The sequence below is a fragment of the Pimephales promelas genome, chromosome 25 (assembly GCF_988280905.1).
Source record: "Pimephales promelas chromosome 25, fPimPro1.hap1.1, whole genome shotgun sequence".
In the NCBI taxonomy this organism is placed as follows: domain Eukaryota; kingdom Metazoa; phylum Chordata; class Actinopteri; order Cypriniformes; family Leuciscidae; genus Pimephales; species Pimephales promelas.
The window spans coordinates 3767728-3875310 of NC_142793.1; the positions used below are offsets into that span (position 1 = coordinate 3767728).

Consider the following 107583-nt stretch of genomic DNA (forward strand, 5'->3'; position numbering starts at 1 on the left):
TGCCTGTCCACGAAGCCAAAATGTCAGTGTAATGATCTCCAAGCCACTTCATTATCACTCTTGCCTTGTAATTTGGTGCTCCATCATCACCATCAAATGCACAGATCATCACCAGATTGCTCTTGGATGGTTGGGAGAAGTTGCTCTTGCAGGATGTTTTGATACCATTCTTTATTCAGTGTTTTATAGGAAGAATTGTGAGAGAACCCACTTACTTGGATAAAAATCTAGACCACACATGGATGCTTTACTGTTGGTACGACACAGGACTCATGTCAGCGTTTAACTTTTCCTTCTTTGGACAATAGATTGTCCCAAACAGTTGGAGGGGAAATCAACTTTGTACCAGTCTTCTGCTGTCCAATCCTTATATTGCAGAATTTCAGTCTATCCCTGGTGGTTTTCTTTGAGAGAAGTGACTTCTCAGCTGCCGTTCTTGACACCCAGCTCTGCACTGATGAGACGATTATGTAGCGGTGACTGAGGAGAAGACAGTCCTCTCTCCTTGAAGTTCTTGATGATCCGGTAAATTATATATTCTTTGCAGCAATTTCCTTACATGTGAGGCCATTTTGATACAAAGCGATGATCTTTCTTTGGAGTTTACCGTTGCGAACACAAAAGCACAATGATTGGAAGTACTTCTCTCTTTTTATAGGAATCAGTCTGCTCTTATAATCCAATGAGAATGATTTCTCCACGCTGAGGTGTCGGGATAGTGGAAAAAGCCATTCTCCTCCTTCATATCTAATCACAGTCCATAATTTTTCTTCGATTGTGGAGCTTAAGGAGAATGGTTATGGGATGAAGGCAAGGGTTGAAGAGACTTTGGCTGCTTATCTCTCCCCTGACGCTGCGTCGTCACCGACTGCCCTGACATTGCTCACCAAGCCATGCCGTACATTTTAGGTGCTATTATGTACATTTTAGGTGCTATTATGTACATTTTAGGTGCTAATATGTACATTTTAGGTGCTATTATGTACATTTTCGGTGCTATTATGTACATTTTAGGTGCTAATATGGACATTTGGGTGCTAATATGGACATTTTAGGTGTTATTATGTACATTTTAGGTGCTAATATGGACATTTGGGTGCTAATATGGACATTTTAGGTGCTATTATGTACATTTTAGGTGCTAATATGGACATTTTGGGTGCTAACATGGACATTTTAGGTGCTAATATGGACATTTTATGAGCTAATATGGACATTTAGGTGCTAATACTGTATGTACATTTTAGGAGCTAATATGGACATTTAGGTGCTAATATGGACATTTTGGTGCTAATATGGACATTTTAGGTGCTATTATGTACATTTTGGGTGCTAACATGGACATTTTAGGTGCTAATATGGACATTTAGGTGCTAATACTGTATGTTCATTTTAGGAGCTAATATGTACATTTTAGGTGCTAATATGGACATTAGGTGCTAATATGGACATTTGGGTGCAAATATGGACATTTTAGGCGCTATTATTTACATTTTAGGTGCTAATATGGACATGTGGGTGCTAATATGGACATTTTAAGTGCTATTATGTACATTTTAGGTGCTATATGGACATTTGGGTGGTAATATGGACATTTTAGGTGCTATTATGTACATTTTGGGTGCTAACATGGACATTTTAGGTGCTAATATGGACATTTAGGTGCTAATACTGTATGTACATTTTAGGAGCTAATATGGACATTAAGGTGCTAATATGGACATTTGGGTGCTAATATGTACATTTTAGGCGCTATTATTCACATTTTAGGTGCTAATATGTACATTTTAGGTGCTAATATGGACATTTGGGTGCTAATATGTACATTTTAGGTGCTATTATGTACATTTTAGGTGCTAACATGGACATTTTAGGTGCTAATATGGACATTTAGGTGCTAATACTGTATGTACATTTTATGTGCTAATATGTACATTTTATATGCTAATATGTACATTTTAGGTGCTTTTATGTACCATTAAGGTATCAATATGCACCATTTAGGTACTTTTGAAAAGGTACAGCCCCAGTGACAGGTTTTGTACCTTTTTTTCTGAGATTGTACTACTACTTCCCAGGTGGTGCTTCAGGGCAAAAACGATTTCCAAAGAACCCAAACCTCATTGTGTGCTTGAAAACGCTGCGTTCATGGGGGGTTTATCCTCCTCAAGGTAGCCTGTAGAAATATCAGTTTGGGTTTTCCCCACAGTACATTCACTTGAGGGGAACAAAGTTTTAAATTCCTTAATTATTAAGGCTTATTCCTCTAGTAGACTTTATGGCAGCCTGGAGAGCTATATCAAATGTGTCTGAGTGGGTCCTGCATACACTACAGAAAGGATACAGGATCCAGTTTTGGCGTCAGCCATCCAGTTTCAATGGGCTACTGATCATGATAATAGGCACAGAGCAGGCTCTGGTTATAGAAAAGGAGGTGCTTTCTCGTCTGGAAAAGGGGGCCATATAACGTATCCCTTCACCAGAGAGAAATTCTGGGTTCTACAGCCGCTACTTCATACTTCCGAAAAAGAATGGAAAGTCTCTGAAGATATAAGTTTAGGGTACAGGTTTACAGGTTTATTGTGTATCAAAGCAGGTCAGAGGACTGGTTTGTCATGATTGATCTGAAAGATGCATACTTGCACATTTCCATCCTTCAACAACACAGGAAGTTCCTGAGGTTCACTTTCGGGGGCAAACCATACCAATATCGTTTTCTTCCATTCGGCCTAGCGTTATCTCCTCACACACTCACGAAGTATATGGATGCAACTCTGGCTCCTCTGAGACTCCAGGTCATCAGTTTAAGTGTATAGACGACTGGTTAATATTAGCCCAGTCTCAGGAGATGTCGTGCTCGACCACATCAAACACCTGGGGTCAGCTCTCCTAGACGGTCTCCCTTGGGAGATTCCTGTCAGGAGGGACCTTCTATCACAGGGTGGGGGCCTTAATACACCCGGCAGGAGATGTGTAAACTTTGGGTCTGTCCTCTAACAGTGATCAGTTCATAAATGCAGGTTTCTCCACCAAATAGACCATTCTCAATTCTTGAGCTTCCTTCACAAGAAAACTTTATATTTTAAAGTGGAGAGTATTCACTTTATGGACTAGAGTGCACAGTTTGGACCCAGCTACTTGCCCAGTGTCTTCAGTGCTGGAGTTTCTGCTAGGACACTTTCTGCCAGTAGTTCCCTGCCCAGTTTTTGTGGCGGCCATTGCAGCCTTTCAGACACATATGGGTGGTGAATCTTTGGGGAAGCACCATTTGGTGTCTCACTTCATTCGTGGCACATTGAGGATGAGATCCCATCCTGGGATCTATCCATCACATTGGACGGGTTGTCCTTGGCACCCTTCGAGCCTTTGGAATTGGCAGCAAATATGTGCATTGATCTAAAGATGGCGTTTCTATTAGCAATTACATCACCTAAGAGAGTAGGACATCTGCAAGCCCCGTCAGTCGCCTCCTCCTGCATTGAGTTTTCCCCTGTGTAGGGTGAAGATTATTCTCCACCCGAAGCCGGGTTATGCATCTAAGGTACCCACCAATGATCAAAAACAGCAATTAAATGGCACTGTGACCGACACTGACCATACAACTTAAGTTTTCCCGGAACATACAATGATGTCACTAAAAAGGGATGGCACAACTGTAAGAGAATCATTCGCAAGTTTCTGCACATCCCTAACTACAGCCTAGTGTATTATTCACGTCACGTATAGCTACATTGAGACCGAAAATATTTGAGTTAATCAGTGATATTCTCTCACAGACAGCGTCATTGGGTTTCCTTTGCACTGATTTCTGATTCTGACTGATCTAACTGCTATCCTGATTCTTGGCATTCTTGCACCCTGGCAGCGTTTTTAATTCATTCCTATGGAAGCTGAGCTTTACGCTCAAGCAAGAGAAATGAACTGAAAACATTTGCATCATGCCAGTGTGCACCATCACCATGTAATGCCGGATCGTTTAAAAGCAATGCCGCAATGCAAAAATCCAATATCGGACATTTTCTAGAACAAATTAACCGCCGGTCCACGGTCACTAAACAAACAATCAGCAGGTAGATTGTGGAATCATTTTTTGGCTTATGAGGTGCGTGGTCTGCCTTCACCTCTTCAAGTTAGGGCAGATTCCACGAGGAGCGTTGCTTCTACCAGAGCATTGTTGTCAGGGGCAATCTTGCAGGAAGTTTGTGATGTAGTGGTCCTCCCCACACACATTTTTAAGGTTTTATAGCCTGGACCTGGGCAGGGACTATTTATATAGAGACATGCCACTTCCTCAATCCTTAAGAAAACTACATAGGGAAAACCCGTAACACCAAAGATGGTGGTTGTATGCACATGCCCCGCCCCTCCCGCTGGAAAGCCAATCGTCTGCTTTTAACAGTCAAGCCGGGGAACATTTAAGCCTATCGTCTGGTTCCATCAACGCATGCGCACACTTGAGGTTTGCGACAACGTAAAATATGTTTCTGTTTGAAAAGGCGGTAGATTTGATATGTGTTAGTTGAGTAATTATCAGACATCGCAAGTCTCCGGAAGTTCCGGGAGTCTCCCGCAGATTGATAGCAGCTTGCTCGCTGATGACTGCAAATTAGTTCAAATCTCCCGGAATCTAGAGCGAGCGAGCAGTAGTGCGCACGACAGAGAGCGAGATAACCCTTGTGCATGCGCTGTAAAAGTATAACCTGTGGGGAAAAGGGCGTTTTAAACCTTATTTTGGGGCAAAGTCATCAAACTTTTTCAGCGATTTTTATCATATTTTACTGCTGTTTCAATACAAGCAGTTTGTATGTATAGAATCCCAGTGTCCCCTATGTCCCGGTGACCAAGTGCAGTTCTGAGTCTCTGCCCATTTATTTAGATAGGAGTCTGGTCTTGTTAGTCTGAAATTGCTGGCCGGAGACGTTGCCAAGATGGTGGCCGAGTGGCATGACTTGCTAAAAGGACTTTGACCTGGGTCCCAGACTCTTTTGTCCTGACTTCACACCAGGGCAGGCATTTGTCAGCATGGCGATGTGGGTATTTCATTCCCCAAAGTGTCATCTGGTGCTTGTTTCCCTCTCAGGGAACATGGTTCATGCGAATCCTGAGACATTCCCTTTCAAGGGAACCCGTTCTGCGTCCTCTTGCCATACTTCCTGCCAACACATTCTCATCCCAAAAAGTCATATAACTGGCGTCTTGGGGCGTATTTTGACCATACGTCAATATCCGCCTTTTTAGGGCCCCCTTAAACGTCGGTAGATGGCGATCCCTGGCCGTCATACAACTGACGCTTTACCTTTAACGTCAGTTAGGTGACGGGTTAGGTTTAGGGTTAGGTTTAGGTATGGGGTAGAGTTAGGATCCCATAACCTCATCTACCGACGTTTAAGGGGGCCCTAAAAAGGCGAATATTGACGTATGGTCAAAAGACGTCCCAAAACGTCAGTTATATGACGTCTTAGGATGAGACCGGGTTGTTCCTGCATGCCTGAGAGCTGCTTGCTTCAGCCTATCAAAAGCTGATGCTGTTATGTTGCCGGCTTCCGGTGGCAAACGTCACAAGGTGACGAAGCACCAATCAGTATTGGACTAGTTGCACACATGCTTAAGTTGAAGTCACGCTGAGGGTGTTCCCCAAAGCATCCGATGGGAAGCAGCGTCTCGTTCCCCTCTCAGGGAACCATGGTTACATGCCTAGCATGAGACATTTTCCCCATGTGTGGAGTAAAAGGCCAACCTTGCCACCTCATACATTTATACAATTTTTAAACAAACAAACATTTAAACAAACATTTTTTTATTTATTTTCGCACAAAATCTGTTTCTCCATCAATATTCAAAAAAAAAACCAAACATATTTTTTCTGCAATCATACACTATGGGAGTAATGAAAAGTAACCCCGTTGTAACCCTGTACAATACACTAGCTAATACATTTTAATAATGTATACATCTATAATACTTTATGCACTGTGGATTCATAGCATATATATATATATGCTATGAATCCACAGTGCATAAAGTATTATAGATGTATGGTCAGCTCTCTGTTCTTCAGCATTGCATAATGGCATCCATGAAGCGTTTTTCCCATTTTTTTCTATTTAACTTCCTTTAGACCTCAGAATTTAAATCAGATGCTTTGTTCAAAGCACACAATAGACGTGCATTGATATGTAAAAACACTATAAAAACTAGAGTAGGCTTAGCCTAATTCAGTCTGTTGACCTGTCATACCATTAAAATATGAATTTAGGCGTAACTATTTAAAACTATATGAAAAAAAGAGTGCAATAATGAACCATTTCAATATTTATTGTGTGAAGTGTTATGTTTATGTGCCAAACTAGAATGAGAAGTTATTTTTTTTAAGGTTCTAAAGCTATAGATGTGATATGTGATATAGATGTGTAATAGATGTGATAGAAATTGGTATATCAGTCGATAGTTCAGTTACGCGCTGGGTGATTGTATTTGAGCGGATGGTTCACGCATCTTGCTGGTGCGCGTGCCTGGCAGGAATTCTCTCGCGCGTGGACTGACCGCGCGCCTGTGACGACGACGTACCGCGTGAAGCGGTGTGACTCCCTTACACACGCACCCACTCCACATCCACGGAGTGAAGGATGCTCGCAGTGTCTTTCCCTAGCACTCCCCCAGCACCATGTCCACAGTGATGAGCGGGTTGGTGAATATGGCGAGTCTCGCGGATTTCGAGCCGCTCGCGGGAGTGATCCCCGCCACCAAAGTTGAGATCACCGTGTCGTGCAGGTGAGTGACGCGCGTGGCTCTGTCAGGAATGCATCCCAACGCACGCGACGCTTCTCAAAAGACTCAAATGCGATGGCTGAAAATCTGAGGGCTGTATCAGCATTATTTTTTATATTGCATATTTTCAATTAGTTGACAGTCTTTTTAAAATGCCAATTCTTGCTCGTAGTAATGTGTTTGCAAGGCTCTGCGTTTATAAAGTTCATTATTTAGGGTTTGATTGCAAAATAATCGCGCTTATAGGCTATTATAACAAATCCTAATTTTTCGTAAGGTTCATTTAGTGATGAAGCATACACAAAACAATGCATTATATTATAGATATTGTTACAGATATAAAAAAATACACGATTTAGCAATTTGTCCATAGTGCAGAAATATTTTTACAATGTATTAGCCTAAGAAGTGCCTCTTATGCACAATAACGTGCAGCTGACTATATAAAGTGTGTTTATAGATTTATGATGCACATCTCTCTGTTCTTCAGCATTGCATAATCCGTGAATTGTTGATGTCTTGAGAAGCAGTTTTATTCTTTTTAACTTCCTTTAGACCTCGGGATTTAAATCAGATGCTTTGTTCACAGCGCACAATAGACGTGCATTGATATGTAAAAACTCTATAATAACTAGAGTAATTCAGTCTATTCACCTTTCATTATTAAAATGCAGCAGTACCCACACCTGAGATGAGAGAGCAGGGCTGTGTGTGTGTCGTTTTCAGGGAGGAGAAATGTAAATTTATATTTATCACATGAAAAATCAGCTTTAGTAGTCATTCAGGAAATGTATAATATTAAGTTCTGATTTGCCTGCTTTCTTGAACACTGTAAAAAATGTGAAACGTTTTAGTAAAAACTGTTACTGTAGCTCTGATTGCCAGAATGTACTGTAAAATACAGTAATGATATTCCAGGCATAGCCTAACATGATATTTTGATAGCGGTATTTTCTCGAAATTTTTAAAAACCTTTTTTTTTTAATCTATATTTTACCATAAAAAAGATGTAGGCTACATTTTCCAAAAAAAATAAATAAATAAATAAAAAATAATATATATATATATATATATATATATATATATATATATATATATATATATATATATATATATATATATAGTAGTTCACTTTTTTTTACTCTGTAAAATTAATTATAATATTTCACCATGGAATTATAGAAAATAAAAAAAGAAAAATTAATGTTTTGTTGGTATTACAAAATGACAGTTTTATAAAGCATCTTACTGTATTGTTTTGTTATTAAGAACATTATTCATTTTAACCATTTGAGTAGGCTAAGAGTACAGTATATGCATTTTTAATAATGAAATATATTTTAAAATCTCACAGTTAACCAATTGACAGTTTTTCTTTAACATTTGTATATTCCTCTTCTGTTAAAAATGATTAACGGGTATTGTGTGTGTCATCAGTGTGTGTGTAAGGTGAGCTTTCTTTCAGCATTAACCATAAACATTTGATCTTTATTGTTCAATTTTCAAAGAAAGAAGTGTCAGTGTGCAGATGTGTGTGAGGGTGAGAACAGAAGCTATTTTGGGTTGAGTGAAGAGGGCCGGTATCGACTGATTGACCCGCTACTGAAGCGGGACCCTCCGTGTTGGAGGACGTGTCGATACACACTGTGGAGAGCAAGCAGGACAACACTCTTTTCTCTCCTCGTTCATCCGTCAGTCGTGTCCCACACACACAGTGTTAGCATCAGCTTATAAACCGGGCAGAGATGTGTTTGTTTATTGAATATTAATCAGGCAGGACATCTGTGTGTGTGTCCTGCCTCATTCAAACTCAATACATGATCATGGAAAATGCTAAATACTAACTGTGTTTAGTAAAAAGCTACTGTAAAAATTGTTAGTTGCTCAACTGTAAACAGTGTTGGGAGTAACGCATTACAAAAGTAATACATTACAGTAACATATTACTTTTTGCTGTAACGCAGTAGTGTAAGGCATTACTAATCAATTTTCAGTAATATTTTACTCGTTACATGTTCAGTGAGGCTTGTATTACAGTTGTATTACAGTGTAATGTCTGCTTTTACTTCTTAAAGGCAACAGACTATGTGAAAGTTTTAAAGCAGTCTTTTAGTGCCAGTTCAGAGCGGTCGCGTCTGTAACATTGTTTTTTCCTCATAAACGAACACGAAAACTAAAATAAAATGAATATTTTAAGTTCTATGGAGACTGCAGAGCCAACCCTTCCTCATCCGATTTGCGCAGTGTAATTAACAGAATTACAAAAAATATATTTTGCCTCCTATTTTTTTGTCACGCATGAATGTGTGTCTTTTCCCTAATATTAAAAATAAAACATAGACTGATATTTGTCTAATGTCTGGAGTTCTTTAAGGAAGTAGCCTATATACGTTTCAATACATGTATTTTCTGAGACTTTTTATTTCAAGTTTTGACTGCAAATGTCATGTCCATAATGCTGGACTTCCCCAATTTTAAATAATTTATCCTCAACTAGTTTTGTGGTGTAGGTCCACGTATTTTATAATGTTAACTTCAAATAATACTAATAGCCTAATTTAAAGATAAGGCAGCATTGGATCTGGACGGTAAGGAGAATAACGCTGGAGTTGGAAGAGGCGTGTCTCGATTCTGTAGGTTCGTGGATGTGGCGAATCACGATTTCGGTTTCATATTGCATATCGTTACAGCCCCAAAGTTAAGTTCTACTTAGTTATTTTGGTGAAAGTAACTCAAAAGTAATACATGAGTAATGTAACGCATTACAATTCTGGGACAGTAATATTGTAAGGTAATGAATTACTTTTAAATAACAGTAACAAGTAATACCTAATGTATTACAGTTTGGAAGTAACTTGCACAACACTGACTGTAAATGATAAATGACTGATTTTACTCCAGTCTAAGACATTTTATATTTCAAAATAATTCTTTATTTGTTAAAAATCAATAGTTGTTTAAATGTAAATGTAATTAAATTTAGTGGTTTAAATTGTTTGTTGTTGAACAACAGCCACAATGCATCGTTTTCCTGTTATCTCTGTAACGCTGTTCTGAAACCATCTGTACTGTATACAGCGCTACAGAAATAAAGCTGAGAGCAAAAACCCGTCATCTAATGCCTAAAACATTCGCACAGATTTGTTTTTTAAAGATTTTTTAGTTTATGAAGAGATACTACAAGAGCTCTTTTCATAATATTTATTGTGATGCATTTATTTATTCATCAATGTAACTATTTTCACTTCCTAATGCAAAATACAGTATCTTTTAATTATGTATTATGAATCAGTGTGATTATTATATCATTTCTAATAAGAACATTTGGTCACAAGATTAGGGTCCATTTCTCATTATTAACTATGACTTTTGTCTCAATAAACTCCTAGTTACTACTTATTAATAGTTAATAAGGAAGTTAAATCAAGGGATGTAGAATAAAGTAATGCAGAATATGTCATTAAAGGCATAGTTCACTTTAAAAAAAAATTTTGCTGATAATTTACTCACCCCCATGTCATCCAAGATGTCAATATCTTTCTTTCTTCAGTCGAAAAGAAATTAAGGTTTTTGATGAAAACATTCCAGCATTTTCTCCATATAATGGACTTCAATGGGAACCAAACGGTTCAAGGTCCAAATGACAATTTCAGAGCAGCTTTAAACGATTCCAGACGATGAATAAGGGTCTTATCAAGTAAAACGATCGCTCATTTAAAAAAAAAAAACAAAGTTTAAGTTTTATAAGCTCAAATGCTCGCCTAGGGTTAGGGTGTGATGCGCGTTCGTGACTCTCCTGTTCAAACTCGTTCATCAAAATGAACAAATCTTTTTTCGAGTCATTTGGTTCATTCAACGAACGAAATGAACGAGTCGACTTGGGAAAAGATTCGTTCATTTTGATGAATGAGTTCGAACAGGAGAGTCACGAACGTGCATCACACCCTAACCCTAGGCGAGCATTTGAGCTTATAAAACTTAAACTTTGTTATTTATTTATTAAATGAGCGATCGTTTCACTTGATAAAACCCTTAATCATCGTCTGGAATCATTTAAAGCCCTTTGAACAGTTTGTACTAAAACTGTCTTTTGGACCTTGAACCGTTTGGTTCCCATTGAAGTCCATTATATGAAGAAAAATCCTGGAATGTTTTCATCAAAAATTTCTTTTCGACTGAAGAAAGAAAGACGTGGACATCTTGGATGACATGGGGGTGAGTAAATTATCAGCAAAAGTTTTTTTCAAGTGAACTACTCCTTTAATATGTGGTGTATAAGTAATAATAATTAGCCAATAATATGCTAGTAATATGAATGCTAATGAGTGAATAGTGAGAATTGGATCCTACAGTGTTACCGAATGTGTTCCCCACTCCTGACTTTATCAAACTTATTTAAACGCCCTACTTTCACAATCCAGCAATTGGGGATCAACATAGTGTTATTAACACAGTTATAATGTCAGTCTTGATGCGCTCGTCAATCCGGTGATCTTTACCGAGTGCGAGTTTGATCGGGGGCTTTACATATTAAAGTCCCTCAGGATCCGCGTCCTCGTTAGTGCCACTACAATTACGTTCCTCATGAATTATTCCTCAGTGTTGTGCCACCATGCTCTAAATATGAATGCGGAGCGAGTCCGGAAGAGGACCGGGGATAAACATTGATTAAGTCATAAGAGGAGCGGGAGTGTCGGTGGACGTGATTGGCAGTCGGGTGTGTTTGTGATGGAGAGCGTTGGATGTGTGCTGGGATTTGAAATGGGAATGTGCTGTTTTGTGTAAATGTTTGATGAGGGTGTTCTGGTTTTGGAGTGTTTCCTGTACTCCAGCTATACCGGTAATGGCTGGGTCTGCCGTCTTCAGGTGTGGACTCGTGCTTAGTCTTCACATTTAAACCATAAATGCTCAAAGGGCCTTTCTGGGAGGCCACACCATCTCATAAAGTATATATACACAAGAGCACAGTATATGCGTATCTGCACAGTGTTTTTGTGAGCTAGCTTAAAGTCAGGGGTCAGGGCGGTGGGAGTGAATGGTGGTTGATGGCATCAGCTGCACAAATATAAACTCTTACCCAACACACGCTCTGTGTACAGTGAGGCAAGGCAAGCGCATCATCTGTGTGAATAGTGTTGTTCATGCGTAAGAGCTTCTGTCTTGAGTGCCTGAACATCACTATACGCTGAGAATCAGTTCATGTATTTTTTTTTTTTAAGATTAGGTTTATTTTCTTCTCATGTTTTCACTTGCGGAGTGGGTAATGTGCATTTGGGGTCAGTTAGAGTTATGGGTTATATATTCGTTGGGGTTGTAGGTCTGTCCCGTTCATGTGCTGTCATGGGGACTCTTATTTTGACATTCTGTTCTGTTTCCTGTTGTTCCTGTTTCCCAGCAGCCGGGTTCACAAAGATAGACTTTTTGACTACGGCTTAGCAATAGAGGGTATGCGCGTGACGTCACCGTCGGCCGGAGCGCCTGCAGTTCCTCACAGTGAGTGGCAAAAACACTGAGCGGCTGTATTTGTTTTCAGCGTGAATGCCGCGAAAAACAAGCACAACACACATAAAGTGGTAAAGAGCTTTGCGATTGATTGTACAACTAGATTTGACAAAAAATCGGAGGTATATTTTTACAGACTGCTATAGAAAGAGGAGCAAATGAAACAACTGGACTCCAGTCAGTGAAAGCTGGATTTGCAGTTATCATTTTGTGTCAATATGCTGAATTTAGCTGTAAAACCATACCCATATATTTAGTATTGTTATATATATTAACAACTCATCAATTAAATATATAACACTGATATAAGTGATCACCCGGATTTAGAACGACCTATAGACCCCTTTTGCGTTGACGTCACAGTTACGTCACGGCGCTAGCTGGAGGCAAAACAAAGTGAAAACTGGAGGCGGCCAATACAAACCAGCACAGATTCGGCTACATAATAAGGAGCTTAAATTATTGTTACTATTATTAAATGTCATCTTGTTGTGTTGTTTGGCGCAAGAATTGATTAAAAATGAACATGCCGTACCTGGAATTTTTATTTCTAGAAAAAAAGAAACTCTTTACATTGTCGTGGTCTCGGCGCTGGCTCGGCAGAACTGCGGATCGTACACACAAGTCTTGTACAGGACCATATAGGCATCTAAAGATTTATATGCCCTCAGTTTCTATTTACGATCGGTTTCTCTATAAGGTAGGTGTAGAAGTCAGGCCACTCAACTGAGGTAACGTAACATTAATCCTGTCAGATCGTTCATTCATTGAGTGAGCGTGTGAAGGCTACGGGTCGACCAATCTGGTTCCGTCCGTTAAAAATAACCTTTTGAAATAACAATCGCGGTCCTAAACACTGAGTGACCTTACACGTTAAGATAAATTTGTATTTTCTCCAGTCATTGCTAAAAAACAAGCTAACAATCCTTGCTAACTAGCGCTAGTGAAGCGGCCAGAGGGATCGCTCTGCCTCCACCTAAGCTCTGCCCACAAAAAACATCACCATGTTTACCAACTGAAAAGGGTTTGGAAAGGGCAAATTTGCTTAATGTTTAGGTCTATATTGCTTTTATGTCCCCGGTGTCGAAAAAATCAGGCAAACATAAACGTCAGGCAACGAGATTCCTGGCCGCATGTCAATATCCATGGATCACTGGATCTTTAGTAAGTTGTAAGGAACACTATATCGAGTCCAACATTTAATTTCGTTTTAGTCACATTTTCGCAGTTTCCCCTATTAAATCCAGTCACGCAGCAGATCTTTTGCCACTCAGTCAGTCTGAGGGGGGTTGTTTTGGCGGGAAAGCGTCGGCAATGCATTCCCTCAATAGTTAACACAGTCTCATCCCAAAAAGTCATATAACTGACGTTTTGGGACGTATTTTGACCATACGTCAATATCCGCCTTTTTAGGGCCCCTTTAAACGTCGGTAGATGGCGATCCCGGGCCGTCATACAACTGACGCTTTACCTTTAACGTCAGTTAGGTGACGGGTTAGGTTTAGGGTTAGGTTTAGGTATGGGGTAGAGTTAGGATCCCATAACCTCATCTACCGACGTTTAAGGGTACCCTAAAAAGGCGAATATTGACGTATGGTCAAAAGACGTCCCAAAACGTCAGTTATATGACGTCTTGGGATGAGACCGGGTTGCAATAGTAGATAGTCAGACTTCAGATAGACATCTAAATCAGGCCGTTGCACAAATCACTGAAGACTCTGACTATCTGAAGTAGGACTACACTGCAATGTATTCTGGGTAAAATAAGACACTTTTCAAAACAAAAAACATGGCGGATCGAGTGAGCGCATTTAACCGCTCAGTGCAGTTTACCCCAGCGGAAAATATGTGTGTGATGGAGGAGTGTAACAGTTACAAGGACATTTAACTTGGGAAGTTTAGCGGAGAATGTAGTAACGAGAAGAGATGAATTATTTGGAAAAAGATTGCTACGACAATTAACAGCGTTAATCCGACCGTTGAGGGGAGCGCTAAAGACGTACAGGAAAGATAGAAAAACATGGTACAAGATGCCAAAAAAAGAGGAAATATCCAAAAATGGGAGGAGGACCCCAAGAGAAAATGTGTATATATATATATATATATATATATAAATGTGAATATATATGATGGACTGTCGCCTGTGTTTTCTTTCGGCTGTTTGTAGTGTAACTGACTGTTACTGCTGGTTAACTTACCTTAACTCAGTCTTAGACCTGAGTTAGCCTGGGGGAAAGGTTTTGGTCTAAATTAAGTCAGTCTTTTTTTTTTTGTGAATCAGTCATATACTCAGTGTTAAATATCATAATCAACTATAAAATACTAAAAAATAAAATCAATGTGGAAAGGTTGCTTGGTAGCTAAAAGTAGGTCTAGTAAGTCTTATATTTCAAGTAATTCACATAGATCAAACACAAATATGCTGAATGAATAGATTGCTAGTTTGTTTTGCTGATAATCCGGTGTCTGAAGTAAAATGCTCAAAACATCTCCTGACAAAAATACCAACCAAGTCTTTTTTAATTTCATTTTGGTTTAGTCTTATTTTCCTTACCTTGTCATTCAAGGCCAGAGTGAGCTGTGCGTAAGTAACGTAGATAAACATCATTTCATATGATTTACAATAAACAAGGAACTCCTGCACACTATCCGTACTTGCAAATGAGAATCAACCTTTCTATTAGCATCGTTTCGGTCCAACGCATTCTCACCCCAAGGCGTCACCTTTGACCATGCTTCAATATTTGACGTTTTAGGCGCCCTTTAGCGTCACTTACATGACGCGATCCTACAGCGTCATCTAACTGACGCTAAAGGAAAGCGTCAGTTAGAGGACGCGGTTAGGTTTAGGTATGGGGTGGGGGTAGGGTACACGCGATCCTAGGGCGTCATCTAACTGACGCTAAAGGGCGCCTAAAGCGTCAGATATTGAAGCATGTCCAAATGCTTCCCAAGGCGTCAGTTAGGTGACGCCTTGGGAGTGAGAATGGGCTGTTCGGTCTCACGACCTTCATCAGACATTTACAAATATTCAAACTCATTAATCACGTGACCAATCAATGTAAAGATCCATTTAGGTTCAACCAATTAGGTTCAGTGATTGGATCTGGTCATCAAACCTCATCATCATAGACAGATATCAAAGTTCAAATAAAAATTCATAGATTAAAATTTGTATAAATTAGTGTATAACATAGACAGATATACAATATATATATATATATATAATTTAATGTATATAACTAATTTAATGTATATAATTTACACATGGTTTGTCTTAAAACACCACATAGACACATAAACAACATTGAAAACTTGATTTTCACCACATGGATAATTGGTGATATATTCATTAATGGTTATATATTGTATGAAGTTGGGGTTTTGTGATAAATATTGAGTGTATGGGATGCATTTGGGTTATTAGTTATAATATATTCAGTCATTTATGAGTTCAATATTCAGTTGGGTATGTGTTATCGCTTACATTCATTTTCGTTTATTCAGGTGTATTCAGTTTGTGTAGCCCATGGGTTATACTGTATTTAGTTTGGGTTTTAGCCTAAAGAACATAATTCATTTAGTTGTTTAATCGGATGAGTTACATATTTTTATATTGGTTACGTATTTACATATAATTTGTGAATTCAAATCATGTTATAATAACTTTGGTGTGTATCATATAAAGATAAAGTCAGTGTGAGAGAACAGTTGGCAAGTGAGAAATACATGTGTGTCGTGTGTTTTTTTTACTGTAATGATTCACTTTGCGCCGTCAGAAGAGATCAGTGTGTGTGCGTGAGATTTCCTGATATATGCTATATCACATTTCTTTCTCTCACAGTGTAGCATTGATACTTGACGTTTTGTGTTTGGTTATTTGTTGATTCATATAATTCCTGCAATCAATGATTTAATTCCTCATCTAAATTAGACAAACCTCTGAAAGCGAAAGCTGCTTCTCAGATCGAGAGTGATATCAGATTCACTTTCTAGTCTCTCTTGTGCGTTTGGCACAGTTTCAATCACGACTCGATTACGACACGGTGAGGCATTGCCATGCACTGAATCACAATGATGTATTTTTCATCTTGGGATATTTGGCAAACCCTGCCTGAATGGATAAAGAGAGTTCAACACCACTGAACATAGGATGACATATTTCCACCAACATGACAAGACAAGACTTGATGCCGAGTGTGTATTTGTATCAAAACTTTGTGTTTGCGTTAGGCTAATGTTTTATTTCGAGTCACGAAGAGCTTGATGTGACTTTCTTAACTCCTGTTTCTTCATTTCTTTCTTTCTTTCTACCACAGAAACCTCTTGGACAGAGACACCTTCTCAAAGTCGGATCCAAGTAAGCCTTCGGTTTCACACGTCACATTTTAAGATTTATTCTAGTACGCATTGAAGCGCTGTGGGTACAGAGATCGGTTTATCTGAAAGCTCACGTACCACTAGCACAACCGACTGAAATCCCGTTTCTAGACAAATGCAGTTAACACACTCATCAGCAGAGCTCTGATCCCCGTAGGGAGCGTGATTAGTGTGTGAGATCTCACCTGCCTGCCTTAATGTTTACGCTGTGTTATTAGAAATCTTGTGCATGAGGCAGAAATACAAATGGGAATAATACTTCAGTTTCTTTCATTTGCAGGAGAGTTTTATTGGCATTTGTATTTGTGTGTTATGGTTTGGTTTTGATTGCATATTCACGTGTCGTATGTTTATGTGGGCCGCAACTGTATTGTGTAATCCAGATGTTGTGTTCAGCTACATTCACAGCTTTAATGAACATACAGATGCGTTTGACTGCAGGCTTGCATTGTTCATTCTGCTGTATGGCTGATTACACTGACTGTTTCTGACACACACACACACACACACATACACACATACTCTCACATGCACATTATATGCTCTAAAAAGTTTTGTTTCCATTGTTTTTTTCCTGCTAAGAAAAATCTATTTTCATCTTGAAATTGGGCCAATTATTAGATTGTTTGCAAAGTACGTAACTTTTCTTCCTTTCTTTAAAGGGTACATGTCATGCTTTTAAATCATTCATTTTTACTTATAAATCATACATTTGTGGTCTATATAAAACATAACTGCAATGCTTGGGTCTGAATTCCTCATTACTAGGGCTCCACTTCTACCCCTTTTCTGATGTGCGTCTGTGAACGACCCGTTTCAATGCGGCCCCTTTAAATAAAATGGAGTTGCGTCTTTCCCCGCCCGCTCTTCAGGTCGCTGAGTTCACGGTTGGTTCAACTCACGTTCGGCCATTATTGTAGTTTGATAAGAGATATACGATTACTATAGCTTCAAAGAACATTTTTATTCACACATTAACAAAATGTCAACAACGGAAGACTTGTCCACATAACTTAACATACATATTCGAGCCAGAGCGAGAGATTTGAAAAAAAAAAAAAAAAAAAAAACGACGACAAACCTGCAGAACAACGTCTCCATATGGATGCAGTGGTATGTAAGTTAACTATGTTGTGTTATTAGTGAAAGTCGACTACTTCTCTTGTTAAAACGAGCACACTGACAAGATAAATGACTACGGTCCAATCTTACCACTAAAAATCTGTATTGATAATAATATGATAACTTACGTTTAGAAAAGCATCGGAAAACACAGCAGCTAAATGACAGAAGGAATTTACCCCTCATTCAGACGAAGTCGATCGGCAAACCCTTCTTTATACTGGCAGAGGTTGTTGAAGTGGGGATCCTTGAAGTGCTTCAGGTCACTACATCCAAGAACGGAACATTTTGACTTGCCCTGCATCATTGAGCTCGGACTACAAAATTGGAGCGAGAAATAATAATGGCGGATTGCTCGAAGTGTTGGACCGGTAGTCGATGTCCTTATTTGGCAGTTCCGCTGCAAATACTGTGACGTGATACTTCAAAAAATGTCATAGAGAACAGAAAAATCTGAACAGGTTGAAAAATATGACCAAAACAGAATATAAAGATATAAACGAAGCACCTGAAGAGAATAATTTCATCTTTTCTGTACTTATAAACACTCCAAATATACAACAAAATGCATTTAAGGGCTAAAAAAGGTGGATTTTTCCATGATATGTCCCCAAGTCAATATATAATATTCGTTTTTTTTGTGTACTAACAACAGACTTAATTTAGTTGTTTTCCCCCCCATGGCCATTTACCATTCTCTTTCTGACTATTCGTATTAAACAGACTGTTTTTTTCTTCTGTGCCTTTAAGACGTCTATATGCAAATGAGCTGTCTTTTGATTGGCTAAGCCACATGTGTGGATAAGCTCTAGGTGTACTGAGGTCTTTTTTTTTTCATTGGAACATTAAGCCCAAAGTATAGTTTAAATTTGACATTAAAGCCAAACACTTCGCCTTTCAACTTTTATGAAGTGTGGTTTAACACAGGTGGTTGACACATTGTCGTGTGTTGGCTTTAATAATGAATCACACAGCGTTGGAGAATACGCTGGAACAGACTTGAATGATAAATACTTGGAGAACACGGAGGACCACAACCAAACGCATTCATAAACAAAGACGAACAGAGACCATGGGAGAACTCAGGGTCCTCTTACTAGAGGTTCTCTCGTACTGCCTGATATCTTACGCGAGGGGAAAACCTCTTTCCTCGAGATATTGAAGCCAAAAAAATTATCCTTAATTTTGAATCATTGCAAAAATGCGTTGTGGAAGCATGCAGACATAGGCAAGGCAGCTTAGCGTGCCTATTGGCTGTCCTGCGGCAACTGCAGCAGCCTATCGAGAGCAGTCCAATGGGTCCAATAGGGGGCGCTTTGCACTCATTGCCTCACGCTCCCACTGAAGCAGGCGTGGCCTAGCCCTGGAAATATAGCTTGATGGACTGGTATCACTGATTTTTCATCTCTTAAAGGGTTAGTTCACCCAAAAATGAAAATTAAGTCATTAATTACTCACCCCCATGCTGTTCCAACCCCGTAAGACCTTCGTTCATCTTCGGAACACAAATTAAGATATTTTTGATTGAATCTGAGAGCTGGATCAGTCCTACATAGACTTCCTAAGGGACTGGCTCTTGACGGCCCATAAAGTCATTAAAGAAAAGGTTTAAATATTCCATGTGCCTACAGCGGCTCAATTATAAGTTTATCAAGTGACGAGACTACTTTTTGTGCGAAAAAACCATAAATAACGACTTAATTCGACTATTCCATTACTTCCTTATGGGCGCATGCGCGAGAACTGAGACGAGGACGTTCTCATTCGTCTACTTCTTGTTACCGGCTGCTCACCGCTTAGGAGTTTTACCGCCCCCTACCGTATAAAATGATGTGCTGATATAGCTGGAAGCGCAAAACTTTCTGTTTACAAGCAGAGGAAGATGCGCGCTGTACATACGCTTTTCAATTAGCGTATTTTCCGCACTACAAGGTGCACTTAAAAGCCTTTAATCTTCTCAAAAAACGACAGTGTTCCTTATAATCTGGAGCGCCTTATATATGGATCATCATTTTATACGGTAGGTGGCGGTAAAACTCCTAAGCGGAGCAGCCAGTAACAAAAAGTAGTCGAAGGAGAAGAACGTCCTCGTCTCAGTTCTCGCGCATGCGCCCATAAGGAAGTAATAGATTAGTCAAATTAAGTCGTTATTTATGTTTTTTCGCACAAAAAGTAGTCTCGTCGCTTGATAAACTTAGAATTGAGCCGCTGTAGGCACATGGAATATTTAAACCTTTTCTTTAATGACTTTATGGGCCGTCAAGAGCCAGTCCCTTATAGGCATTCTATGTAGGACTGATCCAGCTCTCAGATTCAATCAAAAATATCTTTATTTGTGTTCCGAAGATGAACGAAGGTCTTACGGGGTTGGAACAGCATGGGGGTGAGTAATTAATGACTTAATTTTCATTTTTGGGTGAACTAACCCTTTAAGCTAAGCGCATGCATCGCTGGATCCTGAGTGAGAAGCCGCGCCGTAGAAAAAGCCTTCTGCGGGACGAGACATCTTCTGAAGCCGCTGGCCTCATCTCGCCACCTTCAGTCGCCGTTCCTGCTACGCTATCCGTCGCCTATATCCTTTTAAACTCTGCTCACTGTGTGTTCGCCCCCGCGACTCACTTACTAAAAGAGCCGTGTCTTTTTTAGGATGCCATCCTCATGCGGCTCGTGCCGAGCCCCACTCAGCAACGGGGACCGCCTCATCTGCGTTTCCTGCCTGGGAGAGGATCATGCATCACTCGCGCTCGCTGCGAGCTATTGCGTATGGTGACTCCGAGGACTCGCCTGGCATAGTCCTCTGAGTCTGCACTCCCTCCCGCTGTAGTGCCACGCCGTAAAGCGGCGTACTCAGCAGGGCCTCGAGCCCTCTCCAGCCCGTGAGAGCTCGCCGGTTCACCCGCAAGCTTCACCAGCTTCACCAGTCGCTCACTGACAGACAACGGCGACCACGCCGCCGCTTTCGCCAGTTATGACGACGAGTTAGCTGCATCTATAGAGAAGGCCAGCAGATCCATCTTGGTGTCGGACAGTGAGGATTGGGCGAGCTCTGTGGACCTCCCCCCTTCTGTCCGCGAGTCGTCAGTGGAACGGGTCAGCATCAAACCCACGGCTAGCTTTCTTTACTTTATAAGAAAGCTACCCCACCCCCTCCCCCCGTCGGCATACGTCACCGGCGAAATGAGGAAAAGAGTGTGTTTTAGTCCCGCCGAGGCCGGACGAATCTCCATTTCTCGAACATTTCCCAGCTCCTCTTACCCGGCTTGTATACACACCGTCAAAGGCCAATGAAATCGATGTTGTTTGGCAGATTCACGAGCAACAACCAATGGAAAAATTGCAGATGGAGAATTATTTTTCTTACCCAATCAGGGGAAGGTTACCATGACGTATTCTAGCAAATCAGAGGACTCTGTAGCCTTGCAAGGGGGTGGTACTATAGTAAGGGATATGACAACAGCGTCAAGTGGAGGAGACGACAGAAAGCGAAGTCGAGTATAAACAAGGCTTTACGGAGCGAGAGCGCGCTGAGATTTCTATGAGAGAAAGAATTATAGCATTTTTTATTATTTTAGCACTTGATGATGATGGCAAGCAGTAAACGATTTACAGTGGAACAGGCTCTGGAACAATTACTGGAGAGTGACGAGGAGAAAGCATTGCTTAGAAAATTCTAAGCATTCCTAAGAAAAACGCCTGGGACTATTTGTAAATAAAGATTTTTCATTGTTGTTTACACAATTTATTTAACAATTACAAATATTTCTGTCAAGCATCACCTTTGACAAATATATTTTTTGTTCAAAAACTGTTCACTGTTGTTGTGTGATGTGTGATTTTCACAAATAAATGACAAAAATCGAATTTCCGTTTTTGAAATTCTCTAGTATATTGTAAAATTTTCAATCATACTTACTTTATAAACACATTACATGGATGCTTCTGATAGCTTAGAGTCTTCTGAATCCATAGACACCAAACACATAGTGTTCCATATCCATTACATGTTTATAAGCCCAAATGTAAAAATAGAGAAAATGGACGAAAAAGGGCTTAGTCCCCAAAGGGTTAAATGTAGTGAATGTGCCCACGACCCAGTGCCCACAAACACTACACACTACATGTACCATGGTTTCTGTAAAATGAAACCAACACACATACAGTCAGCTCAGGCCGACGGTGTTTTTCAGTGCAGTGAATGTGCATACAAAGTCTTCCTAGCCCTTATAGGAAAACGACAGTGTTCAAGTTTCGCCGCGGCCAGACTTTCAAAACTTCACGCTCGTTCAGTTCCAAGAAATGAGACTGTTCCAGTATGTTCTGCAGTATAGCCTAGCCGCTTCGAAACAGACCCTATCCAGATGGATAGTTGATGCCATAGCACTGGCATAAACCACAAAGGTACTAAAGAGCCCTTTAGGTGTTAGAGCGCACTCCACCAGAGTCATGGCCTCATCGTGGACGTGGTCTAGCGGGATCACTTTACAAGATTGGCGGCAGGCTGGGCCTCCCCGTCTACATTTATAAGGTTTTACAACCTAGAGGTTTAGTACTGCACTCGCTTGAGCACCGCTCGCTGACCGATACATTTTTTTAATGGCCATACTGTTACTCAGTGCAGGCCGAAGCTTTCTCTTCACCCTGATTGTGTGTGACGCCATTAAAATGATTAGCCCTTTTGGTTGCTAAATTATAGCCTCTCTTCTCAGACTCTCTGTGAGTTCATGGTAATTATGCACTATATGAGCCCGAAGCATTTGCCCCTTGGGACTTTGGTGCTGGATCCCTGCATGCACAGCGTTTTGCATAGTGTTCCCCTAGCGTAAGATATTACGCAGTTTCGAGGGGGTTCTCTCTAGAAGAGGGAACGAGTACTGCGTATCTTGCGGTGCCTGCTAGTCGCTCTGCTACACGCTCTGGCTCGCTTTGTCGATGAAAAACCAGTGATATCAGCCCATCAAGCTATATTTATAGGGCTAGGCCACGCCCGCTTCGGCAGGAGTGTGACGCACCATTGGACCGTCACCAAATGGCCTCTCTCGATAGGCTGCTGCAGTTGCCACAGGACAGCCAATAGGCACGCTAAGTCGCCTTGCCTATGTCTGCGTGCTGCCGCAACGTGTTTTCCATTAATACAAAATTAAAGATAATTTTTAGCTTTAATATCTCACAGAAACAACATTTTCCCCTAGCGTAAGATTTACGCAGTACTTGGTCCCTCTTCTAGGTTACGTTAGTAACCGAGTATGTTTAGAGTGAACCGATCACAAGTGCTCAGCCAAGATGCATTACCATTACTAGGGCAGGATCTCAGGATCTGATTTGAATATTCGTTCAGTGGGTTGGTTTTCGACTTTCAATTTTGGGATTTGAATATTCTGGGGGGGGGGGGGGGGGGGGTTTGCACACCTGGCATCCCCCTCGAAACGGTTCTCACTCGCGCTTCAATATGTTTACACTATAAAATCGGGGTGAAATACAATACTAGTTTGATTTTAACATTATTCTCTTAACAGACATTTATATCAATAGTCTGGTGTTATAATTTATTTGCTTTTGGTTTACTGTGGACTGGGTAAACTAGCTAGCAGTTTTACAGGCTAGCAGTTACCGTTGACTCGCGCTAGCCTAGCACCTGCGAACTATGCAACTGGATGAAAATTTTTGAAACTCCACTGATAAATAACACTAAAGGCCAATTTATACTTCTGCGTAGGGTGCGCGCTGTAGGTACGGCGTAGCATACGCACAGACGCGTCCCATACCGCGTACCCTTCGCCGTCGCCTGACGCGCACCTCCTCAAAAATGTAACTACACGTCGCGACGACGCGGACCGCAAGATCGGTGATTGGTCGGCTTGGTAGCATCGCATTTCCTCCTACGCATTTCCGCACGTACCTTCTCACGCATTTCCACCACTGTCTATGATTTCCACACGTTTCATCTCCTCCGAAGTCTTCTCTCATTTCTGCCTTTCAGTTTTAGTAATTTCACTAAGTGAACTGTTTTTCCACCTTAATAAGCTCCAACTCCAACATGATCAGCTCTCTTTCACTCGTAGTAACCTAGCCGCGAGGAATCTAAACACAGTGGAACATTAAAACTCTCCGCCGCCAACTAGCGTTTCGGAGCAGTACTGCAGAGCAACCAAGACCTGAACGCAGAAGTATAAATGCTCACAACGGCGTCGCCTACGTGCGTAGCCAACGCCGTACACTACGGCGTACCCTCGACGCAGAAGTATAAATTGGCCTTAAGGCTAACTTGGAAATGAGGCCCGATGTCCAAAATCCTGAACCACCCCTTTAAACCTCCATTTTGTAGCAGACACGTATTTATTTTAGCACTTCCGTCAGCCTGTAAAACATTGAAAAAAATATCAGTACATTTTGGTAGCCTAAATAATACAACAAAGTTACATATATCTAAAAAACATTCGTATTATATTTCCCGCGAAGATGTGTCATATAGCCTAGCGTTCGCGTGTTTGAGAGGGATGTGGGACACGAGCAGGAAAGACAGTCATTCTCTTTTCTAATGTCTTCATGTTTTCTCCTGATGTGTCAGGCAACTGACACTTGTTGTAAAAGGCCTGAAGAGTAAATGTTGTATTGATAGTGTCGATTTTGTCTGTTTGATTTGTGCTGCCAGAGAAAGCGAAACTAAAATCCCAAGCGTGTGTGAAATGCGCTATAAAACATGGTATATTTTTACATAATGTATTACATTTACTTCCCCCATTTACTTTTGATAGTATCAGGGTTGTATTTCATTGTGTTTTAGTTCAGTGCCAGTTTTCCCAGGTTGTTTGATTATTAAACCCATTCAAATGTTGTCTCATTAATTACCCCGCTATCTCCTGTGTATTTACACTCCCTGTTCTGTTCAGTTCTTTGTTTTGTCTCGTAAACGCTTTGTGGTTGTTTGTGGTTCCTGTGTTTCTTGTACTGTGAGTTCTGAATTAAAGACTTTAGTGATATATCTTCATCTTCATGCACTTCTATTGTGCAGCCTCTCATGACAGATATATAGCTCAGATGCTTATAGAAGTAAGCTTAAACGTCATGTTTGCTTTGTTAACGCTATTGGTAAGGTTTACAGTAGAGTAGTTTAGGTGCTTTTTTCAAACACAAGCATTAAACTTTTAGCTCCACTCACCAGACATTTAATTTCCAAAACATTCATCTGTTTTGGATAAAACAGAACAAGCTTTTAGTGTGTATGAAGGTGTCGTGTCAGTCTTATGCACACCCCTTCAAGTAAAGTGTTACCAAATTTTTTAGATTGGAACAGAAAGCTCAAACTATATTTCACTCTTAATGCAAACTCTTAGTGTTTAGCGCAGTGTTTCTCTGGTGGGGTCAAAGAAACAACAACATGTTTTTTTTTTGTTGTTTTTTTCTGAAGCGAGACTTTTATTTTGAAAGACATGCATGAAAGCTATTGACTCTTTCTGTCAGACTTATGGAGTAAGGAGTGCCTGAGAAAAACGTTGTAGTTGTCAATTAGTAAGTCATGAAATTACAAAAAGTTCCAATAAATTATGTAACTTTGTGTGTTAGCTTGGAAAATGTGCATGCAGGTAAAATGATTAAAAAAAAATGGGTCGTGGCATAATGACCATGGGAAAATGTGAGTCCCCGCTGGTCAAACCGACCAACACAGATGGCCAAAACATGCATGCACAACAGAAACTTGTTGGTTTTGGCCATGGTCTGCACTAACTCTCCTTAGAGGTTATGTAAAAATGTATTTGTATTTCTTAAAGAGATAGTTCACCCAAAAAATGACAATACTGTCATCATTTCATTTTCTCACCCTCATGTTGTTCCAAACCTGAAAGAATTTATTTGTTCTGCTGAACACAAAAGAAGATGTTTTGAAGTATGTCAGTGACCAAATAGTTGGTGGACCCCATGGTATTAGTCAATGTGACTAATGTGGGCCAACTGTATGTACCCATATTCTTCAAAATATCATATTTTGTGTTGATAAGAAAGAAATTCTTACAGGTTTGGAACAACTTGAGGGTGAGTAGATGATCATTTTTCAAATCAGAATTTCCATCTTTCATCCCCCTCACAAAAGCATTCAGTACATTCAACTGTATTGTTGTTGCGGTCTCCAGTAGTGCATTGTTGCTTCTCCCAGTCGTTTTTCTAATGTGTAAAACAACGAGCACCTCCAGTGCAAAAAAGTGTGTTGACATGGTAGTTTATATGCCTTATAGTATCTGGATATTTTTTAGCTTGTTGTATTTACACCTTCATTCGTTTTCTAGTCTCCACGTGATAGAGATAGCTAAATACAATGCTAATGCTAATGCTAATGGCCACTTACATTTGAGTGATTTTGTTAACAGAAACATTTCTGTCATTTAGTGAATTTATTTTTGGGTGATCGTATATGGTGTTAAGATTACAAGTGAATAGGGTGAGCTGTTATCCAAAAACACCTAAACTACATTTGTGAGAGTCTTGCTTGGGAAACAAACCCTTGATCTTGGTTTTGCTAGCGTCATGTTCTGCCTGTTGTGCTATAGGAACATATGAAACATGTTACCCTCATTTTTAGAATAAAGGCTTAAATACTGTATGGATATTAATTGAAATATTATGTACATGCAAACGTGGCCACTGCTGTGCAGAAGAAATACCTGGGATAAAGAGACCTTATTTGAGATCCTAACGCAAATGGGACTTATTATTCTGAAAAGCTTATGACACAAGTAAGCTTGAATTAAGACATCAATGCAACAAGAAATGGTCCTTCCCCTAAACACACAAATTATACTGCCTGCAATATGACATCAAGCGCCGTGGATGGCCACACACACAAACACACACACACACTGGCAGTGAGCGATGAGGCTATATTTAGCCGTCTGGAGTCCCGGATTCCAGTGTCTTTTGGCCGGTGTGTGTTGGAGGAGTTGTGGCGCTGCGTGACTGGCCCCATCACGTCAGCACAGCTCAGACTCAGCACATATAAGACGGCTCTCTACAGTTCTTCTGCTCATCATGATGATGGTGATGATGAAGGCCCTGTTCTTACCCCCAACAAAAGAATAATCATTCATCCATGTTGCTTGAAAAACTCATAATAATTTTGGTGTTCAAGTTGGTTAGTTGGTCATTTTTAGAAAAATGAAAGGGATTTCTATATTTGATTCACTCAATAGTCTACAAAAGCGACCTGAGTTTAGTCGGCTATATAATAAAAACGCAGCCGAGTATTTTACGATTGGTTGCACAATATCGACAATATCGAATATGATTTGGCCACAAAAAAGCAGGATGCAGCCAATGGACACGCTTCTCTATCATTGCGGCACGAGTTAAACACGTTCATGGGTCAACACAGTTCGTTCAACATTCCTGTCCAAAAATCCCAACCCCTAAACCTTACCCTTCCCGTAACTTATCCCTAAACTCAGACAGGTGAACAACACGGATGTAGAAGCACCCAAACCTGGGTTTAAGCATAAACTGCAACATTTTGCACTTGCGCACGTCCTCTCACCGATCATCAGAGCAAACCACTTCAGGTAAATTAGGATGATCCGAGATTTCGGCCCAAAACCTGAGCGGAAACTGTTCGTTTAAAGGGATAGTTCACTTTGAAATTAATTTTTGGTATGTTTTAGCTTACCTCAAGGGCATCCAAGGTGTAGGTGTCTTTGTTTCCGCAGCATTTTCAATTTTGATATTTTTAGGTCAAACCGTTCTTTGGTTCTTCGATCTTCAGACAAGAACGGTTTGACCTAAAAATATCAAAATTGAAAATGCTGCGGAAACAAAGACACCTACACCTCGGATGCCCTTGAGGTAAGCTATAACATACCAAAAATGTATTTCAAAGTGAACTATCGCTTTAATAGATGTGATTATTTAAGTATTTATGTATATGAAATTCCCCATGTTTAATCAGGATTTGATATAAACTCTGTCTAATGATGATGTCTAGCCTGAAAGGAGATGGTGTTTCTGTTAATGAGATATATACTAGAGCTGCAGATTAGTTTCAGCACCGGCCGAGGCTCTATTGGTGCCCTAGGCAAGATTTTTACATAGTGAAGCAAGTAGCAATATAACTGAAAAAACAAAACCAAAACACATTATATGGCTTCCCTACCTGGGCTGAACCATCACAACTACACTATCTAACAGATACACATACAGATTATCCCACTTGTCAAATCAAGATATTAGTACTTGCATATTCTGTGAAATGCTTGACTGTAGTGCTGCACGATACATTATTTTAGAATCGATATCGCGATCCATGATAGTCACATTGCTGGATCCTAGTTGATCCGTACAGATGGGCACCATGGCTTGAAGTGCACGTGATTCTCTGATTAAGTGCAAAGATTAACCATCATAGAGTGAAGGTTTACTCACAAGCTCACTTACAAATGTATTTCACATGGACACATTCTCACAAAATGATGTCATAATGCCCGTCTCGGTCCTAAACTCAGTCGCTTACGTGAATGTGAACATGAACATTTGAGAAAGGAAATTCTCATTGTATTATGCGTATCATTATATGGTTTTGTGTATACGGTCTTAAAGTGACAGCAGCATAACTGTTCGTTCACACCGGATGCGAATAGTGCGTCAAATTCGCGTCTACCGCGTCTAGTTTGACGCTTGACCATTATTTCTTATTTCGCGCATAAAAACAAAAGTTTGAAGCGAAATTTACCCGTGTCAGAATCGAAACCCTTTGGCGGACATCTTTTTTATGTTGATCGAGCTTTCATCGACCGCTCTGTATTTGCTCTGGAGAGCTAGAACAGCGGCGTGGGGATCATCGTCGCCATATATTTGTGTCCACCGGACCATTCGGAGGCGAACCGTTTGGCGAGTTTCACCATTTACTCGCTCCAGGAGCTGCGCTGGATGACGGCCGCTGTCAACGATACTTCCGCCTGTCCCGCGTCCAGTTTGATGACCTGTTGTCATGGAATAAATAACATTCAATACAACATGTCTCGTATATTGAAATAAAGTTTAGTGATAAAATATTTGCTTTGTTGTGCATTAGAACCACACCAGGCATTTAGTCATATCACAAAATAATTTATTGAAGCGCCCAGATCCTTCACCACATGAGCAAGCAGCTAGGCTCCTGATTGGTTCACGTGGCGCGAATTGACGCCAAAGTTCAGATTATTCAACTCAGGCAGCAGATGTGTGAATGCACAAATAGCACTAACTAAATCATTCACACGTAACGCGCTTGACACACCAGACGCTCAATTCCCGCCATTCGCGAACTTGATGTGCAAATGAGGCGTATTCGCGTCTACCACACCGCGCTCTACGTTCGTTCGCGCCGCAGGAATTTTTACGCGAGTAACCCGTCTTTGCATTGACCTAACATTGAAATCATTCGCGCCTGACACGCTATTCGCTTCCGGTGTGAACGCACCATAATACTCCTGTCTGATTCATTAGTGTTAATCAAACAACAACACACATGAAGAAAAGCACTTTCGTAGCTTTAACAAAGATTCATTATATTTCATTTATACAGTGAAGACTATGCAGTGATGTTTTACATTTGATTATTCAATTTATGTACCTGAATCTGAAAAACATAAATCCCTGTTTATTCTCTCTCAGTTTGTTCTATTGTATTTATCACGGCGTGTTTATTATTTTCTATGCAGATGCGCACTCCTACAAAATCACCCCAATCTTTCTCGAATGATTTATTCTTTCTAAATATTCAAGTCACAATGTATATTGCAGAAACACGAAACATCGCAGTGTCAGTTTTCCCCAATATCGTACACCCATACTTGAATGGCCAAAAATGACCCAGAGGCTGGATGTTCCCAACTTCTAATGCGAAGGAGGTTTCTATGACAACAAAGAATAGATCTATGACAGTGCTCTGATCTATCCACAAGTTTCCTACGCCCCATGAGGCCTTGCGTCAAAAGTGGGCGCGACTTCCGGTTGGAAGTAAACAAAGGGCGATTTGACATGCTTGACACTCGTTCATTCAACAGTTGACAGTCATTCAAGTTAAAGCTAACGATGTGGGAACACAACCTCAACGAAATTCAAAAGGGTGAAATAACAGTACCTTTACCCTCCGCAGTAGTTGACTGGGAGTATTATAATAACATTATTAATAATCAATACTCATCAAGGCATGGTGACAGACAGTTGTGCGAGCTGACAAACAATTAAAATAAAAAAAATACACACTTAGTCATTGTGCTTTGGAGTTTATTCAAAATTATAAATGAATGTGCTGCTTGAATACATTAACTGGCACATTTGGTATTCTGTCAACACAGGCTTTGATCCTGAGTTTAGGTGTAACATCAGTAGCGAACAGCCAATCACATGCGGATAGAGTTTATAGAATATTAGGAATTTAAACAAATGTACACAGGAAGATTCGTCGTCTTTTGGGAGATGATGGAAACTACAGTCGTTGGCAGGATCAGAGACGGGCTCTGGTAGGATATCTCTGATTTCGTTTTCAGCTTATGTTCAAAACAATCACGTTTAAGCCACTGAATTAGTTTAGTCCGGTTATACATACAACCGCGAACAGCACATGTTGTCCCTGAGCTCCGTAACGACATCTCTCATAAAGATTTGCGTCTTTAAATAGTAAAATAATTCTCCGAAAAACAGCTAGCCTCTTCGCTAACTAACACACAAAATACCATTGGAATGCTACTTCCGCCGCGTCACCGGAAGTTTCACCCACTTTATTTTTTACAGGAGCGCCCCTCGGAAACTTGTGGATAGTCCTGTATGTAAATTTCAGTGCAGTGTGTGTATTTTTGGAAACAGTCCAGGTCGCCTATGTGTGTAAACACCCAGCTGACAGAATGAAAGTTAGAAGAGCTCCTGAATGCATTTAGACAGCTGAGGCAGTCTTTCACACACGCACACACACACACACGCACGAGTCTCGCCAACTCATATCGCAAGCAACGGCAGGCGGCTGAAATAATTCTGTTTCTGAGCATCTGTTTGTCTGCCCGGGAGCCGTCCTCTAAACACGAGCCAATACCTGCCGTCAGACTGTGTCTAAAAATATGCCTAATTAAAAAAAAGACCATCATCATCTGCCGAGCGTGCATAATCTCAACCTTTATATTGGGTTTGGACCCTAGAGCCTTGTAGAGTTTATAGAGTGTAACTTTATGACCACCTGTACTCACATCTCTCCTGAGAGACGGATGTGTGTGTGTGTGTGTGTGTGTATCTGGTATTTCCTATGGGACTAAATAAAAAGGGCAGGAAACAGCTTATAAATCATGTGAAATTACGTTTTTTGAAGCTTTCTGTTGGTGAGTTTAAGGGTTATGTGATATAATATACAGTTTGTACAGTATAAAAATCATCATGTCAATTGAAAGTTCCCATAAAACATCGAAACGTCTGTGTGTGTGTGTGTGTGTGTGTTAATGACACCGCTCTATTGCATGCAAGACAAATGAGCCAATAATGTCTCAGGAGCTCCACACATCTTCTGTCGGCTTTTGTGCATATTTGATTTCTTCATTTGCTGAATTAACAAACCATTGCTGCTATTTTCAATTTAATGCATCATGGCAATTTTCATAAATCTTTTCTTTTAACTTTGTTTCTGTGTAGTTTGCGTGCTGTACACTCAGACGGTGGCGAACAGGGAGTGGAGAGAGGTATATTCAGACCTGTATTTTTTAACTTGCATGACGTTTTATATTCATGGCTGGTAACGTGATGCTGTTTGCTGTTCTCGTTTAGTTTGGCAGGACAGAAGTCATCGATAACACGCTGAATCCAGACTTTGTGCACAAGTTCATCATAGATTACTTCTTCGAAGAGAGGCAAAACTTACGCTTCGATCTGTGAGTATAATCAGCATGCAAATGTGTTTGTGTTTGGGTAAATTATGCATCTTGACATGATTAATGTTCATTGCCCAAAACGATAAAGAGAATACATTTCTACTTTGAGAACAATGTTGCAAATCCATTAAAATTAGATTAGTTTTGTTATCACTGGGCTATATTTGTAAGTAGATATTTAAATATTCTCTTGAAAATATATGTTAAATGGTGTAACCTCCAACTCAAATGTAATAATTTTGTTCCTTACGTCTTGATATGTGAATATAAATTTGTTGTGAAAATAACGAAGATTAAACAAACTGATTAAACATTTCTCATTACAAAAAAACTGTAAATCTGGTACACTGACACAGTCATGAGGGACTACAGGAGTCTTTAATGTAATGTCCTGTTTTATGGGCACATGACAGCAAAAAATGTATTTTAATTCAGATATTGCAAATCTGTTCATGATAGAAGGGGTGTAAAAGACCATTTTTAAAACACCGAGTAACACGTAATTGACTCGTGTGTCAAAAATTGAAAACATGAGCACACAGATTTGCATATTTAATGTGCTCCATGTTCACTGTAAACAATTAGACATCCAAAGACATTTAAAAAACGCTAACATAGGAGACCTTTTAATGCAGTTTTGTATGATCACACACACACACACACACACACACACACACACACACACACAGCCTGCAGGGTTTTGGCTTGCTTCCGCTCAGTGAAGCACATTTTATACAGCAGTATCCCAGAAATTACATTTATGCATTATTCACCTCCCTCATACACACATGCACGTGGTCAAAACACTCCTCCATTAGAGCATCCACACAGAATTAAAACAGCCATTGCACTGTACATTACCTTTACAAATCACCCAGAGACACATGATGCACATAATACATGATTTACAGGCTGAATAGAACAGCAGTGGCGTTTGTGTGTATATGTGAAGAGTTCAGATGCAAAAGCCTCTAAGTGCCATTTGAAATTTTCTTCTAGAATGATCATTTTTATCAAGCTTGTATATTTAAGTTCAGTGATTTCACTTAATGGCAATGGTAATTACCTATTAATTGTTATTTAAGTGAAATTACTGAACTTAAATATACAAGTTTGATAAAAATCATCATTAAAGAAGAAAATTTCAAATGGCATTTAGAGGCTTTTGCATCTGAACTCTTCATATACACATATATAGAGCCCCAGATCTCAGAAGAGGGACCAGGTGTAAAACTGTCAGGTGTGCACACACTGAAACACTGACGGATGTGACACATCCATTAAAATGTCACTTCCTGAATATGCTAATATTAGGACAGGGGGGTGATTACATGACTGACCAACTACACACACACACACACACACACACACACACACACACACACACACACACACACACACACACACACACACACACACACACACACAGTTATATAGCTCTGACAGCCAAAGGTGAAGGCTGAACAGAGAGCTCATATACACATCGACTATCCACTTGCTTCAAGGGACACTCCACACATTTGCATTAAAGAATTAGTTCACTTTTAAAAAAACTTTTGCGGATAATTTACTCACCCCCATGTCATCCAAGATGTCCATGTCTTTCTTTCTTCAGTCGAAAAAGAAATTAAGGTTTTTGATGAAAACATTCCAGGATTTTTCTCCATATAATGGACTTCAATGGGAACCAGACGGTCCAAGGTCCAAACGACAGTTAATAACAGTTTCAGATGCAGCTTCAAATGTCTTTAAACGACATCAGACGATGAATAAGGGTCTTATCATGCGAAACGATCGGTTATTTCAAAACTTATTCCAAAAATGTAACTTTTCTAAGGACAAATGCTAGCCTTGCTCTATTCTGTGAGGCGTGTTTGTAACGTCACGTAATACGTAATTACGTTCAAGAGGTCACGGGCGACGTAGCCGGAAGTAAAGAGTCAGTGTTTACAAGTTGAACGTGCAAACTAACTCAAACGCCGTTTACAAAAAAAGGAATTAAAAGGTAAAACAACGTTGTCGGACGATTTTGATTCTGTACTTCCGGCTACGTCGCCCGTGACATGTGGCTGCCACGTACACCTTTAGTGTGGTAGTGGATAACCCTGCGGGGAAAAAAGACCTTCAGAAACTCTAGTCAGTTAACTGTACGATACTTGCATTGCCTTAGCCTTGGAGCGAGCATTGATGGTTCGGTCCGGTGGTAGTGAAGTTGCAATCGATTTCTTCTGCGCTGAAAGAAGAAAAGATGACTTTCCCTGTTGGTTTGACTCTGTTAAGGCCACACCTCTCGAGTTTCGGCTTAACCAATGGGAAAGGTGCAATTTCCAAGCGGGACAATTCCTCTGTTGGGAGGTTTTGTGACCCTTTGACTGGAGAATGATTATGGTTAGAATGGGTCTGTTTGTTTGTGTCCATTTATACTCTGATTAATACAAAACAACAGACAATATACAAAAGTAGCAATACACACAATATCCTGGGGACATTATGCTGGTTATTTCATATACCGGACCATCTATGAAATAACAGAGAACATAGACGTTGGAACCCTCCTACAGCCGCCCCCCTCCCCCGGCCGCCCCCTAAATTCACCTAAGCACGGGCGTCAGTTTGAAATTTGCTGGGCACAGAGACACATTCGGAAGTGCTGGGTACAAACTTGTCAAAACTGTGCAGCCTTTCTACTCAACCCATAAATAAATACATCGGTTCGCCAGTATTTATTTGACTGTTTCAATGGTCTAGTGGTAGATCTTTTGCCCAGAGTGCCAGAGGTTGCGGGTTCTAATCCGCCCTAAGTACAGTTTTTTTTCTCTCTCATCAAAACAGAATATGTCCATCTGTGGTTACAGTCAATATCAAGCATAGGACACGTTTATTTTGTGATTTTACCGGAATGAATAGAGTCTCCGACGTAAAGGCGATTAAAGTGCGCGTCCGAGTGAAGACTGCGCGCCACATTGCCTACAACTGACAGCAGCAGCAACAAGCCTCTTGATTTCAAAAACAAAACATTTTAGCACTAGATCTAAATTAATAACCAAATGAATGCTCTGCTTAACAGGATATGTTTTATTGATGTTTTATTTTCTGATATATGGTGACTCAAGCACTGATGGATCAAGGAGCGGTCCATCAGTAGAGTCACCATATATCGGAAAACATTTGGAATTCTGCACAGTAATTCTGACTTATTATGTTTTTTAAAAGAATTTTGTTTTTATAAATTGTATTTCTTTTTAATCAGTGGTTTTAATCAACAAGTTGACTGATAAATTCTCAGAAAATGGATTTAATACCAACATTTTGAAACGGTGCATAATTCCGACAGGCCTTTTTTTATAGAAAATCTGCAGACATAAGGTCCCTCCTGATCAGAATCTCTAGGGGTGAGCCTTTGAGGAGAGGCACAAGGTCCGAGAATCATACTGACCAGAGTGGCGCTACTAGTAGTGGGCTGATCCCATCCCGGCGGACTCTCTCCAGAACTCCCGGGAGCAGAGCAATCAGACATAGCTTTTGTCCATGAGGGAGAACTAGAATGAACAGTGTGTTGTATCCTGAGACGCAAACAAGTCCACTTCTGCCTCACTGAACACCCTCCATATCACCTCGGGGTGAAGTCTCCATTCCCCTGGCCTCAACCTCGACAGGACGCCTGCTGCCCGCAAATGTTGAATGATCCACAGGAGGATCTGATGTGCCCGTTTGAACAGTGGACACGACCACAGGACCCTCTGATGATTTATATAAGACACCACCGATTTGTTGTCTGTCTGGATGAGTGGTGATGGCGCAGTGGATAAGACACATGCCCTTGGTGTGAGAGACCCGGGTTCGAATCCACTGTGAGACCCCAATGTGTCCCTGAGCAAGACACTTAATTACACCCTAGTTGCTCCAGAGGCGTGCGACCTCTGACATGTATAGCAATTGTGAGTCGCTTTGGATAAAAGCGTCAGCTAAAATGAATAAATGTAAATGGATGATGGCTCCTTAGGTCTGGAAGGAAATGCTTCAATGCCAGGAAGAAGAACCTGGAAGAACAGAACCCTGTTGAACCGTGGATAGAAGTGCTTGGCTCAATTAACAACACACAAATCGTGTGTATCCCCACCCATGATGAAGCGAGGGCAGGGCTATAATAACTTGTGTAGTGATTCTGTTCCAATATCGGGACAGACAAAACTAAATAAGACATTGTTCAACACAGAGCGCTAGCTGAGGCTTTCCAGATGCCTGTGACGTCCAGTTTCGCCATTGGACTGGTTTCACACACATGCTTCTGACACACTCACACAGAGGCGTTTCCAACGTGTCAATACTTTGACGCAGTGCAAGTTCCCTTGAAAGGGAAATGCCATGTCACAATACTGAAAATATTTCCATTTTAAACCATGAAGGCGAGCCAGTGGATATCACACTAGCAATGTGCAAGAGTTATGCTGGCAAAGAAATCTCAAACCCCAGGCAATTCTTCAGAAAGTAAAAGTAAAAACTAACACTGCAGTAACGGTGCATATACTCTTAGAGACGATGAGAGATTCATCTAATGTATTATTATTATATTTCTCTTGTGGCCCATAGTGAAACAATTAGAAGAGAAGTGTTGTAATCTAATTTACCTTTTATTATTCTTGCAGCAGTGATGCCATATACACTTATTGTGGGGCAAATGAAATGTAATATTAATTTAATAATAAAAGTAGCCTAATAATAATAATAATAATGTATTAGGCCCTGCATGCCTGTCCTCTAGTCTACGCCAATGTAAAGGACTAAATGATGTCCACCAGGCACGGCATCAAAGCGAATAACTGTTTTATCCAAATCCACATGAATGGTCCGTTCAATATTCAGTCGTCTACTGCAATGTCCGAGAGTCTCTTCTGTGTTTCTCATGTATGTTTTCCTGTCAGCGCTAGAAAGAAAAATGTCTTTTTACATGATGCGGTGTTCATCGGCACAGTCAAGATTGCCAATTATTAGACTGGACTAGATTTGACTCTCTGAACAGTGAGTTTGTCTTGCTCGTGGCAAGAGAGAGCGAGAGAGTGTGTTTAGTAACCATGTATATTTATATCAGAAATCGTCAGATCCAAGAAGTCTTTTAAGAAAGGAGGTTTCTGCGATACTGGATTGTTGCGGCAATATGTGAAATATACTGTTTCTAAATCATGAAACATACTATTTTTACCTAATTGATGAAAAAGATGGAAAATGCCCCTATTCTAACATTAATGTAGGGACATCATGAAGTCCAGGCCACTTTAAGCCCTGTATAGCCTATATATCAGCTGTGACTTCTTTTACCAGGAATGGGTTGAGCGTCATGTCCAAAAATGTGCCTGGTGCATATACGTGGATGGCGTGGCTATGTACAAACATATATTTTAATAATAAAAATGTGAAATAAATAATAATTGACACGTTCATCCAGCCTGTTTTCACGTAAATGCATCTCTATAGCACGCATTGGGTATTATCAACGTGATCTCATGAGAATACGTATGTATGTGTACGTAAAGTGTCGTTCTATCATACGTATATATAATTACGTTTTATATGCGCAGAAACGTATAATACTGACGTATTTACAGTACTAAAACGTAAAATATTTACGTATTGATAGCACAAAAACGTAATTTATTTACGTATGAACAAATCCACCGACGTACACATTGTACGTATCACAATTTATGCATATTAATATCGTAGCATTATGTTTTGACTCTATTGCATCCCACTGTCGTATTAATGAAGTTTTCAGTCGCATTATTGATATAATACTCATAAATATTAACATTTTGCTCGTTTCGCCTGCATGGTGTTAAACAATACACCATAAAACCTTAAAAAAATACATTCTTTAACGTTACTCGTTTAACCATTTTGTAATAGTTTATTTACCTTGAGACACATAAAGCGTTTTCTCCTATAAAACACAACAAAAATTCACAAAAGACATCAATTTTAATAGTTTGATGTAATCCAAATCTTTAGAATCCATAGTTGTTTGCAAGAAACAACTCCTAATTCAGCGATTTCAGCCTCTTATCCAGTCGTGAATCGTGATCTCCATTCTCAGCAGCGACCGTAACGTTACAAGTCAAACCCCGCGCTGGTGATGAATTCAAATTCAAATATTGCGCCCATACGTCATCTTTTACGGCAGCGATATCAAACGTTCATTGGCTCTTCCCTGCTTCGTCACAGTTTGCGACATGAAGGACTGTAGACGGTTGGTTAGTTTAGTTCATTTGAATTTTGAAATGGAGAAGCGCGAACCAACCGAAGCCGGATTAACATTTTCATTAGTAATTTAATTTCTGCTCTGTACTTCATACAAAACTATTACAATACTGCCAGAGAGAAGACTGCGACTGCAACGCTTCATCATGTGAACGGCTTTTGGTATCGGTTTTGACATTTTCGCAATAAATAAATTATTGTGATTATACTTGTCTGTTAGTTATGTTTTTCTTCATAATTGTAGTTTTTTACGTAGTTTTAAGGAATTGTTATGGTAGGTTTAGGGGTAGGAGTAGGTGGCTCAAAATATATTTTAATGCTATATTGTTAATAAAACTGCCCTTTCCCAACACCTGTCTGTTACGTTTTATCCTTTTTTATATTAAGTATAAAATGGGTATGTTTAGGTTTGGGATTAGGGTTACGGGATTTTACATTTATCTATAAAATAGTAAAAAGGGAAATTATCCAGATATCTTTATGATATAGAATATACGTAAATAGTTTACGTTTTGTAGCTGTAAAAACGTAATAATGTTACGTTTAAATGTTGCAGATACGTCTATATTATACGTTTCAGCATCTATCCAAACGTACTAAAAAGTACGTTTTCTATCTTTGCAAAAACGTAAAATAGCTACGTATTAACAATGAGACCAGGCTGGTATTATCGTGCAATTTATAAACAAAATTTTTTGCATGCATTTGATATGCAGTTCATTTGTGTGTAATACACACTAGGGCTGGGTATTGACACAATTTTTCACAATTCGATTCGATTTCGATTCGATTCAATCGATTATTTTGGATATCAGTTACAATAAATGGCAAATTTTCTCAAGGAAATCAAATGCTGTAAACTACGGGAGTCTAGTTGTAGCCTACAAGGCTTCATTAGCCTAATATGAAGGTAATAATGAACTGTTTGTAGCCATACAAACACTTAAATTACACTTTTATTTATTTTTATAATAAGAAGATTATATGAAATATAAACATTTAAATGGTGGCTGTCATACAAAACTTGCCAGATTTATTCAAATATGCATTAAATATTGAAGAACATTATAATGCATATGTAATATGGTGTATATATTTAGCAAAATGCTCCTCTCTAGAGTTATTTTTTCTAGCTGACTAACGAGTTTATGTGGGTTTTCTGAGGTAAATGAATGATGTATAGGCCTATGACGATACATGGCATTGATTACAAGCTATTTAACTGACGTCTTTCCACGGTTGAAACGCTGATTGAGCGAATCAATGTGACATGATATGGATTTCGATAAGTTGTACTCTATCTTTTAACACACTTTCAGATGCTCATTCATGTTTATTTGGCGCTGTAACTGGTATTATTAAGCCGGAAGAGAGATCAGCGCTGCTGCTTCTCTAGAGCTGCGCCAGAGCGATCTCACACCACAGCACCAAAACGTTGTTTATGTTTTGAATTTCTAAAGAAAATGGACGTAATTTGAAAATTGAGACTTTGTTTCATATCAATAGTAATAAAGGACAAAGATTATTGCGATTTTTTTTTTTTTTGGATGCGCGCAGCCGCGAGAAAATGTCCCATTTATTCAAATGAAACAGGATGACTAATCGATTCTTGAGATTTAAGAATCGATATCGGTTTGTAAAAATGAGAATCGATTAATATTGAGAAATCGATATTTATTACCCAGCTTTAATACAAACGCACCCCACTCCACTAATTCGACCCAAACGTATAATACACACGCACCCTACTAAACCTACCCTAACCAACCCATGCGAATCCTATGCACATAAAAACTCACTTACGCGTATAAATTGCATGATAAACACACTGCGTTCAATAGAGCGTCACAGTCCCGCCCACAGCCCGAGAGAGCGCTGGTGCCGGAAGTAAATCTCCCATTCATTTCTCCCATTGACATTTTATAAAATCCATATCTAAAGAGTATTAGAGCATGTCTGAGGATAACCAGCTACGGCTGAACTCATAAGCATACAATCATTTCGAGTGAAAAAACGAAGAGAAAATCCCCAAAAAGTCAAGGGTACAAGCCTGTATACATATTTTCATTTCCGAGCAAAGGAACTACTCGTCCCATAAACCCTTGCGCCTCACTGAAGACGTCTGAAAGCCACCGTGAAAGAGCCTTTTGAGCGACTTCCAAATCTGACGACGGCCACGTGAACTTTTTCCTCCGGTGAATTTTATATAGTGAATGTGCAGAGAAACTCCGGCTTTTCCTCGATTTACTGAAGGTTATGCACATGCTAAAACATTGAACATCAGGCTCGCTCATTGGCTAAGCTGTGGCAACTGCACATCCAATGGCGCGGGGGCGTCTCAGAGGTGCGACCAATGAACTTAGCCCTACGTCATCACGCGATCTTCAGTCTTCAAGCGCCTTCGCGGGGTTTCAGACACGTTACACGACTTCCACCAATCAGATGCATCACAGTGGGATTGTGGAATTGTTCAGGATTGTGGGTAATGAAGTACTTATCCAATACATCGCGAATAAAAGGCATTTATCTTAAAACAAGGATAGCGCCCCATGAACTTGTGGCGTTTATATGAGCATATACTATCGCTTGTTGCAGCCGTAGCTGGTTTTAAGTCTACCATGTATGGTTACGTTTTAATGGCTTATATCCCAACTGTCAATGGAGAAATTGTATTGAATTTTTACTTCCGGCACCGGCTGTGGGCGGGACTGTGATGCTCTATTGAGACGCATTTAGTGTGATCGGGTTGGTTTATCTATATTTGCCCCACCCCCACCCCCCAATCTGACTGAAATCCAGTTTATTGTGCCTTCGTGCCATGCGAATTAACCAGCGCGCTCCAATTTTGCGCAAGCTGTCCATTGTATTCAGTGTAATTTCCATAGCAATAGCCAGCACAAGCCAAAAACTAAACTCCTGTAGACTGTGTTGAGTATGTGTGTGTGGTATTCTTGAAGCACACACACAACATCACAGCACAGCTAAAGTAAAACATGTAGTGTATACCGACATGACAGGAGATTTCAACATGAATGTTTTGGTCAGGTAAAAGCGTGTCTCGATCTCAGTGGTCTCTCCTGCGTGGCCTGAAATATCCACACATGTGCTGACGTTGCTCATTTAGCACAGCGGGACGACGAATAAGACATACATACAAAGAGAGAGACAGCCAAGAGTGTAGATTCACGCTGGGAGGAAAATAACATGTATCCCAACATGACAGATCTCTCCTCAAACATGTAGGCTTGCCCCCCGCCGAGGCTTCATTTAAGCTGCCGGTGAACAACGGGCTCGTGTTCATTCAGAATGTCACGAGAATACAGAGGCAGCGTCGTACAGAAAACAACCAGTAAAACACATGACTGAAAGGGAAAGTGTGCAGTTTTTGGAAGGAATACCAATTCGACAAAGCATTGAATTGCCATGAGAGTGTGTTGGAATCACTCATATTATCTATATTTTAGGTGATGACATTTCTACGGACCAGTTTTCATCCGAAAAAATAATCAAGTTATTTTTGCAATAAAGTTCTGCGGGAACTCACAAGTTAGCAGCAGCCTGATTCCCTCAACAAAAAATCCAATAGGATTTTATAATTGGCTTTGGTTTATTGCAGACAGGCATTTTTTCCCCATAAATCATTACTATTGCTCACCCTCTACATCAGTCTGATGGTTTTGCAAGTTTTTAACAAATGAAACATTAAAAGAGCTTGTGACTAAATCTCGCAACTCCATTGGATCCTCAATCTGTCAATCAAACCTCATCTCCGTCCCGTCTCTGTCGTGAAAGAAGGGCAGTTTGGAGTTGCAACGTCTCTGCTTGTTTGCAATGCAAGCGTAAATCAGTCCCTCCAGAAAAACGCGATTATGCGATCGCTGAATTCAATGCAAAATCAGCCAAAGTTCGCATATTTATGCGGGGGCCACATTTTTTCAAATACGCCGAACTTTCGCCGCATAAATTGCCGATTTCCGTGCAAAATATGCGGGGTTTGCATAATTTCATAATCCTCGCATTTTCGTTGCAAAAAAAGTCACATGTATCTTAGCAGAAAGTTAAAAATGTTGCGTTTGCTTCACACAAGAGCAGCCATTTCCCCCTGTTTCCGTGGGAACGTTATGAAGTGACGCAATTACGCGACGCCAGACAGACTCACGGAGGCGATTGACATCTCACAAATCGAACTCGTATAACTGTCTGTCACATGTTCTACCGTCACATCGTTACTTAATAAACAACATAAGATAAAAGTAGTAGCATCAAAGCGCACATATAAGCGCACATATAACACTGCAGAGAGTTCAACAGGGAGCGCGCAGCTCTTAAAGGGGCCACACCTTAATTACACTCTTACAGTCTGAAATAAAACAAGATCAGAAATTAAATATTCCCAGCACTTTCTATGATGTAGTATGCTTGTTTATCAAAGGAAGTAATAAGAAATGACTCTTGTATTAACAGGATGTTGGGGGAATCACTTTTTTTCTCTTTTTCATCAAACCGCAATTTTTGCAAGTTCCCTCAACTTTTGCAAATTCCAGCAATTTCATCGCATAAAATTGCATAAATATCCCACATATTCCATCGCATTTTTAAAGAAAACGGGCCGCGTAATCAATCAATTTTTGCCCGCAACAATCACAAAAAAAAACTCAGCGTCTTTCTGGAAGGACTGAATACTATTATGGTAAATGTTAAATATAAATCGCACATTTTTTCACAAATTTTTGGAAATTACCACCACAAAATCAGTCATTTTGATCGCAAAAATCACAACAAAAAAATCGTGAAATCCTGGAGGGACTGGTAAATAAACGACTGGTTCTTTCGGTAACACTTTAGAATACGGTTCCTTCGTTAATGAATAACTAGAACCAATGAGTAACACAATATTAACAATCTAGTAACTATTATTAACTAACAAGAAACTGATTAACGAATTAGTAAGTAATAGCGCACAGACGAAAGTGTTACTAGATACTTATGTGGGAATTACTAATTATTTGGATTCGTATTATAAAGTGAAGATCATTGGAACTAACTAGTAATGACTCAAGTGTTACTACATGATCTAGTCATGATTTGTGCAAATGTTTGAGATTTTTAGTGAACTTTAGTAACTTTTAGAAAATGTCTTTAGTAACACTTGAGTAATTACTAGTTAGTTCCAATGATCTTCACTTTATAATACGAATCCAAATAATTAGTAATTCCCACAGAAGTATCTAGTAACACTTTCATCTGTGCGCTATTACTTACTAATTCGTTAATAAGAGTTTCTTTTAGTTAATAGTAGTTACTAGATTATTAATAAACTTTTTCAGTAGTTCTCTGGGAAGTATTAAAAAAATAGTAGTTATTGATTAGTTAATAGTGAACTACCACATTCGTCTGTGCGCTATTACTTACTAGTTCGTTAATCAGAGTTTCTTGTTATTAATAATAGTTACTAGATTGTTAATATTGTGTTACTCATTGTTTCTTGTGTAGTTATTCATTAACGAAGGAACCGTATTCTAAAGTGTTACCGTTCTTTTAATAAGTACAGTGTTTTCTTTACTCAAGCAACTGTATAAAGGCTAATGTTTTATGTGTTTGTGGAGCGGAGAAGTAGCTTTTGTCTTGGAGTCACAGCTAATGCCGTCTTGTGTAGCACTTCATATTTAATAACATGAGATTTTGGCCAAATGCGCCCATAACTTTATAATCTGCAAGTTCATGAAAGCATAATGCAATGCACTTACTTCCTCAGATACAACCGTTCACATTCACTTCATTTGAACTTGGAAAAATGTTAATAATATAATGACACCTGCAAGTAAATGATCATTTATAAAGGCACAATATCAACTTTGAAAACAGTGTTTAGTTTTTTTTTTTTATCCTGGAAAACTAGACGTTTTGATCATACATACAACTGCCAGAAGTTAAAGGTGCTGCATGTAGTAAAGCATAAAAATCCCATAATATGTTTTCAAATGTTTAGGAAACATTCTGATTTCGCATTCTCGTGTCTCTGAAAAACACTCTTAGCCAGTTATTCTACTTTGAAATGTGCGTACGGCGTCTCTGTTTTAGTTTTGGTCTGTGCGATACCGCAAGTTGCCAATTTACCCAAGAGTATTTCGCCACCACAGGTTGGTGGAAAACAGCATATTTTAGACATGGAAGCCAGCAAACAAACTGGGTCAGAGGTCGCAGATTATACCCAACCTAACAATGCTTCGGTATCGTCTAAAAATCGAGAGCGAGGGGCGAGAAAATCTTAGCGAGAGCAAAAATAAAACGCGATATCAACTCATCGTGAATGAATAAATCAACTCAACTTAAGTTTCCTCTCATTCCATTGTCAATCGTGCTCGTTCCTGTCGTGTGTCCTCAAACTACACCAGGGTCGCATGACTTCAACATCACCATCATTAAGCTTCCGACAACTCGTTCAATAATTTTATAAACTACGAGTTGGAAAATGTGAGCTAGAATAGTTTCCATGAGTATGGAAAAGTATAAAGCAGACTAGTGAGTAGAGGAGTTTACCTGTTCTGCCAATGTCGTGTAATGAAAGTAGAAAGATATGCTAAATATGGAAATATTTTGAAATTCGTGAAGGTGAAAGGTAACTCATGCGAACTCATTTCTGGACTTTAGGACTTGTTCCATCTTTTGGGTGCCACAGAAATGACACATTCAATCTCTACTAGTGTTTCATTCAGTGTTTTTCACCGAGTTTTCCTTATTTTCTAGGTATGACCTTGACTCAAAGAGTGAAAACCTGTCCAAACATGTAAGTATTTGCTTGTAAATGTAAAACTGTGTGGTAACACTTTACTAGAAGGGGTGTGTATAAGACTAACATGACACCTTCATAATAATGACATGACACATGTTATGAAAATGAAGGAAGTTGTATGCATGTTTCGCTCAGATATGACATTTTTAATGCAAATATGACATTGTTTGAGATGTTTTTGTCATGACAACTTGACATTACTAAGACAACACAACCTGTCATAAACATGACATAGCAGATTAATGATCAAACTTCAGAAAGCACCTAGCTTTATGGGTTAACATTACATTGAACTGTCAGGTGGTTGGTTTCGACATTGGCTGTCATGAAGACATTATAACTTCTTAATGACAAATTCAATTAGTGCCACTGTAGTTGAGGTTGTCGGTACACGATCCGTTCCACCTGCACGATCGGTTCTACGCATGCGCAGTAGACGCAGTAGAAAATGCGCATGCGCAAATAATAATTCTGTTTTGCGACGCTACTTTTGATTCACGACACTGCACGATCTGTTCCACGCATGCGCATGTTTGTACCGCGAGACAGAGAAAATGGAGTCCAACGGAAGAAATGAGCGAAATGAGAAGTTTGCCCTTTACGCTGCCGTTAGACAATATTTGGTTGAAGGTTTGGTGGAGGCGGCGTTGAAGAAGAAGGTTTCACGAATGGCTGCAAATTTCGTTATAAGAGGTACGTGAGTGCATAGACAACATCATATAGATACACGGCCTATCGACCGCCACTGCCTGTTGGCGCGGTCGTCTATGGGCGCGGTCGAGCCGTGGGGCTGCCATCTTAGACCGGTCACCCGCTGTAATCTGTATGGCAGGTGCAATGAGCTGTCAGCGCATTGAATTAATCATACCTCCCTGAAAACTGAACTGATTTTCAAGCGAGTTTTTTTTTTGTTGTTGTTGCTGCAAAGGTCATTTAAGTTATGTAGATGATGCAGGACACATGGTTCGGCTAATTTTAATATTTCTAGTAGGCTTAACAGTAATAATATTCTGGTATAAGATGTAAAGTGACCAGGCACAATATATGATGTATGTGATGCAAGTTATGATATAATGTATTTTATAAATGACTATGATAAAGCAGAAAGAGATAGTTGCAGTAAAGTAAGATGTTTTAATAAGTTGAAGAAACAATTTATGATTTGTGACACACACTCTCACACACAAACAAACAGACACCCTCACACACACACACACACACACACACACAAACTCACACACACACACTCACTATCAGACAAACACGAACATACACAAACAAACTCTCTCTCTCGCACACACACACACACTCTCTCTCTCTCTCTCTCAGCAGCAAAATCATAACGTAACAAACATTGTTTGTCTATCACAGAAAGTAAATTATTCTACACTGGCCCCAGTGCACAATTCATGAGGCTGGTTGTGCTGTCTGATGAGCAGAGGCGGGCTGTCCTGGAGGAGTGCCACAACAACCCTGGCACAGGGAACCATGGGGGCGTGCGGGCGACTATGGACAGGGTTGTTGTAGGGTACTACTGGGATAACATAAAGGCAGATGTGGCAGATTGGGTACTTTTTTGGAACTTTCATGGAATTTAACACTATGGCTCTCAGACAATGAATTGATTTAGTGGCTTTGTTTGACTTCAGATAATTATTTGGTCTAAATAACAAATGTATCCATCAGGTCAAAAGCTGTCACAGATGCCAAAAGAACGACCCCATAAAGACTGTGTCTCCTGCCCTTCATCCCATTAAGGTAGCGCTTACCTTGGTGTACAACTTAAAGCAAAAAGTTAGGTGATGTGGTAATTTTACATTATTTCCACAGGTGAAAGAGCCGTGGGAGGTGGTCGGTATGGACCTCATTGGTCCACTGAAAAAAACTATGAAAGACAATCAATATGTCCTCACGGTGACAGACCTGTTCACCAAGTGGGTTATCGCTGAGCCTTTGAAGTGTGGTTCCAGCACTGAGGTGGCTGAGGCACTTGTGTCAAAGCTCTACACATTTGGTATGGTCCGGAAAATCATCACTGACAGGGGCCGTGCATTTGTTAATGAGGTATGTGTCCTTATTACCCTCTCCCTTCACACAGGACATATGGCATCATCACAATTCATGCTCTTTTAAGTGGTCATTGGTCATTTCTGAGACCAATAAATATTGAAAATAACCATGTGTGTCTGAATTATGTACAGCTTAATACACACATATTTGCGGCATTGAACATCAAGCATGCCATCACAAGTGCATACCATCCCCAGTCAAATGGCCAAGTAAGTGTGCCATCATGGCATCCCGCAAAACAGTAAAGTCAACTTTAGCCAATGTACACTAAAGTGCATGTAGTAATTCCTTTCTATTTTGAAGGATGAGAGAACTAATCAAAACATTAAGAGGACTCTCAGAAAATATGTTAATCAGCACCATGATGATTGGGACATCCACTTGCAGGCCATAGTTTATGGAATAAACACTGCAAAACAGGTTATTATTCATGACTAGATAATGTATATTTCATACATGTTTTAAGTTTTAATTTGTGATTTGATGCAAACCTTTTGTTTCAAATTAGAGATCCACCAAGTACAGCCCGTACTTTTTAATGTACAACAGGCACCCCCGTCTACCACAGGCATTAAATGTCTGTGAGACAGACGCTGTCTTTGAATTGGCGGACCCCGAGGAGGAGCTGGAGCTAAAACTAGCTGGAGTCAAGGCCCTCAATGAAACGGTTTGTTCAGAGTTGTGTGCATGGCATGTTCAATTTGAATAAGAACAACCGCATAGTAATATATTCTTATCTTTAAGGTACGGAAAAACATTGAAAAGGCACAGGGGAAACAAAAAAAGGCTTTTGAGGCAAAGAAAAGGAAAGGGGTTCGCCAGTGCTCAGTTAAGGCAGGGGACGAGGTCCTAATTGGGGAGCCCAAAAAGAAGGTGAAGAAAGGAAATTGCTTACAGGATCTCCACCAAGGGCCATTCACCCTCACATCCCTGACAGAGAAGGGTGTGGCAAGTGTGGCTATGTTAGGGAAGATACAGAAAGTTAATGTTGCCCAGCTAAGGCCCTACTTTCGGTCACAAGGTATTGTGGTAATCTAAAACTTGGTGATATAGCAAATATAAACATGACACTTGACAATGATAATTACTATTTACTTTCCTGTTGTGTAGATCATAGCCATGAATCTGAGGGCAGCCAAAATAATACAGAAGACATTGGAATGGTGGACCACCAGTATGCCAATAAAGGTCCACTGTGGTACAAGAGGTTGTGTCCTCAGCAAGAACAAATTGTGAGTGCCAAACTAAGCTGGATAGTTCACATGCACAGCTTGTTGGTGTGCTTTAAATATAAAATGCATGATTGGTTATTTCTAACAGGGATTTTTTTTATTTATTTCTAGCTGACCTATGTGCTGGACAGAACACGCCCAGCAAAAGAAATTGTTGTTCTGGATGGCCCAGTTTGTCTTCAAAGGGAAGACTTTTGGAGCCTGGGACTAGATGAACAGGTGGAGAGTAATGTAAGTGGATATTGCAGTAAAGAGTTTGCATGGTTCTAATGCCTTTATTGTAATTGTCCAAAACATTCTGCGCTTTAGATTGGGAATGTGTGCTTCAGGCTGATTGAGGAGGCAGGCAGGAGACATGTATGTATTTGTATTTATCTTGATGACTTGCATATAAATTTGTGCAAAAATGAGTACACCGCTCACATTTTTCCATAATATGTCTTTTCGTGGGACAACACTATAGAAATGAAACAATGATGCATCTTAAAGGGATACTCCACCAATTTTTCATATTAAATTTATTTATTACCTTAACTAAGAAAAGTTTGATGCATACCTCTCTCATCTCAGTGCGTGCGCTCAATCGCTCTGGCACGTGAGACATTTTGATAGCACTTAACTAGCCCAGTTCATTCAATATGGGCCAAGCAGAGAAGTGACCAAACACCTCCACATTTTCCCTAATTAAATACAGTTACACAAGTAAAGTAACTCAACCAAGAATAGTGACACAAAATAAAACTTTTTAAAGCGTGTAAAGTGGATAACTATAATGTATGGCGGAATACCACAACAAGTGCTTGGAAGCACTTCGACTCAGTAATATCATCACTCGTGAAAAGTCCTCTCCCCCTCCCTCTCTGGAGTGATGATATTTCTTACAGAATATTCTTATAATATGATGACCTCTTAGATGTCAAAAGCTCAAGGAAAATTGTATTTCTCAGTTCATTACCCCTTTAAGATGCATCAAAGTTTCATTTCTATAGTGCTGTCCCTTGAAAAGATATAACAGAATATTTGCTAAAATGTGAGCAGGGTACTCACTTTTGTGACATGTATGTATATGAAATGCAGACATACAATTTTATTCAGGGAATGGATGTCCACATTGCTGACCTATTTGAAGTCCCTAAATGGAAAGTAAGGGAACCTAGTTTGCCGGTAAGTTGCATAATGTGTTGACAAGTCCAGCAGATACACCTCTTTAAGTACAGATATGTCCAAGGAGATCTGAACATATATATATTTTTTGTTTCATAGGACAATGTGAAATCTAAAGATATCATCATTTTGCCAGCATGGTCTAGGGGGTCACAAACAGCAAGCCACTACATGCTTTGTGTACAGTTACATTGTTTTTTTTTAGTTTTTCCTCTATTTTTAAACCAGTTGGTACCCCTATAGCTGACATTTAATAAGGGTATGTTCTTCACAGGTGTTATTAGTTGCTAAGAAGGAGGCTATTTTTCTGGACTCATTATGTCCAAATGGGTTTGGGGATGAGAACTACCGAACCATATTTAGGTTTGAAATGCATAAGCAGAGGACATTAGCAAGGTTTGACCTGTGACCGATTAAGGCTAACACAGAACATAAAGTGCATGTAGTTACATGCTACTAAGGGAATTAAAGTTAGGTGTTAAAAAGGGTGTATGACACTGTAACAGCCTTAACAAATACAGATCAAACTGAGTGAAATGGACTGATATGCTGTTCTGGCAAAGCCTGGTTCTCTGGCTTTAGGATTGAGCAAAAGCCTTGTTCTCTGGCTTTAGGATTGAGTAAAAGCCTTGTTCTCTGGCTTTAGGATTGAGTAAAAGCCTTGTTCTCTGGCTTTAGGATTGAGCAAAAGCCTTGTTCTCTGGCTTTAGGATTGAGTAAAAGCCTTGTTCTCTGGCTTTAGGATTGAGCAAAAGCCTTGTTCTCTGGCTTTAGGATTGAGTAAAAGCCTTGTTCTCTGGCTTTAGGATTGAGTAAAAGCCTTGTTCTCTGGCTTTAGGATTGAGCAAAAGCCTTGTTCTCTGGCTTTAGGATTGAGTAAAAGCCTTGTTCTCTGGCTTTAGGATTGAGTAAAAGCCTTGTTCTCTGGCTTTAGGATTGAGTGAAAGCCTTGTTCTCTGGCTTGTTCTCTTTAGGATTGTGATTCAGTTTTGCATTTTTTTTTTCCAGACAACTTGCAGGAGCAGTGGCTAATGGACCGTGGGTGGAGAAGACAGGCAAAGATTTTGATGTAACTTTACTTACTATGGAAATTTGCCATTTCATTTTGCTCAGCGGAGACTATATGCTTGTCAACATCACATCTGAGTAACTGTATATTACTTTTCAGCCATTTCCAGTTCAGTCAGATGGACAGAGCTGTGGGATATTCATGCTTATGGTAAACTTGTACAATTTCTACTCAATTTTTCCTGTTTGTCCTAAATCTCCGTAATCATTATTTTTCTCTTTAACAGTATGCCCTCTGCATCTGTACTGGTGCCATGTTTCACTTTTTGGATGTAAGTTGTAATTCATGGAATGTATATGTATCAAAGAATGTTAAAAAACAAGCAATGCAAGACTCCAATATTGCATGTGTATTACAGACTGACATACCATCTATTCGGAAGTGGTGGTGTCTCCAGATATTGGAAAAATTCCCGATCGCAAGGTACGACACATTTCAAGCAGTAAAACATTGGTCTGCTTTACAATTATGCTACATTAAAAGTGCCATACTTTTGAATAGGCATGGGCAGAACTTCGGGCAGCGCTTTGCCTTCTGGACAGAGGAGGCAGAACAGCTGATGGCAGGCACCCTACCACCTATTTATAGGATTTCTCGACCCCAAATAGTCAAGGTATGGCCAAACTAACCAGACAACCATTTTCACGTATGCATTCTATACAGGTAGGTCTCAAAAATTTAAATTAAAATGAAATGTAAAACTAGGGCTGGAATTTTTTTTTAAAACAAATCGATTTGGTTGGTCAAATCGATTCATATTTAAAAAAAAAAAAAAAAGATTTTTTAGATTTTTTTTCTCCCCCTCTTCAGTATACGTAACGTTACATACGTTTTGCATTCGCCAAATCTTCCTTCAGGGTTTCCAAGGTTCAGTTACGACAGTCAACACGATAAAACTCTCTAAAATGATTCAATGTTACTATTATCATACTTCATCTGTAGATAAAGGTCTATGGTTTCGCATAAAACAACTTTATCTTGCTGGTCTTTATTGCTGTAAATCTTCATGTTACTTTCTACTGAGTGTCGGTTAGAGCACAACACTTGAGTCAGAGCACTATTGTTCTTTACGCGCACAGTAACTGAAATTTAAAACTGTTAAAAGAAAAGGCTCAATAAACGATTGCATAGATAGATACTGTATATTATACACGACGCATCAATATATTTCGTTTGTGCTTTGAACTTTTCAATGCAGACTCGAAGAGCTGCGCGCCTCAAGCGCATCATTCTCCACTCGGGGGGCGCATAAGAGCTTTGTGCCGCACTGTACTGAGCCTTTCATATCATAATAGTTTTGCGCAATGAAAGATTATTAATAGCCTTTCTTGTTCTGTCCCATCTATCATATGTTACTGCCTCATTAAACAGCTCTGCTATACATTTTAAACATGTCTCAATTTTATAGTAGACTAGGCTATATAATAATTGATCCTTTTGATTTTTGTTATCTTGTTTTTCCTGAATGTACAATACAAAGTGCAATGTGTAAAGTTTTACCAGATTTAGTGTTACACTTGTTGTCTCTTGTTCCCCACTAAATGTTTTTTTTTCCCTAAATGTTCAGATTTTATACAATTATTGCGCACTTGTGATTTTCCTAGTTTTTTTTAGGGAAAAAAATTGCCACGCCTTATGTAAAACTGATACATTATAACATGTTACGTCACGTGATATATTCAAAAATAGAAGATTGTAACAAACAGTTCAAGTCAAGTGGGTTTATTGTCATTTCAAGCATGTACAGTGTGTATAAAGTGAGACAATGGGTCAAGTGGTGTTACATTTTAAGGTATATAAGAACTTTTGGGACAGGATACATTTAGTGCACACAGGCTAAAAAATACTGCACATTATAGTGGAAAGTATTATAAATTTATGGTATTTTACTTTATCATAGGAGGAACCGGTAGAAGTGGAGGAGCTGCCCCTCACATTGAAACATATGTACCAGGCAGACTACATCGTGAGGAACAGTCTTGGGCTTTTCACTGGCCAGGTGCAAGAACCATCATACATGTTGATGGATCATGATGACCAAATGAAAGCGTGGAGTGTGCTGATGGAGTCGATGGAGTGCTATGCCATGAAGTGCTATGCCATGGAGCCTTTCACATTCATTTTTGAAAACATTCAGGACATGGAAACCTTCATGATAATTTGCAAAGACACCCTCAACCTGAGAGTAAATGCTGGAGTTGGGGTGCACAGTCACCCATATACATTTTGTTAGTGTGTGTCTGTTACAGTGGAAAGAGTGTTCGGATAAATGAACTTAGAGCTGACTCAGCTGAAAGAGCGTTCCTGTGTGTGTTACAGTGAAAAGAGTGTTCCTGTGTGTGTTACAGCGGAAAGAGTGTTCGTCTGAAGTGGACTGAGAGCTGTTACAGCGGAAAGAGTGTTTGTGTGTGTTACAGCGGAAAGAGTGTTCGTCTGAAGTGGACTGAGAGCTGTTACAGCGGAAAGAGTGTTTGTGTGTGTTACAGCGGAAAGAGTGTTCGTCTGAAGTGGACTGAGAGATGTTACAGCGGAAAGAGTGTTCCTGTGTGTGTTACAGCGGAAAGAGTGTTCGTCTGAAGTGAACTGAGAGCTGATACAGCGGAAAGAGTGTTTGTGTGTGTGTGTGTGAGAGAGAGAGATTGCGACTTTTTACTCTCAAATAAAGATACTCAAAACTGTCCACCGCTGGTCTCATGTCACTTCTGTGTGCACACATGCTTGTTTCAAGTCAGTTTGAAATACTCTAACGTTTCCCCAGACTTGTTTGTAGTTCTTTCTTTATGTAAGTGCAGATAGTCTAGGCATAAATGCATATTGTGTTCCTTTATTGTCTTCTGTAAACAACTTTGAAGGAATTATTTTCCTCATTTAGATTATATACAGTTGTGCCCAGAATTAATCATACCCCTGGTAAATATGGAAAAAGGATTTTCCCATTTATATATATATATATATATATATATATGAAGCGTTCAGATGCAAAAGCGTCTAAGTGCCATTTGAAATTTTCTTCTAGAATGATTATTTTTATCAAGCTTGTATATTTAAGTTCAGTGATTTCACTTAAATGGCAATGATGATCTATTAATTGTTATTTAAGTGAAATTACTGAACTTAAATATACAAGTTTGATAAAAATCATCATTCAAGAAGAAAATTTCAAATGGCATTTAGAGGCTTTTGCATCTGAACTCTTCATATATATATGTGTGTGTGTGTGTGTGTGTGCGCGTGTGTGTGTGTGTGTGTGTGTGTGTGTGTGTGTATGTGTATATATGTATGTGTATATAAACCCCTACTAATATAAAATTTCTCAACTTAAAAGTTAATGAATAGCAGTTTTTAATAAAAAAACTAAAAAAAAAAGAAGAAGACCAAAACAGTAAATTAAGCCTAATACCAGAATCACAAAGGATAGTAGCCTATGGAGGAAAGTGATCATGAATGTTCATAACTCATAACACCTTTATTATTTTGGATTGGCGTAAACCTAAACACTTAGCAATACATAGCGTAAGTAAGTTACATTTAAAAACATCAAAATAGACCCGCTGTGAAATGTTAAACACAATACAACTAACGTTACACACATCTGCCGCAAATTGTGCCGCCTGGCCGTAGAGTGTTTCATTCATCACACATGCGTGGTACCGATAGTGTAGGAAACCCGTGACGTTTTCTTCTACGTAATTACGCGCATGCGTAGAACGGATCGTGCAGGTGGAACGGATCGTGTACCGACAGCGGTCACGAAAAATATTCATGACACAGTTATAATGCCTCATGACAGCCAATGTCAAAGCCAACCACATGACAGTTTAACTTAATTTAATGTCAAGTTGTCATGACAAAGACATCTCAAACAATGTCATATTTGCATTCAAAATGACAGTTGTCACAAACATGCATAAACCCTACTTCATATTCAAGACATGTGTCATGTCATGGTAATGAAGGTGTCATGTCAGTCTTATGCACACCCCTTCAAGTAAAGTGTGACCAAATGTGTTTGTTTGTGTGGCTGTTTGTGCATTGGTTGTTATATTTTGCACTTGTGTTTATATGTGTGGTCCTATAGTATAGACAGCTTGTTTGACCCTCATCATGGAGGTTTTACTGTGATTTATTCAAGCATTTTGTGGGGTCAGAACCACAGGTCAAACTATATCCCAGAGTGCACCTGTGGGATTGATGTTCAGACATGCTGGGCACAGACATTCAAATCAGGTCTCAGGAGAACGTCTGCCTTTCCATCTCCAAAAAGCAGCCAAGATCATATTTTCATTCATATACTTGTTTTTTCAGGCACTTTTATGTTGATTAGTATTGAAACATATGTATTCTTTTTCTTTATGTCCCCACATTTGTCAAATTAAAACTGTCTCCGTATTAAATAAATAAATAAATAAAATAATTTTCTTTTTATTCATTATAAAAAGTATGTACCTCTATCCCAGGCCAGGACTTTCAAATTATACACACACACACACACACTAAAGTATAATATTAGGGCTGTGCAAAAGTTAATTGCGATTAATCGCATACAAAATAAAAGTCTGTTTTACATAATATATTTGAGTGTGCTGTATATAATTATTTTGTATATATAAATACCTATGCATGCATGTATATATTTAAGAATTATTTGCTCTTAAATTCTGTATATATATATAAATACATAATCTATATTATATAAATATAAATATTTTATATAGGAATAACACATTTTCTTAAACATATACATGCATGTGTGTGTATTTATATATACAAAATAATTATATACAGCACACACAAATATACTATGTAAACACAGACTTTTATTTTGGATGCGATTAATCGCAATTAACTTTTGCACAGCCCTAGTAAACATATATAGTGGTGTAATTTGCTTGGGGTCAAAAAGTAGTACAATGTAGATGACAAATACCAGCTTACAGGCATAACAAGTTCACAACCCATTTGACTTTCACACTTCTGTCACATATTTGTGGAGCTTATTAATATACATTCCTGATCTTATTGTGGTTGATTCATTTGTGCATATTATATGTATATAGAATGTTTCCCCTGAAACAATTTAACTAATGAATATAAGAATTCATATAATATCTTATTTTTTTAATGATAAATAAGGGTCCATTTTGATTTCATGTTGGTTAGTGTACTGAGATATCAGGCCCAAAATCCTGAAATTATCATTTAACTCCCATTCTTACCGTGTGTGTGTGTGTGTGTGTGTGTGCAGGACTTCCTGGGCCAGATGTACTGTACTCTGGGAGAGATGGTGGGATCTCAGGGAAGTCGTATGGAAAGGCCACTCATGTAAGTCCTGCATTCGAGCTTCACACTTCTCTGAAACACAACATATTCAAATATGGTTTCAGTTCACACCTAACACTGCTATCTCAGTTTATTTTACCATCCTCATTTTCATATGAATTGTTTCTGCATTTATATTGTGTCTCCTGGCTAAACTGCAAAAGAAAAAAAAAATCGAATCTGAATCTGTTTTCAAAAATGTCTCGCTCTGAATTTACATATCAACCTAAAATCAATTATACGAGGACGTTTTTAGGGAGGAGCTCCATTGTATAGAATCAAATCAGAAATTTGCTGAATTTACTACTGAATGATCCTTTAAAATGTTTTTAATCAGGATTCCAGCTTGTATGCTTCGAGAAGAGAGAGTTTCCCCTGTTTATATTAAACTTGTAACACGTATGTGGATTTACTTCTGTGTTCATCTATTCAGTCCTGCTGTGTGACGCCTCCACAAAAGAGAGATTTTCAGCATTAATGAGCGTTAAATAAGCTTTGCTTATTTGACTGGAACTGATTGCGTCAAAATAGCTGAATAAATATCAAAATCTAAACAGCACATTTCAAATGACATACAAAATACCTTTTTCATGGACTCTTTAATTGAGAGACGACACAGTGTTTTCCATTTTTTAAAATTAACTTGTTGAGGAAAAACTCACATCTAAAATATACTTTCCCATGAACAAATGCATGTATAGAAAAATTACATTAACATTAAAATCTGGATGTTCATGTCCAAGTCCATTTGTCCGTTTGCAAATTGCCATGAAGTATGTTTATGTTTCCCCGTATATGTGTGTGTGTGTGTGTGTGCTGTTTGGCGACACATCTGGTGGTAATATAAGATGATGTTGATCTGAGAGTATTATATAAGCAGAGCTGCCTGCACTATATATAACATTTAAAAGCATTTAAAAAAAATATGCATTTAAAAGCGTTTACAGTCATAAGCTTCACTTAATTACTCATGCAGCTCGGGATTCATTTAATTCTTGATCATGCATGTTAAAGGGTTAGTTCACCCAAAAATGACATTCATCTTCAGAACACAAATGAAGATCTTTTTAATGACATCTTAGAGATTTCTGTCCCTCCATTGACAGCTACGCAACTACCACTTTTAAGCCCCAGAAAAGCAGTAAAGACATAATTAATGTAATCCATGTGACTATATAAAAATATACCTCAGATTTCTTGTTAAGTCTATTTATACAGTCAATCTCAAAGCTCTTTCCCGTTTCACACTGAAATTGCCACACGGTGGATGTAACTTACATGATATAATTATTAATGATGTATTTTATGCTATACGTCTCTTCTGAAAGGAAATGTCTCGAAGCCATACATGAGCGATCAGGTTCATTAAAAAAGTTGCTTGATTGTAGTTTGAACTGGTTCTAAATCTGATTAGCTTGTGGCTAATATAGCGCTATACACGGGTAGCTTTTTGTCTCTCTCTTTCTCTTTCAATATCATTGTAAGTAATTCCTGAGACCGGCTGCACATTTCAGGTTAATTTAGGAAAGTGCCTCAGAGGACATCTGTAGATTCAGAGCGGATTAAAGACATGTCTTCAGTTAGCGTGGATCTGCTTCTCTAACCTCTGTAACATAACCCAGAACTACTTAGTGGAATTGAAACAAGCACTCAAGGCAACGCTGCTAAGGCATAAGTAAGGGAGAAGTTTGTTCTCTCATCAAATTATCTTCAAAATCTTTCATCGTTCATCTTTGTCAGGCACTTGTGCAGGACGTTGAAGTGTAGGGTCCATACAATTTAAATTCAATTCCGGCTTGGGCTTCTTGAGTGTAGTCTTATATAAGAGCACAGAAAACGCTCGCGCGTTTGCCTGTATGCTTCTACAAACACTCATTTATTTATGAACAGAGATACATGCATTCATAACCGTAGACTGGCTACGAGCCCCTTTTAACGTTCACTCATTCACACAGCATGGGTTGTACATCCCCACATCCAGAGCAAGGTTTTGTGTTTTGGGATCGGTCCTCCTGGATTAATCTGTAAGGTTGAGTGTCACGTCCCTTTGTAGGATTTGAACCTTGTTCAAAATTGGTCAGTTGTGTGCTTGGATTGGTCAGTTGTGTGCGTGGACTGGTCAGTTGTGTGCGTGGATTGGTCAGTTGTGTGCTTGGATTGGTCAGTTGTGTGCTTGGATTAGTTAATTGTGTGCGTGGATTGGTCAGTTGTGTGCGTGTGTGGATTGGTCAGTTGTGTGCATGGATTGGTCAGTTGTGTGCTTGTATTGGTCAGTTGTGTGCATGGATTGGTCAGTTGTGTGCTTGGATTGGTCAGTTGTGTGCTTGGATTGGTCCAAGCATGGACCAATGCTTGTGTGCATGGATTGGTCAGTTGTGTGCGTGGATTGGTCAGTTGTGTGCTTGGATTGGTCAGTTGTGTGCTTGGATTGGTCAGTTGTGTGCGTGGATTGGTCAGTTGTGTGTATGGATTGGTCAGTTGTGTGCTTGGATTAGTTAATTGTGGGCTTGGATTGGTCAGTTGTGTGCGTGTGTGGATTGGTCAGTTGTGTGCATGGATTGGTCAGTTGTGTGCTTGGATTGGTCAGTTGTGTGCTTGGATTGGTCAGTTGAGTACTTGGATTGGTCAGTTGTGTGCGTGGATTGGTCAGTTGTGTGCATGGATTGGTCAGTTGTGTGCTTGGATTGGTCAGTTGTGTGCTTGGATTGGTCAGTTGTGTGCTTGGATTGGTCAGTTGAGTACTTGGATTGGTCAGTTGTGTGCGTGGATTGGTCAGTTGTGTGCGTGGATTGGTCAGTTGTGTGCGTGGATTGGTCAGTTGTGTGCGTGGATTGGTCAGTTGTGTGCGTGGATTGGTCAGTTGTGTGCGTGGATTGGTCAGTTGTGTGCTTGGATTGGTCAATTGTGGGCTTGGATTGGTCAGTTGTGTGTGTGGATTGGTCAGTTGTGTCCGTGGAGTGGTCAGTTGTGTGCTTGGATTGGTCAGTTGTGTGCTTGGATTGGTCAGTTGTGTGCTTGGATTGGTTAGTTGTGTGCTTGGATTGGTCAGTTGAGTACTTGGATTGGTCAGTTGTGTGCTTGGATTGGTCAATTGTGGGCTTGGATTGGTCAGTTCGTTGTGTGTGTGGATTGGTCAGTTGTGTCCGTGGATTGGTTAATTGTGTGTTTGGATTGGTTAATTGTGTGTTTGGATTGGTCAGTTGTGTGCTTGGATTGGTCAGTTGAGTACTTGGATTGGTCAGTTGTGTGCGTGGATTGGTCAGTTGTGTCCATGGAGTGGTTAGTTGTGTGCGTGGATTGGTCAGTTGTGTGCGTGGATTGGTCAGTTGTGTGCGTGGATTGGTCAGTTGTGTGCGTGGATTGGTCAGTTGTGTGCTTGGATTGGTCAATTGTGGGCTTGGATTGGTCAGTTGTGTGCTTGGATTGGTTAGTTGTGTGCTTGGATTGGTCAGTTGAGTACTTGGATTGGTCAGTTGTGTGCTTGGATTGGTCAATTGTGGGCTTGGATTGGTCAGTTCGTTGTGTGTGTGGATTGGTCAGTTGTGTCCGTGGATTGGTTAATTGTGTGTTTGGATTGGTTAATTGTGTGTTTGGATTGGTCAGTTGTGTGCTTGGATTGGTCAGTTGAGTACTTGGATTGGTCAGTTGTGTGCGTGGATTGGTCAGTTGTGTCCATGGAGTGGTTAGTTGTGTGCTTGGATTGGTCAGTTGTGTGTCGTGGATTGATCCATTGTGTGCTTGGATTGGTCAGTTGTGTGCTTGGATTGGTCAGTTGTGTGCTTGGATTGGTCAGTTGTGTGCTTGGATTGGTCAGTTGTGAGCTTGGATTGGTCAGTTGTGTGTATGGATTGGTCAGTTGTGTGCCTTGGATCGGTCAGTTGTGTGCTTGGATTGGTCAGTTGTGTACTTGGATTAGTCAGTTGTGTGCATGGATTGGTCAGTTGTGTGCTTGGATTGGTCAGTTCTGTGCATGGATTGGTCAGTTGTGTGCTTTGATTGGTCAGTTGTGTGCTTGGATTGGTCAGTTGTGTGCTTGGATTGGTCAGTTGTGTGCTTGGATTGGTCAGTTGTGTGCTTGGATTGGTCAGTTGTGAGCTTGGATTGGTCAGTTGTGTGCTTGGATTGGTCAGTTGTGTGCTTGGATTGGTCAGTTGTGAGCTTGGATTGGTCAGTTGTGTGCTTGGATTGGTCAGTTGTGTGCTTGGATTGGTCAGTTGTGAGCTTGGATTGGTCAGTTGTGTGCGTGGATTGGTCAGTTGTGTGCTTGGATTGGTCAATTGTGTGCTTGGATTGGTCAGTTGTGTGCTTGTATTGGTCAGTTGTGTGCTTGGATTGGTCAGTTGTGTGCATGGATTGGTCAGTTGTGTGCTTGGATTGGTCAGTTTTGTGCATGGATTGGTCAGTTGTGTGCATGGTTTGGACAGTTGTGTGCGTGGATTGGTCAGTTGTGTGCGTGGATTGGTCAGTTGTGTGCTTGGATTGGTCAGTTATGTCCGTGGATTGGTCAGTTGTGTGCGTGGATTGGTCAGTTGTGTGCTTGGATTGGTCAGTTGTGTGCGTGGATTGGTCAGTTGTGTGTATGGATTGGTCAGTTGTGTGCTTGGATTAGTTAATTGTGGGCTTGGATTGGTCAGTTGTGTGCATGGATTGGTCAGTTGTGTGCTTGGATTGGTCAGTTGTGTGCTTGGATTGGTCAGTTGAGTACTTGGATTGGTCAGTTGTGTGCGTGGATTGGTCAGTTGTGTGCATGGATTGGTCAGTTGTGTGCTTGGATTGGTCAGTTGTGTGCTTGGATTGGTCAGTTGTGTGCTTGGATTGGTCAGTTGTGTGCGTGGATTGGTCAGTTGTGTGCGTGGATTGGTCAGTTGTGTGCGTGGATTGGTCAGTTGTGTGCGTGGATTGGTCAGTTGTGTGCGTGGATTGGTCAGTTGTGTGCGTGGATTGGTCAGTTGTGTGCTTGGATTGGTCAGTTGTGTGCTTGGATTGGTCAGTTGTGTGTGTGGATTGGTCAGTTGTGTGCGTGGATTGGTCAGTTGTGTGCGTGGATTGGTCAGTTGTGTGCTTGGATTGGTCAGTTGTGTGCTTGGATTGGTCAGTTGTGTGTGTGGATTGGTCAGTTGTGTCCGTGGAGTGGTCAGTTGTGTGCTTGGATTGGTCAGTTGTGTGCGTGGATTGGTCAGTTGTGTGCGTGGATTGGTCAATTGTGGGCTTGGATTGGTCAGTTGTGTGTGTGGATTGGTCAGTTGTGTCCGTGGAGTGGTCAGTTGTGTGCTTGGATTGGTCAGTTGTGTGCTTGGATTGGTCAGTTGTGTGCTTGGATTGGTTAGTTGTGTGCTTGGATTGGTCAGTTGAGTACTTGGATTGGTCAGTTGTGTGCTTGGATTGGTCAATTGTGGGCTTGGATTGGTCAGTTCGTTGTGTGTGTGGATTGGTCAGTTGTGTCCGTGGATTGGTTAATTGTGTGTTTGGATTGGTTAATTGTGTGTTTGGATTAGTCAGTTGTGTGCTTGGATTGGTCAGTTGAGTACTTGGATTGGTCAGTTGTGTGCGTGGATTGGTCAGTTGTGTCCATGGAGTGGTTAGTTGTGTGCTTGGATTGGTCAGTTGTGTGCGTGGATTGGTCAGTTGTGTGCGTGGATTGGTCAGTTGTGTGCGTGGATTGGTCAGTTGTGTGCTTGGATTGGTCAATTGTGGGCTTGGATTGGTCAGTTGTGTGTGTGGATTGGTCAGTTGTGTCCGTGGAGTGGTCAGTTGTGTGCTTGGATTGGTCAGTTGTGTGCTTGGATTGGTCAGTTGTGTGCTTGGATTGGTTAGTTGTGTGCTTGGATTGGTCAGTTGAGTACTTGGATTGGTCAGTTGTGTGCTTGGATTGGTCAATTGTGGGCTTGGATTGGTCAGTTCGTTGTGTGTGTGGATTGGTCAGTTGTGTCCGTGGATTGGTTAATTGTGTGTTTGGATTGGTTAATTGTGTGTTTGGATTGGTCAGTTGTGTGCTTGGATTGGTCAGTTGAGTACTTGGATTGGTCAGTTGTGTGCGTGGATTGGTCAGTTGTGTCCATGGAGTGGTTAGTTGTGTGCTTGGATTGGTCAGTTGTGTGTCGTGGATTGATCCATTGTGTGCTTGGATTGGTCAGTTGTGTGCTTGGATTGGTCAGTTGTGTGCTTGGATTGGTCAGTTGTGTGCTTGGATTGGTCAGTTGTGTGCTTGGATTGGTCAGTTGTGAGCTTGGATTGGTCAGTTGTGTGTATGGATTGGTCAGTTGTGTGCCTTGGATCGGTCAGTTGTGTGCTTGGATTGGTCAGTTGTGTACTTGGATTAGTCAGTTGTGTGCATGGATTGGTCAGTTGTGTGCTTGGATTGGTCAGTTCTGTCCATGGATTGGTCAGTTGTGTGCTTTGATTGGTCAGTTGTGTGCTTGGATTGGTCAGTTGTGTGCTTGGATTGGTCAGTTGTGTGCTTGGATTGGTCAATTGTGTGCTTGGATTGGTCAGTTGTGTGCTTGGATTGGTCAGTTGTGTGTATGGATTGGTCAGTTGTGTGCTTGGATTGGTCAGTTGTGAGCTTGGATTGGTCAGTTGTGTGCTTGGATTGGTCAGTTGTGTGCTTGGATTGGTCAGTTGTGAGCTTGGATTGGTCAGTTGTGTGCTTGGATTGGTCAGTTGTGTGCTTGGATTGGTCAGTTGTGAGCTTGGATTGGTCAGTTGTGTGCGTGGATTGGTCAGTTGTGTGCTTGGATTGGTCAATTGTGTGCTTGTATTGGTCAGTTGTGTGCTTGTATTGGTCAGTTGTGTGCTTGGATTGGTCAGTTGTGTGCATGGATTGGTCAGTTGTGTGCTTGGATTGGTCAGTTTTGTGCATGGATTGGTCAGTTGTGTGCATGGTTTGGACAGTTGTGTGCGTGGATTGGTCAGTTGTGTGCGTGGATTGGTCAGTTGTGTGCTTGGATTGGTCAGTTATGTCCGTGGATTGGTCAGTTGTGTGCGTGGATTGGTCAGTTGTGTGCTTGGATTGGTCAGTTATGTCCGTGGATTGGTCAGTTGTGTGCGTGGATTGGTCAGTTGTGTGCGTGGATTGGTCAGTTGTGTGTTTGGATTGGTCAGTTGTGTGTTTGGATTGGTCAGTTGTGTGCTTGGATTGGTCAGTTGTGTGCATGGATTGGTCAGTTGTGTACTTGGATTGGTCAGTTGTGTGGATAGATTGGGCAGTTTTGTCCATGGATTGGTCAGTTGTGTGCATAAATTGGTCAGTTGTGTGCGTGGATTGGTCAGTTGTGTGCCTGGATTGGTCAGTTGTGTGTGTGGACTGGTCAGTTGTGTGCTTGGATTGGTCAGTTGTGTGTATGGATTGGTCAGTTGTGTGTATGGATTGGTCAGTTGTGTCCTTAGATTGGTCAGTTGTGTGCGTGGATTGGTCAGTTGTGTGCATGTGATTGGTCAGTTGTGTGCGTGGATTGGTCAGTTGTGTGCGTGGATTGGTCAGTTGTGTGCTTGTGATTGGTCAGTTGTGTGCGTGAATTGGTCAGTTGTGTGCTTCTTAAGTCGTAGTTGTCAAGAGCAATGTTGTCATTTTTCCTTCTGACTTTAGAGGCATTCCTGGGAAGAACTGTGGAAGTATTGTTGTGAAAGCTGAAGAACTTGGAAACTGTAGGGTACGTCATCTGACTTTGAATATCTTTTCGTCTTATCTCGTCTTTTTCTCTTCTCTCCAATATTCTATCGTCTTTTTCTTGTCCCTTCATATCTTCTCTTTTCTCTTCTTGTCTCATTTGTTTGGTTTCTTCTCATATTGTTTCTTCTTTTCTCAATTTCACGTCTTCCTTTCTCGTTTTGTCTCTTATATTCTTTTTTGTGTCTTGCCTTATTTCTTGTCTTGTTTCTTCTTGTCTCGTTCATTCTCTTCTGTCTTGCATTGTCTCATTTATTGTCATCCAGCCTTTTTGTTTTCTTTTCTTTTCTCATTTTTCCGTGATCTATGTGTCTCCGCCCGTGCTCTTTGTCCTGATCTAGTCTTGCCTATGTTGAGTCTTTTCTTTTGTCTCATCTCTTCTCATTTCATCTCAATGCTTCTTGTCTTGTTTATTATCTCTTCTCCTCCTCCTCATTTTTTCTCAACTCTTTTCTCCTCTTTTTGCATTTGTCATATTTTCTTCTTTTCTTGTTTTCCTTTTTCAACTTGTCTCGTTTCTTCTTGTCTGGTCTCCTTCTTTTCTCTTCTCTTTGCAGTTTGTGCTTCTATGTGAAAGGTTGCACAATATTCTCCATTATGCCACCATTAGTTGCTAATGTGTTTTTTTGTTGATCAGGAGTCTGTACTGATGCAGTTTTGTGGCAACAAACTGGACAAGAAAGATTTCTTTGGAAAGTCAGACCCTTTCCTGGTCTTTTACCGTAGCAATGGAGATGGAACGTAAGTTTTTCATTGTTCTCCACATTTCCCCATTAGACACAGTTCATAAAATACAGACTATTTAATGTGTTTATATCAGCGCTTACATACTGTACAGTGCCTCCAGGGGGGCGGGGGGTGTAGGGGGCATGTCACTGGGCCAGTGAAAAGTACAGTAGCTGAACAGTCGTGTTTCCACCCATCTATTTTGATATGCATTTTCAAAGTGCTGAATTTAAAAAGATAAATTCAAGAGACATTTCTTCTCTAAATGTGTTTCCATCAGTTTCTTTTGGTCAAATAATAAAATGAAATTTATGCACATTTTGGAGATTTTATTCACATCTTGCTCATCTAGAACTTTAAAAAGATGGCTCTACATGCAAAGATGTAAAGAGGAATAAAATATATGAATGCAAATCGCTGTGGATATTTTCATATTTCAGTAAACCAGGGCCATTGAAGTGTAAGTAGGCCTATATTCTCTATATCGCTTGGAAAGGCGATAGGCGAATAGCAGTCAAATCCAATAGATCGTCGCCAAACCGTGGCATGACACACATTGTAGCTGCATTTCTTCTACTTCTTAATAATTTTGTAAACATTTCACATGGATATAGCAAGTTATTGACACGATTATCATTATTATAGTTAATCTACGAACATATGAACATATCTTTCAGTAGTGTGTGAGATGGGGGATTGGATTTCCAGATCCAGCTTGTTCCAGAACAGATTAATCCCTGCTTATATCAGATCTATTTCAATTTTTTAAGTCTAATATTGTGGTTATGTTTGATGCCCATTTAATATCTTGTCTTTGAACCTGGTCTCGGCCTTCAATGACACTTTTTGACACGCGGTAAATGATGCATGTTTGATAAGAGCCCTTTTCACATCCCCAATGTTGTGGTTCCTTCACTTTGACATGTTTGTTTGTCAGATTTACCATCTGTCATAAGACGGAGGTGGTGAAAAACACATTGGACCCTGTGTGGCAGGCCTTCAAGATCCCAGTCAGAGCGCTGTGTAACGGGGATTATGACAGGTGGGTCCGCCGGTTTACTTCTGAGCGTCAGCTTGGTGGGAATGACATGACTCAGAAACACAGTCTTCACGTCTTCTCACTGTAGTAGCAATTTTGCACATTTTTATGAAAAACTCAAATGAATAAAGACACACCTGTATTATAGCCATTCAAAAAAACTGGAAAAGTGTAATATAAATAAAAGTCTTTACTGTCACTTTTGATCAATTGAATGCAGCCTTGCTCAATAAAAGTATTAAAGGGATAGTTCACTTTGAAATTAATTTTCGATGTGTTTTATCTTACCTCAAGGGCATCCAAGATGTAGGTGTCTTTGTTTCCACAGTATTTTCAATTTTGATATTTTTAGGTCAAACCGTTCTTGTCTGTCAGTCATATAATGGAGGTCTATGGTCACCACCTAAAGAAGTCCAAATTAAACATGATTTAATGACTCGTAAATGTAAGTACACATCGATGGCCTAAGACACGAAACGAGCGGTTTGATAACTTCCGGCGCTTGCGTAGACCGAAGCGCCCGTGCCTTCAGATCACTTGGACGTGGCTGTGGTTACAAGAGGTAAAAACGATATAAATACTGTTCGTTTTCTCACACAAACCGCTCGTTTCGTGTCTTAGGCCATCAATGTGTACTTACATTTACGAGTCATTAAATCATGTTTAATTTGGACTTCTCTGTGCATGCTCTTTGGCTACGTTCACACTGCAGGGCTTAATGCTCAATTTTTTTTGCAAGGTCGTTCACATTTCCAATTAAATGCGACCTTTTGTGATCTCCTATGTGAACGTGAAATGACCCAGAAGTGACCCGCATGCGCAGAAGAGTAATGAACGGTCAACGACGTCACTTGTTGTTTGCAGAATAGTTCTTTTTTTCCATATGTTGCGAGCTTTTGTTTTATTATCAGCCCATATACAAACACAGACAACAATTATTTTATCGACGGGCAAAGTTCGCACATAAATGTAAGATTTTTCCGATCCTCACTGACCTCGTCATAAAACCCGTTTAATTGATAGTGCGCGTCCTCGGCGCTCCTTGCTTTGTCGCCGGCGGCCGCGGTGCGACACTGGTGGCTGGTGTTGCCAGATTGGGTGTTTTTTCGCTACATTTTAAGGCATGTTTACATGTGTTTTAGCCTACTGTACGAAGTTATACCATTACTGACAGAGAGCGCACGTTCACAGACACCAGAATGAACGTGTTCACAGTAATGTTCATCAGGCAGTAATACAGTATATGAACGCGTTCAGGCACAACACTGGGGAAGAGACTCGTCTGCAGCGGCCCATAACAGTGCAGAAACGCGTTGGAGTTAGCGTGTATTGGCTAGCTACAGGTGCTTGCAATGACGTGCGGGTCGGATATATGTGAACTGGCCGTTCAGATTGAAGTCGCATTTCAAAAGATCGGATACATATCGGATTTGGACCACATACCCAAGTGGCCTGGGTTGCATTTGAAAAGATCGGATCTGTGTCGTTCAGACTGTCATGAAAAAATCAGATACAGGTCGCATAGGGGCAAAAAAATCGGAATTAGGTCATTTCAGCCTGCAGTGTGAACGTAGCCTTTGAGGTGGTGACCATAGACCTGCATTATATGACTGACAGACAAGAACGATTTGACCTTAAAATATCAAAATTGAAAATACTGTGGAAACAAAGACACCTACATCTTGGATGCCCTTGAGGTAAGATAAAACATATCAAAAATTAATACTTTATTAACACTAAATTAATACTTTATTTTGCTTTGTTTGCAGAGCAATAAAAATCGAGGTGTATGACTGGGACAGAGATGGAGGGTAAGAAAACAAACAACCATTCTATAAATACTAAAAATAAGACACATCTCAAGATATTGAAGGAGATGTGTGTGTGTTTTCAGTCATGACTACATTGGAGAGTTCAGCACCAGCTACAGGGAGCTCTCCAAAGGCCACTCTCAGTTTACTGTGTGGGAGGTGAGCCACTTTCATCTTCTCCATGTATTTTTCACACTCGCCTGCTTAAAATAGCATACATGTCTTCTTGAACTATCCAAGACTTTAATGCAGACATTAACAGTGGGGGGCAAAAAAGTATTTAGTCAGCCACCAATTGTGCAATTTCTCCCACTTGTAAGCCTGTAATCTCCACAGGTACTCGTCTACTATGAAAAAAAAAATCCCAAAAATCACATTGTAGGGTTTTTAATGAATTTATTTGCAAATTATGGTGGAAAATAAGTATTTGGTCACCTACAAACAAGCAAGATTTCTGGCTCGCACAGACAGCGTTTGTGTTCTTTAAACTGTGTGTCGTCAGTAGATCATGTGCAGAACTTTACACTCCCATCGGTGCTTTTTAGGGCCCGAGCACTAACAGTGCGAGGACCTTGAAACTGTTAGGGTTATTTTTTTCTTTTTTTCTTTTTTCTTTTTTCTTTTTTCTGCAAAGTAAGCGCCATTTTCGGGGCCTCAACATGCTCAAAAACTCACCAAATTTGGCACGCATGTCAGGACTGGTGAAAAATTTCGTATTTTGTGGGTTTCGCGGATGGGCGGGGCAAAATGGCTCCCTAGCGCCACCTAGAAAAGTGGAAAAAATTAGCCCCTCGTCCACGTTCAACCTACAAACACGAAATTTGGTGGGGACGTGTATCATATCAAGACGCACAAAAAAAGCCTCAAGAACTCATACCCTAAACTCAACAGGAAGTCGGCCATTTTGAATTTGGCGCCCATTTTGGGACGATTTACACACTCAGTACTTTAACGAACTCCTCCTAGGGCTTTAGTCGGGTCGACTTCACATTTCTGCTGTGCCTTCTAAAGGCATTGACGATGTAAAGTTGTGCTATCTGCGCGTTTTCGTCAATGGGCGTGTCCGTTGCGTCGATGATTCGCCATGAAACAGGAAGTTGTAGTAACTTGGCTGTAAATGCCCAGATCTGCACAAAATTTTACACATTTGACAAGAGTCCCGCCCTGAACAAATCTACATGCCGACATTCACCCACAGTCATAGCGCCACCTAGTGACAGCAGGAAGTGACCTTTAACGAAGCAGTACCCGTCGCATGTTTGACCGACATGTACGAAATTTCTGTGGTACATCTACCATGTCCAGACACACAGAAAAGTCTCTTGGAGCGTTGCCCTAAACTCAACAGGAAGTCAGCCATTTCTAATTTTACCGCCATTTTGGGATGATTTTCTCATTACGTACTTTAACAAACTCCACCTAGGGATTTAGTCGGATCGACTTCAAATTTCTGCTGTGCCTTTTAAAGGCTTTGACGATGTAAAGTTGTGCTATCTGCGCGTTTTCGTCGATGGGCGTGTCCGTGGCGTCGAAGATTCGCCATGAAACAGGAAGTTGTAGTAACTTGGCTGTAAATGCCCAGATCTGCACAAAGTTTTACACATTTGACAAGAGGTCCCGCCCTGAACAAATCTACATGCCGACATTTACCCACAGTCATAGCGCCACCTGCTGTCAATAGGAAGTGACCTTTAATGAAGCAGCGTAGCAAATTCACAGCCGCACCGGCTGAGCTGCAAAATATACAACGCGGCCGCCTCAGACTCCAACGTGCTACAGGTGCGAGGGCCCGCCCATTGCTGCTTGCAGCTTTAATTTTTTTTTTGGTATTGCGCTTTCACGCTAATTTGCCTTGTTCAGTAAATCTGGCCCTAAATGCACTGATATACAGTAACTCTTGCCCTCTTACTTATTACCCTCCCTTTGAAACCTCATCTTTTTTAGTGTTTTGTATGACCTCCACATCACTGAAGCATAAATCATCCCTATGACAAGAACACTTATCAAAAGTGGCCACCGCACAAGATAACAGCGAGAGGTCTAGCAAACGTCTCCAAACGTTCATCTCCACCAAGAGCTTCCGCTGATCTAGTTTTCACACAATCATTATCCATCATTATTACAGTCCAGAAACTCTTCACAGCCAGTGCATGCATTTCTTTCCACGTAATTCACGCAGTAGTGTGCCTATATTCACATACTGTGGCAAAAGTGAGAATATGCTGGATATATTTGACATTTTGGAGATTCAACCACATTTCAAAAACTGATTTTGCTGCCTTTCTGTAGGTGGTGAACCACAAGAAAAAGAAGAAGAAGAAGAAATATCTCAACTCAGGAACCGTGAGTGCATTTTTAACTCGATCTCCCCGTTTAATTAACGAAGAAAAAAAAAAGTACTAACTTACTAGTTCTAACAAACAAACATCCTTATTGGTAAGACTTCTTATAGAAGGTCCTACATTATATCTTCATAAGCAATGCACAATGCGTTCATAAGCTGTGCATATAAATATTCATAAATGTTGATGTAGCTCATCATTGGCTGTGACTCTAGAGAGTTACATCATCACCCTGAGCATGAATATTGATATGACATTTATGATTAAAGTATGCATTGCTTATCGAAAGTGTGATGATGCCCTTTAGGACTCTACATAGGAAGTGTTACCAAACTTTCATGTCGACAGGTCACTCTGCTGTCCTGCTTCATTGATGTTGAGGTCACGTTCCTGGACTACATCAAAGGAGGGTGAGTGTGTGTGTGCAGTACATCAATAAATACATTTTATAGCGTATGAAAGGTATATATGATATGCAAATATATACGATTTTATTCTGTGGTGAACAAACTTCCATAATGCATATTTTACTGTTAATTTTACAGTAAAATACAGTTAATATATATATTTTAGGGCTGTGCAAAAGTTAATTGCGATTAATCGCATCCAAAATAAAAGTCTCTGTGTACATAATATACTATTTGTGTGTGCTGTATATAAATATTTTGTATATATAAATACCTATGCATGCATGTATATATTTAAGAATTATTTGCGCTAAAATTCTGTATATATATATATATAAATACATACTCTATATTATATAAATATAAATATTTTATACATGAATATCACATTTTCTTGAATATATACATGCATGTGTGTGTATTTATATATACAAAAATAATTATATACAGCACACACAAATATATAATGTAAACACAGACTTTTATTTTGGATGCGATTAATCGCAATTAATTTTTGCACAGCCCTAATACATTTAGATTTTTGTGTATATGAAATACTATGCAAAAATAAAAACACTAGTATGCATGTCATTTGAGTAAATCAACAGAATTTGATTACCGTAAAACCATGTTTAATTTGAAAAGTGGCATCTAGTTATGCAATTAATTGATACGTCGTTCTAGAAATTGTGGATTCTGCATCTTACGTATTTAGCGAATGTGACGTCATCCGGGTATTCCATGCATACAAAAGTACGGTACGAACAAACATGCTCAAGCTCATCTACTGAGACTGGAAACACATCGCTGTGCCTCACCATCCATTAATAATTCCCTCTTCCTTCCCCTCGCCTTTCTCCACGTCAAACACACACACTTTCACAGGGAGTGCACTGCATTATGATGCTGTAATAAACTGAGCTATAAATAGTCCGCTCTATTCTGAGAGACACAGAGACCCCAGGCACATGACCTGGCCTTCAAACAGTTGAGAAAACACTGGAAATATCGGCAGAATAATTCAAAGGATACTCCTGTGGAAAATTCTTACAGACACTTTGTGAATATCGCTGCATGCGCATTCTGTTTAAAATACAGAGAGAATAGTAGATAAACAAAGAGATGCTCTCAGGGAATAATTTCCTTCATTTCTGCCCACAGATTAAATTGAGCTGAGACATAGTTTCACACAGTCAGCTCACTGGAGATTTCACTGAGGAGCTTTATTCTGCTATGATAAGCATCATATATTTTATGTTATGATACATATGTGCTCACTCTAGTGTTTTTGCTCTGTTCACTTGCAGCACTCAAATTAATTTCACGGTGGCGATTGATTTTACTGCGTCAAACGGTGAGCTTACATTACTGAAAAATTGCATTTCAAATAAAGAAAACATGTTCTTGTTATGATAATGGCTTATTTTTATCTCTGTGTATGTAAATTTAATCTTTATGTATATATTTATGTATTTGTACTTCTAAAATACTTTCAAGAGATCATTATTTTCCCACCTTACACCAAATCACCAATTATAAATGTGTAACCTTCCAAAGATCGTACAGTTGTGTTAAAAGTGCACAGAATTTGTACTGATACTGTGTCTAAAATGTCTCAATTAAAAGTCACAGATAGGATCCACATTTAATTATACTGTACTGAAGTATTTAAAAGTATTTAAAATGAAACGTATCAAAAACAAGAGGTGGTAGTCTCACAATTTTCTCATTGTTCTGACTGTGTAAAACTCTAGGACAGTTGATGTTAAACTGAAAGCAATATCCACAAGTCTGTTACCTGAATATTTTTAATTACAAGTCACATTCAATTACCAGTCATATTTCTTTTTCAAGACATGAATATTACAGTGTTAGAATGGCTAGCATTTAATCATACATTATTATTTACAGTAAAACCAAAAATAATCACAGATTATTTACCCATAATGTTAAACTATTCAGCTTAAAGGGATACTCCACTTTTTTTGTTTTTTTTTTGTTTTTTGTTTTTTGGAAATAGGCTCATTTTACAACTCCCCGAGTAGAGAGTTAAACAGTTGAGTTTTACCGTTTTCGAATCCATTCAGCCGATTTTTTGATATTTAGAATAATATCAGTATCCAGATAGTTTCTGGTCTCATTGACTACCAGTAGGAAAAAAATATATATACTTTGGAAGTCAATGAGACCAGAAACTGTCTGGTTACTGACTCAACTGCTTAACTCTGGGGGAGTTGTAAAATGAGCCTATTTCCAAAAAAAGTGGAGTATCCCTTTAAAAGAGCTAATTTAATGGTACACATAATAAATTACTGCTAAATACCCTTAGTTGTAAGTGGTCAAAATACACTCTTAAGATAATGGACGATAGATCATTATTCTAAAAAGGGGAAAATTCACTGCATAACTAGGCTGAAAAGAAACTTCTCAGGTTACACATGTAACCCAGTTCCCTGAGAGGGGAACGAGACGCCGTGTCATGTTGTTGAGGCTATGAGAACAACACTATAGTCCATTACCGAAACCATAAATATATACCTGAGCAGTTCGTCGTCAGGTTCTAATTGTCTGAAAATGCTAACACAGTCTTATCCCAAGAAGTCATATAACTGACGTCTTGGGACGTCTTTTGACCATACGTCAACATCCGCCTTTTTAGGGTACCCTTAAACGTCGGTTACATGACGATCCCGGGCCGTCATTCAACTGACGCTTTACCTTTAACGTTGGTTAGGTGATGGGGTCGGTTTAGGGGTAGGTTTAGGTCTGGGGTAGGGTTAGGGTCCGATAATGTCATCTAACCGACGTTTAAGGGTACCCTAAAAAGGCTGATGTTGACGTACGGTCAAAAGACGCCCCAAGACGTCAGTTATATAACGTCTTGGGGTGAGACTGCGCTGAAAATGCACAGGCATAGCCAGGGAGTGGCAACATGACAAGGCATCTCGTTCTTCACTCAAGGATCAGGTTACATATGTGACCTGAGATGTTCCCTTTCGAGTGGGACTCAATGCAGCATCATGGCGTTGACGCTATGAGAACTTCAATGCCGCCACACCGTGGGATAGTGCCTGCCCAACAAGACTGTATATGTGCACTGACAGTTATTGAGCCCAGGCTGAATCCAGATCTACCTAGATAAGGATTTGAGACCCTGGGGCTAAATCTGCATCCAGACTATAAAACCTGATGAATGTGTTCGGAGAGGACCATCCTGCCGCAGCACAGACGTCTTGTAAGGATGCACCCCTGGCAAGAGCTTTGGAACACTCCTAATGGAGTGGACCCCAACCCTTAGAGGCAAACCCATATCGCATGCCTTGTAGGAGAGGGAGATTGCGTCAGTGAACCTTTGCGAGATACACTACGTGGTGACGCATTCCCTCTATTGTGGCCACCAAAGCAGACCAGAAGCTGAGAGTATTTACGCCACTGGCTTGAGGGGTGGACATAGATCCTCAGAGCATGGACCGGATATGACAGGTGCAGACTTTCTTGCTTTTGCATCTCATGAGCCAGAGGCAAGGAAGCCTGCAAGACCAGTGGCTGACCAGCTATATAATGAACTTTTGGAATATAGTCTGGTCTAGGATGCAGTATATCTCTGACATCACCTGAAGCAAAGTCTAAGTTGGAGTTTCCAGATTTCCATCTCTCCAGCCTCTTTCCGGACTCTCCCATGAAATTCCCTCTAGTAGAGATATTAGGACCAAGAACCATACTTTGGCCGTAAAGAACAGAGCCACTAGGAGAAGGTGGATGTGAAGACAGAGAAGACAGTGGGTCATCTCCTCTGAGGTGTAAAGTTAGTTAGTTCCACTTCAGCTTCACCATACCTCTGCCATATGGACTCCGGCACTTGAGGATGGAGTTACCGGCGTCAGGTACTCCGGGCATCAGTGCCTGCCTTGACCAGATAACAAGCTTGCATGCCCCGGAATCTAAACTACCTTCAGAGACGAGCACTTTTACTCTCCCCAGAGCAGGATCTGCTGCGCCTGGCTGAAAATGGGACACAATCGCAGCCCATACTGGTGATTTGTGTTAGAGATCTAATGTGTCTGTGTGGACTAACACATGATAGCACCTAAGGGGCTATCATGTGGTAGGACCTATTAGTGATAGGTAAGGACCTATTAGTGTAAGGACCTATTAGTGGTAGGTCTTCTCTCCTACCACTGGGCCCTGGCTTGGGACGGCTGGTGGATGGAGCTGGATCCTGGATTCAGTGTGGGATCAGTTCTCTGCACACCGGCAATTGTTTATTTGCCTCCTTGTACCTGTCGACAATGGTGTTGACTGCGTCTCTGATTAAGCCAAAAGGCGAAATCGGGGCATCCAGAAGGAAAGCCATGCTTCTTTCTTTTTTCCCCTTGAGGTTGAGCCACCGATGCCGCTCCTTTACGACCACAACAGCCACTTAAAGACCAATGGGTAACCAATGGGATTAACCTGTAGTTAATCCCTCACCATGATCCAACTCTTTAAGCAGATCCCCCTTGTACCTCCATGGTGTGCAGAGACACGCCAGCCTGATGTGCTGCTGTGTATGCCTACAAATCTTTGTGGGTAAGGCAGGTTTCCTCTGCAACGATGCACTTGAGGTGGAGAGATAGCACTCAAGTGCATTTGTCTTACCCGTGCTTGCACATACTTGCCTGATTATGCACTCGCACAGAGTACAGATTCCTCCAAAACCTCAACACCTCATCAGACCAATCTAGATTTAATTTGGCCATGGCCCGAGGCACAACCTCCAGCAATTCTTCGAATGCGACAGATTGAGAGGACTTCTCTGCCAAAGCACCCCCCTGTCTGTTTGCATCCAACTCTTTAGAGTCAGGCACAGACAGCATGAGTTCCTTGTCTGAAGCACCCATGCAAGTCGCCCATTATAAAATGTGGGCACTGTATCACACATCTCCTAAATCTTAGACCTGACATTTTGAATCTAACTCCTGGGCTAAAGACAGTGTAGACAACGCATTGTTCAGGCATCTATTTATGGGATTTACTTTTCTGTGTCGCACTACGTCACATCGCTACGGAATCAGGAATTGCTGTGTGTTGACACATGCTTCAAACACCAGCGTCAACGCTATGATGCGCCGTTGAGTTCCTTTCAAAAGTGAACTGCAGTGACATCAAATGATCACATACTGTGTGTAGATCATCATTGAGACACAAGTTACAAAAATGGCACTATTAAATTAGAATTACCCCAAATTTAAAATCATTACTGCATACATTCTCAAATTCCAGTTTACATTTAAATGCTTTATTGATTCATGTATTTTTTGCTCTATTCATCACAGGCAACCCTTCCCAGCCTACCTCTCTACACTACATGAGCCCGTATCATCTGAACGCGTATGCACTGGCGCTCAGAGCCGTGGGGGAGATTATTCAGGACTATGACACGGATAAGCTGTTCCCTGCACTAGGGTTTGGTGCAAAACTACCACCCGATGGCCACGTGTCTCATGAATTTCCCCTGGTGAGGACAATTATTTTTCAATCTATTATGAAGGTTATTAAGAAAGTACATGCTTGCATTTTATTTGTTCTCAAATGTACGCATGTTTTTGTTGAGTATCTCAGTTGCCTATTTGTCAATGAGAGTATAACCTGTCCAGTCTTGCTTTACACGTTGTCTGCTTGCAATCTGAGCATACTACATTGTACTTACTGATCGGCCTCTGCTGTATGTATAGTTGTGAGCTTATTCTGAAAATATTCTGAAATATTCTGGTTCAGTCCTGCGGCATGCTATTAGAATTACTTTGCTAGGGAGGATATTATGTATGTCTACATAATAAACATTAAATTCGACAATCCTTGGGCCCAAAGAAGATACAGTGAGAAAGAGTGGGCTATGGCAGGGCTTGCATCATGGGAATGCTTTTAGTAGGGTATGGCACCTACCCAGCTCCCTGTCAAACACAAACCATACACTATACACATCTAGCTGGGCTACATGGTATTGCTGCACTTCTCCATCTACAGCTTTTTCAGATCCACTTATTCTCCAGCAGGACCCTTAGAGCCCGCACTTAACGACTAAGTGCAACTTTTATTCCTGTGTTGACCTATTTCATATTGGTTAGGACGTATTGAGTGTGATTCTCTTTTATTCAATAGGCAGTTAGCCCTGTCTTTTCAGTTACTGTACCTTGGACAAGCAAAATAAAGGGTAAAATTAGTTAGATTATTAAATTAGGAATTACAAAATTAGTCAGTTGATGATTAGGGAAGTAGGATGATTATTAAAGTAGGAATATTAGCTGTAATGAGACTGTCAATTTTAAATGCGATTATCTATTGAATGTTAATTTTGTCAACTTTTTGGAGTACATACGCATACAGATGAGCTAAAAAACATCAACCGAAAGTCAAAAGGCTGAAATTTGGATTTCACACACCCCCTAGACAACCACACCACTGGTATCCAAATATGGGCTCTTGAGGGGTGACTAACTGATAAATATGGATGAGACGGTTTATAAAGGAGATTGAAAAGGACTGATAGACATTAGCAAATGGAGATTACCCACAGCTGTCTCACATTTCTAAAGAGGACAGAATTTATTTTCTTTTCTAATTTTTCCCCCGTTCCACACCCACGAAACCGTCACAGAGAATCTATCACATAATCCCGTATACAGTGAGACACAGATCCTTCTTATTGGACCAAACAGATGCACTGCCTGCGGCTGCAGCTGCCCACACACAGCGAAAACACACACACTTTTCCTCAGGGCTGAGCACAGGAGACTCCATATGCACTCAGCAGAGCATTAAAGCTTTACTTGAATGAATAGAACTATAATCTATGGCGAAATACCACAGCAAGTGCTTGGGAGCACTTTGACTCGGCGCAGTAATTCATCACTTGTGAAAAGTCCTCTCCCTCTCTGGAGTGATGATATTACTGCGCCGAGTCCATAGATATATATACGGCGAGTCGAAGTGCTCCCAAGCACTTGCTGTGGTATTGCACATTATAGTTATCCACGTTACACGCTTAAAAAAGCGCAACGTTTTATTTTGTGTCACCGTTCTAGGTCGAGTTACACTGCTCGTGTAACTGTATTTCAATAGGGAAAACGTGGAGGTGTTTGGTCGCTTCTCTTCTTGGCCCGTATTGAATGAACTGGGCTAGTTAAGTGCGATCAAAGTTTCGCCACAAGACGGAGCGATTTATTCCACACACTGAAACGAGAGAGATATGTATCAACCCGTCTTACTAAACAGTGGAGTATCCCTTTAAGGGACATAACCCAGGGATGTGAGCTGGAACCCAACACAAAACCTCTCCCATACAGCGGTTTGAGGCTTAATTTAACCCCAGGCAGAGTTAACCCTGTTCCACAACTGACCCTGTATGTGAACTGTGCCCAAAACTCTTATGGAGATTGAGGCTCAATTAAACCCTAATAGCCCGGAGCCTTTTTTTAAAGGGAGAGGGAAGGTAAAATCAGAGGTAGTGGATCAACACCATTAAAAACACGCTCGGATCAATACATGTTACTTATTGTTAATAAAATATCTAAAGTGGACTATCTAAATAAAGTGGTACCATGCCATCCATCCATCTTCTTCCGCTTATCCGGGGCCGGGTCGCGGGGGCAGCAGTCTAAGCAGAGATGCCCAGACTTCCCTCTCCCTAGACACTTCCTCCAACTGCTCCAGGGGGACACCGAGGCGTTCCCAGGCCAGACGGGAGACATAGTCTCTCCAGTGTGTCCTAGGTCTTCCCCGGGGTCTCCTCCCAGTGGGACATGCCCGGAACCCCTCCAGGAGGCATCCGGAACGGTTGCCCGAGCCAACTCAGCTGACCCCTCTCGATGTGGAGGAGCAGCGGCTCTACTCTGAGCTCCTCACCCTATCTCTAAGGGATCACCCAGCCACCCTGCGGAGAAAGCTCATTTCGGCCGCCTGTATCCAGGATCTTGTCCTTTCGGACTATAGGTCAGAGTAGGAACGTAGATTGACCGGTAAATTGAGAGCTTTGCCTTACAGATCGGCTCCTTCTTTACCACAACCGACCGGTACATCGACCGCATTACAGCAGAAGCTGCAACGATCCATCTGTCAACTTCCCGTTCCATCCTTCCCTCACTCGTGAGCAAAACCCCAAGATACTTAAACTCCTCCACTTGAGGAAGGATCTCTCCACCAACCTGAAGTGAGCAAGCCACCCCTTTTCCAACTGAGGACCATAGCCTCAGATTTGGAGGTGCTGATTTTCATCCTAGCTGCTTCACACTCGGCTGCAAACCGTCCCAGTGCATGCTGAAGGTCCTGTGAAGGGGCCAACACGACAATATCATCCGCAAAAGGCAGAGACTAAATTGCGTGGTCCCCAAACCTGACACCTTCCGGCGCCTGGCTGCGCCTAGAAATTCTGTCCAGAACCACCGACAAAGGGTCCAACATGCACTGGGAAGAAGTCTGACTTACTGCAGGCAATGCAAACCAAGCTTCTGCTTTGTTCATACAGAGACAGGACAGTCCTTAGCAAAGGACCCCGGACCTCATATTCCCGGAGCACCCTCCTCAGGCCGCCTCGGGGGACATAGTCGAATGCCTTCTCCAAATCCACAAAGGACATGTGGACTGGTTGGGCAAACTCCCATGAACCCTCCAGCACCCTGTAGAGAGTATAGAGCTGGTCCAGTGTTTCATGGCCTGGATGAAAACCTGAATCTGAGGTTCCACTATCGGCCGTATTCTCCTCTCCAGTACCCTGGCATGGAGTTTCCCAGGGAGGCTGATAAGTGTAATCCCCCTGTTGTTGGAAAACACCCTCCGGTCCCCCTTCTTAAAAAGAGGGACCACCACCCCGGTCTGCCATCCCAGAGGCACCGTCCCCGACCATAATTAATGCTCAGTAAATGTATAATTACACTGTAACAAGGACATCCTAAAATGAAGTGCAACCAACATTTTAGTTTGACATTATAGTCATGAAAGTGTACTCTTTAAGTACACATTATTTCATTTTTTATTAAATCATATGCAAGTTTTATTAAAATATACTTAATAGATTTGAGGTATTCTACAAATGCACATTTAATATAATTAAGCATACCTTTTCACAAGGCTCATATATACTCACTTGGCTTACATTTGTACATTTTATGTATACATCATCCTTCACTGGGATGCTAGTATTATAAACTTGTGCATATGTTTAGATGTATATTGATATGTGTACTTCCAGAATGGGAACCCAGATAACCCATACTGCAGCGGGATAGAGGGCGTTCTAGAGGCGTATTACCAGAGTCTGAAGTTCGTTCGTCTCTATGGACCAACATACTTCTCCCCTGTCATTAATCATGTAGCAAGGTGAGGCCAATCATCTTCAATCTTTCTTAAACACTATAACACTTGTTATTATTGTAAACCATTGTTCATGGATGCGAAGGAGAGAATCTATGGGGAGGCAAGAAGCTAAGAACCCATGTGCAGCTTTATTCCAAATAAACATGAACCAATAGGCAAGAAACAAAGACTTGACTTGACTAGAGACACAACCATAAACAGACATGGCAGAATCGAAGCAAGAATCTATAAAATCAACTCTTAATTAAAACTACCAAGCATAAAACATGCATATAAAAACGCAGGGTAATGATCAACTAAACAAGAAACAGGTGAGCCCAATCTGTAACCAAGGAAACAAATGGGAAAACATATACCATTAAAGTTAGAGTTAGCATATCAAATATGCTTTGGATAAACCAATATGTACTGACCATGATAATAATGGTGGTACAATAGAAAACCAATCACATTGACACTAAAATAATGCAACAAACATTGACTTAGTAAACTCCCCTAATGTATATTACTAATCACACAAAGAAATAAAACAAAGTAAGAGTAAACTATATGATGTGCCATACAGGGACATCTGGAAATGTACTTTTACTCATTGTAAATTATATGGTAATTTATCATTTTGCCTTCAAAACGTTTTACAGTAAAAGATTTCAGTTTTTATCCCACATTTTGATATACTACAATATTAGGCTACAAATCTTAAAATGTTATGTTATTGCATCCTAGTGCCTCATTAGAGAACCAATTGTAGACAAAAAGTACATACTTACCACAAAATGACCACAAATTGTATACCATCCAGGTACTTTTGACTTTTTTTTAATGCTCTTTTCTTTTTGACACTAGGATGGATTAGATTTTTAAGGTGATTCAGCCCTGGGTCTTCGTGGATATGAAGTAATCATCTTTCTTTTTTGCAGATATGCATCATTAGTAAAGGATGGTTCTGAATACTTCATCCTCCTCATCATCTCGGATGGGGTCATCTCCGACATGGCGCAAACTAAAGAATCCATCGTAAATGTAAGTTCAAAAGCACAGTTCTTGGACACATTACACCATTCAGAAAAACAAATGAAAAGACAAGTGTCGTATTTCGAAAAATGACAATGAACAGCTGACACCAAATTTAGATTTTTACATAATGACCCAACGTGTCCCAGAGGCTACATTAAATCCAATTATTTGTGTATCCCATTGGAATTTGATCTGTTCAGATCCAACTGACTTTTGTTTTTCGGAATACCTGCATTGGTTTCTATGGGAATTATGTTGCGTTTGGTTGGGAAACACCAAAGACAACTACTGTACAACCGCAATATGGAGGGGTTTGCATTACAGACGTCCTCTTATCTCATTCACAACATGACTACTGTGTATTCTGGGGCTGGTGTGTGTGGTGTCTCACAACATGTCTCTACTCTTCCATCAAGTTTGTAACTTGGTTATGATCCTAAAATGTCAACCCTGTTTCTGTGATTTTGTTATAGACAACTGGTAATTGATTTTAAAAATAGCTTGTAGTTTTACTGCCTTGAGCACAAGATTTCTAATGTCAAATGGGGTTTATGTGCAAGAAACATGTATTCTGTAGAAAGGGTTGCATCACTATCGGTTCAGGTCCTTTGAATGTGTTTAATTAAGTATAGATCTGTTTTACTAAAGATGCCTTTAAAGGAGCTTCCAAACTATGAGCATAATCGATGTCCGTTGGAATGCAGATTGATTTCTAAAAGTTTTTTTATTTTCTCAACCTCTCTTAACATTTAATTTTTAGGTGTTCAAGCACAAAGTGCTGAAAACCTATTGTAATTGCTAGGAGAAAACGCATCGCGCAGCCCAAAAGGCCTAGAAACTTGAAACTCAGCCAGATGGTAGGCCCTCAAATTGAGGAGAACCTATCAGAGTATGAGCCCCATTGGCCCATAGGTGGCGCTACAGCAACCAAAAGTACTAAATTGCTCATAACTCCTAGACCATTTGACTTAGGTTTTCAAGCACAAAGTTCAACAAAAAAAAGTTGAACTTTGCCATTAGTTTTGCAATAACAGGGTCATTTACAAAAGGGGCGTGAAAAAATGCACCCGGAAGCCTCTAAATCCTGAATAAAACTCAGAACTTCACAAAAATTGGTGCACATATGTGACATAACATCATGAACAAGTATGCAAAATGTTATGTAGATCGGATCATAGGTGGCACTATAACTGTCAAAAAGCTTTAAAAACATGTATTTCCATTAGATAAATTGCCCGTATTAGCTGTAAATGTTCTTTTCCATCTATTATGTCAGTAAATAAATGTATGCTAAATAAAACTGAATCTCTTTTGATGCTTTGTGCTTAAAGGCCTTAACTGCTTGAACACCGATAAATGTTGCTTGCAGCTTTAATTTTCTAGCTAGATTGCTGATTGCCTTAAAACTGTAAAATGGTCATCCCAGTTTCTGTCCATCCTGTTTTCTTTCTGAAGGCATAAATACTGTATGTTCCCAGCATATACTGTATATATACTGTATACTGTATATGGTACGATATGCCTGATAGAATTTTTAAAAATGTAAAAAAAAAAATGTCAAAAGAAAACTGGAAATAGCGCAAAATCATTCTTAATAAAAAAAAGTCCAAGTTTGTTTACTTTGACAACAACAGTTCTAACCACTCATCATTCTAATCACTACTAGAGATTATTGGATGAAGAATGAGACTATCATTGCACTGAATACAACAGAAGAATCTTACGCCCACTTACAGAAGTTGTTGATTTCTCTTTGTGGATCCTATTATAATAAGTATACATAATTAGAAAAATGCTCTAAATTGAATCCATTTGTCTTTCCTTCAAAACACGTCAGCCGAGACACTGAAATGTGATATTGTACAGACTGTGATGGGCAGAGACTCTTTTAATAGTGGCAAGAGTCGTTCATAATGTGTCAGTGTGCAGATGAGCAAAGAACATTAAATGAGCTTTATGAATGTGCCTCATATTTCCATAATTACATCCCACTGGCTGCCGCCCCATGCCACTTTCCTCAAATATTTTATAAAGTAAGGCTCAAACTTTAAATAAAAAAGTTCAATCAAATTTATAAGATATAAATATACTGCAGAATACGTAACAGGGTTGCTAGTAACAGTTACATGTTTATATATATATATATATATATATATATATTCAACTAAAATGGAGCCATCATTTAGAAGAGGTCTACCTCTTTGTAGTTATTGATACATATAAAGCATTAATGGTAATTTTTTCCTTCTTAAAATAACTTGGTAATAGTAGATATTGACTATATATATAGTCATTTAAAGTGTTTAAAATTAGCCATTGCTTTAAAAAACAGTTTGCACCTCAAATGTCTTACTATGACTGCAAGTCTGTTTTGTGCACGATTCATTATGCAAATGTTGAATTATATGAGGAGTGTATTCTTGGGGGTCTTGTTTTAATGAACTCTTTCCTTCTGTTCAAGGCCTCTAGTCTTCCCATGTCAATTATAATCGTTGGAGTCGGGCCGGCCGAATTTGACGGTAAGATGAGAGAGATGTGTGTGTCTTTGAGGATGTGTGAAGATGTGATATGATATCAGTCCAGTCCATCAGAGACTCAGAAGACCAGATCAGATCAAAAGAGAAACCTGTTCCACACATTCCAGTGAGACCAATCAGACATTTTCCAAAACGTCATTAGTAGTGTGTGTACTATAAAAGCTTTGATTTTCCATTGGCTCATCAGTTCATTCGTTAACTAAGCCTACACCTCTCCTTTCATCTGGTAAATGTGTGATCCAGTTACTTTTGGTGAAAGTTGTCTTCTCACTGCCTATTGTGGAATGGTATAATTTCATATTATTTGCATTGTAATAGCGCAATTTAATGTGAATAATTTGCGCTCACTGATATTGTTGTGTGTGTGTGTCATGACCACTAGAAAATTTGAAAACATCCCTTTTAAATACCACCTACTTTTTGAGGACAATAACAGTGCAACATAGTAGCACACCTTCAGCCATGTTGGCATGTCCTGTCATCTGCTTGCGCTTGGCCCCGCTAGTTTCTGCTTGCAGCTATATGTTATTTTGAAATTGCTTTATGACTGTCATAAAGGTAAAAGTACACTATGTAACTTTTGGTACTCTAGCGGTTAATAAACAAAACTGCATGCGTCTTGAGGAAGGACATTGTAGCCTTTACTGTTTATATACAGTATATGACGAGTTGCGCAGGTACAGGGATAATCCACAGTGGTTGGTTTCCCACCCAGTCTAAAATGTTCTGAATAAAAAACACTTACTATATATATATATATATATATATATACACTCACCTAAAGGATTATTAGGAACACCTGTTCAATTTCTCATTAATGCAATTATCTAATCAACCAATCACATGGCAGTTGCTTCAATGCATTTAGGGGTGTGGTCCTGCTCAAGACAATCTCCTGAACTCCAAACTGAATGTCAGAATGGGAAGGAAAGGTGATTTAAAGCAGCGCTCAGTAAGACTGGAAACTTCTTTGCTGTTTTCTCGCAGGTTTCTCTCTCGAGCTCCCCCTACAGTTTCGGAGTATATATACATGAGAAAACTGTCGTAAACTCGTTGTCAACTCCCCCTCCCATCTCGTTCAGGCAGGCCATGTGAATTTGTTTTCAGAGAAGCCGGCGAACAAACGGATTTTGTCCCCACCACTTTTGAAACATCTCGCGGCACAGATGTACCAATGCAAATAAAACATCTCCAGTTAACAGCATTCAGTTCATTTGTTTGTTAAATAACAGGCGATCTAGCACTGAAATGTGTTGGCTTCTCTCAGAAACGCGCTTCAATCCGTTGCGGAGATTCTTTCCGGTGAAATCACAAATAAAAATGCACACAAACGTGTCCCTTTTTCTCATGGTTTCTAATTCCTCTCTCGTATATTTTCCCCCACTCATCAAAACATATAAAACCACTGATAAACATTATATCAATTCAACCACTGATAAACATTATTGGTTTTGATGAGGGGGATGAGGGGGAAATAAAAACTATTCGAGTGCGGAACCTCTGGCCGGACCATCACTGTATTGTGCTCATTTTTATTTATGTGCATCAGGAAGCTACATCGTCGTTCAAAATATTACCTACTCGAAAGAGAAAAAAGAATGAATGCGTTACCCAGCACTTTTGAAAATGCCCTTCCGAATGCGTCTCTGTCCCCAGCACATTTCAAACCAAACTGACGCCCGAGCCATATCCACTGCGGTATGATTCTCAGAACAATATTATTCAAATGTTGAGATAGTGTATATTTTTATTGTGTTACCAAACGTTATCAGTAACATTATGGTTAAAAATCAATAATACTATAAGAAATATTTCCGCTATTTATTTATTTTTAGTTTAGCCTACAGCTACTTTGATTATGCATTATCAAAATACATGTTACGTTACATTCATCATTTTTCTGGTGATCCGAGTTGTCTATCGTAACGATTGACCAAAGAAAGTCAAACACGTTTAATTTGTTTATTACAAGTTTGTTTATTTTATTATTGAAGCTTGAGACCGATGGTACTGGTGGTCTGGGGTGTCCCTTACTCGGAGTTGATGACACTTGACAACGCTTGTAGCTAAAAAGGAAAAAGAAAATGTATCAATCTTTTATCAACATATCATTTATAGACAAGGTCAAAATAGCACAGATGGAGTTGCATGTGTGAAGTTGCAATGCAATTTCTCGTTTACTTATAGTTCTGTTTGTGTAAATGTGGGTAAATAAATATAAAAAAGTTGCATTATTAGCTAGCAGCTCTCGTGTCGGTTTATGCATTATCAAGTCAGCAGCACAGTATAACGTTACTAATTCTGAGGCTGACGACAAGCTAAACTAATGCATAATTTGTAGAATTTCATATCGATTTATAGGCGATCTGAGAAACACAAATAAACCCTGATAGAGGAACGGACAAAACACTTACTTACAGAAAACAAGCAAGTTTGTTTGCTAATGAAAATGCTAACATCTAAGTTACAGTATCTAACGTACTAGTAAGCCGGTAACAGACAGCGAGCATAATATAATAATAAATAAAAAAAACAGACAATAGCAAACATCCCGACTCCCGAGGTCACAATTACAAGAAATACAAACATTAAACACAGTTTATTATAAAGATACTTACAAGTGCAACAGCAAGAAGGCCAGGTCAGCATCGGTTTTGCAGGCTTCACTTTCTTTCAGTTCTCTCTATTCTGAAAAAGCCGGTCCGTTTCTCTTCTTTGTTTCTCTGATAAACACTTCCGAGCTGTCTTCTTCTTCTTTTACATCAGCCATGACGAAAACTTGAAGAATTCAATATCTAGCGTTACCTTTTTCTTATAGCTAGCCGGCTCCTGGATGGCCGGGGGCGTGTACGCATGCGTGTGCGCGTATAGTGCCGTAAAGCAATTCGTTACCTCGCGAGACCTGAAATCTCACGATACTTCCTAACACTGAGGCCGGCGAGCCGCCGGCCCAAAGTTGCAAGGGTGGTTTTGCGGCTCACAGGCACCAGGGGGGTGCGAGATGATCACCATTCAACACGAAATCAGTAATATTAACATTACAATGACTCCAAAGCTGTTCAGTTAAGGTAAAAAAAGTTACTTAGTTCTGCTTTAAGCAATTTTGAGCGTGGCGTGGTTGTTGGTGTCAGACGGGCCGGTCTGAGTATTTCACAATCTGCTCAGTTACTGGGATTTTCATGCTTAACCATTTCTAGGATTTACAAAGAATGGTGTGAAAAGGGAAAAACATCCAGTATGCGGCAGTCCTGTGGGCGAAAATGCCTTGTTGATGCTAGAGGTCAGAGGAGAATGGGCCGACTGATTCAAGCTGATAGAAGAGCAACTTTGACTGAAATAACCACTCGTTACAACCGAGGTATGCAGCAAAGCATTTGTGAAGCCACAACACGCACAACCTTGAGGCGGATGGGCTACAACAGCAGAAGACCCCACCGGGTACCACTCATCTCCACTACAAATAGGGAAAAGAGGCGACAATTTGCAAGAGCTCACCAAAATTGGACAGTTGAAGACTGGAAAAATGTTGCCTGGTCTGACAAGTCTCGATTTCTGTTGAGACATTCAGATGGTAGAGTCAGAATTTGTCGTAAACAGAATGAGAACATGGATCCATCATGCCTTGTTACCACTGTGCAGGCTGGTGGTGGTGGTGTAATGGTGTGGGGGATGTTTTCTTGGCACACTTTACGCCCCTTAGTGCCAATTGGGCATCGTTTAAATGCCACGGACTACCTGAGCATTGTTTCTGACCATGTCCATCCCTTTATGGCCACCATGTCCCCATCCTCTGATGGCTACTTCCAGCAGGATAATGCACCATGTCACAAAGCTCCAATCATTTCAAATTGGTTTCTTTAACATGACATCACTGTACTAAAATGGCCCCCACAGTCACCAGGGGCCTCATTTATAAAACTTTGCGTAGGATTTGCAACAGAAGTGGTGTACGGATGAAACATAGGACGTGTGTACGCACAGAAATATTCAGATTTATAAAACCGTGAGCACGCACATCCTACACAGTTATCCTTTAATAAATCACAATCAATTCTAAATGTATCGCAGCTTTTGCGGCTTCATGTCACGCCCATAGTTGCCCATAAATAGTCCGCGAAACGCCCACAAGTTAATATTCATCGATTGCGAAATCATGGCAAACACAGAGAGGAAAACCAAGAAACGTAACTTCTTGTGCGTCATTACGCATTGAGATGGCATCAGGGCATTTTTATACCATCCATTTGATTGCATCTGACAAGCTACAGATGTGTTATGAGGATGAATTGCATAACACGCCAATATTATTGCAGAACATATTTCACTTTTCTTTTTACAAATATGTATTAATTTGCATTTTCTGTTGTAATCTTCGTATGATTTTGTTTGTTTTACTCTGCAGATCAATAAAACGGGTGTTTGTGTTGGAAGTTAATTGTAAGACTTGCTTTGTGAAGTCTTCATGTTTTTTTACCATTTCTTCTACACAACTGTCTACAGTTTCACACACTCTCACGTGTTTCTTCCATCTGCCGACGGTGTCGCCATTTCTCATTTCACCCGTTTTTGTGCGTACGCCTGGGTCAGAGCTTGCGCGAAGGACCACACATTTTCCCGTCAAGTTTTCTTTTTATAAATACCAATTATTGCGTGGAGAGCGGCGTACGCCTTCCTTTTTGCGTACGTAACATTTATAAATGAGGCCCCTGATCTCAACCCAATAGAGCATCTTTGGGATGTGGTGGAACGGGAGCTTCGTGCCCTGGATGTGCATCCCTCAAATCTCCATCAACTGCAAGATGCTATCCCATCAACATGGGCCAACATTTCTAAAGAATGCTTTCAGCACCTTGTTGAATCAACGCCACGTAGAATTAAGGCAGTTCTGAAGGCGAAAGGGGTCAAACACAGTATTAGTGTGGTGTTCCTACAGTAATTCTTTAAGTGAGTGTATTACTGTAGTGATTCAGGATAAGAAAGAATATGGATCCATGATGTATTTGCTTATTATATACATTTTGTGAATTTTGAAACAAAGTGGGTTAAATAGTGTACCTTTAGGGATAGTTCACCCAAAAAATGATCCCATAATGTAATCTTCCTCAAGACATCCTAGGTGTATGCGACTTTCTTCTTTCAGCCAAACACAATTGGAGTTATATTATAATACAGCGCAGTCTCATCCCAAGACGTCATATAACTGACGTCTTGGGACGTCTTTTGACCATACGTCAACATCCGCCTTTTTAGGGTACCCTTAGACGTCGGTTAGATGACGTTATTTGATCCTAACCCTACCCCAGACCTAAACCTACCCCTAAACCTACCCCGTCACCTAACCGACGTTAAAGGTAAAGCGTCAGTTATACTGTATGACGGCCCAGGATCGTCATGTAACCGACGTTTAAGGGTACCCTAAAAAGGCGGATGTTGACGTATGGTCAAAAGACGTCCCAATACGCCAGTTATATGACTTCTTGGGATGAGACTGTGTTACATAATATCATGGCTTTTCCATGCTTTTTTTGATGCCCAAAAAAGCACATCCATCCATCATAAAAGTAATCCATATGGCTCCAGGGGGTTTGTAAAGGCCTTCTGAAGCAAAGCCATGCGTTTTGTAAGAAAAATATCCATATTTATAACTTTATAAACTATAATCACTGGCTTCCGGTAACGACCTTACACGTGTCTATTTTCAGAAGAATGACCTCTGACCCAACTTTTTGGGGCTTCAAATATCAGTTAATATCCACTCCCATTATGAAGCTTGGAAGAGCCAGGATATTAAAATAAAATAACTCGGATTGTGTTTGGCTGAAAGAAGAAAGTCATGTAGACCTAGGATGGCTTGAGGGTGAGATAATTAAGGGATAATTTAAAATTGTGGGTGAACTAATCCTTTAATTTGTATCTTCAATTAGATTAAATCACTGACTGATCCACCCTCATTTGCATAGGAGGCATATTTGCACTTATATAAACAAATTTAAACACATTTAAAAAAAAAGGTTTGTTTTGTGAATATTTTCTCGTGCTTGTCACAGTGCGTTCTTTTTTGTTTGTTTTCATTGGACTTGTCTCCCTGTCTTCATGTCACGTGTCATCATCATTATCAGTTCATCTGTATCAGTTCATATTCATCATGTTTCACCTGTGTTCTGTCAATCAATGTTCATCTGTGTTTGTATTTAGTTCCCTTCTATTCAGTCAGTCTTGGTCCGTTCAACCAAGAAATTGAAAGGATGAGCGTTCTGCGCACCCTCGTTTCCAGGACGACCGCCAGATTGAAGTGTATAATGAGCAGTTCCTGGAGATCTCTCATGGGGTAAACTGGGCAGATGGTGTCCTAAAGTCTGTGTGCTGGTACGGACTGGAAGATAATCTCCACCAACAAGCTCCAGCGGCTGCTATCCCAGACACCTTAGCTCAATACCTGGATCATGTGCTGTGTTTGAGTGGCTCAACCTTCACTGAGGACATCACCGCTCAACCACACACCCTAGCCAGCATCGTCACCACATAGACTGGATCCGTTCCAGAGTCTCATCCCACCGAGACCACCCGTCTAGAGTCTAGTCCAACCGAGATCACCCTCCCAGAGTCTGCTGTTCCTGTCCTCGTCCAGAATCCAGAGGAAATAGATTTAATAGACTTCAACACCAATATACAGTCTTCCTCCATATGTTTTATCTGTCTGCCCGTAACAATCCGGTAAGCCTGCCGAGCCCGATCTTTACGTCATGCCTGTCAAGCCAGAGCTTCTTCACGACATGGCCTGGCAAGCCCTAGACTGCTCACGTCATGTCCCCCGAGCCAGAAACTGTTCACGTCTTGGCCGCCGAGCCAGAGACTGTTCACGTCATGCCCGCTAAGCCTGAGTCTTCTGTCCCCGAGCCTGAATTCCCACCCAGCCTCCCTCTCCCACCTCCTCCCATCTACCCCCTCTCAACTCTTCCTCCACCACTGCCTGTCAGCCCCTCGGCTCCTCAAACCACCTTCGGGGAGGTGGAGGCGCCGTAGGTCTGCCAGCCTGCAGCTCCAGCCTGGTTGGTGGATCCCCAGTCTCCGCCTCCAACCTCCGAGACCAGGACTCTACCTTGGCCCGTCGATCCATCAGCTCCACCTTGGCTCCTACACCCCTCAGCTCCACCGTGGTCCACCAGTTCACCAGTTCCGCCAGTCTCTCTCATCCCCCCGGATCCACATTGCTTGCTCGTCGACCAAACCCCTTACCTCTGGAATGCACTCCTCTGGCTATGTCTCATTTCTTCATCCCCCCAGCTCCGTTGGACTCCTCACTCCCTTCTGTTCCTCCATGGTCCTCACTCCCTCTGTCTCCTCCGTGCCCTTCTGTGCACCTCAGCTAGCGGCGTCGCCATTTCCCACCCTGGCTCGTCGGCTCCACCCTGGTCTCCTCTCCCACCTGCTTTGCCTCCGTCAGTCGGCCCCCTGAGTCCTACCTTCACCATGTTTCCTCCCTCCGTCGTCTCCGCCCTGGTCCCTGTCTACCCTCACCTGCACTTCGTCCTCCTCCTGAGTCCCCTCTCGTCCTCCACCGTTGGTCTATCTATGGCATCGAGCTACCAGGAGCGGGGAGTAATGTCACAGTTGTGTTCTGTTTAGGTCGTTTTCATTGGACTTGTTTGCCTGTCTTCATGTCACGTGGCATCATCATTATCAGTTGTGTATCATTGTATCACCTGTGTTTAGTTAATCAACATCATCAACTGTTTCACCTGTCAATCAGTGTTCATCTGTGTTTGTATTTAGTTCCCTTCTATTCAGTCAGTCTTGGTCCGTTCTCCATTGTATTTAGTGTGTGTGTATCTTCTGTCTGTCTGTAACTGTTTAAGTATTATTATTTTATGTAAAATTTTGCGTTGGAACTTTGGACTCTTCGTCTTCTTCTGCCTGTACCTCACCGTGACAATGCTAAAGTGGTGCAATTGCCCCTCATCTTTTGCAGTTGGTTTTAGTTCATTTTTCTTTCTTTTCAAAACATAAAAAACACAAAGCCCAACATTTCCAAATACAATCATATTTTTTTTATATTGCCATGCTCTTTTACAAATATCCCCCTCTCTGAACTATACAAATAAATTAATAGATGCCACCTACGTCACTATGAATAGAACGCGCCATATTGTCGACCGATCTCGCCCGGTACGGCCGCCCAAACTGCCCATTTGAATGAGAGAGAAAGACAGGGATACATGGATAAAATTTTTAAAAACAAAGGCTCTGATCCTTATTTATGACCCCCATTTCTCTTTTGTCCTTTATTATCTTCCCCAGACTCGCCCCAATTTGCCCTCCATGATTGATATACTGTATATATCTTGTATATATCTTGTGCATTACCCCTCCCCAAACATTGGGGATCGCTTGAATGCTTTCAAGAGTTCATACGTGTATCAATATGCAGTGACTGGATGGGTAAACGACGTAAAAGTGCGGTACCTGGCCACCAAGGATTTATAGTTAATCATGGAAAATGTTGGTATTATAAATGAAAATACATATGTATGGTTTTGGTGGTAGTTTGCTCTGACTAGGTAGCAAGTTGTTAGCTAGCTAAGTGGATCAGCTGGTAGCCTGCCAGATATTAGACACGGCTCACGGCTAGCTGTCATTAATCTGGATTAGGCCTGTCGTGATAGTCAATAAATCAATTAATCGCACAATGAAAAAAAATGAGCTCTTTGATTTTTCCAGCCACGATTTCCATTTCCATTTGCATGCTTTGTTTTCCTTGTCTCTCTCTCTCTCCATCTACCAAAGAGACTGGATTACAACTCTGTTTAAGACACATATTTTACGATACATATGGATACTCTCTAGCCTGACTTTGTCATACTCATATTCTTGTCAGAATATGAGTCTGAAACTCCTCTGTAGGCCTTTGATTATGAGGTATGTCTTAACCGAACCAGGAAAAACAACAACTCTGCACTCAATAGAGTGCTGAAGTTACGATGTCACTCTGTATGCCAAAACACGGAAGTGAGTTAGCATTTTAGCATTACGGTTCCCTCGCTCTAAAGCCTATGGGATTTTTGAATGGGTTTTTGCTAAATCGCCTGAAATAAGGTCTGGGGTGAACAAAGCCTCTAAATATTTTCACATTTTGATCTATGCCATAGAACACACAGTTATAACCTGCTGGTGTTTTTTTTAAACTTTATTGTGTCTGATTGTGTTTTTTAAAATCTTTATATAGGCTTCAAAATGTATACATTTTTGTATTAACTTGTAAAGATTATCTTGCTAGACAAAACGTGTAAGGGTCACAACTCTTTGTTAAACACAGATCTTATTTTTTTTGCGATTTTCCAAAAGTCTATGGGGAAAATGCATTGCTTTTCGACCGAGGGAACCCATGCGCTGCTAGCTTCCGAGTTGTGACGTCATCACTTCGGCACTATTGTTTAGTCGGTAAACCTACAACCAATCAGAGCAACTCAGTAAGTCAGCTACTTTGCATACAGTTGTCAACTACAGAACGTAGCCTAACTTTACTTATTTTAGAAGTAAAATAACGAGTGTTGCTTCTTTTACTCACTCCTCCATGAGTGCGACCAAAGGAGAAACCACAACGACCACAGGCTTTTCATTACATCCCATCTTCTTAGCGACCGTCAGAGCCAGCTGATAAGTTACACTTTTCCCGAATCATGTGGGACGGCAAAAATATCTTTCCGATCGACAAATGCCTTGATTGCAGTTTTCTGTTTGTCTATTAAAATTAATGCGCTGTCGATTTATTTTCTCCAGCTGCAGTCATCTCTGAGGGAAACCAGTTAAGCGCTCTTTGATAACGCGATGATTATGTCCTTGCAGATCACCTGTCCATCATCCTATAAAGCCCGCCCTGGAAATTTGATTGGCCCGAACGTTTCTTGTCTGATCATAATTACTCCTCAATGGATCGAGTTCGGCTCGGGTGTGTGCGCACAGAAAGATGAGACATGATACAATATGAGACATTTCCAACTGCACGACATATTGCAGGCAATACTGAGACAGTCGGTCGTCAAGATGGCGGCGCAAAGCTACATTGACGAATAGTCTAGTTTTGTTACTTTACCTTATGACTAATGTCTTTATGAACCTGGCGTATTGATAGTTTTGCGGTTAAATTGTAATAAATGTTCTGTACTGGGGTAGAAGTTTTGCATTCTGAAAGTTAGGGATAAACAAAGCACTAAAGAAGCTTTATTCAAGTGGGGATGCAGTGAATTGGAACAGTTTCTTTGAGAGAGTTTTACTCTCACAAACCCTTGCATTCATCCTCTTGAGTTCGTCCTCACCATCCCCAATGAAATCAGAGGATTAGTGGCGTTCTAAACAGTAGTGAGAAAAAAAAATCCAGATTTCCATTAAATAGTGCCTTTACGCCAAAATGAAAAAACTTGGTCTTTGCTGGGCTCACAATTTGTATAATGTTTGATAATTGTTTTTCCTTTAATGGAGATAAAACCTCATTTATATGCAGCTCCCGGTGTTCTCGTTATCTCGCCACAGTCATGATTTGCTCTTTGAACTCATTTCACAGCTGCTGCTGCAGCATTAAAGGATGTATTTGAACTCATATGGAATCCAATGATGGCACACTTCAGTATAACAGCCTGGGCCGAGTGAAGCACCACATGATTGTTTTTCCTGTGGCATTTTCTTCCATTTGACAGAGATGATTGAACTAGATGGAGATGAGGTCAGGATATCATCCAGGGGTCGCTTCGCAGAGAGAGACATTGTGCAGGTGAGTTTTCCAGCCGTGAATCTCATGTATCTTTGGACCAAAACAGTAAAGCGGCATTCAAGGTGATTTTAACCATTTGAAGCAATGACTGTATTTTTGACTCAACTGTTTGTCTGGCATCATGTTTTTGAAGGGTATAACCATCATCCTTTAACATTACACACTGTAAAAATGAATGTGCTTTATCTTATCAAACAAATTGTGGCAACAGATTACAAGCAATATTATTAATTCAATTTAACAATAGAATTGAGTAATAATTAATCTAGGGCTGTGCAAAAATTAATTGCGATTAATCGCATCCAAAATAAAACATAATATATTTGTGTGTGCTGTATATAATTATTTTGTATATATAAATACACACACATGCATGTATATATTTAAGAAAATGTGTTATTTATATATAAAATATTTATATTTATACAATATAGATTATGTTTTTATAAATATATAGAGAATTTAAGCGCAAATAGTTCTTAAATATATACATGCATGCATAGGTATTCATATATACAAAATAATTATTCAACACACACAAATATATTATGTAAACACAGACTTTTATTTTGGATGCGATTAATCGCAATTAACTTTTGCACAGCCCTAAATTAATCAAATTAATTCCTTAAAAGTTAACCATTTAAAATGAGTAAAACGTACCAAAACAAAGCGTGCATTTAAGTCACCATTGTGGTGATCAGTGTTTCAGTGACTCTGCTTGTTAACATCAGGTGTCTTCAATGTTGGTAATTTAAAATAAAGAGTTCTTTGAAATCTTTGACATCTGTCTGTTTTCAGATATTTTTGTTTATTTTTTTGGTGTAAACTTTACTCATTTTAAATGGTTCACTTTTAAGGAATAATTTAATTAATTATTACTCAATTGAAGTTAATTAATAAAATTGTTTGTAATCTGTTGCCACAATTATATTGATTAGATAAAGTGTGTGTGTATTAGCATGAGACTGCTGTGAGGTTACTTCTTTACTTGATGAAGAGTTCCAGGATTTTTTCTTAGTTGCAAGTCCTAAGTTGACTTGAAATTACATTCACAACTAATTCTACCGCAATAATGTGATGAATTCTTTCAATGTTATGAGATGATAAAATTTGACTTTATTCATGAGCGATTCAGTGGATAGCAAATGGTCCTGACATGGTAATCGGGAGGGATTCAAAGATAAAAGAGCTACATCAACTGTCAAGAAAAGTTGTTTCAGAAGCAAAAGCCATAACATTTTAATGAAAAGCTGAAGACAATTTGTTTTATTATTATGTGCTCATGAATTATGCACAATGAAAATGTGTAAAATCTGCTTATCTTACATCCTTACATAATTTCACTTGAAATAATAAGAATAAATGAAAAAATCAGATTAAGCAAAGAGTTTACCAAGATGATCCTGCCAGTCCTGTTCTCTTTAATGTACGTCAGATTACTGAGATAGTTCATCATTTACTCACACTATTGCTGTATGTCCCTCTTTCTGTTTGGCACAAAAGAAGAAATTCAAATAAAACATCCCACTCCTGCTCGTCCTCATCAAGCGACCAGTATCAAGCTTTAAAGGGTACATATCATGCTTTTAAATCATTCATTTTTACTTATAAATCATACATTTGTGGTCTATATAAAGCATAACTGCAATGCTTGGGTCTGAATTCCTCATTATTAGGGCTCCACTTCTACCCCTTTTCTGATGTGCGTCTGTGAGCGACCCTTTTCAATGCGGCCCCTTTAAATAAAATGGAGTTGCGTCTTTCCCCGCCCGCTCTCCAGGTCGCTGAGTTCACACTCGGTTCAACTCCCCGCGTTCGGCCATTATTGTAGTTTGATTAGAGATATACGATTATATACTATAGCTTCAAAGAACATTTTTAGTCACTCGTTAACAAAATGTCAACAACGGAAGACTTGTCCATCAAGCCTTACATATTCGAGCCAGAGCGAGCGAGTTGAAAAAGATGACGCCGAACCTGCAGAACAACGTCATCATGTGAATGCAGTGGTATGTAACGTTAAGTTAACTATGTTGTATTAGTGAAAGTCGCCTATTTCTCTTGTTAAAACGAGCACACTGACAAGATAAATGACTACGGTCCAATCTTACCACAAAAAATCTGTATTGATAATAATATGATAACTTACGTTTAGAAAAGCATCAGAAAACACAGCAGCTAAATGACAGAAGGAATTTACCCCTCATTCAGACGAAGTCGATCGGAAAACCCTTCTTGATACTGGCGGAGGTTGTTGAAGTGGGGATCCTTGGAGTGCTTCAGGTCACTACATCCAAAAACCGAACATTTTGACTTGCCCTCTCGTAACTTCTGCTTCATTGAGCTCGGACTACAAAATCGGAGAGAGAAATAATAATGGCGGATTGCTCGAAGTGTTGGACCGGTAGTCGATGTCCTTATTTGGCAGTTCCGCTGCAAATACTGTGACGTGATACTTCAAAAAACGTCATAGAGAACAGAAAAATCTGAACAGGTTGAAAAATATGACCAAAACAGAATATAAAGATATAAACGAAGCACCTGAAGAGAATAATTTCATCTTTTCTGTACTTATAAACACTCCAAATATACAACAAAATGGGCTAAAAAAGTGGATTTTGCATGATATGTCCCCTTTAAAAAAAGATGCCAAAGTGTCATAGAATGACGCATTTTAGTCTTAGTCTTGATTTCTCACAACTTGTGTGTTTTCCTGGGTGAGTCGGAGTGAACCAAGTGATTAAGGCCAAGGGATGTTATTATCGTTAAATAATACATTACATTTTCGTATATAACCCCAGAACACATCGATTATTAGACACGTGTCACACGGGATTATTCTCTGATACTTCTGTGTCTTTTTTAAAAGTTTGATGCTGGTCGTTATTCACTGTACACTGTACAATGGATGAACGCAAGTGGGACATTTTTAACAGATTCTCCTTGTTGTTTATTACAACACCAGGGTGAGTAAATGATGTATTAATTATCAATTTAGGGCGAACTATTCTTTTGAGACATAAATGCGACGATTTTTGCTTAATTCGGACTTTATTGCAAAATTGGATTACAAATATTTCAAAAATGTTCAAAAAATCTCTTGGATATGAGATAATGTTACAACATAGTATAAGGGTAACACACATTTCTGCGTTTAAATGCTTTACTGCCATTGTGGAAAAAAAGTACAGAGAAATTATATACTTTAAAATAAGTGTTTCTTTGAGTGTTTTTGGACACTTAACTGCATTTAGATTGCAATTCGATTAAAACATATTATAGGTTAAATTTATGTTAGTTGCAGTTAGCTAGTAAGAACATTGTTATATGTCATTTCAGAATTACACCTCTTCTTTTGTCACATTGTTAACGTGTACTGGTAAAAGGATTTGAGGTAAAATAAAATATAATTTGTAATTTCTATTGAAACTTGTATGATGTATTTAAATATATTTATATCCAAATAACACACACTGTAAAAAAATATTGTTGGTTTAACTTAAAAAAGTAAGTAACCTGGTTGCCTTAAAATTTTAAGTTGATTGAACTGGAAAAAGTGAGTTAATACAATGAAGGAGATTAATTTAACCATCAGAAACTCAAAATAATAAGTTATCTCAACTAAATAAATTAAGTTGATTTGACAAAAGAAAAAATGTTGTGATAGCAAATCATGAAAATATTTTTTTTTACAGTTTTTTAAACAGTCTAAAGCACATATAAAGTGCTTGATTACAATTCTGAGTAATTAGACTGTTTAAAAAAAGCTGTGTCATGAAAGTGTACACTTAAGCGTTTTTTTTATATAATTAATATATTATCCGCAAGTTTTTAGTATACTACAATTGCATATTTAATACAATTCACTGTAAAAAACGATTGTGATTTTAACGGTAAAAGATCTTTACTATATACGGTAAATAACTGATAGATCTAATGGTAAATTTAATGTAATTTTACTGTAAAATACCGTTAAATTTACAGTTTTTAAAGTGAAAATGAACAACTCATTGTATAATTTACAATGTAATAAAGTAAATTGACATTCCCACAATTCCCTGCGTGACACTTCGCATTTGATGTATTGTTTGTTGAAATAACTTGTTTCTTCATAGTTTGCTTAGTCTTTTTCTAATCAGTTATGTACATTAGGGTTTTATGTGACATTTAATGTTGTTAAATTAATGTTTTTCAAATTTCATCTGTTACCATGATGGTGCAGCTTCTATATATTAATATGAAGTTTCTTGTGGAAGATCTGCATGTGACGAGCTTCCATATATCATGTGACTCTCATCACTGCTGTGATTGTTGGTTGTCAGTATATTATAATGGTACAAAACAGATTTTAATACTTCAATTGGTCAATAATTTAACATAATATCAGATAATGAAATACAGTTTATTTCTGTAAATTTTAAGTTAAGCCTCTAAAACCTTGTTACCGTAAAGTCTTGCTACCGTATTTTATACGGTAAATTTCTGGCAACCACAGCTGCCGATATTTTACCGTAAATTTAACACATTGCGTTGGTGTTCACATAGACTTCCATTAGATGTAATTTAAGCGTAGTTTTACAATCCAAATGGGATTTTCTGTAGTTATCAACACCGTATTCCTCCTAAATCTCAGTCTGATCTCTCCCCAGTTTGTTCCTTTCCGAGACTACATTGACCGCAGAGGGAATCACATTCTCAGCATGGCCCGTCTGGCCAAGGACGTTCTTGCGGAAATCCCGGACCAGTTCCTCCAGTACATGAGGAGCAGAGGCATCAAACCTCAGCACTCGACCCACTCCACCTCGTCCAAACCCCCGGCGTCGCTCGTGCACCCGCTGCAGACGCAGATCTGAGTGATCGCACAAACATACGGTTCACTGTCACTCTCAGGATCACACACGGCCTGTCCGAGGGAGACACTGCTCTTGCACATGCCGTCTTTCGGTGTGTAGGGTGACGTTAGGGTACTTTACGCCCGGCACTGTCCTTTGTCGGGCGTAGCGAGGTTTCAGAAGGGGTTTTAGACTGTTTTAAAGTATCGAGTGGCCTCTTCTGTCAGTCAAACATCAGATATGACTCCACAGTCTCTGTCTCTCACATATTATCTCCGGTTCTTGTCAACAGACGTTTACAATTGTACCGTTTTTTACAAATGGATGCTTTTTTGTACCTCATGAAAACTCTGAGCTGCTTAACAATGGAATTTACTCATTTTATTACATGACGTTGTAAATAGAGCGAGTGTGATTTTAGAAAAAGCGGTACAAAACTGAGAGAAACTTTCACCCACTTGTGCGAGGCCTTGGTTTTCATTTCATTGTACAGTATTCGCTTTCAATTATTATACTATTTCGGTATTCCGTATTCTTGGTCGTTTGACTGCCTCAAACTGTAAAGAATTTGTGCTTAGCTTTCACGGCACAAGCGCAGCACAGAGATTTAACTGGAAAAGCCTTACTCTACGTTAAAGGAACCGTTCAGCCGAAAAAGAAAATTGTGTCATTATTTACTCAGCCTCAAAGCACTCCAAACATGTAAGATTTGGATTTATAGCATATAATTATTACACATTTTAATTAAATGCTAATGTCAGTCACTGAGCAATCCCACAAAATGTAGTTTATGGTCATGGAAAGAGAAGTATTAACTGAGAAGGTTAATGATTATACAATATCAAAAATAAGCATTATGCTACGTTCACACTGGACGCGAATAGCGCGTTAAATTCGCGCCTACCGCGTCTAGTTATACTCTAGACCACTTTGATTCCAAGAGCATCTCGAAAGAAGCATCAGAATCGAAATCCGTTGGCGGCCATTTTTTTATGTCGACCGAGCATTCATCGAGAGAGTCAAACGAATGCACAAATAGCACTAAATAAGTCGCGCGTAACGCTTAAGGCGCCAGACGCGCAATTCGCGTGAACTTGAAGCGCTCTATGCCTCATTCGCGCCGCAGGTTTTTTTATGCGCGTAACGCATCTTTGCATTGACTTAACATTGCATTATGCTACGTTCACACCGGACGCGAATAGCGGGTCAAATTCGCGCCTAACGCGTCTAGTTATCCATTCGCGCGTCAAGAGCGAAATTGACATGCATAAAAAACAAAAGTTTGAAGCGAAATTTTCGCGCATCAGAATCGGAATCCATTGGCCATTTTTTTATGTTTTTTTAATGTTTATTTTGGCCATTTTTTAATGTCGACTGAGCATTCATCGAGAGAGTCAAACGAATGCACAAAGAGCACTAACTAAATCATTCGCGCGTAACACGCTTAAGGCGCCAGATGCTCAATTCGCGCTCAGTCTACTGCGCCGCGCTCTACGCTTCATTCGCGCTGCAAGAATTTTTTTATGTGCGTAACGAGTCTTTTCATTGACTTAACATTGAAATCATTCGTGCTTGACGCGCTATTCGTGTCTGGTGTTGAACGTACCATTAGAGAACATTCTGTGTAAGTTTCCCTGCAACAAAGAACATTAGTTTATGGTTATATTAATGCAACCTAAAGTAAATTAATGAATGAACGAACGAACAAACTTTTTATGTTTTTGGGTCCCAGACAGCAACATAGTGTCGGCCCAGATCCGGCCCACTTCTGGTAAGTGTGGAATCCATCGGGTACCAGATGTATGTTGCTGTCTGGGTTATTTCTACAGTTTCGTGGGTCTATGTCCCCAACGTTTTGAAGTACTTGTCAGTCAAATTCCCATGTCCCAAATCATGTTTTCTAAATTAAGGTTACATATATATTTCTAAATTAGTCATTTTGAGGATAAGTTTGTTGATTTACTTATTCTCTTTGACGTAAAATACTTTTTATTTTATTTAATTGTGCAGTTGTTGTTGTTTTTTTGCAAAACCGTTAAACTAGTTTATGTCCCTAAATCTCCAGTCCACTCTATTACATTGGTTTTACTTGCTCTTTAAAATCTTATTCACAAAATCACATGTCTTGCTAGAAATGACAAAATTTCCTTGTAGGGAAAGAAACTCCAAAATCAAAATAAGAATCAGTCATAAACCTTTCTCTCTTTTCCTCATTTTAAAATACTAATCTAATAGCGTAAAACATAACGTCCACCCTATTGTGCCAATTTATACTGGACTTGAAATTATATATTCAAATTCTTCCTAAATGTAAATCTTCTGCTAGAATGTTATTATGTCCTAGCTAAAAATGGGCTTTATTATCTTCCCATAACGTCCACCTTGTTTGTTAAGGTCAACCCTGTTAAACATTACACATATAACTGGATGTACAGATTTCATAGGATTAGCAAAATTGAATTGTTTGGTCGGAATTATTTGGTGATACTGGCCTGAGCTTGACCCGTGTGTTTCTCCCTCTGACAAGATTAAAAAATAATTTAAAAAAACAAACAAACCTGGTCAGCCCAAAATCTACAAAACTGTAGGAATGACCCTTTTATTAGTTTTTTTTTTTTTACACAAAAACTATTGAACTGTTGAAATGTTCTTGAACTAAAAACAAAAACCGAAAAAGAACGTAAGGAATAACAGGAACCATGCACCAACACTAGGTGAATGTTCTGTGTATGCTGAACACAATGGTTACACTGGTTCTCACACAAAGCTTCAGAAGATGTGGATTGGATTGTTTAGGGAGCTTAACAACTCTGGTCCCCACTTTCTTCACTTGTATGGATAAGAACAGCATTAACATTGAACTTAATGTCTCTTTTTCCACTTACAAAACAACATCAAATGTGTTTGGCATTATATGAGACTGAGTAAAGGTCTACATTTTCAGTTTTGGTTGAACTATTTCTGTAAAGACAGAACTGTAGCTACTCAATATCTGTATCCAAGCACAAAAATGCAAGCACAGCCTCATAAACAAGTAGCATATGCTTTGTTTGCATGCATTAGTCTTAATTGCATGCAGTTTTGAAGCACATCCTGTTATAGTGGGTTCAAAACAACGAGATTTGTTCATTGGGTCATTCTACAATTGTGTTGGCAGATGCTTTTGCTTTTGGACAACAAAATGTCAATCTGCAATATACACTGTTCCTATTTTAGAAGATGAGAGATTTTTTTTAATTAAAATTCATTTTTAACTTCTTTGGGGGGGAAATAGAGAAATACCAGATTATTTTACATTTTAAATTGTTAAAGGTTTTTACTGGCATGCTGATAAAAATGATAATATAATTAATCATGAAAAGTCAGTGGCATCACTGTCAATTTAACGATTCCTACTAACTTTAAAATGAGTGTAAATCCACTTTTGAAATATAATTTTTCAACCTGAAATGAAAAATAATTCAAATGAAGAATGCATGGCATGTTTAAATGTGGTATATGTAAGAACTTTAATGTATTAATCACTTTTTTATTGCCAATGCGTGAACAGTTTATGAGGAAATTAAAAAAAAAAAAAGTCTCAGCTAACACAAGCCCCTTTCACACGGCGCGTTGATCCCGGGAAATTGCCGGGAAATTGCCAGAACGCCTTCTGTGTGAACACAAACACGATCCGGGATTGAGACCGGCATCGATCCCGGGTTGGGGACTTAGTAACATTGCCAGAATCAGTCCCGGAACGCACGCTGTGTGAACAAAAGCCAGGACCAATGTTGTAAGGGGTGTGTCATAGTGATGACGCTCGTGCCATCGCGCGACTCTGTTGCTCTTAGAAGAAAGTTTCTGTTCGTCATCAACAAAGAAAGGACGAACAAATGTCTGCAAACTGGAATGAACCAGAGACCAGGAGCTCCTCACTATATGTGCTGAAGCTGAGATCGTTCACAAGCTTTGTGGAACGGTATACGCGTGTACATGTTTTCGAGGCGTACGTTACACGTCTCATCCTGGCGTCATGTGTCTTCCCGGGATTTTTACGGGTTGTGTGTCACTGGCAAATCACTGGCAGTGTGAATGACCCGAAATCAAACAATCCCGGCACAAAAGCCGGGTCAAATTATCCGTGTATTTTCCGGAATCTCTGTGTGAAAGGGGATACATATAACCATGGTTCCCTGAGAAGGGGAACGAGACACTGCGTTCTCTAGAGGACACTATGGGATCACCAGTGTCTGAAGCATGTTTAAACGTGACAATATCATTGGACGATTACAGTCAGTGACGTCACTACCGATGTGATCGTGAGTATAAAAGGGCACCTGTATTAGAAGTTGCATGGGAATGAGAGGCAGTGTCTCATTCACCTTCTCAGAGAACCATGGTTACATGCTTGACTTGCACTGCATCCTCTAAAGAATGCAGAGAATGTTTCTCAACCCTGCTCCAACACTGCACATTTTATTTGCCTCCCTAATCAAACCCAGGTTTGAGAGATACTGCTCTAGAGGACACTATACCCACTTCGCAATGCTGAGGGAATGACTGCCTAATTAGGCCAGCACCTAAGCTCAAAGCCCTTAAGACGAGTGGAGCTCAAAGATCTGAGAATGCCAACCTTTATTCCAGACATTATCTTTAAGGGAAACAATTCTCTTGCCTGTCACTCACAACCTATGGGTGCTGTCTTACTAAAGGACCCGCTATCAGGGGGAGACAGCTTCAACCTTAGTATTGACTCATGAAGGGGCCACCCGCTTAGGGATCCAACCTCTAGGGAGGCAACCGCAGCTTCATTTAATATAAGGGAGCTGCCTACTTGTTGGACCTCCAATTACTGTAGTTGGAGGCACCAACCTTATAGGGATCTGGTTCAACCCCTCAACACCACAGGGGAGCGTTTTATGAGCAAAATGCTCAACCCCGTCTGACCTAGAGTCAGCTTCTCGTAAGGCCACCACTCCTAAAAGATGTTCAACCAATAAGAAGAGATATAAAGTTCAGGAGAAACCACTTCTCACCAGAGGCCAGAGATGAGTTATCTGGGGAGCTGAGGACTCAAAGCATCAGGACTTGAGCACAACGATGCTTTAAATGAAGGGAGCCCAATGCTCAAGATTATAATACCCAATTTTGACTAGGTTAAACGCAGGGACAATAGACCCTAATGAAGAAACCCTTTAAGGGAAGAGTGAACTACGCTCACTAGAGGAAACTAGTAAACGGCTGCAAAGTGTTAGTCATGCTATAGTCTCCAAAGTCTGCCTGAGTGTGGAGGACCTAAGAGAAGGTCTCCCAGTAAAAGAGAGGATTCACTCTACAATAACGCCTGCAGTCAGGGGATCATCTTGAGCTCTCTTGTGGGAGCAGAGGACCCAGAACCCAAAGGGCAGGCCCAGGTTCAACCACTTCTTAATAACCTGTTATAGCGGAGGCTGGTACGACATTGCAAATAATAAGTTTGCATTCTGCATCTTAGGGTAAACTGCCTGTTGAAGAACCCTTAATAGGAAGGCAGTTTCATCTGGATACATGAAGGAGCCTCCTACTCAGGGGACACCAATTCTGGGTGACTTCAGGAAGCCATGACTCAACCACAAGGGATCTGCCTGCTTATAAGACCCCAATCAGAGGGAGGCAGCTGCAGGCCTGAAACTTAAGCATATAACAAAAGGGACCCACCAATGAAATCTTAAAGGAGGCAGTTGCCCCTAGGTTAACATAAGGGAGACTGTGAGTCCTCGAAAGCTGAGACAAGGACCCTGCTTAGAACCCACAATGGGGAAGGTACAACTCGTTCTACCAGACTCAAGGGGAGCTTCCAACTTAAAAAAGAACTCCTCAGTGGTGGGGATACTCTATTAAATATATGTGAAGGAACTGCCTAATTAATTTAACCGAAGTGGTATATTGCTATGACTCGTGAAGGGACCGCCTGCTTAGGGACCCAACCTCTGGAAAGGCAACTGCAACTGCACAAGACATAAGGGATCTGCCCACTTGTTGGACCTTCAATTGCTGTAGTTGGAGCCACCAACCATATAGGGGGATCTGGTTCAACCCCTCAACACCACAGGGGAGCATTTTATGAGCAAAATGCTCAACCACATCTGACCTAGAGTCAGCTTCTCGTAAGGCCAGAACACCTAAAGTGTGCTCACCCAATAAGAAGAGATGCAAAGCTCAGGAGAAACCACTTTTCACCAGAGGCCAGAGATGAGTTATCTGGGGAGCTGAGGACTTAGCAGAACGACACTCTGAGTTTAGGGAGTCCAATGCTCACCCAAGATTTTAATCCCAATTTTGACTAGGCTAGACACAGGGACAACAGACCCTAATGAAGAAACCCTTTAAGGGAAGAGTGAACTACGTTCACTAGAGGAAACTAATGAATGGCTGCAAAGTGTTAGCCATGCTATAGTCTCCAAAGTCTGCCTGAGTGTGGAAGACCCAACAGAAGGTAACCCAGTTACTGGGAGGATTCACTCTACGATAACCCCTGCAGTCTGGGGATCATCTTGAGCTCTCTTGTGGGAGCAGAGGACCCAGAACCCAAAGGGCAGGCCCAGGTTCAACCACATTATTGATCTCCAGCTTAAACAAGGGAGATGCCTTCTCAATAACCTGTTATAGAGGAGGCAGGTACAACCTTGCAAATAATAATTTTGCATTCTGCATCTTAGGGTAAACTGCTTGTTGAAGTACTTAGGGGACACCAATTCTGGGTGACTTCAGGAAGCCACGACTTAACCACAAGGGATCTGCCTGCTTATAAGACCCCAAGACAGCTGCAACCCTGAAACTTCAGCATATTACAAAAGGGACCCACCAACGAAATCTTAAAGGAGGCGGTTGCCCCTAGGTTAACATAAGGGAGACTGTGAGTCCTCGAAAGCTGAGACAAGGACCCTGCTTAGAGCCCATAATGGGGAAGGTACGACTCATTCTACCAGACTCAAGGGGAGCTTCTGGAAACTTAAGCAATTTTGGGGAATCCCACACACCTTGGTAACACTCAAGGGAGCATCCTTCTTACTGAACCCAACACTAGGGGAGGAGTCTACTGCCTTGTTGGTATTAAGGAGCTTCCAGCTTAAAAAAGAACCCCTCAGGGGTGAGGATACTCCTTTAAATACCTGTGAAGGAACTACCTACTTAATGGAACCTAAGTGGTATATATGACTCGTGAAGGGGCCGCCTGCTTAGGGACCCAACCTCTGGAAAGGCAGCTGCAACTTCACGAGACATAAGGGAGCTGCCTACTTAAGGAGTAGGGGGAGGCAGAGAGCCTCTCTTCCGTTCATTGACGTGAAAATGAATGCTTAACATGTTCAGGATAATGCTGTAAAAGCCATTCTTGATTGTAATATTAATGTGTCCTGCAAAGAAAAGGGATAAATTCAAACAATAGTCTCACATAACCAGATCTGTAGTATAGTCCATAGTCTTAAATCAAGAGGAAAGTACACAGCACACATTTATCTAAACGTTGCTCTCAGGATGTTTACTAAACATATATCACTGCAAGGGTGTTTCTTTTACTTCTAAGCGAAGAACGAAAAAGAGCTTCACCGTGAGTTTATCGAGGCCTTGATTTACGTTCAATCTCTTGTATGTTACGTGTACATGAGTGTGAGCTGGAAATGAGATCACAATTCTAGAATGACCCAATTAAATGGCAGAAAATTCTCTTCAAAATATCACATGGATCATCGAGAGAAATTGTTTTATATAAAAATGTTCAGTTCTCAACCAAACAAATGTTCAGTAACACCTGGTCAAACTGTCTTTAATGAAAACAAAAAGCTCTTAGCGTGACTCTCGAGATCAAGAGCTCAGTTGTGCTCCTTCTGCTCTATACCCTTCATATTTAAGGAAAAAAATTCACTAACCAACCTTTACCCCAGCAACCCCAGGAAAAAATAACTCTAACACAGGCACAGAGCTCCGACTTCATTTATTTAACATGACAGTAAGTCAACTTCAAACTCACACCCACGCACACTGAATCTATGCTGTGTTATCTATATAAATCATGCAGAAAACATGCATCAATTTTGAAATGTGTTTGGGGATGGGAATGTTTTTCCATATGGTTAGGATTCAGACATTATAACAGCACTCTTCCACATTTATGCTCAATTTCATTTGAAAATTATTACAAAGATTCTGTAGATTATTTGTGCATTGACCATGTCTTACTGACGTTATAGTTTCAGCTTGATAATCATGAATGAGAAATTTACTAATTAGCTTAATGACTTGAGATGAACAGTAGAACAACTTCTTGTCCATTTCTTGGTTTTAAAAAGATTTCTGTCTTTGCATGGCTAATGAATTGTTTACAAGTAACAGATATTGTGCATTTAATCTCAGGTGTGACGAATCTTATTTGTAAAAGTGGCGATAGGTGCCAGTGTTGCTTAGTTAGGACCAGTTTACTTGCTCATGACGCACCCCAAAGGGTTAGACCTTGTCTTAGTTATATTATTTTTCTTTGGTTTACAGCACTGGCTGGTCAGCATGAATCTAGATGGGGTAATAGAAGTCTCCGAATCATATAAACACAGATATTGTTTACCTTTGTTAATTATGAATTCACAGTTTAGTATTGCCTGCATCATGTTTGCATGAGCAGTGTTTTAAAAAGAAATACACTTTTGTAGATTGTTTGTTTTGGAAATGAAGTTTGCCTTAATAGACCATTTATTTGTTATGCCAAATTAACTATATTCTATTGTTGTATTTTTCAATTTATTCCTGTTTTTTAAACACTCTCCTAGTGCAGTGATTCGAGGTTCAACGCGGTTTGTTTCGTGAATGAGACGCATGCAGGTGCTGTTAAACCAGTAGTTTGGCGTTAAATGCACTCACAAATACATAAATCGTAGCACTTTTCAATGAAATAACTCCATTTATTTAAATTGTCAAAAGCTTGAAATGCAATATTGACATTACATTTTGAAAAGTCCATATATATTGCTTCCATGATAGAACGTATTGTGTAGAGATTGGTTTGCTATATGACTGAGAACGTTTGAGGAAACTGAATATTTTCATGTTAAATGAGGAAAGATATACTGTAATGACTATAATGACTATTAATGAATGATGCCCATTTCTTATTTCATAAATAAACATAATCAAATGAAACGCTTGATTATACTGGGTGTAATTATTTAATCCACTCTTACTTGTATCTTGATTAGACAAATGTCAACATTTGCATTTTAAATCATGTAGAGCAAGAGCTTGAAGAAACAAAGGCAGGTTTGACATATCTTGACACAAGAATATAATAAAATGTTTTCTCTGTGCAACAAGCCTCCTACAGATCCTGTGCTGCCCTCTACTGTTCATTCAGAGACTCAAACTATTTATTAAACTAAATACTGACAATGCTTCATTCTACAAAGAATATTTGATGATATAATAATATTAATAAATCAATGTGTGGCACAATGACAATTATTAATACAACTACAAAAGAAATGTATGTAAAGACAAACAATGATGATGACTTGCCAAAACCTTGTGAAAAAAAA

At 40.0% G+C, this 107583-nt stretch overlaps 1 protein-coding gene across 1 annotated transcript; it reads left to right on the forward strand.

The window, feature by feature from the left end:
- The first annotated feature begins 6561 nt into the window (after positions 1-6561).
- On the forward strand, positions 6562-99751 carry cpne8 (copine 8). The gene is made up of 20 exons (XM_039656639.2): positions 6562-6771; positions 16590-16630; positions 31408-31454; positions 31540-31643; positions 44646-44685; positions 55472-55548; positions 63131-63194; positions 63849-63952; positions 64875-64979; positions 66746-66787; positions 66871-66946; positions 69077-69130; positions 69478-69539; positions 70844-70890; positions 74852-75033; positions 78763-78890; positions 79808-79910; positions 82366-82423; positions 93133-93206; positions 97859-99751. Exons 1-20 carry the CDS (start codon positions 6665-6667, stop codon positions 98060-98062), a joined length of 1719 nt encoding a protein of 572 aa, XP_039512573.1. The 5' UTR covers positions 6562-6664; the 3' UTR covers positions 98063-99751.
- Positions 99752-107583: the final 7832 nt, after the last annotated feature.

Excerpts from the sequence above, each read along its gene's own strand:
- cpne8 (XM_039656639.2), top strand. The coding sequence starts at position 6,665 with ATGTCCACAGTGATGAGCGGGTTGGTGAATATGGCGAGTCTCGCGGAT. Across the intron at positions 6,772-16,589 it reads GAGATCACCGTGTCGTGCAG|AAACCTCTTGGACAGAGACA; the intron begins GTGAGTGACGCG and ends TTTCTACCACAG. Across the intron at positions 31,644-44,645 it reads CAAAACTTACGCTTCGATCT|GTATGACCTTGACTCAAAGA; the intron begins GTGAGTATAATC and ends CTTATTTTCTAG.